The 140,415-nt window shown below is 52.5% G+C and overlaps 1 protein-coding gene across 1 annotated transcript; it reads right to left on the reverse strand.

The window, feature by feature from the left end:
* Positions 1-15,727: 15,727 nt before the first annotated feature.
* LOC137315386 (multiple epidermal growth factor-like domains protein 8) lies at positions 15,728-121,271 on the reverse strand. The gene is made up of 15 exons (XM_067980108.1): positions 121,135-121,271; positions 120,770-120,885; positions 119,230-119,437; positions 114,922-115,093; positions 110,044-110,207; positions 44,632-44,776; positions 40,734-40,974; positions 39,936-40,065; positions 39,338-39,539; positions 36,985-37,199; positions 35,504-35,714; positions 34,447-34,612; positions 25,815-26,007; positions 24,699-24,869; positions 15,728-15,920 (listed from the first exon to the last, which is right to left on the reverse strand). The coding sequence occupies exons 2-15, from the start codon at positions 120,847-120,849 to the stop codon at positions 15,756-15,758; spliced, it is 2,463 nt and encodes an 820-aa protein (XP_067836209.1). The 5' UTR covers positions 120,850-120,885; positions 121,135-121,271; the 3' UTR covers positions 15,728-15,755.
* Positions 121,272-140,415: the final 19,144 nt, after the last annotated feature.

The following is a 140,415-nucleotide window of genomic DNA, read 5'->3' on the forward strand; positions in this document are numbered from 1 at the left end:
ATGGACTGGAGCACAGGGTGTGAGATGTTCTGGAGCACAGGGTGTGGGATGTACTGGAGCACAGGGTGTGATATGTACTGGAGCACAGGGTGTGATATGTACTGGAGCACAGGGTGTGGGATGTCCTGGAGCACAGGGTGTGGGATGTACTGGAGCACAGGGTGTGGGATGTACTGGAGCACAGGGTGTGGGATGTCCTGGAGCACAGGGTGTGGGATGTACTGGAGCACAGGGTGTGGGATGTACTGGAGCACAGGGTGTGGGATGTACTGGAGCACAGGGTGTGGGATGTACTGGAGCACAGGGTGTGGGATGTACTGGAGCACAGTGTGTGGGATGTACTGGAGCACAGGGTGTGGGATGTACTGGAGCACAGGGTGTGGGATGTACTGGAGCACAGGGTGTGGGATGTACTGGAGCACAGGGTGTGGGATGTACTGGAGCACAGGGTGTGATATGTACTGGAGCACAGGGTGTGATATGTACTGGAGCACAGGGTGTGGGATGTACTGGAGCACAGGGTGTGGGATGTACTGGAGCACAGGGTGTGGGATGTACTGGAGCACAGGGTGTGGGATGGACTGGAGCACAGGGTGTGGGATGTCCTGGAGCACAGGGTGTGGGATGTACTGGAGCACAGGGTGTGGGATGTACTGGAGCACAGGGTGTGAGATGTACTGGAGCACAGGGTGTGGGATGTACTGGAGCACAGGGTGTGATATGTCCTGGAGCACAGGGTGTGGGATGTACTGGAGCACAGGGTGTGATATGTACTGGAGCACAGGGTGTGGGATGTATTGGAGCACAGGGTGTGAGATGTACTGGAACACAGGGTGTGGGATGTACTGGAGCACAGGGTGTGGGATGTACTGGAGCACAGGGTGTGGGATGTACTGGAGCACAGGGTGTGGGATGTACTGGAGCACAGGGTGTGGGATGTACTGGAGCACAGGGTGTGGGATGTACTGGAGCACAGGGTGTGATATGTACTGGAGCAAAGGGTGTGGGATGTACTGGAGCACAGGGTGTGGGATGTACTGGAGCACAGGGTGTGGGATGTACTGGAGCACAGGGTGTGGGATGTACTGGAGCACAGGGTGTGATATGTACTGGAGCACAGGGTGTGGGATGTACTGGAGCACAGGATGTGGGATGTACTGGAGCACAGGGTGTGATATGTACTGGAGCACAGGGTGTGGGATGTACTGGAGCACAGGGTGTGGGATGTACGGGAGCACAGGGTGTGGGATGTACGGGAGCACAGGGTGTGGGATGTACGGGAGCACAGGGTGTGGGATGTACGGGAGCACAGGGTGTGGGATGTACTGGAGCACAGGGTGTGGGATGTACTGGAGCGCAGGGTGTGGGATGTACTGGAGCACAGGGTGTGGGATGTACTGGAGCACAGGGTGTGGGATGTACTGGAGCACAGGGTGTAGGATGTACTGGAGCACAGGGTGTGATATGTACTGGAGCACAGGCTGTGGGATGTGCTGGAGCACAGGGTGTGGGATGTACTGGAGCACAGGGTGTGAGATGTACTGGAGCACAGGGTGTGAGATGTACTGGAGCACAGGGTGTGGGATGTACTGGAGCACAGGGTGTGGGATGTACTGGAGCACAGGGTGTGGGATGTACTGGAGCACAGGGTGTGGGATGTACTGGAGCACAGGGTGTGGGATGTACTGGAGCACAGGGTGTGATATGTACTGGAACACAGGGTGTGAGATGTACTGGAGCACAGGGTGTGGGATGTACTGGAGCACAGGGTGTGATATGTACTGGAGCACAGGGTGTGGGATGCACTGGAGCACAGGGTGTGAGATGTACTGGAGCACAGGGTGTGGGATGTACTGGAGCACAGGGTGTGGGATGTACTGGAGCACAGGGTGTGGGATGTACTGGAGCACAGGGTGTGATATGTACTGGAGCACAGGGTGTGAGATGTACTGGAGCACAGGGTGTGGGATGTACTGGAGCACAGGGTGTGAGATGTACTGGAACACAGGGTGTGATATGTCCTGGAGCACAGGGTGTGAGATGTGCTGGAGCACAGGGTGTGGGATGTACTGGAGCACAGGGTGTGGGATGTGCTGGAGCACAGGGTATGAGATGTCCTGGAGCACAGGGTCTGAGATGTGCTGGAGCACAGGGTGTGGGATGTACTGGAGCACAGGGTGTGGGATGTACTGGAGCACAGGGTGTGGGATGTACTGGAGCACAGGGTGTGATATGTACTGGAGCACAGGGTGTGATATGTACTGGAGCACAGGGTGTGGGATGTACTGGAGCACAGGGTGTGGGATGTACTGGAGCACAGGGTGTGGGATGTACTGGAGCACAGGGTGTGGGATGTACTGGAGCACAGGGTGTGGGATGTACTGGAGCACAGGGTGTGGGATGGACTGGAGCACAGGGTGTGGGATGTACTGGAGCACAGGGTGTGGGATGTACTGGAGCACAGGGTGTGATATGTACTGGAGCACAGGGTGTGATATGTACTGGAGCACAGGGTGTGGGATGGACTGGAGCACAGGGTGTGGGATGTACTGGAGCACAGGGTGTGAGATGTACTGGAGCACAGGGTGTGGGATGTACTGGAACACAGGGTGTGGGATGTACTGGAGCACAGGGTGTGGGATGTACTGGAGCACAGGGTGTGGGATGTACTGGAGCACAGGGTGTGAGATGTACTGGAGCACAGGGTGTGAGATGTACTGGAACACAGGGTGTGGGATGTACTGGAGCACAGGGTGTGAGATGTACTGGAGCACAGGGTGTGGGATGTACTGGAGCACAGGGTGTGATATGTCCTGGAGCACAGGGTGTGGGATGTACTGGAGCACAGGGTGTGATATGTACTGGAGCACAGGGTGTGGGATGTATTGGAGCACAGGGTGTGAGATGTACTGGAACACAGGGTGTGGGATGTACTGGAGCACAGGGTGTGGGATGTACTGGAGCACAGGGTGTGGGATGTACTGGAGCACAGGGTGTGGGATGTACTGGAGCACAGGGTGTGGGATGTACTGGAGCACAGGGTGTGGGATGTACTGGAGCACAGGGTGTGGGATGTACTGGAGCACAGGGTGTGGGATGTACTGGAGCACAGGGTGTGGGATGTACTGGAGCACAGGGTGTGGGATGTACTGGAGCACAGGGTGTGAGATGTACTGGAGCACAGGGTGTGGGATGTCCGGGAGCACAGGGTGTGGGATGTACTGGAGCACAGGGTGTGGGATGTACTGGAGCACAGGGTGTGGGATGTACTGGAGCACAGGGTGTGGGATGTACTGGAGCACAGGGTGTGAGATGTACTGGAGCACAGGGTGTGGGATGTACGGGAGCACAGGGTGTGGGATGTACTGGAGCACAGGGTGTGATATGTACTGGAGCACAGGGTGTGGGATGTACTGGAGCACAGGGTGTGGGATGTACTGGAGCACAGGGTGTGGGATGTACTGGAGCACAGGGTGTGGGATGTACTGGAGCACAGGGTGTGGGATGTACTGGAGCACAGGGTGTGGGATGTACTGGAGCACAGGGTGTGGGATGTACTGGAGCACAGGGTGTGGGATGTACTGGAGCACAGGGTGTGATATGTACTGGAGCACAGGGTGTGGGATGTGCTGGAGCACAGGGTGTGATATGTACTGGAGCACAGGGTGTGATCTGTCCTGGAGCACAGGGTGTGAGATGTACTGGAGCACAGGGTGTGGGATGTACTGGAGCACAGGGTGTGGGATGCACTGGAGCACAGGGTGTGGGATGTACTGGAGCACAGGGTGTGGGATGTACTGGAGCACAGGGCGTGGGATGTACTGGAGCACAGGGCGTGGGATGTACTGGAGCACAGGGTGTGATATGTACTGGAGCACAGGGTGTGATATGTACTGGAGCACAGGGTGTGAGATGTACTGGAGCACAGGGTGTGGGATGTACTGGAGCACAGGGTGTGAGATGTACTGGAGCACAGGGTGTGATATGTACTGGAGCACAGGGTGTGATATGTACTGGAGCACAGGGTGTGGGATGTACTGGAGCACAGGGTGTGAGATGTACTGGAGCACAGGGTGTGAGATGTACTGGAGCACAGGGTGTGAGATGTCCTGGAGCACAGGGTGTGAGATGTTCTGGAGCACAGGGTGTGGGATGTACTGGAGCACAGGGTGTGATATGTACTGGAGCACAGGGTGTGATATGTACTGGAGCACAGGGTGTGGGATGTCCTGGAGCACAGGGTGTGGGATGTACTGGAGCACAGGGTGTGGGATGTACTGGAGCACAGGGTGTGGGATGTACTGGAGCACAGGGTGTGGGATGTCCTGGAGCACAGGGTGTGGGATGTACTGGAGCACAGGGTGTGGGATGTACTGGAGCACAGGGTGTGGGATGTACTGGAGCACAGGGTGTGGGATGTACTGGAGCACAGGGTGTGGGATGTACTGGAGCACAGGGTGTGGGATGTACTGGAGCACAGGGTGTGGGATGTACTGGAGCACAGGGTGTGGGATGTACTGGAGCACAGGGTGTGGGATGTACTGGAGCACAGGGTGTGAGATGTACTGGAGCACAGGGTGTGGGATGTCCTGGAGCACAGGGTGTGGGATGTCCTGGAGCACAGGGTGTGGGATGTCCTGGAGCACAGGGTGTGGGATGTCCTGGAGCACAGGGTGTGGGATGTCCTGGAGCACAGGGTGTGGGATGTACTGGAGCACAGGGTGTGAGATGAACGAGAGCACAGGGTGTGAGATGTACTGGAGCACAGGGTGTGAGATGTACTGGAGCACAGGGTGTGAGATGTACTGGAGCACAGGGTGTGAGACGTACTGGAGCACAGGGTGTGAGATGTACTGGAGCACAGGGTGTGAGATGTACTGGAGCACAGGGTGTGAGATGTACTGGAGCACAGGGTGTGGGATGTACTGGAGCACAGGGTGTGGGATGTCCTGGAGCACAGGGTGTGAGATGTACTGGAGCACAGGGTGTGGGATGCACTGGAGCACAGGGTGTGGGATGTACTGGAGCACAGGGTGTGAGATGTACTGGAGCACAGGGTGTGGGATGTACTGGAGCACAGGGTGTGGGATGTACTGGAGCACAGGGTGTGAGATGTACTGGAGCACAGGGTGTGAGATGTACTGGAGCACAGGGTGTGGGATGTACTGGAGCACAGGGTGTGGGATGTACTGGAGCACAGGGTGTGGGATGTACTGGAGCACAGGGTGTGATATGTACTGGAGCACAGGGTGTGGGATGTACTGGAGCACAGGGTGTGAGATGTACTGGAGCACAGGGTGTGATATGTACTGGAGCACAGGGTGTGGGATGTACTGGAGCACAGGGTGTGGGATGTACTGGAGCACAGGGCGTGGGATGTTCTGGAGCACAGGGTGTGGGATGTACTGGAGCACAGGGTGTGATCTGTCCTGGAGCACAGGGTGTGGGATGTACTGGAGCACAGGGTGTGGGATGTACTGGAGCACAGGGTGTGGGATGTACTGGAGCACAGGGTGTGGGATGTACTGGAGCACAGGGTGTGGGATGTACTGGAGCACAGGGTGTGAGATGTACTGGAGCACAGGGTGTGGGATGTACGGGAGCACAGGGTGTGGGATGTACTGGAGCACAGGGTGTGATATGTACTGGAGCACAGGGTGTGGGATGTACTGGAGCACAGGGTGTGGGATGTACTGGAGCACAGGGTGTGGGATGTACTGGAGCACAGGGTGTGGGATGTACTGGAGCACAGGGTGTGGGATGTACTGGAGCACAGGGTGTGGGATGTACTGGAGCACAGGGTGTGGGATGTACTGGAGCACAGGGTGTGGGATGTACTGGAGCACAGGGTGTGATATGTACTGGAGCACAGGGTGTGGGATGTGCTGGAGCACAGGGTGTGATATGTACTGGAGCACAGGGTGTGATCTGTCCTGGAGCACAGGGTGTGAGATGTACTGGAGCACAGGGTGTGGGATGTACTGGAGCACAGGGTGTGGGATGCACTGGAGCACAGGGTGTGGGATGTACTGGAGCACAGGGTGTGGGATGTACTGGAGCACAGGGCGTGGGATGTACTGGAGCACAGGGCGTGGGATGTACTGGAGCACAGGGTGTGATATGTACTGGAGCACAGGGTGTGATATGTACTGGAGCACAGGGTGTGAGATGTACTGGAGCACAGGGTGTGGGATGTACTGGAGCACAGGGTGTGAGATGTACTGGAGCACAGGGTGTGATATGTACTGGAGCACAGGGTGTGATATGTACTGGAGCACAGGGTGTGGGATGTACTGGAGCACAGGGTGTGAGATGTACTGGAGCACAGGGTGTGAGATGTACTGGAGCACAGGGTGTGAGATGTCCTGGAGCACAGGGTGTGAGATGTTCTGGAGCACAGGGTGTGGGATGTACTGGAGCACAGGGTGTGATATGTACTGGAGCACAGGGTGTGATATGTACTGGAGCACAGGGTGTGGGATGTCCTGGAGCACAGGGTGTGGGATGTACTGGAGCACAGGGTGTGGGATGTACTGGAGCACAGGGTGTGGGATGTACTGGAGCACAGGGTGTGGGATGTCCTGGAGCACAGGGTGTGGGATGTACTGGAGCACAGGGTGTGGGATGTACTGGAGCACAGGGTGTGGGATGTACTGGAGCACAGGGTGTGGGATGTACTGGAGCACAGGGTGTGGGATGTACTGGAGCACAGGGTGTGGGATGTACTGGAGCACAGGGTGTGGGATGTACTGGAGCACAGGGTGTGGGATGTACTGGAGCACAGGGTGTGGGATGTACTGGAGCACAGGGTGTGAGATGTACTGGAGCACAGGGTGTGGGATGTCCTGGAGCACAGGGTGTGGGATGTCCTGGAGCACAGGGTGTGGGATGTCCTGGAGCACAGGGTGTGGGATGTCCTGGAGCACAGGGTGTGGGATGTCCTGGAGCACAGGGTGTGGGATGTACTGGAGCACAGGGTGTGGGATGTACTGGAGCACAGGGTGTGAGATGAACGAGAGCACAGGGTGTGAGATGTACTGGAGCACAGGGTGTGAGATGTACTGGAGCACAGGGTGTGAGATGTACTGGAGCACAGGGTGTGAGACGTACTGGAGCACAGGGTGTGAGATGTACTGGAGCACAGGGTGTGAGATGTACTGGAGCACAGGGTGTGAGATGTACTGGAGCACAGGGTGTGGGATGTACTGGAGCACAGGGTGTGGGATGTCCTGGAGCACAGGGTGTGAGATGTACTGGAGCACAGGGTGTGGGATGCACTGGAGCACAGGGTGTGGGATGTACTGGAGCACAGGGTGTGAGATGTACTGGAGCACAGGGTGTGGGATGTACTGGAGCACAGGGTGTGGGATGTACTGGAGCACAGGGTGTGAGATGTACTGGAGCACAGGGTGTGAGATGTACTGGAGCACAGGGTGTGGGATGTACTGGAGCACAGGGTGTGGGATGTACTGGAGCACAGGGTGTGGGATGTACTGGAGCACAGGGTGTGATATGTACTGGAGCACAGGGTGTGGGATGTACTGGAGCACAGGGTGTGAGATGTACTGGAGCACAGGGTGTGATATGTACTGGAGCACAGGGTGTGGGATGTACTGGAGCACAGGGTGTGGGATGTACTGGAGCACAGGGCGTGGGATGTTCTGGAGCACAGGGTGTGGGATGTACTGGAGCACAGGGTGTGATCTGTCCTGGAGCACAGGGTGTGGGATGTACTGGAGCACAGGGTGTGGGATGTACTGGAGCACAGGGCGTGGGATGTTCTGGAGCACAGGGTGTGATATGTACTGGAGCACAGGGTGTGATCTGTCCTGGAGCACAGGGTGTGAGATGTACTGGAGCACAGGGTGTGGGATGTACTGGAGCACAGGGTGTGGGATGTACTGGAGCACAGGGTGTGGGATGCACTGGAGCACAGGGTGTGGGATGTACTGGAGCACAGGGTGTGGGATGTACTGGAGCACAGGGCGTGGGATGCACTGGAGCACAGGGTGTGATATGTACTGGAGCACAGGGTGTGATATGTACTGGAGCACAGGGTGTGAGATGTACTGGAGCACAGGGTGTGGGATGTACTGGAGCACAGGGTGTGAGATGTACTGGAGCACAGGGTGTGATATGTACTGGAGCACAGGGTGTGATATGTACTGGAGCACAGGGTGTGGGATGTACTGGAGCACAGGGTGTGAGATGTGCTGGAGCACAGCGTGTGAGATGTTCTGGAGCACAGGGTGTGGGATGTACTGGAGCACAGGGTGTGGGATGTACTGGAGCACAGGGTGTGATATGTACTGGAGCACAGGGTGTGATATGTACTGGAGCACAGGGTGTGGGATGTCCTGGAGCACAGGGTGTGGGATGTACTGGAGCACAGGGTGTGGGATGTACTGGAGCACAGGGTGTGGGATGTCCTGGAGCACAGGGTGTGGGATGTCCTGGAGCACAGGGTGTGGGATGTACTGGAGCACAGGGTGTGGGATGTACTGGAGCACAGGGTGTGGGATGTACTGGAGCACAGGGTGTGAGATGTACTGGAGCACAGGGTGTGAGATGTACTGGAGCACAGGGTGTGGGATGTACTGGAGCACAGGGTGTGGGATGTACTGGAGCACAGGGTGTGGGATGTACTGGAGCACAGGGTGTGGGATGTCCTGGAGCACAGGGTGTGATATGTACTGGAGCACAGGGTGTGGGATGTACTGGAGCACAGGGTGTGGGATGTCCTGGAGCACAGGGTGTGGGATGTCCTGGAGCACAGGGTGTGGGATGTCCTGGAGCACAGGGTGTGAGATGTACTGGAGCACAGGGTGTGAGATGTACTGGAGCACAGGGTGTGAGATGTGCTGGAGCACAGGGTGTGAGATGTGCTGGAGCACAGGGTGTGGGATGTGCTGGAGCACAGGGTGTGATATGTACTGGAGCACAGGGTGTGAGATGTGCTGGAGCACAGGGTGTGGGATGTACTGGAGCACAGGGTGTGATATGTACTGGAGCACAGGGTGTGAGATGTGCTGGAGCACAGGGTGTGGGATGTCCTGGAGCACAGGGTGTGGGATGTACTGGAGCACAGGGTGTGGGATGTACTGGAGCACAGGGTGTGGGATGTCCTGGAGCACAGGGTGTGATATGTACTGGAGCACAGGGTGTGGGATGTACTGGAGCACAGGGTGTGGGATGTCCTGGAGCACAGGGTGTGGGATGTCCTGGAGCACAGGGTGTGAGATGTACTGGAGCACAGGGTGTGAGATGTACTGGAGCACAGGGTGTGAGATGTGCTGGAGCACAGGGTGTGAGATGTGCTGGAGCACAGGGTGTGGGATGTGCTGGAGCACAGGGTGTGATATGTACTGGAGCACAGGGTGTGAGATGTGCTGGAGCACAGGGTGTGGGATGTACTGGAGCACAGGGTGTGGGATGTACTGGAGCACAGGGTGTGGGATGTACTGGAGCACAGGGTGTGGGATGTACTGGAGCACAGGGTGTGAGATGTGCTGGAGCACAGGGTGTGGGATGTCCTGGAGCACAGGGTGTGGGATGTCCTGGAGCACAGGGTGTGGGATGTACTGGAGCACAGGGTGTGGGATGTACTGGAGCACAGGGTGTGAGATGTACTGGAGCACAGGGTGTGGGATGTACTGGAGCACAGGGTGTGGGATGTACTGGAGCACAGGGTGTGGGATGTACTGGAGCACAGGGTGTGGGATGTACTGGAGCACAGGGTGTGGGATGTACTGGAGCACAGGCTGTGGGATGTACTGGAGCACAGGGTGTGAGATGTACTGGAGCACAGGGTGTGGGATGTACTGGAGCACAGGGTGTGGGATGTACTGGAGCACAGGGTGTGGGATGTACTGGAGCACAGGGTGTGGGATGTACTGGAGCACAGGGTGTGGGATGTACTGGAGCACAGGGTGTGAGATGTACTGGAGCACAGGGTGTGGGATGTACTGGAGCACAGGGTGTGGGATGTACTGGAGCACAGGGTGTGGGATGTACTGGAGCACAGGGTGTGAGATGTACTGGAGCACAGGGTGTGGGATGTACTGGAGCACAGGGTGTGGGATGTACTGGAGCACAGGGTCTGAGATGTACTGGAGCACAGGGTGTGGGATGTACTGGAGCACAGGGTGTGGGATGTACTGGAGCACAGGGTGTGAGATGTACTGGAGCACAGGGTGTGGGATGTACTGGAGCACAGGGTGTGGGATGTACTGGAGCACAGGGTGTGGGATGTACTGGAGCACAGGGTGTGATATGTACTGGAGCACAGGGTGTGGGATGCACTGGAGCACAGGGTGTGAGATGTACTGGAGCACAGGGTGTGAGATGTACTGGTGCACAGGGTGTGGGATGTACTGGAGCACAGGGTGTGGGATGTACTGGAGCACAGGGTGTGGGATGTACTGGAGCACAGGATGTGATATGTGCTGGAGCACAGGGTGTGGGATGTACTGGAGCACAGGGTGTGGGATGTACTGGAGCACAGGGTGTGGGATGTACTGGAGCACAGGGTGTGAGATGTACTGGAGCACAGGGTGTGGGATGTACTGGAGCACAGGGTGTGGGATGTACTGGAGCACAGGGTGTGAGATGTACTGGAGCACAGGGTGTGGGATGTACGGGAGCACAGGGTGTGGGATGTACTGGAGCACAGGGTGTGATATGTACTGGAGCACAGGGTGTGGGATGTACTGGAGCACAGGGTGTGGGATGTACTGGAGCACAGGGTGTGGGATGTACTGGAGCACAGGGTGTGAGATGTACTGGAGCACAGGGTGTGGGATGTACGGGAGCACAGGGTGTGGGATGTACTGGAGCACAGGGTGTGATATGTACTGGAGCACAGGGTGTGGGATGTACTGGAGCACAGGGTGTGGGATGTACTGGAGCACAGGGTGTGGGATGTACTGGAGCACAGGGTGTGATATGTACTGGAGCACAGGGTGTGGGATGTGCTGGAGCACAGGGTGTGATATGTACTGGAGCACAGGGTGTGATCTGTCCTGGAGCACAGGGTGTGAGATGTACTGGAGCACAGGGTGTGGGATGTACTGGAGCACAGGGTGTGGGATGCACTGGAGCACAGGGTGTGGGATGTACTGGAGCACAGGGTGTGGGATGTACTGGAGCACAGGGCGTGGGATGTACTGGAGCACAGGGCGTGGGATGTACTGGAGCACAGGGTGTGATATGTACTGGAGCACAGGGTGTGATATGTACTGGAGCACAGGGTGTGAGATGTACTGGAGCACAGGGTGTGGGATGTACTGGAGCACAGGGTGTGAGATGTACTGGAGCACAGGTTGTGATATGTACTGGAGCACAGGGTGTGATATGTACTGGAGCACAGGGTGTGGGATGTACTGGAGCACAGGGTGTGAGATGTACTGGAGCACAGGGTGTGAGATGTACTGGAGCACAGGGTGTGAGATGTACTGGAGCACAGGGTGTGAGATGTTCTGGAGCACAGGGTGTGGGATGTACTGGAGCACAGGGTGTGATATGTACTGGAGCACAGGGTGTGATATGTACTGGAGCACAGGGTGTGGGATGTCCTGGAGCACAGGGTGTGGGATGTACTGGAGCACAGGGTGTGGGATGTACTGGAGCACAGGGTGTGGGATGTACTGGAGCACAGGGTGTGGGATGTCCTGGAGCACAGGGTGTGGGATGTACTGGAGCACAGGGTGTGGGATGTACTGGAGCACAGGGTGTGGGATGTACTGGAGCACAGGGTGTGGGATGTACTGGAGCACAGGGTGTGGGATGTACTGGAGCACAGGGTGTGGGATGTACTGGAGCACAGGGTGTGGGATGTACTGGAGCACAGGGTGTGGGATGTACTGGAGCACAGGGTGTGGGATGTACTGGAGCACAGGGTGTGGGATGTACTGGAGCACAGGGTGTGAGATGTACTGGAGCACAGGGTGTGGGATGTCCTGGAGCACAGGGTGTGGGATGTCCTGGAGCACAGGGTGTGGGATGTCCTGGAGCACAGGGTGTGGGATGTACTGGAGCGCAGGGTGTGAGATGTACTAGAGCACAGGGTGTGAGATGTACTGGAGCACAGGGTGTGAGATGTACTGGAGCACAGGGTGTGGGATGTACTGGAGCACAGGGTGTGAGATGTACTGGAGAACAGGGTGTGAGATGTACTGGAGCACAGGGTGTGAGATGTACTGGAGCACAGGGTGTGAGATGTACTGGAGCACAGGGTGTGGGATGTACTGGAGCACAGGGTGTGGGATGTACTGGAGCACAGGGTGTGGGATGTACTGGAGCACAGGGTGTGATATGTACTGGAGCACAGGGTGTGGGATGTACTGGAGCACAGGGTGTGAGATGTACTGGAGCACAGGGTGTGAGATGTACTGGAGCACAGGGTGTGGGATGTACTGGAGCACAGGGTGTGGGATGTACTGGAGCACAGGGCGTGGGATGTACTGGAGCACAGGGCGTGGGATGTTCTGGAGCACAGGGTGTGGGATGTACTGGAGCACAGGGTGTGATCTGTCCTGGAGCACAGGGTGTGGGATGTACTGGAGCACAGGGTGTGGGATGTACTGGAGCACAGGGCGTGGGATGTTCTGGAGCACAGGGTGTGATATGTACTGGAGCACAGGGTGTGATCTGTCCCGGAGCACAGGGTGTGAGATGTACTGGAGCACAGGGTGTGGGATGTACTGGAGCACAGGGTGTGGGATGTACTGGAGCACAGGGTGTGGGATGCACTGGAGCACAGGGTGTGGGATGTACTGGAGCACAGGGTGTGGGATGTACTGGAGCACAGGGCGTGGGATGCACTGGAGCACAGGGTGTAATATGTACTGGAGCACAGGGTGTGATATGTACTGGAGCACAGGGTGTGAGATGTACTGGAGCACAGGGTGTGGGATGTACTGGAGCACAGGGTGTGAGATGTACTGGAGCACAGGGTGTGATATGTACTGGAGCACAGGGTGTGATATGTACTGGAGCACAGGGTGTGGGATGTACTGGAGCACAGGGTGTGAGATGTGCTGGAGCACAGCGTGTGAGATGTTCTGGAGCACAGGGTGTGGGATGTACTGGAGCACAGGGTGTGGGATGTACTGGAGCACAGGGTGTGATATGTACTGGAGCACAGGGTGTGATATGTACTGGAGCACAGGGTGTGGGATGTCCTGGAGCACAGGGTGTGGGATGTACTGGAGCACAGGGTGTGGGATGTACTGGAGCACAGGGTGTGGGATGTCCTGGAGCACAGGGTGTGGGATGTCCTGGAGCACAGGGTGTGGGATGTACTGGAGCACAGGGTGTGGGATGTACTGGAGCACAGGGTGTGAGATGTACTGGAGCACAGGGTGTGAGATGTACTGGAGCACAGGGTGTGGGATGTACTGGAGCACAGGGTGTGGGATGTACTGGAGCACAGGGTGTGGGATGTACTGGAGCACAGGGTGTGGGATGTACTGGAGCACAGGGTGTGGGATGTCCTGGAGCACAGGGTGTGATATGTACTGGAGCACAGGGTGTGGGATGTACTGGAGCACAGGGTGTGGGATGTCCTGGAGCACAGGGTGTGGGATGTCCTGGAGCACAGGGTGTGAGATGTACTGGAGCACAGGGTGTGAGATGTACTGGAGCACAGGGTGTGAGATGTGCTGGAGCACAGGGTGTGAGATGTGCTGGAGCACAGGGTGTGAGATGTGCTGGAGCACAGGGTGTGGGATGTGCTGGAGCACAGGGTGTGATATGTACTGGAGCACAGGGTGTGAGATGTGCTGGAGCACAGGGTGTGGGATGTACTGGAGCACAGGGTGTGAGATGTACTGGAGCACAGGGTGTGGGATGTACTGGAGCACAGGCTGTGGGATGTGCTGGAGCACAGGGTGTGATATGTACTGGAGCACAGGGTGTGAGATGTGCTGGAGCACAGGGTGTGGGATGTACTGGAGCACAGGGTGTGAGATGTACTGGAGCACAGGGTGTGATATGTACTGGAGCACAGGGTGTGGGATGTACTGGAGCACAGGGTGTGAGATGTGCTGGAGCACAGGGTGTGGGATGTACTGGAGCACAGGGTGTGAGATGTGCTGGAGCACAGGGTGTGGGATGTCCTGGAGCACAGGGTGTGGGATGTCCTGGAGCACAGGGTGTGGGATGTACTGGAGCACAGGGTGTGAGATGTACTGGAGCACAGGGTGTGAGATGTACTGGAGCACAGGGTGTGGGATGTACTGGAGCACAGGGTGTGGGATGTATTGGAGCACAGGGTGTGGGATGTACTGGAGCACAGGGTGTGGGATGTACTGGAGCACAGGGTGTGGGATGTACTGGAGCACAGGCTGTGGGATGTACTGGAGCACAGGGTGTGATATGTACTGGAGCACAGGGTGTGGGATGTACTGGAGCACAGGGTGTGGGATGTACTGGAGCACAGGGTGTGGGATGTACTGGAGCACAGGGTGTGGGATGTACTGGAGCACAGGCTGTGGGATGTACTGGAGCACAGGGTGTGATATGTACTGGAGCACAGGGTGTGGGATGTACTGGAGCACAGGCTGTGGGATGTACTGGAGCACAGGGTGTGGGATGTACTGGAGCACAGGCTGTGGGATGTACTGGAGCACAGGGTGTGGGATGTACTGGAGCACAGGGTGTGGGATGTACTGGAGCACAGGCTGTGGGATGTACTGGAGCACAGGGTGTGGGATGTACTGGAGCACAGGCTGTGGGATGTACTGGAGCACAGGGTGTGGGATGTACTGGAGCACAGGCTGTGGGATGTACTGGAGCACAGGGTGTGATATGTACTGGAGCACAGGGTGTGGGATGTACTGGAGCACAGGGTGTGGGATGTACTGGAGCACAGGGTGTGGGATGTACTGGAGCACAGGGTGTGGGATGTACTGGAGCACAGGGTGTGGGATGTACTGGAGCACAGGGTGTGGGATGTACTGGAGCACAGGGTGTGGGATGTACTGGAGCACAGGGTGTGGAATGTACTGGAGCACAGGGTGTGGGATGTACTGGAACACAGGGTGTGGGATGTACTGGAGCACAGGGTGTGGGATGTACTGGAGCACAGGGTGTGGGATGTACTGGAGCACAGGGTGTGGGATGTACTGGAGCACAGGGTGTGGGATGTACTGGAGCACAGGGTGTGGGATGTACTGGAGCACAGGGTGTGGGATGTACTGGAGCACAGGGTGTGGGATGTACTGGAGCACAGGGTGTGGGATGTACTGGAGCACAGGGTGTGATATGTACTGGAGCACAGGGTGTGGGATGTACTGGAGCACAGGGTGTGGGATGTACTGGAGCACAGGGTGTGGGATGTACTGGAGCACAGGGTGTGGGATGTACTGGAGCACAGGGTGTGGGATGTACTGGAGCACAGGGTGTGAGATGTACTGGAGCACAGGGTGTGATATGTACTGGAGCACAGGGTGTGGGATGTACTGGAGCACAGGGTGTGGGATGTACTGGAGCACAGGGTGTGGGATGTACTGGAGCACAGGGTGTGGGATGTACTGGAACACAGGGTGTGGGATGTACTGGAGCACAGGGTGTGGGATGTACTGGAGCACAGGGTGTGGGATGTACTGGAGCACAGGGTGTGGGATGTACTGGAGCACAGGGTGTGGGATGTACTGGAGTTTGATGACACTGCAATCAAGGTGTGATCCTATCTGAAGGGAGCAGTTTATTTGAACCAAGGAGCAGAGCAGGGATTAATGGGGTAAACGTGGACATCAGATTGCATGGGTTCCCGTGATTGGTCCGTACTTGGTGCATTTTGCTTCCAATAGGAAGTAACCATCCACACAGCTGTCACAGCGCTCCCCTGAGCTGTTGTTCTGACACTGCACGCAGATCGCAGTCTCCTCCCTCGGTCCTTCCAACACCCAGCTCGTGATCTGCACAGGACGAAGAGTGAAGGTCACATTAACATGGAGACACAAGGAGATCGCAAGAAACAGAGCCCAAACCAAAAGATCAGGGAACCTGTGAATGTATCGAACATGTCCGGAGGGAATTTAAATATCATTCAAAGTCACACGCAGAGACTGGCTCATTTAAACAGTCACACTGTCCCATCAAACACTCCCAGGGCAGGTACAGGGTTAGATACAGAGTAAAGCTCCCTCTACACTGTCCCATCAAACACTCCCAGGGCAGGTACAGGGTTAGATACAGAGTAAAGCTCCCTCTACACTGTCCCATCAAACACTCCCAGGGCAGGTGCAGGGTTAGATACAGAGTAAAGCTCCCTCTACACTGTCCCATCAAACACTCCCAGGGCAGGTCCAGGGTTAGATACAGAGTAAAGCTCCCTCTACACTGTCCCATCAAACACTCCCAGGGCAGGTACAGGGTTAGATACAGAGTGAAGCTCCCTCTACACTGTCCCATCAAACACTCCCAGGGCACGTACAGCACGGGTTAGATACAGAGTAAAGCTCCCTCTACACTGTCCCATCAAACACTCCCAGGGCAGGTACAGGGTTAGATACAGAGTGAAGCTCCCTCTACACTGTCCCATCAAACACTCCCAGGGCAGGTACAGGGGGTTAGAGACAGAGTAAAGCTCTCTCTACACTGTCCCATCAAACACTCCCAGGGCAGGTACAGGGGGTTAGATACAGAGTAAAGCTCCCTCTACACTGTCCCATCAAACACTCCCAGGGCAGGTACAGGGGGTTAGATACAGAGTAAAGCTCCCTCTACACTGTCCCATCAAACACTCCCAGGGCAGGTACAGGGGGTTAGATACAGAGTAAAGCTCCCTCTGCACTGTCCCATCAAACACTCCCAGGGTAGGTACAGGGGGTTAGATACAGAGTAAAGCTCCCTCTACACTGTCCCATCAAACACTCCCAGGGCAGGTACAGGGGGTTAGATACAGAGTAAAGCTCTCTCTACACTGTCCCATCAAACACTCCCAGGGCAGGTACAGGGGGTTAGATACAGAGTAAAGCTCCCTCTACACTGTCCCATCAAACACTCCCAGGGTCAGGTGCAGGGTTAGATACAGAGTAAAGCTCCCTCTACACTGTCCCATCAAACACTCCCAGGGCAGGTACAGGGTTAGATACAGAGTAAAGCTCCCTCTACACTGTCCCGTCAAACACTCCCAGGGCACGTACAGCACGGGTTAGATACAGAGTAAAGCTCCCTCGACACTGTCCCATCAAACACTCCCAGGGCAGGTACAGGGTTAGATACAGAGTAAAGCTCCCCCTACACTGTCCCATCAAACACTCCCAGGGCAGGTACAGGGTTAGATACAGAGTAAAGCTCCCTCTACACTGTCCCATCAAACACTCCCGGGGCAGGTACAGGGTTAGATAGAGAGTAAAGCTCCCTCTACACTGTCCCATCAAACACTCCCAGGGCAGGTACAGCACGGGTTAGATACAGAGTAAAGCTCCCTCTACACTGTCCCGTCAAACACTCCCAGGGCAGGTACAGGGGGTTAGATACAGAGTAAAGCTCCCTCTACACTGTCCCATCAAACACTCCCAGGCCAGGTACAGGGTTAGATACAGAGTAAAGCTCCCTCGACACTGTCTCATCAAACACTCCCAGGGCAGGTACAGGGTTAGATACAGAGTAAAGCTCCCTCTACACTGTCCCGTCAAACACTCCCAGGGCAGGTACAGGGGGTTAGATACAGAGTAAAGCTCCCTCTACACTGTCCCATCAAACACTCCCAGGCCAGGTACAGGGTTAGATACAGAGTAAAGCTCCCTCTACACTGTCTCATCAAACACTCCCAGGGCAGGTACAGGGTTAGATACAGAGTAAAGCTCCCTCTCCACTGTCCCATCAAACACTCCCAGGGCAGGTACAGGGTTAGATACAGAGTAAAGCTCCCTCTACACTGTCCCATCACACACTCCCAGGGCAGGTACAGGGGGTTAGATACAGAGTAAAGCTCCCTCTACACTGTCCCATCAAACACTCCCAGGGCAGGTACAGGGGGTTAGATGCAGAGTAAAGCTCCCTCTACACTGTCCCATCAAACACTCCCAGGGTAGGTACAGGGGGTTAGATACAGAGTAAAGCTCCCTCTACACTGTCCCATCAAACACTCCCAGGGTAGGTACAGGGGGTTAGATACAGAATAAAGCTCCCTCTACACTGTCCCATCAAACACTCCCAGGGCAGGTACAGGGTTAGATACAGAGTAAAGCTCCCTCTACACTGTCCCATCAAACACTCCCAGGGCAGGTACAGGGTTAGATGCAGAGTAAAGCTCCCTCTACACTGTCCCATCAAACACTCCCAGGGCAGGTACAGGGTTAGATGCAGAGTAAAGCTCCCTCTACAATGCCCCTCAGTTGTAACCTGAAGAGTGCCTCCTATTGCCCCAAGGTGACATTGCTGCCAACAGCCATCCTGAGGCCTGTCTGAATGAGACCGCCAATTCACAGAATGTTACAGCACAGAAAGAAGCCATTCGGCCCATCGTGCCTGTGCTGGTTCTTTGAAAGAGCTATCCAATTAGTCCCACTCCCCTGCTCTTTCCCCATAGACCTGTAATTTTTTTCCCTTCAACTATTTATCCAATTCCCTTTTGAAAGTTATTATTGAATCTGCTTCCACCGCCCTTTCAGGCAACGCATTCCAGATCATCACAACTCACTGCAAAAAAATGTTTCCTCATCTCCCCTCTGGCTCTTTTGCCAATCACCTTAAATCCGTGGCCTCTGGTTACCGACCCTCCTGCCGCTGGAAACAGTTTCTCCTTATTTACTCTATCAAAACCCCTCATGATTTTGAACACTTCTATCAAATCTCCCCTCAACTTTCTCTGCTCTAAGGAGAACAACCCCAGCTTCTCCAGTCTCTCCACATAACTGAAGTCCCTCATCCCTGGGACCATTCTCGTAAATCTCCTCTGCACCCTCTCTAAGGCCTTGACATCCTTCCTAAAGTGTTGTGCCCAGAATTGGACACAATACTCCATCTGAGGGCTAACCAGTGTTTTATAAATGTTTAGCATAACTTCCTTGCTTTTGTACTCTGTGCCTCGATTCATAAAGCCCAGAATCCCATATACCTTTTTAACAGCCTGCTCAACTTGTCCTGCCACCTTTTCAAAGATTTGTGTACATACACCCCCAGGTCTCTCTGTTCCTGCATTCCCTTTAAAATTGTACCATTTACTTTATATTGTCTCTCCTCATTCTTCCAACCGAAATGTATCACTTCACACTTCTCTGTATTATTTTTCATCTGCCATGTGTCTGCCCATTTCACCAGTCTGTCTCTGTCCTCCTGAAGTCTGTTACTATCCTCCTCAGTATTTACTACATTTCCGAGTTTCTTGTCATCTGCAAACTTTGAAATTACACCCTCTATACTCAAGTCTAGGTCATTAATATATATCAAAAAGAGCAGTGGTCCGAATACTGACCCCGGGGAGTCACCACTGTATACTTCCCTCCAGTCTGAAAAACAACCGTTCACCACTACTCTCTGCTTTCTGTCCCTTAGCCAATTTTGTATCCACTCAGCCACTGTCCCTTTAATCCCATGGGGTTTAATTTTTCTAACAAGTCTATCATGTGGCACTTTATCAAACGCCTTTTGAAAGTCCATATACACAACATCCACCGCACTCGCCTCATCAACCCTCTCCGTTACTTCACTGCTGAGCTGGGAACAATGTTCTGATGGACCCAGTGCCCACCAGAAACTGGTTTAACGTCCTGAGCTGGGTGTGGGGAGAGCCCCGCCGCCTCCCGTCTGGGTGCGGGGAGAGCCCCGCCGCCTCCCGTCTGGGTGCGGGGAGAGCCCCGCCGCCTCCCGTCTGGGTGCGGGGAGAGCCCCGCCGCCTCCCGTCTGGGTGCGGGGAGAGCCCCGCCGCCTCCCGTCTGGGTGCGGGGAGAGCCCCGCCGCCTCCCGTCTGGGTGCGGGGAGAGCCCCGCCGCCTCCCGTCTGGGTGCGGGGAGAGCCCCGCCGCCTCCCGTCTGGGTGCGGGGAGAGCCCCGCCGCCTCCCGTCTGGGTGCGGGGAGAGCCCCGCCGCCTCCCGTCTGGGTGCGGGGAGAGCCCCGCCGCCTCCCGTCTGGGTGCGGGGAGAGCCCCGCCGCCTCCCGTCTGGGTGCGGGGAGAGCCCCGCCGCCTCCCGTCTGGGTGCGGGGAGAGCCCCGCCGCCTCCCGTCTGGGTGCGGGGAGAGCCCCGCCGCCTCCCGTCTGGGTGCGGGGAGAGCCCCGCCGCCTCCCGTCTGGGTGCGGGGAGAGCCCCGCCGCCTCCCGTCTGGGTCTGCGGAGACCCTCATCACCTCCTGTCTGGGGCAGGATTTGAACCCAGGCACAGGAGGTCGGAGACAGTGTGTAACCCACTGCCCCACCCTGTTCAACATGTGCCAGAGAGTTTGATGAGTGAGGTGGTGAAGGCAGAATGGGCAGTGCCAGTCCAGGACTCTGTGGACAGGCTGGTACAGTGAAACCTGCATAAACAGACACTCCCAAAAAACAGACATTTATTGGGAGACCCAAATAACTCGCACTGTAAAATATACACGAGGCACGCTGAAAATATTCACGAGGCACGCTGAAAATATACACGAGGCACGCTGAAACCACAGACAGCGTTCAAAGCACCAAGTACATTTTACAATTCAAAACATATTGCAAAGCTGCTGTACCTGGAATGTTCACTGGCACTTCCTCTCGCAGATTGTGTAAATGGGATAGATTCAGAACAGATCTAGCAGCTCAAAACTGGGCATCCATGAGGCGCTGTGGGCCATCAGCAGCAGGAGAATTGTATTCCAGCACAACCTGTAACCTCATGGCCCGGCATATTCCTCACTCTACCATTACCAACGAGCCAGGGGATCAACCCTGGTTCAATGAGGAGTGTAGAAGAGCATGCCAGGAGCAGCACCAGGCGTACCTAAAAATGAGGTGCCAACCTGGTGAAGCTACAACTCAGGACGACATGCGTGTTAAACAGCGGAAGCGCTAAGCGATTCCACAACCAATGGATCAGATCAAAGCTCTGCAGTCCTGCCACATCCAGTTGTGAATGGTGGTGGACAATTAAACAACTAACCAGCATGTGAGTGAAAAAGACAAGGCTGAAGCGTTTGCAACCATCTTCAGCCAGAAGTGCCGAGTGGATGATCCATCTCGGCCTCCTCCCGATATCCCCACCATCACAGAAGCCAGTCTTCAGCCAATTCGATTCACTCCACGTGATGTCAAGAAACGGCTGAGTGCACTGTATACAGCAAAGGCTATGGGCCCCGACAACATCCTGGCCATAGTGCTGAAGACTTGTGCTCCAGAACTAGCAGCGCCTTCAGCCAAACTGTCCCAGTACAGCTACAACACTGGCATCTACCCGACAATGTGGAAAATTGTCCAGGTATGTCCTGTCCACAAAAAGCAGGACAAATCCAATCCGGCCAATTACCGCCCCATCAGTCTACTCTCAATCATCAGCAAAGTGATGGAAGGTGTCGTCGACAGTGCTATCAAGCGGCACTTACTCACCAATAACCTGCTCACCGATGCTCAGTTTGGGTTCCGCCAGCACCACACGGCTCCAGACCTCATTACAGCCTTGGTCCAAACATGGACAAAAGAGCTGAATTCCAGAGGTGAGGTGAGAGTGACTGCCCTTGACATCAAGGCAGCATTTGACCGAGTGTGGCACCAAGGAGCCCTAGTAAAATTGAAGTCAATGGGAATCAGGGGGAAAACTCTCCAGTGGCTGGAGTCATACCTAGCACAAAGGAAGATGGTAGTGGTTGTTGGAGGCCAATCATCTCAGCCCCAGGACATTGCTGCAAGAGTTCCTCAGGGCAGTGTCCTCGGCCCAACCATCTTCAGCTGCTTCATCAATGACCTTCCCTCCATCATAAGGTGAGAAATGGGGATGTTCGCTGATGATTGCACAGTGTTTAGTTCCAGTTGCAACCCCTCAGATAATGAAGCAGTCCGAGCCTGCATGCAGCAAGACCTGGACAACATCCAGGCTTGGGCTGATAAGTGGCAAGTAACATTCATGCCAGACAAGTGCCAGGCAATGACCTTCTCCAACAAGAGAGAGTCTAACCACCTCCCCTTGACATTCAACGGCATTACCATCGCCGAATCCCCTACTATCAACATCCTGGGGGTCACCATTGACCAGAAACTTAACTGGACCAGCCACATAAATACTGTGGCTGCAAGAGCAGGTCAGAGGCTGGGTATCCTGCGGCAAATGACTTACCTCCTGACTCCCCAAAGCCTTTCCACCATCTACAAGGCACAAGTCAGGAGTGTGATGGAATACTCTCCACTTGCCTGGATGAGTGCAGCTCCAACAACACTCGAAGCTCGACACCATCCAGGACAAAGCAGCCCGCTTCATTGGCACCCCATCCACCACCCTAAACATTCACTCCCTTCACCACTGGCGCACTGTGGCTGCAGTGTGTACCATCCACAGGATGCACTGCAGCAACTCGCCAAGGCTTCTTCGACAGCACCTCCCAAACCTGCGACCTCTACCACCTAGAAGGACAAGGGCAGCAGGCACATGGGAACAACACCACCTGCACATTCCCCTCCAAGTCACACACCATCCCGACTTGGAAATATATCGCCGTTCCTTCATTGTCACTGGGTCAAAATCCTGGAACTCCCTTCCTAACAGCACTGTGGGAGAACCTTCACCACACGGACTGCAGCGGTTCAAGAAGGCGGCTCACCACCACCTTCTCGAGGGCAATTAGGGATGGGCAATAAATGCCGGCCTCGCCAGCGACGCCCAGATCCCGTGAACAAATAATAAAAAAAATACTGGATCCCGGGGAGAGAGCAGTTTCTCTGGGATTAAATGCTCGATCCCGGGAGAGAGCAGTTTCTCTGGGATTAAATGCTCGATCCCGGGAGAGAGCGGTGTCTCTGGGATTAAATGCTCGATCCCGGGGACAGCGCGGTTTCTCTGGGATTAAATGCTCGATCCCGGGGACAGCGCGGTTTCTCTGGGATTAAATGCTCGATCCCGGGGAGAGAGCGGTTTCTCTGGGATTAAATGCTCGATCCCGGGAGAGAGCGGTTTCACTGGGATTAAATGCTCGATCCCGGGAGAGAGCGGTTTCTCTGGGATTAAATGCTCGATCCCGGGAGAGAGTGGTGTCTCTGGGATTAAATGCTCGATCCCGGGGAGAGAGCGGTTTCTCTGGGATTAAATGCTCGATCCCGGGAGAGAGCGGTTACTCTGGGATTAAATGCACGATCCCGGGAGAGAGCGGTTTCTCTGGGATTAAATGCTCGATCCCGGGAGAGAGCGGTTTCTCTGGGATTAAATGCTCGATCCCGGGGAGAGAGCGGTGTCTCTGGGATTAAATGCTCGATCCCGGGAGAGAGCGGTTTCTCTGGGATTAAATGCTCGATCCCGGGGAGAGAGCGGTGTCTCTGGGATTAAATGCTCGATCCCGGGAGAGAGCGGTGTCTCTGGGATTAAATGCTCGATCCCGGGAGAGAGCGGTTTCTCTGGGATTAAATGCTCGATCCCGGGAGAGAGCGGTTTCTCTGGGATTAAATGCTCGATCCCGGGAGAGAGCGGTGTCTCTGGGATTAAATGCTCGATCCCGGGAGAGAGCGGTTTCTCTGGGATTAAATGCTCGATCCCGGGAGAGAGCGGTTTCTCTGGGATTAAATGCTCGATCCCGGGAGAGAGCGGTGTCTCTGGGATTAAATGCTCGATCCCGGGAGAGAGCGGTTTCTCTGGGATTAAATGCTCGATCCCGGGGAGAGAGCGGTGTCTCTGGGATTAAATGCTCGATCCCGGGAGAGAGCGGTGTCTCTGGGATTAAATGCTCGATCCCGGGAGAGAGCGGTGTCTCTGGGATTAAATGCTCGATCCCGGGAGAGAGCGGTTTCTCTGGGATTAAATGCTCGATCCCGGGAGAGAGCGGTTTCTCTGGGATTAAATGCTCGATCCCGGGAGAGAGCGGTGTCTCTGGGATTAAATGCTCGATCCCGGGAGAGAGCGGTGTCTCTGGGATTAAATGCTCGATCCCGGGAGAGAGCGGTTTCTCTGGGATTAAATGCTCGATCCCGGGAGAGAGCGGTGTCTCTGGGATTAAATGCTCGATCCCGGGAGAGAGCGGTGTCTCTGGGATTAAATGCTCGATCCCGGGAGAGAGCGGTGTCTCTGGGATTAAATGCTCGATCCCGGGAGAGAGCGGTTTCTCTGGGATTAAATGCTCGATCCCGGGAGAGAGCGGTTTCTCTGGGATTAAATGCTCGATCCCGGGAGAGAGCGGTTTCTCTGGGATTAAATGCTCGATCCCGGGAGAGAGCGGTTTCTCTGGGATTAAATGCTCGATCCCGGGAGAGAGCGGTTTCTCTGGGATTAAATGCTCGATCCCGGGAGAGAGCGGTTTCTCTGGGATTAAATGCTCGATCCCGGGAGAGAGCGGTGTCTCTGGGATTAAATGCTCGATCCCGGGAACAGCGCGGTTTCTCTGCTGCTATGGAGGCTGGGTAAAGAGCACCCCATTTTACTGAACATTTTCACAGTACAATGACCATTTTGAAAATAAGGACACCTGCAAAAAAAAACTCCAGCTGACGTCAGTCCCTGAGGTGTGGGTAATTTGCAGGTTGGCCTGGTACTTGTTGCAGTTATTCAGCAGTGAGGAAGAGGACGGGAAGTGGGCAGAGGTGTTTCAGTGCTTACCTTGACTGGGTCGAGTGGATATCTGTCGGGGTCAGTCATGCCCTTCTCGTACTGCTCCCTCATGATGCAGATGTGGCTGTTATTCTTGCAGTAGTTGCTGCAGGGTTTGCATGAGCCCCCAGCCAGGGCCGAGCCCACGTACAGGGGTTTGCATTTCTCGCAGTGATCTCCCTGAACACACACAACACAGGCTGATATCAGCAATGACCCTCTCACTTAGCCAGCAAAACAGTGTATTCTTACTCGGTGCCTGGCTCACCCACCTCCACCCGAAACTGTAGGCGGCAGGATATTCGACTGTGGGGAGCATCACGGTTTGAGGAGACGCTCCAGTTACCAGGGTCAATCCTCATAAGCTTTACGCACATTCTGGTATAACAAAGAGTAGCGTAATTTGTCCCCTGTTACCAGCTCAATTCAGGTTCTGGTCGAACCCGACACAGACCGTGGAGGGGGGGGCGGGGGAAGAGAGGGGTGGTCTAACCCGACACAGACCTGCTCAGTGTGGCTCAGGAGCTGCATTTACTCACAGTCGCTGCGGGGGCTTCACCCTTAACACAGAGAGTGGTCCAGGGTGGGCGAGTGAGTCCCTCTGTGTCGCTCAGCCTCCATCCTCTCCCCAGCCACAGCCTGTCTTCGGTAACACTGAAACCCTGCTACAGAGCGTCGAGGGGAGGGCGCTGCAGAGCGTCGAGGGGCGGGCGCTGCAGAGCGTCGAGGGGCGGGCGCTGCGGAGCGTCGAGGGGCGGGCGCTGCAGAGCGTCGAGGGGCGGGCGCGCAGAGCGTCGAGGGGCGGGCGCTGCAGAGCGTCGAGGGGCGGGCGCTGCAGAGCGTCGAGGGGCGGGCGCTGCAGAGCGTCGAGGGGCGGGCGCTGCAGAGCGTCGAGGGGCGGGCGCTGCAGAGCGTCGAGGGGCGGGCGCGCAGAGCGTCGCAGACACCACTGAAACTCTCACAGGGGCCCGATTCCAGATCACAGACTCTGCAAACTCGGCTTCGGTTCAAAGTAATTGCTGCTTCCCGACAAGTGGTAAACCCGCAGTCAGTGTCTGTTGGACCGGGGGGGGGGGTGGGGGTGGGGGTATGTGACCGGGGTGTCCCCCTCCCTCCCTCTCCTACCTTGGTGTTGTTGACACACTGCAGACAGTGATCCCGAGCACCGACACTCTCACAGTTGCTGTGCTGATTACACTGACACTCCACCGAGCAGTTCTGCCCCACGTAGCCGAAGTGACACTGACAGTTGTTGGGTTCCACACACGTTCCATTGATACAGCCCTGCTCACACACCGGCTTACAGAGCCCAGCCACACTGCCGAGGGGAGACGGAGAGACCAGTTAGTGAAACAGGGCCACATTTAAAACTACACCTGGAGCGAGGAAATTCCACTGGGCCCATTAGCCCAGTGCACTTGGACCCCCTGAATCCGCACTTGGACCCCCTGAATCTCTCTGCTCATCCACAGTTTCGAGCTTCTCACCATTGAGAAAATACTCTGATTTATCTTTCTTAGGTCCAAAGTGGATGACCTCACACTTTCCCCACATTGAACTCCATCTGCCCCAGTTTCACCCACTCACTGAATCTCTCAATGTCCCTTTGCAACTTTCTGCTCCCATTAACGCTATTTACTGTGCCTCCTAACTCAGTGTCGTCAGTAAACTTAGATACACGGCAATCGGAGGGGGGGGGGGGGGGGACCTCGGCAATTGGGGGAGTGGGGTCTGAGATCGAGGGGGGTAGTCTGAGATCGGGGGGGGGGGGGTAGTCTGAGATCGGGGGGGGGTCTCTGAGATCGGGGGGGGGTCTCTGAGATCGGGGGGGGGTCTCTGAGATCGGGGGGGGGTCTCTGAGATCGGGGGGGGGTCTCTGAGATCGGGGGGGGGTCTCTGAGATCGGGGGGGGGGTCTCTGAGATCGGGGGGGGGTCTCTGAGATCGGGGGGGGGGGTCTCTGAGATCGGGGGGGGGTCTCTGAGATCGGGGGGGGGTCTCTGAGATCGGGGGGGGGTCTCTGAGATCGGGGGGGGGTCTCTGAGATCGGGGGGGGGTCTCTGAGATCGGGGGGGGGTCTCTGAGATCGGGGGGGGGTCTCTGAGATCGGGGGGGGGTCTCTGAGATCGGGGGGGGGTCTCTGAGATCGGGGGGGGGTCTCTGAGATCGGGGGGGGGTCTCTGAGATCGGGGGGGGGGTCTCTGAGATCGGGGGGGGGTCTCTGAGATCGGGGGGGGGGTCTCTGAGATCGGGGGGGGGTCTCTGAGATCGGGGGGGGGGTCTCTGAGATCGGGGGGGGGGTCTCTGAGATCGGGGGGGGGTCTCTGAGATCGGGGGGGGGTCTCTGAGATCGGGGGGGGGTCTCTGAGATCGGGGGGGGGTCTCTGAGATCGGGGGGGGGTCTCTGAGATCGGGGGGGGGTCTCTGAGATCGGGGGGGGGTCTCTGAGATCGGGGGGGGGTCTCTGAGATCGGGGGGGGGTCTCTGAGATCGGGGGGGGGTCTCTGAGATCGGGGGGGGGTCTCTGAGATCGGGGGGGGGTCTCTGAGATCGGGGGGGGGTCTCTGAGATCGGGGGGGGGTCTCTGAGATCGGGGGGGGGTCTCTGAGATCGGGGGGGGGTCTCTGAGATCGGGGGGGGGTCTCTGAGATCGGGGGGGGGTCTCTGAGATCGGGGGGGGGTCTCTGAGATCGGGGGGGGGTCTCTGAGATCGGGGGGGGGTCTCTGAGATCGGGGGGGGGTCTCTGAGATCGGGGGGGGGTCTCTGAGATCGGGGGGGGGTCTCTGAGATCGGGGGGGGGTCTCTGAGATCGGGGGGGGGTCTCTGAGATCGGGGGGGGGTCTCTGAGATCGGGGGGGGGTCTCTGAGATCGGGGGGGGGTCTCTGAGATCGGGGGGGGGTCTCTGAGATCGGGGGGGGGTCTCTGAGATCGGGGGGGGGTCTCTGAGATCGGGGGGGGGTCTCTGAGATCGGGGGGGGGTCTCTGAGATCGGGGGGGGGTCTCTGAGATCGGGGGGGGGTCTCTGAGATCGGGGGGGGGTCTCTGAGATCGGGGGGGGGTCTCTGAGATCGGGGGGGGGTCTCTGAGATCGGGGGGGGGTCTCTGAGATCGGGGGGGGGTCTCTGAGATCGGGGGGGGGTCTCTGAGATCGGGGGGGGGTCTCTGAGATCGGGGGGGGGTCTCTGAGATCGGGGGGGGGTCTCTGAGATCGGGGGGGGGTCTCTGAGATCGGGGGGGGGTCTCTGAGATCGGGGGGGGGTCTCTGAGATCGGGGGGGGGTCTCTGAGATCGGGGGGGGGTCTCTGAGATCGGGGGGGGGTCTCTGAGATCGGGGGGGGGGTCTCTGAGATCGGGGGGGGGTCTCTGAGATCGGGGGGGGGTCTCTGAGATCGGGGGGGGGTCTCTGAGATCGGGGGGGGGGTCTCTGAGATCGGGGGGGGGTCTCTGAGATCGGGGGGGGGTCTCTGAGATCGGGGGGGGGTCTCTGAGATCGGGGGGGGGTCTCTGAGATCGGGGGGGGGTCTCTGAGATCGGGGGGGGGTCTCTGAGATCGGGGGGGGGTCTCTGAGATCGGGGGGGGGTCTCTGAGATCGGGGGGGGGTCTCTGAGATCGGGGGGGGGTCTCTGAGATCGGGGGGGGGTCTCTGAGATCGGGGGGGGGTCTCTGAGATCGGGGGGGGGTCTCTGAGATCGGGGGGGGGGTCTCTGAGATCGGGGGGGGGTCTCTGAGATCGGGGGGGGGTCTCTGAGATCGGGGGGGGGTCTCTGAGATCGGGGGGGGGGTCTCTGAGATCGGGGGGGGGTCTCTGAGATCGGGGGGGGGTCTCTGAGATCGGGGGGGGGGTCTCTGAGATCGGGGGGGGGTCTCTGAGATCGGGGGGGGGTCTCTGAGATCGGGGGGGGGTCTCTGAGATCGGGGGGGGGTCTCTGAGATCGGGGGGGGGTCTCTGAGATCGGGGGGGGGTCTCTGAGATCGGGGGGGGGTCTCTGAGATCGGGGGGGGGTCTCTGAGATCGGGGGGGGGTCTCTGAGATCGGGGGGGGGTCTCTGAGATCGGGGGGGGGTCTCTGAGATCGGGGGGGGGTCTCTGAGATCGGGGGGGGGTCTCTGAGATCGGGGGGGGGTCTCTGAGATCGGGGGGGGGTCTCTGAGATCGGGGGGGGGTCTCTGAGATCGGGGGGGGGTCTCTGAGATCGGGGGGGGGTCTCTGAGATCGGGGGGGGGTCTCTGAGATCGGGGGGGGGTCTCTGAGATCGGGGGGGGGTCTCTGAGATCGGGGGGGGGTCTCTGAGATCGGGGGGGGGTCTCTGAGATCGGGGGGGGGTCTCTGAGATCGGGGGGGGGTCTCTGAGATCGGGGGGGGGTCTCTGAGATCGGGGGGGGGTCTCTGAGATCGGGGGGGGGTCTCTGAGATCGGGGGGGGGTCTCTGAGATCGGGGGGGAGGGGAGTCTGAGATCAGGCCGGGGGGGGGGGGGGGGCGGTCTTAAGGTGAATGTAGGTTTAATATCTGTCGGGATAAAATTTGGGTGGGCCCCAATTGGCCGGTATAAAACAGTCTGAAAGGAACCATTCAGTCTCGTTAGGCTGGAAACAAAACATAAAGCACCATGGGATACTTGACCATGTTAGCCCTTTTCAAACTAACGTAGATAGGTTTAGCTGACCAAGGACATTCCCAGCTTTACTTCGGGAATGTTTAGAAGGGGTCTGTTCCTGAGAAGAGACAAGAGTACAAAGGCGTATTGATGAAACATCTGCTGATGGTCTGGGAAAGGAGTCAGTTGGCTGCATAATTCAATGGAGCTTTGTAGTCCAGCAGGCCATGTTCCTGCTGAAGATCCCTCCCTATAGTGATAACAAGGGGAAGAGATCGCTCCAGAACGCAAAGTTAGAGTGAAGCCTCTGCAGCCCATAAGCTTCTCACAGGGGGTACTCGAGTTCAAAGGGCAGGCCGAGGAGTTGATTGATTAACCCGATAAACCAATGATGTATCAATATTACCGTGTATACACCCCCATTAGTAATTAGTGGGTGTTGTCTAATAAACTGTACAAACTAAGTTGTGTTGTCACTTTTCCTTTGAGAACGAGGTCTCCAGCTGGGGTGGCTGAGATTGTTCTCCCGTGTGCACTCGGAATAAACTATTGATCTGGGGAACACCTGAGTCTGTTAGTTCTGTTTTACCTTCCAGAATTTCCTCGTTTACAATATCCGAACCAGCAATGAGTGAGATGGGGTGTTGGGTGAATGAGAGTCTGTGATCCTTGGTCAGGGGAAGAAGACAAAGTCTCTGGACCTGTCCCACAGTCTATACTCAGTCTCTCTGGTCCTGTCCCACAGTCTATACTCTGTCTCTCTGGTCCTGTCCCACAGTCTACACTCTGTCTCTCTGGTCCTGTCCCACAGTCTATACTCAGTCTCTCTGGACCTGTCCCACAGTCTATACTCTGTCTCTCTGGACCTGTCCCACAGTCTATACTCTGTCTCTCTGGTCCTGTCCCACAGTCTATACTCTGTCTCTCTGGACCTGTCCCACAGTTTATACTCTGTCTCTCTGGTCCTGTCCCACAGTCTATACTCTGTCTCTCTGGTCCTGTCCCACAGTCTATACTCAGTCTCTCTGGTCCTGTCCCACAGTCTATACTCTGTCTCTCTGGTCCTGTCCCACAGTCTATACTCTGTCTCTCTGGTCCTGTCCACAGTCTATACTCTGTCTCTCTGGTCCTGTCCCACAGTTTATACTCTGTCTCTCTGGACCTGTCCCACAGTCTATACTCTGTCTCTCTGGTCCTGTCCCACAGTTTATACTCTGTCTCTCTGGACCTGTCCCAGAGTATAGACTGTGGGACAGGACCAGAGAGACAGAGGAGAGACTGTGTCTCTCTGGACCTGTCCCACAGTCTATACTCTGTCTCTCTGGTCCTGTCCCACAGTCTATACTCTGTCTCTCTGGACCTGTCCCACAGTCCAGACTTTGTCTCTCTGGACCTGTCCCACAGTCTATAGTCTGTCTCTCTGGTCCTGTCCCACAGTCTATACTCTGTCTCTCTGGACCTGTCCCACAGTCTATACTCTGTCTCTCTGGTCCTGTCCCACAGTCTATACTCTGTCTCTCTGGACCTGTCCCACAGTCTCTACTCTGTCTCTCTGGTCCTGTCCCACAGTTTATACTCTGTCTCTCTGGACCTGTCCCACAGTCTATACTCTGTCTCTCTGGTCCTGTCCCACAGTCTATACTCTGTCTCTCTGGACCTGTCCCACAGTCTATACTCTGTCTCTCTGGACCTATCCCACAGTCTATACTCTGTCTCTCTGGTCCTGTCCCACAGTTTATACTCTGTCTCTCTGGACCTGTCCCAGAGTATAGACTGTGGGACAGGACCAGAGAGACAGAGTATAGACTGTGGGACAGGACCAGAGAGACAGAGGAGAGACTGTGTCTCTCTGGACCTGTCCCACAGTCTATACTCTGTCTCTCTGGTCCTGTCCCACAGTCGATACTCTGTCTCTCTGGTCCTGTCCCACAGTCTATACTCTGTCTCTCTGGTCCTGTCCCACAGTCTATACTCTGTCTCTCTGGTCCTGTCCCACAGTCTATACTCTGTCTCTCTGGACCTGTCCCACAGTCTATACTCTGTCTCTCTGGACCTATCCCACAGTCTATACTCTGTCTCTCTGGTCCTGTCCCACAATTTATACTCTGTCTCCCTGGTACTGTCCCACAGTTTATACTCTGTCTCTCTGGTCCTGTCCCACAGTCTATACTCTGTCTCTCTGGTCCTGTCCCACAGTCTATAGTCTGTCTCTCTGGACCTGTCCGACAGTCTGCACTCTGTCTCTCTGGTCCTGTCCCACAGTCTACACTCTGTCTCTCTGGTCCTGTCCCACAGTCTATACTCTGGGACAGGTCCAGAGAGACAGAGTATAAACTGTGGGACAGGACCAGAGAGACAGAGTATAGACTGTGGGACAGGACCAGAGAGACAGAGTATAGACTGTGGGACAGGACCAGAGAGACAGAGGAGAGACTGTGTCTCTCTGGACCTGTCCCACAGTCTATACTCTGTCTCTCTGGTCCTGTCCCACAGTTTATACTCTGTCTCTCTGGACCTGTCCCACAGTCTAAACTCTGTCTCTCTGGTCCTGTCCCACAGTCTATACTCTGTCTCTCTGGACCTATCCCACAGTCTATACTCAGTCTCTCTGGTCCTGTCCCACAATTTATACTCTGTCTCTCTGGTTCTGTCCCACAGTTTATACTCTGTCTCTCTGGTCCTGTCCCACAGTCTATAGTCTGTCTCTCTGGACCTGTCCGACAGTCTGCACTCTGTCTCTCTGGTCCTGTCCCACAGTTTATACTCTGTCTCTCTGGTCCTGTCCCACAGTCTGTGCTCTGTCTCTCTGGACCTGTCCCACAGTCTATACTCAGTCTCTCTGGACCTGTCCCACAGTCTATACTCTGTCTCTCTGGTCCTGTCCCACAGTCTATACTCTGTCTCTCTGGTCCTGTCCCACAGTCTATACTCTGTCTCTCTGGTCCTGTCCCACAGTCTTTCCTCTGTCTCTCTGGACCTGTCCCACAGTCTATACTCTGTCTCTCTGGTCCTGTCCCACAGTCTATACTCTGTCTCTCTGGTCCTGTCCCACAGTCCATACTCTGTCTCTCTGGTCCTGTCCCACAGTCTATACTCTGTCTCTCTGGACCTGTCCCACAGTCAAATCTCTGTCTCTCTGGACCTGTCCCACAGTCTAGACTTTGTCTCTCTGGACCTATCCCACAGTCTATACTCAGTCTCTCTGGTCCTGTCCCACAATTTATACTCTGTCTCTCTGGTTCTGTCCCACAGTTTATACTCTGTCTCTCTGGTCCTGTCCCACAGTCTATAGTCTGTCTCTCTGGACCTGTCCGACAGTCTGCACTCTGTCTCTCTGGTCCTGTCCCACAGTCTACACTCTGTCTCTCTGGTCCTGTCCCACAGTCTATACTCTGGGACAGGTCCAGAGAGACAGAGTATAAACTGTGGGACAGGACCAGAGAGACAGAGTATAGACTGTGGGACAGGACCAGAGAGACAGAGTATAGACTGTGGGACAGGACCAGAGAGACAGAGGAGAGACTGTGTCTCTCTGGTCCTGTCCCACAATCTATACTCTGTCTCTCTGGTCCTGTCCCACAGTTTATACTCTGTCTCTCTGGACCTGTCCCACAGTCTAAACTCTGTCTCTCTGGACCTGTCCCACAGTCTCTCCTCTGTCTCTCTGGACCTGTCCCACAGTCTATACTCTGTCTCTCTGGTCCTGTCCCACAGTCTATACTCTGTCTCTCTGGACCTGTCCCACAGTCTCTACTCTGTCTCTCTGGTCCTGTCCCACAGTTTATACTCTGTCTCTCTGGACCTGTCCCACAGTCTATACTCTGTCTCTCTGGTCCTGTCCCACAGTCTATACTCTGTCTCTCTGGTCCTGTCCCACAGTTTATACTCTGTCTCTCTGGACCTGTCCCACAGTCTAAACTCTGTCTCTCTGGACCTGTCCCACAGTCTCTCCTCTGTCTCTCTGGACCTGTCCCACAGTCTATACTCTGTCTCTCTGGTCCTGTCCCACAGTCTATACTCTGTCTCTCTGGACCTGTCCCACAGTCTCTACTCTGTCTCTCTGGTCCTGTCCCACAGTTTATACTCTGTCTCTCTGGACCTGTCCCACAGTCTATACTCTGTCTCTCTGGTCCTGTCCCACAGTCTATACTCTGTCTCTCTGGACCTGTCCCACAGTCTATACTCTGTCTCTCTGGTCCTGTCCCACAGTCTATACTCTGTCTCTCTGGACCTATCCCACAGTTTATACTCTGTCTCTCTGGTCCTGTCCCACAGTTTATGCTCTGTCTCTCTGGTGCTGTCCCACAGTCTGTGCTCTGTCTCTCTGGACCTGTCCCACAGTCTATACTCAGTCTCTCTGGACCTGTCCCACAGTCTATACTCTGTCTCTCTGGTCCTGTCCCACAGTCTATACTCTGTCTCTCTGGTCCTGCCCTGGTTAGACCGCACCTGGAGTACTGTGAGCAGTTCTGGGCACCGCACCTTCGGAAGGACATATTGGCCTTGGAGGGAGTGCAGCGTAGGTTTACTAGAATGATACCCGGACTTCAAGGATTAAGTTACGAGGAGAGATTACACAAATTGGGGTTGTATTCTCTAGAGTTTCGAAGGTTAAGGGGTGATCTGATCGAAGTTTATAAGATATTAAGGGGAACAGATAGGGTGGATAGAGAGAAACTATTTCCGCTGGTTGGGGATTCTAGGAGTAGGGGGCACAGTCTAAAAATTAGAGCCAGACCTTTCAGGAGTGAGATTAGAAAACATTTCTACACAAAGGGTGGTAGAAGTTTGGAACTCTCTTCCGCAAACGGCAATTGATACTAGCTCAATTGCTAAATTTAAATCTGAGATAGATAGCTTTTTGGCAACCAAAGGTATTAAGGGATATGGGCCAAAGGCAGGTATATGGAGTTAGATCACAGATCAGCCATGATCTTATCAAATGGCGGAGCAGGCACGAGGGGCTGAATGGCCTACTCCTGTTCCTATGTTCCCACAGTTTATACTCTGTCTCTCTGCTCCTGTCCCCAGGAGGTGGGGTTTGATTTTCCTGTATCATTCCCCTCATTCCCCTCCTGCCTCTATCACTCCTCCTCACTCCCCCTCCTGCCTGTATCACTCCCCCTCCTGCCTGTATCACTCCCCCTCACTCCCCCTCACCTGTCCTGCATATATCCGTTCCTGCAAATACACTCGAATCCTTGCAGCTTGTCGGTGCAGTTCTGTGTATCATCACAGTCGTGATGTCCGTTCAAACATTCGTTCTCTGGCGGGCAGGGCATGAAGGCCCAGGTTCCATCGGAGTCGCGGCAGGTCTGGGGGCCGTCTGTAGGTCACAAAAATGATCAGCAGCCCCGGGAACACAGCAAGGAGACAGAAAGCTAAAGAGCACTTCACACAGGACACAGGTTCCCCCACTGCCTGTCCCCACACAGGTCCCCCGCTGCCTGTCCCCACACAGGTCTCCCGCTGCCTGTCCCCACACAGGTCTCCCACTGCCTGTCCCCACACAGGACACAGGTCCCCCACTGCCTGTCCCCACACAGGTCCCCCACTGCCTGTCCCCACACAGGACACAGGTCCCCCACTGCCTGTCCCCACACAGGTCGCCCACTGCCTGTCCCCACACAGGTCTCCCACTGCCTGTCCCCACACAGGTCGCCCACTGCCTGTCCCCACACAGGTCGCCCACTGCCTGTCCCCACACAGGTCTCCCACTGCCTGTCCCCACACAGGTCCCCCACTGCCTGTCCCCACACAGGACACAGGTCCCCCACTGCCTGTCCCCACACAGGTCCCCCACTGCCTGTCCCCACACAGGTCCCCCACTGCCTGTCCCCACACAGGTCCCCCACTGCCTGTCCCCACACAGGTCCCCCACTGCCTGTCCCCACACAGGTCCCCCACTGCCTGTCCCCACACAGGACACAGGTCCCCCACTGCCTGTCCCCACACAGGTCGCCCACTGCCTGTCCCCACACAGGTCTCCCACTGCCTGTCCCCACACAGGTCTCCCACTGCCTCTCCCCACACAGGACACAGGACTCCATCTGCCTGTCTCCACCCAGGACACAGGACTCCATCTGCCTGTCTCCACCCAGGACCCAGGACTCCATCTGCCTGTCTCCACACAGGACCCAGGTCTCCCACTGCCTGTCCCCACACAGGTTACAGGTCTGACTGTCACCAGGAAGCTAGCCCCGCCCAGTGTACGTACCATCGTGTGGCCCACTCAGACCGCCCTGGATACACCTGCCGATCCCGTTGAGGCCTGGAGTTGAGCACCAGCCGCAGTGAGAGTGCCGGACACAGTGGGAACACTGATGGTATCGGGCACACGACAGGTTACAGCTCGACCTCAACCCCTTCAGTATCCGGCCACACATTCCGGCCGCACAACGCATCGGCATAAAACTCGGGCTCATACACTGCGGGAGAGAGAGAGAATCAGTGAGAGGGGGAGGGCCAGGGAGAGAGAATCAGTGAGAGGGGGAGGGCCAGGGAGAGAGAATCAGTGAGAGGGGGAGGGCCAGGGAGAGAGAATCAGTGAGGGAGGGAGGGCCAGGGAGAGAGAATCAGTGAGAGAGGGTGGGCCAGGGAGAGAGAATCAGTGTTGGAGGGAGGGCCAGGGAGAGAGAATCAGTGAGGGAGGGAGGGCCAGGGAGAGAGAATCAGTGAGAGGGGGAGGGCCAGGGAGAGAGAATCAGTGAGAGAGGGTGGGCCAGGGAGAGAGAATCAGTGAGGGAGGGTGGGCCAGGGAGAGAGAATCAGTGAGAGGGGGAGGGCCAGGGAGAGAGAATCAGTGAGAGGGGGAGGGCCAGGGAGAGAGAATCAGTGAGGGAGGGAGGGCCAGGGAGAGAGAATCAGTGAGAGGGGGAGGGCCAGGGAGAGAGAATCAGTGAGAGAGGGTGGGCCAGGGAGAGAGAATCAGTGAGAGGGGGAGGGCCAGGGAGAGAGAATCAGTGAGAGGGGGAGGGCCAGGGAGAGAGAATCAGTGAGAGGGGGAGGGCCAGGGAGAGAGAATCAGTGAGAGAGGGAGGGCCAGGGAGAGAGAATCAGTGATAGAGGGAGGGCCAGGGAGAGAGAATCAGTGAGAGGGGGAGGGCCAGGGAGAGAGAATCAGTGAGAGGGGGAGGGCCAGGGAGAGAGAATCAGTGAGAGGGGGAGGGCCAGGGAGAGAGAATCAGTGAGAGGGGGAGGGCCAGGGAGAGAGAATCAGTGAGAGGGGGAGGGCCAGGGAGAGAGAATCAGTGAGAGGGGGAGGGCCAGGGAGAGAGAATCAGTGAGGGAGGGAGGGCCAGGGAGAGAGAATCAGTGAGGGAGGGAGGGCCAGGGAGAGAGAATCAGTGTTAGAGGGAGGGCCAGGGAGAGAGAGAATCAGTGAGAGGGGGAGGGCCAGTGAGAGAGGGAGGGCCAGGGGGAGAGAATCAGTGAGAGGGGGAGGGCCAAGGGGAGAATCAGTGTGAGAGGGAGGGCCAGGGGGAGAATCAGTGAGAGGGGGAGGGCCAGGGAGAGAGAATCAGTGAGAGGGGGAGGGCCAGGGGGAGAGAATCAGTGAGAGAGGGAGAGGGAATCAGAGTTTCAGGGAGACCCTGTCTACAGACCCGTCCAGGGCTCTGCAGTAATTGAAAACTCTTCCATCTCTTATCCGCTGTGGTTCATTCCCCATTCCTCGCCGATTCTGAGCCAGGGTCTTACCTGCTGCAGAGACAGACTCCAGACGCATTGCTGCCATCCTCCGTCTGAGCCGTTGGAACTCAGACACTCGCCGCAGGTGGTCAGATTGTGGCACGGGGTCGGGCACGGTTCAGGTGGGCAGGATTCCACAGGCATCGGTGAGACGTTGCGCAAAGAGTGGCTGAAGCAGGTCCAATCATAGGCTGGACTGACACTGAGGATCCGACGGGTCTCACCTACAACACAAGGAGGTAACAGTGAGAGCGGGGGGTCAGTGAGAGCGGGGGGTCAGTGAGAGCGGGGGGTCAGCGAGAGCGGGGGGTCAGCGAGAGCGGGGGGTCAGCGAGAGCGGGGGGTCAGCGAGAGCGGGGGGTCGGACACTGGGGACGGTCAGTGAGAGCGGGGGGTCAGTGAGAGCGGGGGGTCAGTGAGAGCGGGGGGTCGGACACTGGGGACGGTCAGTGAGAGCGGGGGGGTCAGTGAGAGCGGAGGGTCAGTGAGAGCGGGGGGTCAGTGAGAGCGGAGGGTCAGTGAGAGCGGGGGGTCAGCGAGAGCGGGGGGTCAGCGAGAGCGGGGGGTCAGCGAGAGCGGGGGGTCAGCGAGAGCGGGGGGTCAGCGAGAGCGGGGGGTCGGACACTGGGGACGGTCAGTGAGAGCGGGGGGTCAGTGAGAGCGGGGGGTCAGTGAGAGCGGGGGGTCAGTGAGAGCGGGGGGTCAGCGAGAGCGGAGGGTCAGCGAGAGCGGGGGGTCAGCGAGAGCGGAGGGTCAGCGAGAGCGGGGGGTCAGCGAGAGCGGGGGGTCAGCGAGAGCGGGGGGTCAGCGAGAGCGGGGGGTCGGACACTGGGGACGGTCAGTGAGAGCGGAGGGTCAGTGAGAGCGGAGGGTCAGTGAGAGCGGAGGGTCAGTGAGAGCGGAGGGTCAGTGAGAGCGGAGGGTCAGTGAGAGCGGAGGGTCAGTGAGAGCGGGGGGTCAGTGAGAGCGGAGGGTCAGTGAGAGCGGAGGGTCAGTGAGAGCGGGGGGTCAGTGAGAGCGGAGGGTCAGTGAGAGCGGGGGGTCGGACACTGGGGACGGTCAGTGAGAGCGGAGGGTCGGACACTGGGGACGGTCAGTGAGAGCAGGGGGTCGGACACTGGGGACGGTCAGTGAGAGCGGAGGGTCAGACACTGGGGACGGTCAGTGAGAGCGGAGGGTCAGACACTGGGGACGGTCAGTGAGAGCGGGGGGTCAGACACTGGGGACGGTCAGTGAGAGCGGAGGGTCAGACACTGGGGACGGTCAGTGAGAGCGGGGGGTCGGACACTGGGGACGGTCAGTGAGAGCGGGGGGTCGGACACTGGGGACGGTCAGTGAGAGCGGGGGGTCGGGCACTGGGGACGGTCAGTGAGAGCAGAAGGTCAGACACTGGGGACGGTCAGTGAGAGCGGGGGGTCGGACACTGGGGACGGTCAGTGAGAGCGGGGGGTCAGACACTGGGGACGGTCAGTGAGAGCGGAGGGTCAGACACTGGGGACGGTCAGTGAGAGCGGAGGGTCAGACACTGGGGACGGTCAGTGAGAGCGGAGGGTCAGACACTGGGGACGGTCAGTGAGAGCGGGGGGTCAGACACTGGGGACGGTCAGTGAGAGCGGAGGGTCAGACACTGGGGACGGTCAGTGAGAGCGGAGGGTCAGACACTGGGGACGGTCAGTGAGAGCGGGGGGTCAGACACTGGGGACGGTCAGTGAGAGCGGAGGGTCGGACACTGGAGACGGTCAGTGAGAGCGGAGGGTCAGACACTGGGGACGGTCAGTGAGAGCGGGGGGTCGGACACTGGAGACGGTCAGTGAGAGCGGAGGGTCAGACACTGGGGACGGTCAGTGAGAGCGGAGGGTCGGACACTGGAGACGGTCAGTGAGAGCGGGGGGTCGGGCACTGGGGACGGTCAGTGAGAGCGGAGGGTCAGACACTGGGGACGGTCAGTGAGAGCGGGGGGTCGGGCACTGGGGACGGTCAGTGAGAGCGGAGGGTCAGACACTGGGGACGGTCAGTGAGAGCGGAGGGTCAGACACTGGGGACGGTCAGTGAGAGCGGAGGGTCGGTCACTGAGGCAAAGGTCGGGAGGAGGGGGCCGGGGGTCGTGGGTCGGGACGAGGGGGTCGGGGGTCGTGGGTCGGGACGAGGGGGTTGGGCGTCGGGAGGAAGGGTCGACCCTTCACCACTTCACCCCACGACCTTCTCCTCTTCCCCCCCTTGACCCTTGCCCCCTCACCCCACCAACCTTTTTTCCTCCAAGGTACTAAGAATAAGAATTTTAGCACCAGGAAAAGGCTGGGCCTGTGTGGATCCGGTGCCAGGTTTTACCCAGACCCAAAGCCCGTTGATTGTTGACACTCACCAGTGCGTTTGAATTGCCGTGTCCACATGCACTTCCCAGAAGCGGTGCACTTGCTGCAGTCGGAGGCTTCACACGATATTTCGGAGCAGTTACTCGCCATGAAGATCTCTCGCTGGTTGATGCGACAGTCGTTCTCCTTGGTACAGCTTGCGTTTGTGCTGATGCAGGCACCCTCTGGGCAGTTCGTGCACCATTTACACCTCTGGAAGGCAAAGACAGACCCTGGCTGATTCACAGGCATAACATCAGTTATTGACATTCACCCTTCAACCTCCCGAGAGATGCACAGCGTGTGAGGCCCGTGTGTGCGTGAGAGTGCGAGTGTGAGAGAGGGTGAGTGCGAGTGTGAGAGAGGGTGAGCGCGTGTCTGTGTGTGTGCGTGTACATGGGAGTGCGCTTGTGTGAGTGCGTGAGAGCAGAGGAGCACGTGTGCGAGTGCATGCGTGAGTACGTGTGTAAGCACCATTTAATCGTGCCCCATGCCATTGAATCCTGTCCCGTGCCGTCTAAATACCAGGTTTGACATGAACGCAGGACAGAGTGGTGAGAAATGGTTTAAGATCAAACACCAACAGGAGGTTGGTACCTGGACACTCACCAGTCGCTGCATTTGCCCCATGACCTTTGGGTGTCGAGCCAAACACTCACTGCACGTTTTCAAACGGCGACAGTCTTCAGAGAACTTGGGCATCGGGTCACAGAGGGAGCTTCCAGACTCAAACCCGTACCTGTCAAAGAAAGGGTTAACAACCCATAAAATGCAGCAGGATAAATCTCTCAACAGCATCTGGACAATTTGACAGAAACGACGAGAGAAATAGGAGCAGGAGTCGGCCATTCGGCCCCTCGAGCCTGCTCCGCCATTCAATAAGATCATGGCTGATCATCGACCTCAACTCCACTTTCCTGCCCGATCCCCATATCCCTTGATTCACCAAGAGCCCAGAAATCTAGGAATTATCAACATCATCAAAACGAGCTCAGCACCAATTATAACAAACCAGGGCGGGGCGGGGGGAGCAGTTTCCAGCAGGTCAATGTAGATAGTAGAACCTGGCGGGGCCAGACTTGCCAGGGTCAGAGGCTCTGGCCGGGCCAGGGCCAGACGGACCGGGGTCAGAGGCTCCGGCCGGGCCAGGGCCAGGGTCAGGGGCTCTGGCGGGGCCAGACAGGCCGGGGTCAGAGGCTCCGGCCGGGCCAGGGCCAGACGGGCCGGGGTCAGAGGCTCCGGCCGGGCCAGGGCCAGGGTCAGGGGCTCTGGCCAGGGCCAGACGGGCCGGGGTCAGTAACTGGTGCTGGTGAGGAATGAGACTGCAGGCCTGGAAAACGTCCTAAACAGAATAAATGTGAAGCAGGTGGGCAGCCTGTCGGTGAAGGGAGGATTGTCTGCTCCTACCTCTCCGCCTCGTCCGCAGACAGGCAGCTTCCATTACGGACTGAACGACACCAGACGCAGCTACTGTTGTTGCAGGCTCCTGGGTTGGTAAATATGAGACACGGGTCGACTGGGATGGAGAGAGTCACCAAGGTACCCAGTGAGACTCCTCCATATCCTGCGGAGATGTACAGCTTATTCCTCAGTGTCACGGCTGCGTGAGCGATGGATCCGTTCATTGGCTCACCAAGAATCGAGCTCCCTGCAGAGAGGTGGGAAACACAGTTAGACGACCCACCCACTACTGGTGGGTTAATGAGGTACTGTAAAGAGAGAGAGGGGGAGAGGGATAGAGGGACAGAGGGAGGGGGAGAGGGACAGAGGGAGGGGGAGAGGGACAGAGAGAGGGGGAGAGGGACAGAGAGAGGGGGAGAGGGACAGAGAGAGGGGGAGAGGGACAGAGGGAGGGGGAGAGGGACAGAGGGAGGGGAGAGGGAGGGGGAGAGGGAGGGACAGAGGGGGAGGGGAGGGACAGAGGGAGGGGGAGAGGGACAGAGGGAGGGGGAGAGGGACAGAGGGAGGGGGAGAGGGACAGAGGGAGGGGGAGAGGGACAGGGGGAGAGGGACAGGGGGAGAGGGACAGAGGGAGGGGGAGAGGGACAGGGGGAGAGGGACAGAGGGAGGGGGAGAGGGACAGGGGGAGAGGGACAGGGGGAGAGGGACAGGGGGAGAGGGACAGGGGGAGAGGGACAGGGGGAGAGGGACAGGGGGAGAGGGACAGGGGGAGAGGGACAGGGGGAGAGGGACAGGGGGAGAGGGACAGGGGGAGAGGGACAGGGGGAGAGGGACAGGGGGAGAGGGACAGGGGGAGAGGGACAGGGGGAGAGGGACAGGGGGAGAGGGACAGGGGGAGAGGGACAGGGGGAGAGGGACAGGGGGAGAGGGACAGGGGGAGAGGGACAGGGGGAGAGGGACAGGGGGAGAGGGACAGGGGGAGAGGGACAGGGGGAGAGGGACAGGGGGAGAGGGACAGGGGGAGAGGGACAGGGGGAGAGGGACAGGGGGAGAGGGACAGGGGGAGAGGGACAGGGGGAGAGGGACAGGGGGAGAGGGACAGGGGGAGAGGGACAGGGGGAGAGGGACAGGGAGGGGGGAGAGGGAGGGGGGAGGGGGAGGGACAGAGGGAGGGGTGAGGGGCAGAGGGAGGGGGAGAGGGACAGAGGGAGGGGGAGAGGGACAGAGGGAGGGGGAGAGGGACGGGAGGGGGAGAGGGACGGGAGGGGGAGAGGGACGGGGGGGGGAGAGGGACGGGGGGGGGAGAGGGACGGGGGGGGGGGGGGGAGAAGGACGGGGGGGGGGGGAGAAGGACGGGGGGGGGGGGGAGAAGGACGGGGGGGGGGGGGAGAGGGACGGGGGGGGGGGGGAGAGGGACGGGGGGGGGGGGGGAGAGGGACGGGGGGGGGGGGAGAGGGACGGGGGGAGGGGAGGGAGGGGAGGGAGGGGGAGGGGAGGGACAGAGGGAGGGGGAGGAGGGGGAGGGAGGGAGAGGGACAGAGAGAGAGAGAAGAAGAAGAAGAAGAAGAAGAAGACAGGGGGGGAGGGAGGGAGATGGGGAGGGGGAGAGAGAGGGGAGGGGGAGAAAGGAAAAGGAAGAGGGAAGAAAGGAAAAGGAAGAGGGAAGAGAGGGAAAGGAAGAGGGAGGGGAGGGAGACAGAAGGGGGAGAGAGGGAGACAGAGAGAGAGAGAGGGAGACAGACAGAGAGAGAGAGAGAGAGGGAGACAGACAGAGAGAGAGAGAGAGAGGGAGACAGACAGAGAGAGAGAGAGAGGGAGACAGACAGAGAGAGAGAGGGAGGGAGACAGAGAGGGAGGCAGACAGAGAGGGAGGCAGACAGAGAGGGAGACAGACAGAGAGGGAGACAGACAGAGAGGGAGAGAGACAGAGAGGGAGACAGACAGACAGAGACAGACCGTCCGAGATGCATAGACCGATAGAAGGGCCTCTCAGGGACAGTTTTGGGGGGGTGGGTAGAAGGGCCTCTCAGGGACAGTTCAGGGAGGAGAGGACCAGTGCCAGAGCTAAGGGCCCCATTACCAATCTCATCAAGTACTGAGTGCAGGAACTGAGTGCAGGAACGGTGAAGAGTGAAACAGCTTTAAGGACAAACAGAGCAATCGGGACAAGTGAAGAGTAGGGGGGCAGGTCGAGGAACGCGGATCGACACGTTCTCCAAACACAGGGCAAAACTTCCTTCTGATGGGAATTGTGAGCAAAGCCGCAGGGAGGCAGGTGAGGGGAACTACTGGGAACAGAGGAATAAAGAGGGAACAAGGGCAGCTCGAGCTGGAGAAACCAAACAACATTTACACAGCGCCTCTATCGCAGTGAAACGTCCCAAGGCGCTTCAGAGGAGCGTAAATCAGACAAAATTTAAGATCAAGCCACCGAAGGAGATGTTAGGGTTGGAGGCGGGGCCTTGTCTGCGATCGAGGCCATGGGAAGGAGGGGTGATGAGTGTGTACGGAGGGAGCGATTAAGGGAGGGCAGTGACCTCAGACAAGAGCCGCCAAGGGAAGTTGAGATGCGGACTGAAATCACGGAGGACGAGGGATGACTCAGTGCGGAGGCTGGGGGAGGAAAGGAGGATGCCACGGTGAGGAAGTCGGGGCAGGATTTCGAAGCAGAGGCGAGAAGGGTGGAACGAGGCGAGATGCTCAAAGGGTCAGAGAAGAGTCGGGGGGAGGAACCATTTGGTGGGAAGGACCACACGGCCATCGTGGCGGTGTGGGTGGGGAAGATGGTGGAAGCTACAGCCGGACGGGCAGCCTTCAGTAAGGGGAAAGGTTTTGCCATCGGTGAACCAAAGTTCAGTGGGATCGCCACTCTGAGGTCTGTGGTGGAATAACCCAAGGCAACCAGTGAAAACAAAAAGGGATTTGATAGAGCAGATGTTCCCACTGGTAGAAGGGTCGGTAACCAGAGGACACAGATTTAAGCCAATTGGCAAACGAGCCAGAGGGGAGAGGAGGAAAATTATTTTGCATCGAGTTGTTCTGATCTGGAATGCGCTGCCTGAAAGGGCGGTGGAAGCAGATTCAATAATAACTCTCAAAAGGGAATTGGAAAATACATGAAGGGATAAAAATTGCAGGGCAATGGGAAAGAGACAAATTGGACAGCACCTTCAGAGAGTCATGATGGGCCAAAATGGCCCCCTCCTTATAGTATTATAGTAGGTACAGTACAGGAAGAGGCCATTCGCCCATCATGCCTGCCGGCTCTTTGAAGATACTATCCAATTAGTCCCACTCCCCCGCTCTTGCCCCATTGCCCTGCAATTTTTTTCCTTTCAACTATTTATCCAATTCCCTTTTGAAAGTTACGATTGAATCTGCTTCCACCGCCCTTTCAGGCACAAATCGCAGGGATCAGTGCTGGGAGATGGACTGAGTCAGTTATTATGAAACATACCTGTGTTATTTGGTATGCTCCAGGTGCCCCCACACCAGTGTTATTTGGTATGCTCCAGGTGCCCCCAGACCTGTGTTATTTGGTATGATCCAGGTGCCCCCAGACCTGTGTTATTTGGTATGATCCAGGTGCGCCCACACCTGTGTTATTTGGTATGATCCAGGTGCCCCCACACCTGTTATTTGGTATGATCCAGGTGCCCCCACACCTGTTATTTGGTATGATCCAGGTGCCCCCAGACCTGTGTTATTTGGTATGATCCAGGTGCCCCCACACCTGTGTTATTTGGTATGATCCAGGTGCCCCCAGACCTGTGTTATTTGGTATGATCCAGGTGCGCCCACACCTGTGTTATTTGGTATGATCCAGGTGCCCCCACACCTGTTATTTGGTATGATCCAGGTGCCCCCACACCTGTTATTTGGTATGATCCAGGTGCCCCCATACCTGTGTTATTTGGTGTAATCCAGGTGTTGCAGTTGACCTGATAAAATAAGATGTCCGCACTGAAGTCATCCTGCTCAGTGCGACCGCCCGCCACCACCATCGTATCGCGGAACAGCGCGGCAACATGGAAAAACCGGGGCAGGGGCTACAAACAAAGGAAAACCAGGAACGATTAAAGACGGATTGAACCTTTTACCGATTTGCCGTGAAAGTTGCGAATTCTATTCTCCACACGTGTCCCTCAGTAATGGAATTCTATTCTCCACACGTGTCCCTCAGTAATGGAATTCTATTCTCCACACGTGTCCCTCAGTAATGGAATTCTATTCTCCACACGTCCCCTCAGTAATGGAATTCTATTCTCCACACGTGTCCCTCAGTAATGGAATTCTATTCTCCACACGTGTCCCTCAGTCATGGAATTCTATTCTCCACACGTCCCCCTCAGTAATGGAATTCTATTCTCCACACGTCCCCTCAGTAATGGAATTCTATTCTCCACACGTGTCCCTCAGTAATGGAATTCTATTCTCCACACGTGTCCCTCAGTAATGGAATTCTATTCTCCACACGTGTCCCTCAGTAATGGAATTCTATTCTCCACACGTCCCCTCAGTAATGGAATTCTATTCTCCACACGTGTCCCTCAGTAATGGAATTCTATTCTCCACACGTCCCCCTCAGTAATGGAATTCTATTCTCCACACGTGTCCCTCAGTAATGGAATTCTATTCTCCACACGTCCCCTCAGTAATGGAATTCTATTCTCCACACGTCCCCCTCAGTAATGGAATTCTATTCTCCACACGTGTCCCTCAGTAATGGAATTCTATTCCCCACACGTGTCCCTCAGTAATGGAATTCTATTCTCCACACGTGTCCCTCAGTAATGGAATTCTATTCTCCACACGTCCCCTCAGTAATGGAATTCTATTCTCCACACGTGTCCCTCAGTAATGGAATTCTATTCTCCACACGTGTCCCTCAGTAATGGAATTCTATTCTCCACACGTGTCCCTCAGTAATGGAATTCTATTCTCCACACGTCCCCTCAGTAATGGAATTCTATTCTCCACACGTCCCCTCAGTAATGGAATTCTATTCTCCACACGTGTCCCTCAGAAATGGAATTCTATTCTCCACACGTGTCCCTCAGTAATGGAATTCTATTCTCCACACGTCCCCTCAGTAATGGAATTCTATTCTCCACACGTGTCCCTCAGAAATGGAATTCTATTCTCCACACGTGTCCCTCAGTAATGGAATTCTATTCTCCACACGTCCCCTCAGTAATGGAATTCTATTCTCCACACGTGTCCCTCAGAAATGGAATTCTATTCTCCACACGTGTCCCTCAGTAATGGAATTCTATTCTCCACACGTCCCCTCAGTAATGGAATTCTATTCTCCACACGTGTCCCTCAGTAATGGAATTCTATTCTCCACACGTCCCCTCAGTAATGGAATTCTATTCTCCACACGTGTCCCTCAGTAATGGAATTCTATTCTCCACACGTGTCCCTCAGAAATGGAATTCTATTCTCCACACGTGTCCCTCAGTAATGGAATTCTATTCCCCACACGTGTCCCTCAGGAATGGAATTCTATTCTCCACACGTGTCCCTCAGTAATGGAATTCTATTCTCCACACGTGTCCCTCAGAAATGGAATTCTATTCTCCACACGTCCCCTCAGTAATGGAATTCTATTCTCCACACGTCCCCTCAGTAATGGAATTCTATTCTCCACACGTGTCCTTCAGTAATGGAATTCTATTCTCCACACGTCCCCCTCAGTAATGGAATTCTATTCTCCACACGTGTCCTTCAGTAATGGAATTCTATTCTCCACACGTCCCCTCAGTAATGGAATTCTATTCTCCACACGTGTCCCTCAGTAATGGAATTCTATTCTCCACACGTCCCCTCAGTAATGGAATTCTATTCTCCACACGTGTCCCTCAGTAATGGAATTCTATTCTACACACGTGTCCCTCAGTAATGGAATTCTATTCTCCACACGTCCCCTCAGTAATGGAATTCTATTCTCCACACGTCCCCTCAGTAATTGAATTCTATTCTCCACACGTGTCCCTCAGTAATGGAATTCTATTCTCCACACGTGTCCCTCAGTCATGGAATTCTATTCTCCACACGTGTCCCTCAGCAATGGAATTCTATTCTCCACACGTGTCCCTCAGTCATGGAATTCTATTCTCCACACGTCCCCCTCAGTAATGGAATTCTATTCTCCACACGTGTCCCTCAGTAATGGAATTCTATTCTCCACACGTGTCCCTCAGTCATGGAATTCTATTCTCCACACGTGTCCCTCAGTAATGGAATTCTATTCTCCACACGTGTCCCTCAGTCATGGAATTCTATTCTCCACACGTGTCCCTCAGTAATGGAATTCTATTCTCCACACGTCCCCTCAGTAATGGAATTCTATTCTCCACACGTGTCCCTCAGTAATGGAATTCTATTCTCCACACGTCCCCTCAGTAATGGAATTCTATTCTCCACACGTGTCCCTCAGTAATGGAATTCTATTCTCCACACGTGTCCCTCAGTCATGGAATTCTATTCTCCACACGTGTCCCTCAGCAATGGAATTCTATTCTCCACACGTGTCCATCAGTAATGGAATTCTATTCTCCACACGTGCCCTCAGTAATGGAATTCTATTCTCCACACGTGCCCTCAGTAATGGAATTCAATTCTCCACACGTGTCCCTCAGTAATGGAATTCTATTCTCCACACGTGTCCCTCAGTAATGGAATTCAATTCTCCACACGTGTCCCTCAGTAATGGAATTCTATTCTCCACACGTCCCCTCAGTCATGGAATTCTATTCTCCACACGTCCCCTCAGTAATGGAATTCTATTCTCCACACGTGTCCCTCAGTAATGGAATTCTATTCTCCACACGTCCCCTCAGTAATGGAATTCTATTCTCCACACGTGTCCCTCAGGAATGGAATTCAATTCTCCACACGTGTCCCTCAGTAATGGAATTCTATTCTCCACACGTGTCCCTCAGTAATGGAATTCTATTCTCCACAAGTCCCCTCAGTAATGGAATTCTATTCTCCACACGTGTCCGTCAGTAATGGAATTCTATTCTCCACACGTGTCCCTCAGTAATGGAATTCCATTCTCCAGACGTCCCCTCAGTAATGGAATTCTATTCTCCACACGTGTCCCTCAGTAATGGAATTCCATTCTCCACACGTCCCCTCAGTAATGGAATTCTATTCTCCACACGTGTCCCTCAGTAATGGAATTCTATTCTCCACACGTGTCCCTCAGTAATGGAATTCTATTCTCCACACGTCCCCTCAGTAATGGAATTCTATTCTCCACACGTGTCCCTCAGTAATGGAATTCTATTCTCCACACATGTCCCTCAGGAATGGAATTCAATTCTCCACACGTGTCCCTCAGTAATGGAATTCTATTCTCCGCACGTGTCCCTCAGTAATGGAATTCTATTCTCCACACGTGTCCCTCAGTAATGGAATTCCATTCTCCACACGTGTCCCCTCAGTAATGGAATTCTATTCTCCACACGTCCCCTCAGTAATGGAATTCTATTCTCCACACGTGTCCCTCAGTAATGGAATTCTATTCTCCACACGTGTCCCTCAGTAATGGAATTCTATTCTCCACACGTCCCCTCAGTAATGGAATTCTATTCTCCACACGTGTCCCTCAGTAATGGAATTCTATTCTCCGCACGTCCCCTCAGTAATGGAATTCTATTCTCCACACGTGTCTCTAAGTGATGGAATTCTATTCTCCACACGTGTCCCTCAGTAATGGAATTCTATTCTCCACACGTCCCCTCAATAACGGAATTCTATTCTCCACACGTGTCCCTCAGTAATGGAATTCTATTCTCCACACGTGTCCCTCAGTAATGGAATACTATTCTCCGCACGTCCCCTCAATAACGGAATTCTATTCTCCACACGTGTCCCTCAGTAATGGAATTCTATTCTCCACACGTCCCCTCAATAACGGAATTCTATTCTCCACACGTGTCCCTCAGTAATGGAATTCTATTCTCCGCACGTCCCCTCAGGAATGGAATTCTATTCTCCACACGTCCCCTCAGTAATGGAATTCTATTCTCCACACGTGTCCCTCAGTAATGGAATTCTATTCTCCACACGTGTCTCTCAGTAATGGAATTCTATTCTCCACACGTGTCCCTCAGCAATGGAATTCTACTCTCCACACGTGTCCCTCAGTAATGGAATTCTACTCTCCACACGTGTCCCTCAGTAATGGAATTCTATTCTCCACACGTCCACTCAGGAATGGAATTCTATTCTCCACACGTGTCCCTCAGTAATGGAATTCTATTCTCCACACGTCCCCTCAATAATGGAATTCTATTCTCCACACGTGTCCCTCAGTAATGGAATTCTATTCTCCACACGTGTCCCTCAGTAATGGAATTCTATTCTCCACACGTGTCCCTCAGTAATGGAATTCTATTCTCCACATGTCCCCTCAGTAATGGAATTCTATTCTCCACACGTGTCCCTCAGTAATGGAGTTCTGTTCTCCACACGTCCCCTCAGTAATGGAATTCTATTCTCCACACGTGTCCCTCAGGAATGGAATTCCATTCTCCACACGTGTCTCTCAGTAATGGAATTCTATTCTCCACACGTCCCCTCAGTAATGGAATTCTACTCTCCACACGTGTCCCTCAGTAATGGAATTCTATTCTCCACACGTCCCCTCAGTAATGGAATTCTATTCTCCACACGTGTCCCTCAGTAATGGAATTCTACTCTCCACACGTGTCCCTCAGTAATGGAATTCTATTCTCCACACGTCCACTCAGTAATGGAATTCTATTCTCCACACGTGTCCCTCAGTAATGGAATTCTATTCTCCACACGTCCCCTCAATAATGGAATTCTATTCTCCACACGTGTCCCTCAGTAATGGAATTCTATTCTCCACACGTGTCCCTCAGTAATGGAATTCTATTCTCCACACGTGTCCCTCAGTAATGGAATTCTATTCTCCACATGTCCCCTCAGTAATGGAATTCTATTCTCCACACGTGTCCCTCAGTAATGGAATTCTATTCTCCACACGTGTCCCTCAGTAATGGAGTTCTGTTCTCCACATGTCCCCTCAGTAACGGAATTCTATTCTCCACACGTGTCCCTCAGTAATGGAATTCTATTCTCCACACGTCCCCTCAGTAACGGAATTCTATTCTCCACACGTGTCTCTCAGTCATGGAATTCTATTCTCCACACGTGTCCCTCAGTCATGGAATTCTATTCTCCGCACGTGTCCCTCAGTAATGGAATTCTATTCTCCACATGTGTCCCTCAGTAATGGAATTCAATTCTCCACACGTGTCCCTCAGTAATGGAATTCTATTCTCCACACGTGTCCCTCAGTAATGGAATTCTATTCTCCGCACGTCCCCTCAGTAATGGAATTCTATTCTCCACACGTCCCCTCAGTAATGGAATTCTATTCTCCACACGTCCCCCTCAGTAATGGAATTCTATTCTCCACACGTGTCTCTCAGTAATGGAATTCTATTCTCCACACGTGTCTCTCAGTAATGGAATTCTATTCTCCACACGTGTCCCTCAGTAATGGAATTCTATTCTCCACACGTCCCCCTCAGTAATGGAATTCTATTCTCCACACGTGTCCCTCAGTAATGGAATTCTATTCTCCACACGTGTCCCTCAGTAATGGAATTCTATTCTCCACACGTCCCCCTCAGTAATGGAATTCTATTCTCCACACGTCCCCCTCAGTAATGGAATTCTATTCTCCACACGTCCCCCTCAGTAATGGAATTCTATTCTCCACACGTCCCCCTCAGTAATGGAATTCTATTCTCCACACGTGTCCCTCAGTAATGGAATTCTATTCTCCACACGTCCCCCTCAGTAATGGAATTCAATTCTCCACACGTGTCCCTCAGTAATGGAATTCTATTCTCCACACGTGTCCCTCAGTAATGGAATTCTATTCTCCGCACGTCCCCTCAGTAATGGAATTCTATTCTCCACACGTGTCCCTCAGTAATGGAATTCTATTCTCCACACGTGTCCCTCAGTAATGGAATTCTATTCTCCACACGTCCCCCTCAGTAATGGAATTCTATTCTCCACACGTGTCTCTCAGTAATGGAATTCTATTCTCCACACGTGTCTCTCAGTAATGGAATTCTATTCTCCACACGTCCCCTCAGTAATGGAATTCTATTCTCCACACGTCCCCTCAGTAATGGAATTCTATTCTCCACACGTGTCTCTCAGTAATGGAATTCTATTCTCCACACGTGTCCCTCAGTAATGGAATTCTATTCTCCACACGTGTCCCTCAGTAATGGAATTCTATTCTCCACACGTCCCCCTCAGTAATGGAATTCTATTCTCCACACGTGTCCCTCAGTAATGGAATTCTATTCTCCACACGTGTCCCTCAGTGATGGAATTCTATTCTCCACACGTGTCTCTCAGGAATGGAATTCTATTCTCCACACGTGTCTCTCAGTAATGGAATTCCATTCTCCACACGTGTCCCTCAGTAATGGAATTCTATTCTCCACACGTGTCCCTCAGTGATGGAATTCTATTCTCCACACGTGTCTCTCAGGAATGGAATTCTATTCTCCGCACGTCCCCTCAGCAATGGAATTCTATTCTCCACACGTCCCCTCAGTAATGGAATTCTATTCTCCACACGTCCCCTCAGTAATGGAATTCTATTCTCCACACGTCCCCTCAGTAATGGAATTCTATTCTCCACACGTCCCCTCAGTAATGGAATTCTATTCTCCACACATGTCCCTCAGTAATGGAATTCTATTCTCCACACGTCCCCTCAGTAATGGAATTCTATTCTCCACACGTGTCTCTCAGTAATGGAATTCCATTCTCCACACGTGTCCCTCAGTAATGGAATTCTATTCTCCACACGTGTCCCTCAGTGATGGAATTCTATTCTCCACACGTGTCTCTCAGGAATGGAATTCTATTCTCCACACGTCCCCTCAGTAATGGAATTCTATTCTCCACACGTGTCTCTCAGCAATGGAATTCCATTCTCCACACGTGTCCCTCAGTAATGGAATTCTATTCTCCACACGTCCCCTCAGTGATGGAATTCCATTCTCCACACGTGTCTCAGTCATGGAATTCAATTCTCCACACGTGTCCCTCAGTAATGGAATTCTATTCTCCACACGTGTCCCTCAGTAATGGAATTCTATTCTCCACACGTGTCCCTCAGTAATGGAATTCTATTCTCCACACGTGTCCCTCAGTAATGGAATTCTATTCTCCACACGTGTCCCTCAGTAATGGAATTCTATTCTCCACACGTGTCCCTCAGTAATGGAATTCTATTCTCCACACGTGTCCCTCAGTAATGGAATTCTATTCTCCACACGTGTCCCTCAGTAATGGAATTCTATTCTCCACACGTGTCCCTCAGTAATGGAATTCTATTCTCCACACGTGTCCCTCAGTAATGGAATTCTATTCTCCACACGTGTCTGTCAGGAATGGAATTCTATTCTCCGCACGTCCCCTCAGCAATGGAATTCTATTCTCCACACGTCCCCTCAGTAATGGAATTCTATTCTCCACACGTGTCTCTCAGTAATGGAATTCCATTCTCCACACGTGTCCCTCAGTAATGGAATTCTATTCTCCACACGTGTCCCTCAGTGATGGAATTCTATTCTCCACACGTGTCTCTCAGGAATGGAATTCTATTCTCCGCACGTCCCCTCAGCAATGGAATTCTATTCTCCACACGTCCCCTCAGTAATGGAATTCTATTCTCCACACGTGTCTCTCAGTAATGGAATTCCATTCTCCACACGTGTCCCTCAGTAATGGAATTCTATTCTCCACACGTCCCCTCAGTGATGGAATTCCATTCTCCACACGTGTCTCAGTCATGGAATTCAATTCTCCACACGTGTCCCTCAGTAATGGAATTCTATTCTCCACACGTGTCCCTCAGTAATGGAATTCTATTCTCCACACGTGTCCCTCAGTAATGGAATTCTATTCTCCACACGTGTCCCTCAGTAATGGAATTCTATTCTCCACACGTGTCCCTCAGTAATGGAATTCTATTCTCCACACGTGTCCCTCAGTAATGGAATTCTATTCTCCACACGTGTCCCTCAGTAATGGAATTCTATTCTCCACACGTGTCCCTCAGGAATGGAATTCTATTCTCCACACGTGTCCCTCAGTAATGGAATTCTATTCTCCACACGTGTCCCTCAGTAATGGAATTCTATTCTCCACACGTGTCCCTCAGTAATGGAATTCTATGCTCCACACATCCCCCTCAGTAATGGAATTCTATTCTCCACACGTCCCCCTCAGTAATGGAATTCTATTCTCCACACGTCCCCTCAGTAATGGAATTCTGTTCTCCACACGTGTCCCTCAGTAATGGAATTCTATTCTCCACACGTGTCCCTCAGTAATGGAATTCTATTCTCCACACGTGTCCCTCAGTAATGGAATTCTATTCTCCACACGTGTCCCTCAGTAATGGAATTCTATTCTCCACACGTGTCCCTCAGTAATGGAATTCTATTCTCCACACGTGTCCCTCAGTCATGGAATTCTATTCTCCACACGTCCCCCTCAGTAATGGAATTCTATTCTCCACACGTCCCCTCAGTAATGGAATTCTATTCTCCACACGTGTCCCTCAGTAATGGAATTCTATTCTCCACACGTCCCCCTCAGTAATGGAATTCTATTCTCCACACGTCCCCTCAGTAATGGAATTCTATTCTCCACACGTCCCCCTCAGTAATGGAATTCTATTCTCCACACGTGTCCCTCAGGAATGGAATTCTATTCTCCACACGTGTCCCTCAGTAATGGAATTCTATTCTCCACGTGTCCCCTCGGTCATGGAATTCTATTCTCCACACGTGTCCCTCAGTAATGGAATTCTATTCTCCACACGTGTCCCTCAGTAATGGCATTCTATTCTCCACACGTCCCCTCAGTAATGGAATTCTATTCTCCACACGTCCCCTCAGTAATGGAATTCTATTCTCCACACGTGTCCCTCAGTAATGGAATTCTATTCTCTACACGTCCCCTCAGTAATGGAATTCTATTCTGCACACGTGTCTCTCAGTAATGGAATTCTATTCTCCACACGTGTCCCTCAGTAATGGAATTCTATTCTCCACACGTGTCCCTCAGTAATGGAATTCTATTCTCCACACGTGTCCGTCAGTAATGGAATTCTATTCTCCACACGTCCCCTCAGTAATGGAATTCTATTCTCCACACGTGTCCCTCAGTAATGGAATTCTATTCTCCACACGTGTCCCTCAGTCATGGAATTCTACTCTCCACACGTGTCCCTCAGTAATGGAATTCTATTCTCCACACGTGTCCCTCAGTAATGGAATTCTATTCTCCACACGTCCCCCTCAGTAATGGAATTCTATTCTCCACACGTCCCCTCAGTAATGGAATTCTATTCTCCACACGTGTCCCTCAGTAATGGAATTCTATTCTCCACACGTGTCCCTCAGTCATGGAATTCTACTCTCCACACGTGTCCCTCAGTCATGGAATTCTATTCTCCACACGTGTCCCTCAGTAATGGAATTCTATTCTCCGCACGTCCCCTCAGTAATGGAATTCTATTCTCCACACGTGTCTCTCAGTGATGGAATTCAATTCTCCACATGTGTCCCTCAGTAATGGAATTCTATTCTCCACACGTCCCCTCAATAATGGAATTCTATTCTCCACACGTGTCCCTCAGTAATGGAATTCTATTCTCCACACGTCCCCTCAGTAATGGAATTCTATTCTCCACACGTGTCTCTCAGTGATGGAATTCAATTCTCCACACGTGTCCCTCAGTAATGGAATTCTATTCTCCACACGTCCCCTCAATAATGGAATTCTATTCTCCACACGTGTCCCTCAGTAATGGAATTCTATTCTCCACACGTCCCCTCAGGAATGGAATTCTATTCTCCACACGTCCCCTCAGTAATGGAATTCTATTCTCCACACGTGTCCCTCAGTAATGGAATTCTATTCTCCACACGTGTCTCTCAGTAATGGAATTCTATTCTCCACACGTGTCCCTCAGCAATGGAATTCTACTCTCCACACGTGTCCCTCAGTAATGGAATTCTACTCTCCACACGTGTCCCTCAGTAATGGAATTCTATTCTCCACATGTCCCCTCAGTAATGGAATTCTATTCTCCACACGTGTCCCTCAGTAATGGAGTTCTGTTCTCCACACGTCCCCTCAGTAATGGAATTCTATTCTCCACACGTGTCCCTCAGGAATGGAATTCCATTCTCCACACGTGTCTCTCAGTAATGGAATTCTATTCTCCACACGTCCCCTCAGTAATGGAATTCTACTCTCCACACGTGTCCCTCAGTAATGGAATTCTATTCTCCACACGTCCCCTCAGTAATGGAATTCTATTCTCCACACGTGTCCCTCAGTAATGGAATTCTACTCTCCACACGTGTCCCTCAGTAATGGAATTCTATTCTCCACACGTCCACTCAGTAATGGAATTCTATTCTCCACACGTGTCCCTCAGTAATGGAATTCTATTCTCCACACGTCCCCTCAATAATGGAATTCTATTCTCCACACGTGTCCCTCAGTAATGGAATTCTATTCTCCACACGTGTCCCTCAGTAATGGAATTCTATTCTCCACACGTGTCCCTCAGTAATGGAATTCTATTCTCCACATGTCCCCTCAGTAATGGAATTCTATTCTCCACACGTGTCCCTCAGTAATGGAATTCTATTCTCCACACGTGTCCCTCAGTAATGGAGTTCTGTTCTCCACATGTCCCCTCAGTAACGGAATTCTATTCTCCACACGTGTCCCTCAGTAATGGAATTCTATTCTCCACACGTCCCCTCAGTAACGGAATTCTATTCTCCACACGTGTCTCTCAGTCATGGAATTCTATTCTCCACACGTGTCCCTCAGTCATGGAATTCTATTCTCCGCACGTGTCCCTCAGCAATGGAATTCTATTCTCCACATGTGTCCCTCAGTAATGGAATTCAATTCTCCACACGTGTCCCTCAGTAATGGAATTCTATTCTCCACACGTGTCCCTCAGTAATGGAATTCTATTCTCCGCACGTCCCCTCAGTAATGGAATTCTATTCTCCACACGTGTCCCTCAGTAATGGAATTCTATTCTCCACACGTCCCCTCAGTAATGGAATTCTATTCTCCACACGTCCCCTCAGTAATGGAATTCTATTCTCCACACGTGTCCCTCAGTAATGGAATTCTATTCTCCACACGTGTCCCTCAGTAATGGAATTCTATTCTCCACACGTCCCCCTCAGTAATGGAATTCTATTCTCCACACGTGTCCCTCAGTAATGGAATTCTATTCTCCACACGTGTCCCTCAGTGATGGAATTCTATTCTCCACATGTGTCTCTCAGGAATGGAATTCTATTCTCCGCACGTCCCCTCAGCAATGGAATTCTATTCTCCACACGTCCCCCTCAGTAATGGAATTCTATTCTCCACACGTGTCTCTCAGTAATGGAATTCCATTCTCCACACGTGTCCCTCAGTAATGGAATTCTATTCTCCACACGTGTCTCTCAGTAATGGAATTCCATTCTCCACACGTGTCCCTCAGTAATGGAATTCTATTCTCCACACGTGTCCCTCAGTAATGGAATTCTATGCTCCACACATCCCCCTCAGTAATGGAATTCTATTCTCCACACGTCCCCTCAGTAATGGAATTCTGTTCTCCACACGTGTCCCTCAGTAATGGAATTCTATTCTCCACACGTGTCCCTCAGTAATGGAATTCTATTCTCCACACGTGTCCCTCAGTAATGGAATTCTATTCTCCACACGTGTCCCTCAGTAATGGAATTCTATTCTCCACACGTGTCCCTCAGTAATGGAATTCTATTCTCCACACGTGTCCCTCAGTCATGGAATTCTATTCTCCACACGTCCCCCTCAGTAATGGAATTCTATTCTCCACACGTCCCCTCAGTAATGGAATTCTATTCTCCACACGTGTCCCTCAGTAATGGAATTCTATTCTCCACACGTCCCCCTCAGTAATGGAATTCTATTCTCCACACGTCCCCTCAGTAATGGAATTCTATTCTCCACATGTCCCCCTCAGTAATGGAATTCTATTCTCCACACGTGTCCCTCAGGAATGGAATTCTATTCTCCACACGTGTCCCTCAGTAATGGAATTCTATTCTCCACGTGTCCCCTCGGTCATGGAATTCTATTCTCCACACGTGTCCCTCAGTAATGGAATTCTATTCTCCACACGTGTCCCTCAGTAATGGCATTCTATTCTCCACACGTCCCCTCAGTAATGGAATTCTATTCTCCACACGTCCCCTCAGTAATGGAATTCTATTCTCCACACGTGTCCCTCAGTAATGGAATTCTATTCTCTACACGTCCCCTCAGTAATGGAATTCTATTCTGCACACGTGTCTCTCAGTAATGGAATTCTATTCTCCACACGTGTCCCTCAGTAATGGAATTCTATTCTCCACACGTGTCCCTCAGTAATGGAATTCTATTCTCCACACGTGTCCGTCAGTAATGGAATTCTATTCTCCACACGTCCCCTCAGTAATGGAATTCTATTCTCCACACGTGTCCCTCAGTAATGGAATTCTATTCTCCACACGTGTCCCTCAGTCATGGAATTCTACTCTCCACACGTGTCCCTCAGTAATGGAATTCTATTCTCCACACGTGTCCCTCAGTAATGGAATTCTATTCTCCGCACGTCCCCCTCCGTAATGGAATTCTATTCTCCACACGTGTCCCTCAGTAATGGAATTCTATTCTCCACACGTGTCTCTCAGTGATGGAATTCTATTCTCCACACGTCCCCTCAGTAATGGAATTCTATTCTCCACACGTGTCCCTCAGTAATGGAATTCTATTCTCCACACGTCCCCTCAGTAATGGAATTCTATTCTCCACACGTGTCCCTCAGTAATGGAATTCAATTCTCCACACGTCCCCTCAGTAATGGAATTCTATACTCCACACGTGTCCCTCAGTAATGGAATTCTATTCTCCACACGTCCCCTCAGTAATGGAATTCTATTCTCCACACGTCCCCCTCAGGAATGGAATTCTATTCTCCACACGTGTCCCTCAGTAATGGAATTCTATTCTCCGCACGTCCCCCTCAGTAATGGAATTCTATTCTCCACACGTCCCCTCAGTAATGGAATTCTATTCACCACACGTGTCCCTCAGTAATGGAATTCTATTCTCCACACGTCCCCTCAGTAATGGAATTCTATTCTCCACACGTCCCCTCAGTAATGGAATTCTATTCTCCACACGTCCCCCTCAGTAATGGAATTCTATTCTCCACACGTGTCCCTCAGGAATGGAATTCTATTCTCCACACGTCCCCTCAGTAATGGAATTCTATTCTCCACGTGTCCCTCAGTAATGGAATTCTATTCTCCACACGTCCCCTCAGTAATGGAATTCTATTCTCCACACGTCCCCTCAGTAATGGAATTCTATTCTCCACACGTCCCCCTCAGTAATGGAATTCTATTCTCCACACGTGTCCCTCAGGAATGGAATTCTATTCTCCACACGTCCCCTCAGTAATGGAATTCTATTCTCCACACGTCCCCTCAGTAATGGAATTCTATTCTCCACACGTCCCCCTCAGTAATGGAATTCTATTCTCCACACGTGTCCCTCAGGAATGGAATTCTATTCTCCACACGTCCCCTCAGTAATGGAATTCTATTCTCCACACGTCCCCTCAGTAATGGAATTCTATTCTCCACACGTGTCTCTCAGGAATGGAATTCTATTCTCCACACGTCCCCTCAGTAATGGAATTCTATTCTCCACACGTGTCTCTCAGTAATGGAATTCTATTCTCCACACGTGTCCCTCAGTAATGGAATTCTATTCTCCACACGTCCCCTCAGTAATGGAATACTATTCTCCACACGTGTCTCTCAGTAATGGAATTCTATTCTCCACACGTCCCCTCAGTAATGGAATTCTATTCTCCACACGTGTCCCTCAGTAATGGAATACTATTCTCCACACGTGTCTCTCAGTAATGGAATACTATTCTCCACACGTGTCCCTCAGTAATGGAATACTATTCTCCACACGTGTCTCTCAGTAATGGAATACTATTCTCCACACGTGTCCCTCAGTAATGGAATTCTATTCTCCACACGTGTCCCTCAGTAATGGAATACTATTCTCCACACGTGTCTCTCAGTAATGGAATTCTATTCTCCACACGTGTCCCTCAGTAATGGAATACTATTCTCCACACGTGTCTCTCAGTAATGGAATACTATTCTCCACACGTGTCTCTCAGTAATGGAATTCTATTCTCCACACGTCCCCCTCAGTAATGGAATACTATTCTCCACACGTGTCTCTCAGTGATGGAATTCTATTCTCCACACGTCCCCTCAGTAATGGAATTCTATTCTCCACACGTCCCCTCAGTGATGGAATTCTATTCTCCACACGTGTCTCTCAGTAATGGAATTCTATTCTCCGCACGTGTCCCTCAGTAATGGAATTCTATTCTCCACACGTGTCCCTCAGTAATGGAATTCTATTCTCCACACGTCCCCTCAGTAATGGAATTCTATTCTCCACACGTGTCTCTCAGTAATGGAATTCTATTCTCCACACGTGTCTCTCAGTAATGGAATTCTATTCTCCACACGTGTCTCTCAGTAATGGAATTCTATTCTCCACATGTGTCTCTCAGTAATGGAATTCTATTCTCCACACGTCCCCTCAGTAATGGAATTCCATTCTCCACACGTGTCTCTCAGTAATGGAATTCTATTCTCCACACGTGTCCCTCAGTAATGGAATTCTATTCTCCACACGTGTCCCTCAGTAATGGAATTCTATTCTCCACACGTGTCCCTCAGTAATGGAATTCTATTCTCCACACGTCCCCCTCAGTAATGGAATTCTATTCTCCACATGTGTCTCTCAGTAATGGAATTCTATTCTCCACACGTCCCCCTCAGCAATGAAATTCTATTCTCCACACGTCCCCTCAGTAATGGAATTCTATTCTCCACACGTGTCCCTCAGGAATGGAATTCTATTCTCCACACGTGTCCCTCAGTAATGGAATTCTATTCTCCACACGTCCCCTCAGTAATGGAATTCTATTCTCCACACGTCCCCCTCAGTAATGGAATTCTATTCTCCACACGTGTCCCTCAGGAATGGAATTCTCTTCTCCACACGTGTCCCTCAGTAATGGAATTCTATTCTCCACGTGTCCCCTCGGTCATGGAATTCTATTCTCCACACGTGTCCCTCAGTAATGGAATTCTATTCTCCACACGTGTCCCTCAGTAATGGAATTCTATTCTCCACACGTGTCCCTCAGTAATGGAATTCTATTCTCCACACGTGTCCCTCAGTCATGGAATTCTATTCTCCACACGTCCCCCTCAGTAATGGAATTCTATTCTCCACACGTCCCCTCAGTAATGGAATTCTATTCTCCACACGTGTCCCTCAGTAATGGAATTCTATTCTCCACACGTGTCCCTCAGTAATGGAATTCTATTCTCCACACGTGTCCCTCAGTAATGGAATTCTATTCTCCACACGTGTCCCTCAGTCATGGAATTCTATTCTCCACACGTCCCCCTCAGTAATGGAATTCTATTCTCCACACGTCCCCTCAGTAATGGAATTCTATTCTCCACACGTGTCCCTCAGTAATGGAATTCTATTCTCCACACGTCCCCTCAGTAATGGAATTCTATTCTCCACACGTCCCCCTCAGTAATGGAATTCTATTCTCCACACGTCCCCTCAGTAATGGAATTCTATTCTCCACATGTCCCCCTCAGTAATGGAATTCTATTCTCCACACGTGTCCCTCAGGAATGGAATTCTATTCTCCACACGTGTCCCACAGTAATGGAATTCTATTCTCCACACGTGTCCCTCAGTAATGGAATTCTATTCTCCACGTGTCCCCTCGGTCATGGAATTCTATTCTCCACACGTGTCCCTCAGTAATGGAATTCTATTCTCCACACGTGTCCCTCAGTAATGGCATTCTATTCTCCACACGTCCCCTCAGTAATGGAATTCTATTCTCCACACGTCCCCTCAGTAATGGAATTCTATTCTCCACACGTGTCCCTCAGTAATGGAATTCTATTCTCCACGTGTCCCCTCGGTCATGGAATTCTATTCTCCACACGTGTCCCTCAGTAATGGAATTCTATTCTCCACACGTGTCCCTCAGTAATGGCATTCTATTCTCCACACGTCCCCTCAGTAATGGAATTCTATTCTCTACACGTCCCCTCAGCAATGGAATTCTATTCTGCACACGTGTCTCTCAGTAATGGAATTCTATTCTCCACACGTGTCCCTCAGTAATGGAATTCTATTCTCCACACGTGTCCCTCAGTAATGGAATTCTATTCTCCACACGTGTCCGTCAGTCATGGAATTCTATTCTCCACACGTCCCCTCAGTAATGGAATTCTATTCTCCACACGTGTCCCTCAGTAATGGAATTCTATTCTCCACACGTCCCCCTCAGTAATGGAATTCTATTCTCCACACGTCCCCTCAGTAATGGAATTCTATTCTCCACACGTCCCCTCAGTAATGGAATTCTATTCTCCACACGTCCCCCTCAGGAATGGAATTCTATTCTCCACACGTGTCTCTCAGTAATGGAATTCTATTCTCCACACGTCCCCTCAGTAATGGAATTCTATTCTCCACACGTCCCCCTCAGGAATGGAATTCTATTCTCCACACGTGTCCCTCAGTAATGGAATTCTATTCTCCACACGTGTCCCTCAGTAATGGAATTCTATTCTCCGCACGTCCCCCTCAGTAATGGAATTCTATTCTCCACACGTGTCCCTCAGTAATGGAATTCTATTCTCCGCACGTCCCCCTCAGTAATGGAATTCTATTCTCCGCACGTCCCCCTCAGTAATGGAATTCTATTCTCCACACGTGTCCCTCAGTAATGGAATTCTATTCTCCACACGTGTCCCTCAGTAATGGAATTCTATTCTCCGCACGTCCCCCTCAGTAATGGAATTCTATTCTCCACACGTGTCCCTCAGTAATGGAATTCTATTCTCCACACGTGTCCCTCAGTAATGGAATTCTATTCTCCGCACGTCCCCCTCAGGAATGGAATTCTATTCTCCACACGTCCCCTCAGTAATGGAATTCTATTCTCCACACGTGTCTCTCAGTAATGGAATTCTATTCTCCACACGTCCCCTCAGTAATGGAATTCTATTCTCCACACGTGTCTCTCAGTAATGGAATTCTATTCTCCACACGTCCCCTCAGTAATGGAATTCTATTCTCCATACGTCCCCCTCAGGAATGGAATTCTATTCTCCACACGTGTCCCTCAGTAATGGAATTCTATTCTCCGCACGTCCCCCTCAGTAATGGAATTCTATTCTCCACACGTCCCCTCAGTAATGGAATTCTATTCTCCACACGTCCCCTCAGTAATGGAATTCTATTCACCACACGTGTCCCTCAGTAATGGAATTCTATTCTCCACACGTCCCCTCAGTAATGGAATTCTATTCTCCACACGTCCCCTCAGTAATGGAATTCTATTCTCCACACGTCCCCTCAGTAATGGAATTCTATTCTCCACACGTGTCTCTCAGGAATGGAATTCTATTCTCCACACGTCCCCTCAGTAATGGAATACTATTCTCCACACGTGTCTCTCAGTAATGGAATACTATTCTCCACACGTGTCTCTCAGTAATGGAATTCTATTCTCCACACGTGTCTCTCAGTAATGGAATTCTATTCTCCACACGTGTCTCTCAGTAATGGAATTCTATTCTCCACATGTGTCTCTCAGTAATGGAATTCTATTCTCCACACGTGTCTCTCAGTAATGGAATTCTATTCTCCACACGTCCCCTCAGTAATGGAATTCTATTCTCCACACGTCCCCCTCAGCAATGAAATTCTATTCTCCACACGTCCCCCTCAGTAATGGAATTCTATTCTCCACACGTGTCCCTCAGGAATGGAATTCTATTCTCCACACGTGTCCCTCAGTAATGGAATTCTATTCTCCACACGTCCCCTCAGTAATGGAATTCTATTCTCCACACGTCCCCCTCAGTAATGGAATTCTATTCTCCACACGTGTCCCTCAGGAATGGAATTCTCTTCTCCACACGTGTCCCTCAGTAATGGAATTCTATTCTCCACGTGTCCCCTCGGTCATGGAATTCTATTCTCCACACGTGTCCCTCAGTAATGGAATTCTATTCTCCACACGTGTCCCTCAGTAATGGCATTCTATTCTCCACACGTCCCCTCAGTAATGGAATTCTATTCTCCACACGTCCCCTCAGGAATGGAATTCTATTCTCCACACGTGTCCCTCAGTAATGGAATTCTATTCTCTACACGTCCCCTCAGTAATGGAATTCTATTCTGCACACGTGTCTCTCAGTAATGGAATTCTATTCTCCACACGTGTCCCTCAGTAATTGAATTCTATTCTCCACACGTGTCCCTCAGTAATGGAATTCTATTCTCCACACGTGTCCCTCAGTAATGGAATTCTATTCTCCACACGTCCCCTCAGTAATGGAATTCTATTATCCACACGTGTCCCTCAGTAATGGAATTCTATTCTCCACACGTGTCCCTCAGTAATGGAATTCTATTCTCCACACGTCCCCCTCAGTAATGGAATTCTATTCTCCACACGTCCCCTCAGTAATGGAATTCTATTCTCCACACGTGTCCCTCAGTAATGGAATTCTATTCTCCACACGTGTCCCTCAGTCATGGAATTCTACTCTCCACACGTGTCCCTCAGTAATGGAATTCTATTCTCCACACGTCCCCCTCAGTAATGGAATTCTATTCTCCACACGTGTCCCTCAGTCATGGAATTCTACTCTCCACACGTGTCCCTCAGTAATGGAATTCTATTCTCCACACGTCCCCCTCAGTAATGGAATTCTATTCTCCGCACGTCCCCCTCCGTAATGGAATTCTATTCTCCGCACGTCCCCCTCCGTAATGGAATTCTATTCTCCGCACGTCCCCCTCAGTAATGGAATTCTATTCTCCACACGTGTCTCTCAGTGATGGAATTCTATTCTCCGCACGTCCCCCTCAGTAATGGAATTCTATTCTCCACACGTCCCCCTCAATAATGGAATTCTATTCTCCACACGTCCCCTCAGTAATGGAATTCTATTCTCCACACGTGTCCCTCAGTAATGGAATTCTATTCTCCACACGTGTCTCTCAGTGATGGAATTCTATTCTCCACACGTCCCCCTCAGTAATGGAATTCTATTCTCCACACGTCCCCTCAGTAATGGAATTCTATTCTCCACACGTGTCCCTCAGTAATGGAATTCTATTCTCCACACGTGTCTCTCAGTGATGGAATTCTATTCTCCACACGTCCCCTCAGTAATGGAATTCTATTCTCCACACGTGTCCCTCAGTAATGGAATTCTATTCTCCACACGTGTCTCTCAGTGATGGAATTCTATTCTCCACACGTCCCCTCAGTAATGGAATTCTATTCTCCACACGTGTCCCTCAGTAATGGAATTCTATTCTCCACACGTGTCTCTCAGTGATGGAATTCTATTCTCCACACGTCCCCTCAGTAATGGAATTCTATTCTCCACACGTGTCCCTCAGGAATGGAATTCTATTCTCCACACGTCCCCTCAGTAATGGAATTCTATTCTCCACACGTCCCCTCAGTAATGGAATTCTATTCTCCACACGTCCCCCTCAGGAATGGAATTCTATTCTCCACACGTGTCCCTCAGTAATGGAATTCTATTCTCCGCACGTCCCCCTCAGTAATGGAATTCTATTCTCCACACGTCCCCTCAGGAATGGAATTCTATTCTCCACACGTCCCCTCAGTAATGGAATTCTATTCACCACACGTGTCCCTCAGTAATGGAATTCTATTCTCCACACGTCCCCTCAGTAATGGAATTCTATTCTCCACACGTGTCCCTCAGGAATGGAATTCTATTCTCCACACGTCCCCTCAGTAATGGAATTCTATTCTCCACACGTCCCCTCAGTAATGGAATTCTATTCTCCACACGTCCCCTCAGTAATGGAATTCTATTCTCCACACGTGTCCCTCAGTAATGGAATTCTATTCTCCACACGTCCTCCTCAGTAATGGAATTCTATACTCCACACGTGTCCCTCAGTAATGGAATTCTATTCTCCACACGTGTCCCTCAGTAATGGAATTCTATTCTCCACACGTGTCTCTCAGTAATGGAATTCTATTCTCCACATGTGTCCCTCAGTAATGGAATTCTATTCTCCACACGTGTCCCTCAGTAATGGAATTCTATTCTCCACACGTGTCCCTCAGTAATGGAATTCTATTCTCCACACGTCCCCCTCAGTAATGGAATTCTATTCTCCACACGTCCCCTCAGTAATGGAATTCTATTCTCCACACGTGTCCCTCAGTAATGGAATTCTATTCTCCACACGTGTCCCTCAGTAATGGAATTCTATTCTCCACACGTGTCCCTCAGTAATGGAATTCTATTCTCCACACGTCCCCCTCAGTAATGGAATTCTATTCTCCACACGTCCCCTCAGTAATGGAATTCTATTCTCCACACGTGTCCCTCAGTAATGGAATTCTATTCTCCGCACGTCCCCCTCAGTAATGGAATTCTATTCTCCACACGTCCCCCTCAGTAATGGAATTCTATTCTCCACACGTCCCCCTCAGTAATGGAATTCTATTCTCCACACGTCCCCTCAGTAATGGAATTCTATTCTCCACACGTCCCCTCAGTAATGGAATTCTATTCTCCACACGTGTCCCTCAGGAATGGAATTCTATTCTCCACACGTCCCCTCAGTAATGGAATTCTATTCTCCACACGTCCCCTCAGTAATGGAATTCTATTCTCCACACGTCCCCTCAGTAATGGAATTCTATTCTCCACACGTGTCCCTCAGTAATGGAATTCTATTCTCCACACGTCCTCCTCAGTAATTGAATTCTATTCTCCACACGTCCCCCTCAGTAATGGAATTCTATTCTCCACACGTCCCCTCAGTAATTGAATTCTATTCTCCACACGTCCCCCTCAGTAATGGAATTCTATTCTCCACACGTGTCCCTCAGGAATGGAATTCTATTCTCCACACGTCCTCCTCAGTAATTGAATTCTATTCTCCACACGTCCCCCTCAGTAATGGAATTCTATTCTCCACACGTGTCCCTCAGTAATGGAATTCTATTCTCCACACGTGTCCCTCAGTGATGGAATTCTATTCTCCACACGTCCCCTCAGTAATGGAATTCTATTCTCCACACGTGTCCCTCAGTAATGGAATTCTATTCTCCGCACGTCCCCCTCAGTAATGGAATTCTATTCTCCACACGTCCCCCTCAGTAATGGAATTCTATTCTCCACACGTCCCCCTCAGTAATGGAATTCTATTCTCCACACGTCCCCCTCAGTAATGGAATTCTATTCTCCACACGTGTCCCTCAGTAATGGAATTCTATTCTCCACACGTCCCCCTCAGTAATGGAATTCTATTCTCCACACGTCCCCCTCAGTAATGGAATTCTATTCTCCACACGTCCCCTCAGTAATGGAATTCTATTCTCCACACGTGTCCCTCAGTAATGGAATTCTATTCTCCACACGTGTCCCTCAGTAATGGAATTCTATTCTCCACACGTCCCCCTCAGTAATGGAATTCTATTCTCCACACGTCCCCCTCAGTAATGGAATTCTATTCTCCACACGTGTCCCTCAGTAATGGAATTCTATTCTCCACACGTCCCCTCAGTAATGGAATTCTATTCTCCACACGTCCCCTCAGTAATGGAATTCTATTCTCCACACGTGTCCCTCAGTAATGGAATTCTATTCTCCACACGTCCCCCTCAGTAATGGAATTCTATTCTCCACACGTCCCCCTCAGTAATGGAATTCTATTCTCCACACGTCCCCCTCAGTAATGGAATTCTATTCTCCACACGTCCCCTCAGTAATGGAATTCTATTCTCCACACGTGTCTCTCAGTAATGGAATTCTATTCTCCACACGTCCCCTCAGTAATGGAATTCTATTCTCCACACGTGTCTCTCAGTGATGGAATTCTATTCTCCACACGTGTCCCTCAGTAATGGAATTCTATTCTCCACACGTGTCTCTCAGTGATGGAATTCTATTCTCCACACGTCCCCTCAGTAATGGAATTCTATTCTCCACACGTGTCCCTCAGTGATGGAATTCTATTCTCCACACGTCCCCTCAGTAATGGAATACTATTCTCCACACGTGTCTCTCAGTAATGGAATTCTATTCTCCACACGTCCCCTCAGTAATGGAATACTATTCTCCACACGTGTCTCTCAGTAATGGAATTCTATTCTCCACACGTGTCCCTCAGTAATGGAATACTATTCTCCACACGTGTCTCTCAGTAATGGAATTCTATTCTCCACACGTCCCCTCAGTAATGGAATACTATTCTCCACACGTGTCTCTCAGTGATGGAATTCTATTCTCCACACGTCCCCTCAGTAATGGAATTCTATTCTCCACACGTGTCCCTCAGTGATGGAATTCTATTCTCCACACGTCCCCTCAGTAATGGAATACTATTCTCCACACGTGTCTCTCAGTAATGGAATTCTATTCTCCACACGTCCCCTCAGTAATGGAATTCTATTCTCCACACGTCCCCTCAGTCATGGAATTCTATTCTCCACACGTCCCCCTCAGTAATGGAATTCTATTCTCCACACGTCCCCTCAGTAATGGAATTCTATTCTCCACACGTCCCCTCAGTAATGGAATTCTATTCTCCACACGTGTCCCTCAGTAATGGAATTCTATTCTCCACACGTGTCCCTCAGTAATGGAATTCTATTCTCCACACGTCCCCCTCAGTAATGGAATTCTATTCTCCACACGTCCCCCTCAGTAATGGAATTCTATTCTCCACACGTCCCCCTCAGTAATGGAATTCTATTCTCCACACGTCCCCCTCAGTAATGGAATTCTATTCTCCACACGTCCCCTCAGTAATGGAATTCTATTCTCCACACGTGTCTCTCAGTAATGGAATTCTATTCTCCACACGTCCCCCTCAGTAATGGAATTCTATTCTCCACACGTCCCCCTCAGTAATGGAATTCTATTCTCCACACGTGTCCCTCAGTAATGGAATTCTATTCTCCACACGTCCCCCTCAGTAATGGAATTCTATTCTCCACACGTCCCCTCAGTAATGGAATTCTATTCTCCACACGTGTCTCTCAGTAATGGAATTCTATTCTCCACACGTCCCCTCAGTAATGGAATACTATTCTCCACACGTGTCTCTCAGTGATGGAATTCTATTCTCCACACGTCCCCTCAGTAATGGAATTCTATTCTCCACACGTGTCCCTCAGTGATGGAATTCTATTCTCCACACGTCCCCTCAGTAATGGAATACTATTCTCCACACGTGTCTCTCAGTAATGGAATTCTATTCTCCACACGTCCCCTCAGTAATGGAATACTATTCTCCACACGTGTCTCTCAGTAATGGAATTCTATTCTCCACACGTGTCCCTCAGTAATGGAATACTATTCTCCACACGTGTCTCTCAGTAATGGAATTCTATTCTCCACACGTCCCCTCAGTAATGGAATACTATTCTCCACACGTGTCTCTCAGTGATGGAATTCTATTCTCCACACGTCCCCTCAGTAATGGAATTCTATTCTCCACACGTGTCCCTCAGTGATGGAATTCTATTCTCCACACGTCCCCTCAGTAATGGAATACTATTCTCCACACGTGTCTCTCAGTAATGGAATTCTATTCTCCACACGTCCCCTCAGTAATGGAATACTATTCTCCACACGTGTCTCTCAGTAATGGAATTCTATTCTCCACACGTCCCCTCAGTAATGGAATTCTATTCTCCACACGTCCCCTCAGTAATGGAATTCTATTCTCCACACGTGTCTCTCAGTAATGGAATTCTATTCTCCACACGTCCCCTCAGTAATGGAATTCTATTCTCCACACGTGTCTCTCAGTAATGGAATTCTATTCTCCACACGTGTCCCTCAGTAATGGAATACTATTCTCCACACGTGTCTCTCAGTAATGGAATTCTATTCTCCACACGTCCCCTCAGTAATGGAATACTATTCTCCACACGTGTCTCTCAGTAATGGAATTCTATTCTCCACACGTCCCCTCAGTAATGGAATACTATTCTCCACACGTGTCTCTCAGTGATGGAATTCTATTCTCCACACGTCCCCTCAGTAATGGAATTCTATTCTCCACACGTGTCCCTCAGTAATGGAATTCTATTCTCCACACGTCCCCTCAGTAATGGAATTCTATTCTCCACACGTCCCCTCAGTAATGGAATACTATTCTCCACACGTGTCTCTCAGTGATGGAATTCTATTCTCCGCACGTCCCCCTCAGTAATGGAATTCTATTCTCCACACGTCCCCTCAGTAATGGAATTCTATTCTCCACACGTCCCCTCAGTAATGGAATTCTATTCTCCACACGTGTCCCTCAGTAATGGAATTCTATTCTCCACACGTGTCCCTCAGTAATGGAATTCTATTCTCCACAAGTCCCCTCAGTAATGGAATTCTATTCTCCACACGTGTCCCTCAGTAATGGAATTCTATTCTCCACACGTCCCCTCAGTGATGGAATTCTATTCTCCACACGTCCCCTCAGTAATGGAATTCTATTCTCCACACGTGTCTCTCAGTAATGGAATTCTATTCTCCACACGTGTCTCTCAGTAATGGAATTCTATTCTCCACACGTGTCTCTCAGTAATGGAATTCTATTCTCCACACGTGTCTCTCAGTAATGGAATTCTATTCTCCACACGTGTCTCTCAGTAATGGAATTCTATTCTCCACATGTGTCTCTCAGTAATGGAATTCTATTCTCCACACGTGTCTCTCAGTAATGGAATTCTATTCTCCACACGTCCCCCTCAGCAATGAAATTCTATTCTCCACACGTCCCCTCAGTAATGGAATTCTATTCTCCACACGTGTCCCTCAGGAATGGAATTCTATTCTCCACACGTGTCCCTCAGTAATGGAATTCTATTCTCCACGTGTCCCCTCAGTCATGGAATTCTATTCTCCACACGTGTCCCTCAGTAATGGAATTCTATTCTCCACACGTGTCCCTCAGTAATGGAATTCTATTCTCCACACGTGTCCCTCAGTAATGGAATTCTATTCTCCACACATCCCCTCAGCAATGGAATTCTATTCTGCACACGTGTCTCTCAGTAATGGAATTCTATTCTCCACACGTGTCCCTCAGTAATGGAATTCTATTCTCCACACGTCCCCTCAGTAATGGAATTCTATTCTGCACACGTGTCTCTCAGTAATGGAATTCTATTCTCCACACGTGTCCCTCAGTAATGGAATTCTATTCTCCACACGTCCCCCTTCGTCATGGAATTCTATTCTCCACACGTCCCCTCAGTAATGGAATTCTATTCTCCACACGTCCCCTCAGTAATGGAATTCTATTCTCCACACGTGTCTCTCAGTAATGGAATTCTATTCTCCGCACGTCGCCCTCAGTTATGCAATTCTATTCTCCACGTGTCCCCCTCCGTAATGGAATTCTATTCTCCGCACGTCCCCCTCCGTAATGGAATTCTATTCTCCACACGTGTCCCTCAGTAATGGAATTCTATTCTCCACACGTACCCCTCAGTAATGGAATTCTATTCTCCACACATCCCCCTCAGGAATGGAATTCTATTCTCCACACGTGTCCCTCAGTAATGGAATTCTATTCTCCACACGTCCCCTCAGTAATGGAATTCTATTCTCCACACGTGTCCCTCAGTAATGGAATTCTATTCTCCACACGTCCCCTCAGTAATGGAATTCTATTCTCCACACGTCCCCTCAGTAATGGAATTCTATTCTCCACGTGTCCCTCAGTAATGGAATTCTATTCTCCACACGTGTCCCTCAGTAATGGAATTCTATTCTCCACACGTGTCCCTCAGTAATGGAATTCTATTCTCCACACGTGTCCCTCAGGAATGGAATTCTATTCTCCACAAGTCCCCCTCAGTAATGGAATTCTATTCTCCACACGTCCCCCTCAGTAATGGAATTCTATTCTCCACACGTCCCCTCAGTAATGGAATTCTATTCTCCACACGTCCCCTCAGTAATGGAATTCTATTCTCCACACGTCCCCCTCAGTAATGGAATTCTATTCTCCACACGTGTCCCTCAGTAATGGAATTCTATTCTCCACACGTGTCTCTCAGTAATGGAATTCTATTCTCCACACGTCCCCCTCAGTAATGGAATTCTATTCTCCACACGTCCCCTCAGTAATGGAATTCTATTCTCCACACGTGTCCCTCAGTAATGGAATTCTATTCTCCACACGTGTCCCTCAGTAATGGAATTCTATTCTCCACACGTGTCCCTCAGTAATGGAATTCTATTCTCCACACGTCCCCTCAGTAATGGAATTCTATTCTCCACACGTGTCCCTCAGTAATGGAATTCTATTCTCCACACGTGTCCCTCAGTAATGGAATTCTATTCTCCACACGTCCCCCTCAGTAATGGAATTCTATTCTCCACACGTCCCCTCAGTAATGGAATTCTATTCTCCACACGTGTCCCTCAGTAATGGAATTCTATTCTCCACACGTCCCCCTCAGTAATGGAATTCTATTCTCCACACGTCCCCCTCAGTAATGGAATTCTATTCTCCACACGTCCCCCTCAGTAATGGAATTCTATTCTCCACACGTCCCCCTCAGTAATGGAATTCTATTCTCCACACGTGTCCCTCAGTAATGGAATTCTATTCTCCACACGTCCCCCTCAGTAATGGAATTCTATTCTCCACACGTCCCCTCAGTAATGGAATTCTATTCTCCACACGTCCCCCTCAGTAATGGAATTCTATTCTCCACACGTCCCCCTCAGTAATGGAATTCTATTCTCCACACGTCCCCTCAGTAATGGAATTCTATTCTCCACACGTGTCTCTCAGTAATGGAATTCTATTCTCCACACGTCCCCTCAGTAATGGAATACTATTCTCCACACGTGTCTCTCAGTAATGGAATTCTATTCTCCACACGTGTCCCTCAGTAATGGAATACTATTCTCCACACGTGTCTCTCAGTAATGGAATTCTATTCTCCACACGTCCCCTCAGTAATGGAATACTATTCTCCACACGTGTCTCTCAGTAATGGAATTCTATTCTCCACACGTCCCCTCAGTAATGGAATTCTATTCTCCACACGTCCCCTCAGTAATGGAATACTATTCTCCACACGTGTCTCTCAGTGATGGAATTCTATTCTCCACACGTCCCCTCAGTAATGGAATTCTATTCTCCACACGTGTCCCTCAGTGATGGAATTCTATTCTCCACACGTCCCCTCAGTAATGGAATACTATTCTCCACACGTGTCTCTCAGTAATGGAATTCTATTCTCCACACGTCCCCTCAGTAATGGAATACTATTCTCCACACGTGTCTCTCAGTAATGGAATTCTATTCTCCACACGTCCCCTCAGTAATGGAATACTATTCTCCACACGTGTCTCTCAGTAATGGAATTCTATTCTCCACACGTGTCCCTCAGTAATGGAATTCTATTCTCCACACGTCCCCTCAGTAATGGAATTCTATTCTCCACACGTGTCTCTCAGTAATGGAATTCTATTCTCCACACGTGTCCCTCAGTAATGGAATTCTATTCTCCACACGTCCCCCTCAGTCATGGAATTCTATTCTCCACACGTGTCCCTCAGTAATGGAATTCTATTCTCCACACGTCCCCCTCAGTAATGGAATTCTATTCTCCACACGTGTCCCTCAGTAATGGAATTCTATTCTCCACACGTGTCCCTCAGTAATGGAATTCTATTCTCCACACGTGTCCCTCAGTAATGGAATTCTATTCTCCACACGTCCCCTCAGTAATGGAATTCTATTCTCCACACGTCCCCTCAGTAATGGAATTCTATTCTCCACACGTGTCTCTCAGTAATGGAATTCTATTCTCCACACGTCCCCTCAGTAATGGAATTCTATTCTCCACACGTGTCTCTCAGTAATGGAATTCTATTCTCCACACGTGTCCCTCAGTAATGGAATACTATTCTCCACACGTGTCTCTCAGTAATGGAATTCTATTCTCCACACGTCCCCTCAGTAATGGAATACTATTCTCCACACGTGTCTCTCAGTAATGGAATTCTATTCTCCACACGTCCCCTCAGTAATGGAATACTATTCTCCACACGTGTCTCTCAGTGATGGAATTCTATTCTCCACACGTCCCCTCAGTAATGGAATTCTATTCTCCACACGTGTCCCTCAGTAATGGAATTCTATTCTCCACACGTCCCCTCAGTAATGGAATTCTATTCTCCACACGTCCCCTCAGTAATGGAATACTATTCTCCACACGTGTCTCTCAGTGATGGAATTCTATTCTCCGCACGTCCCCCTCAGTAATGGAATTCTATTCTCCACACGTCCCCCTCAGTAATGGAATTCTATTCTCCACACGTGTCCCTCAGTAATGGAATTCTATTCTCCACACGTCCCCCTCAGTAATGGAATTCTATTCTCCACACGTGTCTCTCAGTAATGGAATTCTATTCTCCACACGTGTCCCTCAGTAATGGAATTATATTCTCCACACGTGTCCCTCAGTAATGGAATTCTATTCTCCACAAGTCCCCTCAGTAATGGAATTCTATTCTCCACACGTGTCCCTCAGTAATGGAATTCTATTCTCCACACGTCCCCTCAGTGATGGAATTCTATTCTCCACACGTCCCCTCAGTAATGGAATTCTATTCTCCACACGTGTCTCTCAGTAATGGAATTCTATTCTCCACACGTGTCTCTCAGTAATGGAATTCTATTCTCCACACGTGTCTCTCAGTAATGGAATTCTATTCTCCACACGTGTCTCTCAGTAATGGAATTCTATTCTCCACACGTGTCTCTCAGTAATGGAATTCTATTCTCCACATGTGTCTCTCAGTAATGGAATTCTATTCTCCACACGTGTCTCTCAGTAATGGAATTCTATTCTCCACACGTCCCCCTCAGCAATGAAATTCTATTCTCCACACGTCCCCTCAGTAATGGAATTCTATTCTCCACACGTGTCCCTCAGGAATGGAATTCTATTCTCCACACGTGTCCCTCAGTAATGGAATTCTATTCTCCACGTGTCCCCTCAGTCATGGAATTCTATTCTCCACACGTGTCCCTCAGTAATGGAATTCTATTCTCCACACGTGTCCCTCAGTAATGGAATTCTATTCTCCACACGTGTCCCTCAGTAATGGAATTCTATTCTCCACACATCCCCTCAGCAATGGAATTCTATTCTGCACACGTGTCTCTCAGTAATGGAATTCTATTCTCCACACGTGTCCCTCAGTAATGGAATTCTATTCTCCACACGTCCCCTCAGTAATGGAATTCTATTCTGCACACGTGTCTCTCAGTAATGGAATTCTATTCTCCACACGTGTCCCTCAGTAATGGAATTCTATTCTCCACACGTCCCCCTTCGTCATGGAATTCTATTCTCCACACGTCCCCTCAGTAATGGAATTCTATTCTCCACACGTCCCCTCAGTAATGGAATTCTATTCTCCACACGTGTCTCTCAGTAATGGAATTCTATTCTCCGCACGTCGCCCTCAGTTATGCAATTCTATTCTCCACGTGTCCCCCTCCGTAATGGAATTCTATTCTCCACACGTCCCCTCAGTAATGGAATTCTATTCTCCACACGTGTCCCTCAGTAATGGAATTCTATTCTCCACACGTGTCCCTCAGTAATGGAATTCTATTCTCCACACGTACCCCTCAGTAATGGAATTCTATTCTCCACACATCCCCCTCAGGAATGGAATTCTATTCTCCACACGTGTCCCTCAGTAATGGAATTCTATTCTCCACACGTCCCCTCAGTAATGGAATTCTATTCTCCACACGTCCCCTCAGTAATGGAATTCTATTCTCCACGTGTCCCTCAGTAATGGAATTCTATTCTCCACACGTGTCCCTCAGTAATGGAATTCTATTCTCCACACGTGTCCCTCAGTAATGGAATTCTATTCTCCACACGTCCCCTCAGTAATGGAATTCTATTCTCCACACGTCCCCTCAGTAATGGAATTCTATTCTCCACACGTCCCCCTCAGTAATGGAATTCTATTCTCCACACGTGTCCCTCAGTAATGGAATTCTATTCTCCACACGTGTCTCTCAGTAATGGAATTCTATTCTCCACACGTCCCCCTCAGTAATGGAATTCTATTCTCCACACGTCCCCTCAGTAATGGAATTCTATTCTCCACACGTGTCCCTCAGTAATGGAATTCTATTCTCCACACGTGTCCCTCAGTAATGGAATTCTATTCTCCACACGTGTCCCTCAGTAATGGAATTCTATTCTCCACACGTCCCCTCAGTAATGGAATTCTATTCTCCACACGTGTCCCTCAGTAATGGAATTCTATTCTCCACACGTGTCCCTCAGTAATGGAATTCTATTCTCCACACGTGTCCCTCAGTAATGGAATTCTATTCTCCACACGTGTCCCTCAGTAATGGAATTCTATTCTCCACACGTCCCCTCAGTAATGGAATTCTATTCTCCACACGTCCCCTCAGTAATGGAATTCTATTCTCCACACGTCCCCTCAGTAATGGAATTCTATTCTCCACACGTGTCTCTCAGCAATGGAATTCTATTCTCCACACGTCCCCTCAGTAATGGAATTCTATTCTCCACACGTCCCCTCAGTAATGGAATTCTATTCTCCACACGTGTCCCTCAGTAATGGAATTCTATTCTCCACACGTGTCCCTCAGTAATGGAATTCTATTCTCCACACGTCCCCTCAGTAATGGAATTCTATTCTCCACACGTGTCTCTCAGCAATGGAATTCTATTCTCCACACGTGTCCCTCAGTAATGGAATTCTATTCTCCACACGTCCCCCTCAGTAATGGAATTCTATTCTCCACACGTGTCTCTCAGTAATGGAATTCTATTCTCCACACGTCCCCTCAGTAATGGAATTCTATTCTCCACACGTCCCCTCAGTAATGGAATTCTATTCTCCACACGTGTCCCTCAGTAATGGAATTCTATTCTCCACACGTCCCCTCAGTAATGGAATTCTATTCTCCACACGTGTCTCTCAGTAATGGAATTCTATTCTCCACACGTCCCCTCAGTAATGGAATTCTATTCTCCACACGTCCCCTCAGTAATGGAATTCTATTCTCCACACGTGTCCCTCAGTAATGGAATTCTATTCTCCACACGTCCCCCTCAGTAATGGAATTCTATTCTCCACACGTGTCCCTCAGTAATGGAATTCTATTCTCCACACGTCCCCTCAGTAATGGAATTCTATTCTCCACACGTGTCCCTCAGTAATGGAATTCTATTCTCCACACGTCCCCTCAGTAATGGAATTCTATTCTCCACACGTCCCCTCAGTAATGGAATTCTATTCTCCACACGTCCCCCTCAGTAATGGAATTCTATTCTCCACACGTGTCCCTCAGTAATGGAATTCTATTCTCCACACGTCCCCTCAGTAATGGAATTCTATTCTCCACACGTGTCCCTCAGTAATGGAATTCTATTCTCCACACGTGTCCCTCAGTAATGGAATTCTATTCTCCACACGTCCCCTCAGTAATGGAATTCTATTCTCCACACGTGTCCCTCAGTAATGGAATTCTATTCTCCACACGTCCCCTCAGTAATGGAATTCTATTCTCCACACGTCCCCTCAGTAATGGAATTCTATTCTCCACGTGTCCCTCAGTAATGGAATTCTATTCTCCACACGTGTCCCTCAGTAATGGAATTCTATTCTCCACACGTGTCCCTCAGAAATGGAATTCTATTCTCCACACGTCCCCTCAGTAATGGAATTCTATTCTCCATACGTCCCCTCAGTAATGGAATTCTATTCTCCATACGTCCCCTCAGTAATGGAATTCTATTCTCCACACGTCCCCCTCAGTAATGGAATTCTATTCTCCACACGTGTCCCTCAGTAATGGAATTCTATTCTCCACACGTGTCTCTCAGTAATGGAATTCTATTCTCCACACGTCCCCCTCAGTAATGGAATTCTATTCTCCACACGTCCCCTCAGTAATGGAATTCTATTCTCCACACGTCCCCTCAGTAATGGAATTCTATTCTCCACACGTGTCCCTCAGTAATGGAATTCTATTCTCCACACGTGTCCCTCAGTAATGGAATTCTATTCTCCACACGTCCCCTCAGTAATGGAATTCTATTCTCCACACGTCCCCTCAGTAATGGAATTCTATTCTCCACACGTGTCCCTCAGTAATGGAATTCTATTCTCCACACGTGTCCCTCAGTAATGGAATTCTATTCTCCACACGTGTCCCTCAGTAATGGAATTCTATTCTCCACACGTCCCCTCAGTAATGGAATTCTATTCTCCACACGTGTCCCTCAGTAATGGAATTCTATTCTCCACACGTGTCCCTCAGTAATGGAATTCTATTCTCCACACGTGTCCCTCAGTAATGGAATTCTATTCTCCACACGTGTCCCTCAGTAATGGAATTCTATTCTCCACACGTGTCTCTCAGTAATGGAATTCTATTCTCCACACGTCCCCTCAGTAATGGAATTCTATTCTCCACACGTCCCCTCAGTAATGGAATTCTATTCTCCACACGTCCCCTCAGTAATGGAATTCTATTCTCCACACGTGTCTCTCAGCAATGGAATTCTATTCTCCACACGTCCCCTCAGTAATGGAATTCTATTCTCCACACGTCCCCTCAGTAATGGAATTCTATTCTCCACACGTGTCCCTCAGTAATGGAATTCTATTCTCCACACGTGTCCCTCAGTAATGGAATTCTATTCTCCACACGTCCCCTCAGTAATGGAATTCTATTCTCCACACGTGTCTCTCAGCAATGGAATTCTATTCTCCACACGTGTCCCTCAGTAATGGAATTCTATTCTCCACACGTCCCCCTCAGTAATGGAATTCTATTCTCCACACGTGTCTCTCAGTAATGGAATTCTATTCTCCACACGTCCCCTCAGTAATGGAATTCTATTCTCCACACGTCCCCTCAGTAATGGAATTCTATTCTCCACACGTCCCCTCAGTAATGGAATTCTATTCTCCACACGTCCCCCTCAGTAATGGAATTCTATTCTCCACACGTCCCCCTCAGTAATGGAATTCTATTCTCCACACGTGTCCCTCAGTAATGGAATTCTATTCTCCACACGTCCCCTCAGTAATGGAATTCTATTCTCCACACGTCCCCTCAGTAATGGAATTCTATTCTCCACACGTGTCCCTCAGTAATGGAATTCTATTCTCCACACGTGTCCCTCAGTAATGGAATTCTATTCTCCACACGTCCCCTCAGTAATGGAATTCTATTCTCCACACGTCCCCTCAGTAATGGAATTCTATTCTCCACACGTGTCCCTCAGTAATGGAATTCTATTCTCCACACGTCCCCCTCAGTAATGGAATTCTATTCTCCACACGTGTCCCTCAGTAATGGAATTCTATTCTCCACACGTCCCCTCAGTAATGGAATTCTATTCTCCACACGTGTCCCTCAGTAATGGAATTCTATTCTCCACACGTCCCCTCAGTAATGGAATTCTATTCTCCACACGTCCCCTCAGTAATGGAATTCTATTCTCCACACGTCCCCTCAGTAATGGAATTCTATTCTCCACACGTGTCCCTCAGTAATGGAATTCTATTCTCCACACGTCCCCCTCAGTAATGGAATTCTATTCTCCACACGTGTCCCTCAGTAATGGAATTCTATTCTCCACACGTGTCCCTCAGTAATGGAATTCTATTCTCCACACGTCCCCCTCAGTAATGGAATTCTATTCTCCACACGTGTCCCTCAGTAATGGAATTCTATTCTCCACACGTCCCCTCAGTAATGGAATTCTATTCTCCACACGTGTCCCTCAGTAATGGAATTCTATTCTCCACACGTGTCCCTCAGTAATGGAATTCTATTCTCCACACGTGTCCCTCAGTAATGGAATTCTATTCTCCACACGTGTCCCTCAGTAATGGAATTCTATTCTCCACACGTCCCCTCAGTAATGGAATTCTATTCTCCACACGTGTCCCTCAGTAATGGAATTCTATTCTCCACACGTCCCCTCAGTAATGGAATTCTATTCTCCACACGTGTCCCTCAGTAATGGAATTCTATTCTCCACACGTGTCCCTCAGTAATGGAATTCTATTCTCCACACGTCCCCTCAGTAATGGAATTCTATTCTCCACACGTCCCCTCAGTAATGGAATTCTATTCTCCACACGTGTCCCTCAGGAATGGAATTCTATTCTCCACACGTCCCCTCAGTAATGGAATTCAATTCTCCACACGTCCCCCTCAGTAATGGAATTCTATTCTCCACACGTGTCCCTCAGTCATGGAATTCTATTCTCCACACGTCCCCTCAGTAATGGAATTCTATTCTCCACACGTGTCCCTCAGTAATGGAATTCTATTCTCCACACGTCCCCTCAGTAATGGAATTCTATTCTCCACACGTGTCCCTCAGTAATGGAATTCTATTCTCCACACGTGTCCCTCAGTAATGGAATTCCATTCTCCACACGTCCCCTCAGTAATGGAATTCTATTCTCCACACGTCCCCTCAGTAATGGAATTCTATTCTCCACACGTGTCCCTCAGTAATGGAATTCTATTCTCCACACGTCCCCTCAGTAATGGAATTCTATTCTCCACACGTGTCCCTCAGTAATGGAATTCTATTCTCCACACGTGTCCCTCAGTAATGGAATTCCATTCTCCACACGTCCCCTCAGTAATGGAATTCTATTCTCCACACGTCCCCTCAGTAATGGAATTCTATTCTCCACACGTGTCCCTCAGTCATGGAATTCTATTCTCCACACGTGTCCCTCAGTAATGGAATTCTATTCTCCACACGTGTCCCTCAGTAATGGAATTCTATTCTCCACACGTCCCCTCAGTAATGGAATTCTATTCTCCACACGTGTCCCTCAGTAATGGAATTCTATTCTCCACACGTCCCCTCAGTAATGGAATTCTATTCTCCACACGTGTCCCTCAGTCATGGAATTCTATTCTCCACACGTCCCCCTCAGTAATGGAATTCTATTCTCCACACGTGTCCCTCAGGAATGGAATTCTATTCTCCACACGTGTCCCTCAGTAATGGAATTCTATTCTCCACACGTCCCCCTCAGTAATGGAATTCTATTCTCCACACGTGTCCCTCAGCAATGGAATTCATTCTCCACACGTGTCCCTCAGTCATGGAATTCTATTCTCCACACGTCCCCCTCAGTAATGGAATTCTATTCTCCACACGTGTCTCTCAGTAATGGAATTCTATTCTCCACACGTCCCCTCAGTAATGGAATTCTATTCTCCACACGTGTCCCTCAGTAATGGAATTCTATTCTCCACACGTCCCCCTCAGTAATGGAATTCTATTCTCCACACGTGTCCCTCAGCAATGGAATTCATTCTCCACACGTGTCCCTCAGTCATGGAATTCTATTCTCCACACGTCCCCTCAGTAATGGAATTCTATTCTCCACACGTCCCCCTCAATAATGGAATTCTATTCTCCACACGTCCCCTCAGTAATGGAATTCTATTCTCCACACGTCCCCCTCAATAATGGAATTTTATTCTCCACACGTGTCCCTCAGTAATGGAATTCTATTCTCCACACGTCCCCCTCAATAATGGAATTCTATTCTCCACACGTGTCCCTCAGTAATGGAATTCTATTCTACACACGTCCCCTCAGTAATGGAATTCTATTCTCCACACGTGTCCCTCAGTAATGGAATTCTATTCTCCACACGTCCCCTCAGTAATGGAATTCTATTCTCAACACGTCCCCCTCAGTAATGGAATTCTATTCTCCACACGTGTCCCTCAGTAATGGAATTCTATTCTCCACACGTGTCCCTCAGGAATGGAATTCTATTCTACACACGTCCCCTCAGTAATGGAATTCTATTCTCCACACGTGTCCCTCAGGAATGGAATTCTATTCTCCACACGTCCCCTCAGTAATGGAATTCTATCCTCCACACGTGTCCCTCAGGAATGGAATTCTATTCTCCACACGTGTCCCTCAGTAATGGAATTCTATTCTCCACACGTGTCCCTCAGTAATGGAATTCTATTCTCCACACGTCCCCTCAGTAATGGAATTCTATCCTCCACACGTGTCCCTCAGGAATGGAATTCTATTCTCCACACGTGTCCCCTCAGTAATGGAATTCTATTCTCCACACGTGTCCCTCAGTAATGGAATTCTATTCTCAACACGTCCCCCTCAGTAATGGAATTCCATTCTCCACACGTGTCCCTCAGTAATGGAATTCTATTCTCCACACGTCCCCTCAGTAATGGAATTCTATTCTCCACACATGTCCCTCAGTAATGGAATTCTATTCTCCACACGTGTCCCCTCAGTAATGGAATTCTATTCTCAACACGTCCCCCTCAGTAATGGAATTCTATTCTCCACACGTGTCCCTCAGTAATGGAATTCTATTCTCCACACGTCCCCTCAGTAATGGAATTCTATTCTCCACACATGTCCCTCAGTAATGGAATTCTATTCTCCACACGTGTCCCCTCAGTAATGGAATTCTATTCTCAACACGTCCCCCTCAGTAATGGAATTCTATTCTCCACACGTGTCCCTCAGTAATGGAATTCTATTCTCCACACGTCCCCTCAGTAATGGAATTCTATTCTCCACACGTGTCCCTCAGTGATGGAATTCTATTCTCCACACGTCCCCTCAGTAATGGAATTCTATTCTCCACACGTGTCCCTCAGTAATGGAATTCTATTCTCCACACGTGTCCCTCAGTAATGGAATTTTATTCTCCACACGTCCCCTCAGTAATGGAATTCTATTCTCCACACGTGTCCCTCAGTAATGGAATTCTATTCTCCACACGTCCCCTCAGTAATGGAATTCTATTCTCCACACGTGTCCCTCAGTAATGGAATTCTATTCTCCACACGTCCCCTCAGTAATGGAATTCTATTCTCCACACGTGTCCCTCCGTAATGGAATTCTATTCTCCACGTGTCCCCCTCCGTAATGGAATTCTATTCTCCACACGTCCCCCTCAGTAATGGAATTCTATTCTCCACACGTGTCCCTCAGGAATGGAATTCTATTCTCCACACGTGTCCCTCAGTAATGGAATTCTATTCTCCACGTGTCCCCTCGGTCATGGAATTCTATTCTCCACACGTGTCCCTCAGTAATGGAATTCTATTCTCCACACGTGTCCCTCAGTAATGGAATTCTATTCTACACACGTCCCATCAGTAATGGAATTCTATTCTCCACACGTGTCCCTCAGTAATGGAATTCTATTCTCCACACGTGTCCCTCAGTAATGGAATTCTATTCTCCACACGTGTCCCTCAGGAATGGAATTCTATTCTCCACACGTGTCCCTCAGGAATGGAATTCTATTCTCCACACGTGTCCCTCAGTAATGGAATTCTATTCTCCACACGTGTCCCTCAGTAATGGAATTCTATTCTACACACGTCCCCTCAGTAATGGAATTCTATTCTCCACACGTGTCCCTCAGTAATGGAATTCTATTCTCCACACGTCCCCTCAGTAATGGAATTCTATTCTCCACACGTGTCCCTCAGGAATGGAATTCTATTCTCCACACGTGTCCCTCAGTAATGGAATTCTATTCTCCACACGTGTCCCTCAGTAATGGAATTCTATTCTCCACACGTCCCCTCAGTAATGGAATTCTATTCTCAACACGTCCCCCTCAGTAATGGAATTCTATTCTCCACACGTGTCCCTCAGTAATGGAATTCTATTCTCCACACGTGTCCCTCAGTAATGGAATTCTATTCTCCACACGTGTCCCTCAGGAATGGAATTCTATTCTACACACGTCCCCTCAGTAATGGAATTCTATTCTCCACACGTGTCCCTCAGGAATGGAATTCTATTCTCCACACGTCCCCTCAGTAATGGAATTCTATTCTCCACACGTGTCCCTCAGGAATGGAATTCTATTCTCCACACGTCCCCTCAGTAATGGAATTCTATTCTCCACACGTGTCCCTCAGTAATGGAATTCTATTCTCAACACGTCCCCCTCAGTAATGGAATTCCATTCTCCACACGTGTCCCTCAGTAATGGAATTCTATTCTCCACACGTCCCCTCAGTAATGGAATTCTATTCTCCACACATGTCCCTCAGTAATGGAATTCTATTCTCCACACGTGTCCCCTCAGTAATGGAATTCTATTCTCAACACGTCCCCCTCAGTAATGGAATTCTATTCTCCACACGTGTCCCTCAGTAATGGAATTCTATTCTCCACACGTGTCCCTCAGTAATGGAATTCTATTCTCCACACGTGTCCCTCAGTAATGGAATTCTATTCTCCACACGTGTCCCTCAGTAATGGAATTCTATTCTCAACACGTCCCCCTCAGTAATGGAATTCTATTCTCCACACGTGTCCCTCAGTAATGGAATTCTATTCTCCACACGTGTCCCTCAGTAATGGAATTCTATTCTCCACACGTGTCCCTCAGTAATGGAATTCTATTCTCCACACGTGTCCCTCAGTAATGGAATTCTATTCTCAACACGTCCCCCTCAGTAATGGAATTCTATTCTCCACACGTGTCCCTCAGTAATGGAATTCTATTCTCCACACGTCCCCTCAGTAATGGAATTCTATTCTCCACACGTGTCCCTCAGTGATGGAATTCTATTCTCCACACGTCCCCTCAGTAATGGAATTCTATTCTCCACACGTCCCCTCAGTAATGGAATTCTATTCTCCACACGTGTCCCTCAGGAATGGAATTCTATTCTCCACACGTGTCCCTCAGTCATGGAATTCTATTCTCCACACGTGTCCCTCAGTAATGGAATTCTATTCTCCACACGTGTCCCTCAGTAATGGAATTCTATTCTCCACACGTGTCCCTCAGTAATGGAATTCTATTCTCCACACGTGTCCCTCAGTAATGGAATTCTATTCTCAACACGTCCCCCTCAGTAATGGAATTCTATTCTCCACACGTGTCCCTCAGTAATGGAATTCTATTCTCCACACGTGTCCCTCAGTAATGGAATTCTATTCTCCACACGTGTCCCTCAGTAATGGAATTCTATTCTCCACACGTGTCCCTCAGTAATGGAATTCTATTCTCAACACGTCCCCCTCAGTAATGGAATTCTATTCTCCACACGTGTCCCTCAGTAATGGAATTCTATTCTCCACACGTCCCCTCAGTAATGGAATTCTATTCTCCACACGTGTCCCTCAGTAATGGAATTCTATTCTCCACACGTGTCCCTCAGTAATGGAATTTTATTCTCCACACGTCCCCTCAGTAATGGAATTCTATTCTCCACACGTGTCCCTCAGTAATGGAATTCTATTCTCCACACGTCCCCTCAGTAATGGAATTCTATTCTCCACACGTGTCCCTCAGTAATGGAATTCTGTTCTCCACACGTCCCCTCAGTAATGGAATTCTATTCTCCACACGTGTCCCTCAGTAATGGAATTCTATTCTCCACACGTCCCCTCAGTCATGGAATTCTATTCTCCACACGTGTCCCTCAGTAATGGAATTCTATTCTCCACACGTCCCCTCAGTAATGGAATTCTATTCTCCACACGTCCCCTCAGTAATGGAATTCTATTCGCCGCACGTCCCCCTCCGTAATGGAATTCTATTCTCCACGTGTCCCCCTCCGTAATGGAATTCTATTCTCCACACGTCCCCCTCAGTAATGGAATTCTCTTCTCCACACGTGTCCCTCAGTAATGGAATTCTATTCTCCACACGTGTCCCTCAGTAATGGAATTCTATTCTCCACACGTCCCCCTCAGTAATGGAATTCTATTCTCCACACGTGTCCCTCAGTAATGGAATTCTGTTCTCCACACGTGTCCCTCAGTAATGGAATTCTATTCTCCACACGTGTCCCTCAGTAATGGAATTCTATTCTCCACACGTGTCCCTCAGTAATGGAATTCTATTCTCCACACGTCCCCTCAGTAATGGAATTCTATTCTCCACACGTGTCCCTCAGTAATGGAATTCTGTTCTCCACACGTCCCCTCAGTAATGGAATTCTATTCTCCACACGTGTCCCTCAGTAATGGAATTCTATTCGCCGCACGTCCCCCTCAGTAATGGAATTCTATTCTCCACACGTCCCCCTCAGTAATGGAATTCTATTCTCCACACGTGTCCCTCAGGAATGGAATTCTATTCTCCACACGTGTCTCTCAGGAATGGAATTCTATTCTCCACACGTGTCCCTCAGTAATGGAATTCTATTCTCCACGTGTCCCCCTCCGTAATGGAATTCTATTCTCCACACGTCCCCCTCAGTAATGGAATTCTATTCTCCACACGTGTCCCTCAGGAATGGAATTCTATTCTCCACACGTGTCCCTCAGTAATGGAATTCTATTCTCCACGTGTCCCCTCGGTCATGGAATTCTATTCTCCACACGTGTCCCTCAGTAATGGAATTCTATTCTCCACACGTGTCCCTCAGTAATGGAATTCTATTCTACACACGTCCCATCAGTAATGGAATTCTATTCTCCACACGTGTCCCTCAGTAATGGAATTCTATTCTCCACACGTGTCCCTCAGTAATGGAATTCTATTCTCCACACGTGTCCCTCAGTAATGGAATTCTATTCTCCACACGTGTCCCTCAGGAATGGAATTCTATTCTCCACACGTGTCCCTCAGGAATGGAATTCTATTCTCCACACGTGTCCCTCAGTAATGGAATTCTATTCTCCACACGTGTCCCTCAGTAATGGAATTCTATTCTACACACGTCCCCTCAGTAATGGAATTCTATTCTCCACACGTGTCCCTCAGTAATGGAATTCTATTCTCCACACGTGTCCCTCAGTAATGGAATTCTATTCTCCACACGTCCCCTCAGTAATGGAATTCTATTCTCCACACGTGTCCCTCAGTAATGGAATTCTATTCTCCACACGTGTCCCTCAGTAATGGAATTCTATTCTCCACACGTCCCCTCAGTAATGGAATTCTATTCTCCACACGTCCCCTCAGTAATGGAATTCTATTCTACACACGTCCCCTCAGTAATGGAATTCTATTCTCCACACGTGTCCCTCAGTAATGGAATTCTATTCTCCACACGTCCCCTCAGTAATGGAATTCTATTCTCCACACGTCCCCTCAGTAATGGAATTCTATTCTCCACACGTCCCCTCAGTAATGGAATTCTATTCTCCACACGTGTCCCTCAGGAATGGAATTCTATTCTCCACACGTGTCCCTCAGTAATGGAATTCTATTCTCCACACGTCCCCTCAGTAATGGAATTCTATTCTCCACACGTCCCCTCAGTAATGGAATTCTACTCTCCACACGTGTCCCTCAGTAATGGAATTCTATTCTCCACACGTGTCCCTCAGTAATGGAATTCTATTCTCCACACGTGTCCCTCAGGAATGGAATTCTATTCTCCACACGTCCCCTCAGTAATGGAATTCTACTCTCCACACGTGTCCCTCAGTAATGGAATTCTATTCTCCACACGTGTCCCTCAGTAATGGAATTCTATTCTCCACACGTGTCCCTCAGTAATGGAATTCTACTCTCCACACGTGTCCTTCAGTAATGGAATTCTATTCTCCACACGTGTCCCTCAGTAATGGAATTCTATTCTCCACACGTGTCCCTCAGGAATGGAATTCTATTCTCCACACGTGTCCCTCAGTAATGGAATTCTATTCTCCACACGTCCCCTCAGTAATGGAATTCTATTCTCCACACGTCCCCTCAGTAATGGAATTCTACTCTCCACACGTGTCCCTCAGTAATGGAATTCTATTCTCCACACGTGTCCCTCAGTAATGGAATTCTATTCTCCACACGTGTCCCTCAGTAATGGAATTCTATTCTCCACACGTGTCCCTCAGTAATGGAATTCTATTCTCAACACGTCCCCCTCAGTAATGGAATTCTATTCTCCACACGTGTCCCTCAGTAATGGAATTCTATTCTCCACACGTGTCCCTCAGTAATGGAATTCTATTCTCCACACGTGTCCCTCAGGAATGGAATTCTGTTCTCCATACATGTACCTCAGTAATGGAATTCTCTTCTCCACACGTGTCCCTCAGTAATGGAATTCTGTTCTCCATACATGTCCCTCAGTAATGGAATTCTATTCTCCACACGTGTCCCTCAGTAATGGAATTCTATTCTCCACACGTCCCCTCAGTAATGGAATTCTATTCTCCACACGTGTCCCTCAGTAATGGAATTCTATTCTCCACACGTGTCCCTCAGTAATGGAATTCTATTCTCCACACGTGTCCCTCAGTAATGGAATTCTATTCTCCACACGTCCCCCTCAGTAATGGAATTCTATTCTCCACACGTCCCCTCAGTAATGGAATTTTATTCTCCACACGTGTCCCTCAGTAATGGAATTCTATTCTCCACACGTGTCTCTCAGTAATGGAATTCTATTCTCCACACGTCCCCTCAGTAATGGAATTCTATTCTCCACACGTGTCCCTCAGTAATGGAATTCTATTCTCCACACGTCCCCTCAGTAATGGAATTCTATTCTCAACACGTCCCCCTCAGTAATGGAATTCTATTCTCCACACGTGTCCCTCAGTAATGGAATTCTATTCTCCACACGTGTCCCTCAGTAATGGAATTCTATTCTCCACACGTGTCCCTCAGGAATGGAATTCTATTCTACACACGTCCCCTCAGTAATGGAATTCTATTCTCCACACGTGTCCCTCAGGAATGGAATTCTATTCTCCACACGTCCCCTCAGTAATGGAATTCTATTCTCCACACGTCCCCCTCAGTAATGGAATTCTATTCTCCACACGTGTCCCTCAGTAATGGAATTCTATTCTCCACACGTGTCCCTCAGGAATGGAATTCTATTCTCCACACGACCCTCAGTAATGGAATTCTATTCTCCACACGTGTCCCTCAGTAATGGAATTCTATTCTCAACACGTCCCCCTCAGTAATGGAATTCCATTCTCCACACGTGTCCCTCAGTAATGGAATTCTATTCTCCACACGTGTCCCTCAGTAATGGAATTCTATTCTCCACACATGTCCCTCAGTAATGGAATTCTATTCTCCACACGTGTCCCCTCAGTAATGGAATTCTATTCTCCACACGTGTCCTCAGTAATGGAATTCTATTCTCCACACGTGTCCTCAGTAATGGAATTCTATTCTCCACACGTGTCCTCAGTGATGGAATTCTATTCTCCACACGTCCCCCTCAGTAATGGAATTCTATTCTCCACACGTGTCCCTCAGTAATGGAATTCTATTCTCCACACATGTCCCTCAGTAATGGAATTCTATTCTCCACACGTCCCCTCAGTAATGGAATTCTATTCTCCACACGTCCCCTCAGTAATGGAATTCTATTCTCCACACGTGTCCCTCAGTAATGGAATTCTATTCTCCACACATGTCCCTCAGTAATGGAATTCTATTCTCCACACGTCCCCTCAGTAATGGAATTCTATTCTCCACACGTCCCCTCAGTAATGGAATTCTATTCTCCACACGTGTCCCTCAGTAATGGAATTCTATTCTCCACACATGTCCCTCAGTAATGGAATTCTGTTCTCCACACGTGTCCCTCAGTAATGGAATTCTATTCTCCACACGTGTCCCTCAGTAATGGAATTCTATTCTCCACACGTGTCCCTCAGTAATGGAATTCTATTCTCCACACGTGTCCCTCAGTAATGGAATTCTATTCTCCACACGTCCCCTCAGTAATGGAATTCTATTCTCCACACGTGTCCCTCAGTAATGGAATTCTATTCTCCACACGTCCCCTCAGTAATGGAATTCTATTCTCCACACGTCCCCTCAGGAATGGAATTCTATTCTCCACACGTCCCCTCAGTAATGGAATTCTATTCTCCACACGTGTCCCTCAGGAATGGAATTCTATTCTCCACACGTCCCCTCAGTAATGGAATTCTATTCTCCACACATGTCCCTCAGTAATGGAATTCTATTCTCCACACGTGTCCCCTCAGTAATGGAATTCTATTCTCAACACGTCCCCCTCAGTAATGGAATTCTATTCTCCACACGTGTCCCTCAGTAATGGAATTCTATTCTCCACACGTGTCCCTCAGTAATGGAATTCTATTCTCCACACGTGTCCCTCAGTAATGGAATTCTATTCTCCACACGTGTCCCTCAGTAATGGAATTCTATTCTCAACACGTCCCCCTCAGTAATGGAATTCTATTCTCCACACGTGTCCCTCAGTAATGGAATTCTATTCTCCACACGTGTCCCTCAGTAATGGAATTCTATTCTCCACACGTGTCCCTCAGTAATGGAATTCTATTCTCCACACGTGTCCCTCAGTAATGGAATTCTATTCTCAACACGTCCCCCTCAGTAATGGAATTCTATTCTCCACACGTGTCCCTCAGTAATGGAATTCTATTCTCCACACGTCCCCTCAGTAATGGAATTCTATTCTCCACACGTGTCCCTCAGTGATGGAATTCTATTCTCCACACGTCCCCTCAGTAATGGAATTCTATTCTCCACACGTGTCCCTCAGTAATGGAATTCTATTCTCCACACGTGTCCCTCAGTAATGGAATTTTATTCTCCACACGTCCCCTCAGTAATGGAATTCTATTCTCCACACGTGTCCCTCAGTAATGGAATTCTATTCTCCACACGTCCCCTCAGTAATGGAATTCTATTCTCCACACGTGTCCCTCAGTAATGGAATTCTGTTCTCCACACGTCCCCTCAGTAATGGAATTCTATTCTCCACACGTGTCCCTCAGTAATGGAATTCTATTCGCCGCACGTCCCCCTCCGTAATGGAATTCTATTCTCCACGTGTCCCCCTCCGTAATGGAATTCTATTCTCCACACGTCCCCCTCAGTAATGGAATTCTCTTCTCCACACGTGTCCCTCAGTAATGGAATTCTATTCTCCACACGTGTCCCTCAGTAATGGAATTCTATTCTCCACACGTCCCCTCAGTAATGGAATTCTATTCTCCACACGTGTCCCTCAGGAATGGAATTCTATTCTCCACACGTCCCCTCAGTAATGGAATTCTATTCTCCACACGTGTCCCTCAGTAATGGAATTCTATTCTCAACACGTCCCCCTCAGTAATGGAATTCCATTCTCCACACGTGTCCCTCAGTAATGGAATTCTATTCTCCACACGTCCCCTCAGTAATGGAATTCTATTCTCCACACATGTCCCTCAGTAATGGAATTCTATTCTCCACACGTGTCCCCTCAGTAATGGAATTCTATTCTCAACACGTCCCCCTCAGTAATGGAATTCTATTCTCCACACGTGTCCCTCAGTAATGGAATTCTATTCTCCACACGTGTCCCTCAGTAATGGAATTCTATTCTCCACACGTGTCCCTCAGTAATGGAATTCTATTCTCCACACGTGTCCCTCAGTAATGGAATTCTATTCTCAACACGTCCCCCTCAGTAATGGAATTCTATTCTCCACACGTGTCCCTCAGTAATGGAATTCTATTCTCCACACGTGTCCCTTAGTAATGGAATTCTATTCTCCACACGTGTCCCTCAGTAATGGAATTCTATTCTCCACACGTGTCCCTCAGTAATGGAATTCTATTCTCAACACGTCCCCCTCAGTAATGGAATTCTATTCTCCACACGTGTCCCTCAGTAATGGAATTCTATTCTCCACACGTCCCCTCAGTAATGGAATTCTATTCTCCACACGTGTCCCTCAGTGATGGAATTCTATTCTCCACACGTCCCCTCAGTAATGGAATTCTATTCTCCACACGTGTCCCTCAGTAATGGAATTCTATTCTCCACACGTGTCCCTCAGTAATGGAATTTTATTCTCCACACGTCCCCTCAGTAATGGAATTCTATTCTCCACACGTGTCCCTCAGTAATGGAATTCTATTCTCCACACGTCCCCTCAGTAATGGAATTCTATTCTCCACACGTGTCCCTCAGTAATGGAATTCTGTTCTCCACACGTCCCCTCAGTAATGGAATTCTATTCTCCACACGTGTCCCTCAGTAATGGAATTCTATTCGCCGCACGTCCCCCTCCGTAATGGAATTCTATTCTCCACGTGTCCCCCTCCGTAATGGAATTCTATTCTCCACACGTCCCCCTCAGTAATGGAATTCTCTTCTCCACACGTGTCCCTCAGTAATGGAATTCTATTCTCCACACGTGTCCCTCAGTAATGGAATTCTATTCTCCACACGTCCCCCTCAGTAATGGAATTCTATTCTCCACACGTGTCCCTCAGTAATGGAATTCTATTCTCCACACGTGTCCCTCAGTAATGGAATTCTATTCTCCACACGTGTCCCTCAGTAATGGAATTCTATTCTCCACACGTCCCCCTCAGTAATGGAATTCTATTCTCCACACGTCCCCCTCAGTAATGGAATTCTCTTCTCCAGACATGTCCCTCAGTTATGGAATTCTATTCTCCACACGTCCCCCTCAGTAATGGAATTCTATTCTTCACACGTGTCCCTCAGTAATGGAATTCTCTTCTCCACACATGTCCCTCAGTAATGGAATTCTATTCTCCACACGTGTCCCTCAGTAATGGAATTCTCTTCTCCACACATGTCCCTCAGTAATGGAATTCTATTCTCCACACGTGTCCCTCAGTAATGGAATTCTGTTCTCCATACATGTCCCTCAGTAATGGAATTCTCTTCTCCACACGTGTCCCTCAGTAATGGAATTCTGTTCTCCATACATGTCCCTCAGTAATGGAATTCTATTCTCCACACGTGTCCCTCAGTAATGGAATTCTGTTCTCCATACATGTCCCTCAGTAATGGAATTCTATTCTCCACACGTGTCCCTCAGTAATGGAATTCTATTCTCCACACGTGTCCCTCAGTTATGGAATTCTATTCTCCACACGTGTCCCTCAGTAATGGAATTCTGTTCTCCATACATGTACCTCAGTAATGGAATTCTCTTCTCCACACGTGTCCCTCAGTAATGGAATTCTGTTCTCCATACATGTCCCTCAGTAATGGAATTCTATTCTCCACACGTGTCCCTCAGTAATGGAATTCTATTCTCCACACGTCCCCTCAGTAATGGAATTCTATTCTCCACACGTGTCCCTCAGTAATGGAATTCTATTCTCCACACGTGTCCCTCAGTAATGGAATTCTATTCTCCACACGTGTCCCTCAGTAATGGAATTCTATTCTCCACACGTCCCCCTCAGTAATGGAATTCTATTCTCCACACGTCCCCTCAGTAATGGAATTTTATTCTCCACACGTGTCCCTCAGTAATGGAATTCTATTCTCCACACGTGTCTCTCAGTAATGGAATTCTATTCTCCACACGTCCCCTCAGTAATGGAATTCTATTCTCCACACGTCCCCTCAGTAATGGAATTCTATTCTCCACACGTCCCCTCAGTCATGGAATTCTATTCTCCACACGTGTCCCTCAGTAATGGAATTCTATTCTACACACGTGTCCCTCAGTAATGGAATTCTATTCTCCACACGTCCCCTCAGTAATGGAATTCTATTCTCCACACGTGTCCCTCAGTAATGGAATTCTATTCTCCACACGTCCCCTCAGTAATGGAATTCTATTCTCCACACGTGTCCCTCAGTAATGGAATTCTATTCTCCACACGTCCCCTCAGTCATGGAATTCTATTCTCCACACGTGTCCCTCAGTAATGGAATTCTATTCTCCACACGTCCCCTCAGTAATGGAATTCTATTCTCCACACGTCCCCTCAGTCATGGAATTCTATTCTCCACACGTGTCCCTCAGTAATGGAATTCTATTCTCCACACGTCCCCTCAGTAATGGAATTCTATTCTCCACACGTGTCCCTCAGGAATGGAATTCTATTCTCCACACGTCCCCCTCAGTAATGGAATTCGATTCTCCACACGTGTCCCTCAGGAATGGAATTCGATTCTCCACACGTGTCCTCAGTTATGGAATTCGATTCTCCACACGTGTCCTCAGTTATGGAATTCTATTCTCCACACGTGTCCCTCAGTTATGGAATTCTATTCTCCACACGTCCCCTCAGTCATGGAATTCTATTCTCCACACGTCCCCTCAGTAATGGAATTCGATTCTCCACACGTCCCCTCAGTTATGGAATTCTATTCTCCACACGTGTCCCTCAGGAATGGAATTCTATTCTCCACACGTGTCCCTCAGTAATGGAATTCTATTCTCCACACATCCCCCTCAGTTATGGAATTCTATTCTCCACACGTGTCCCTCAGGAATGGAATTCTATTCTCCACACGTGTCCCTCAGTAATGGAATTCTATTCTCCACACGTGTCCCTCAGTAATGGAATTCTATTCTCCACACGTGTCTCTCAGTAATGGAATTCTATTCTCCACACGTCCCCTCAGTAATGGAATTCTATTCTCCACACGTGTCCCTCAGTTATGGAATTCTATTCTCCACACGTGTCCCTCAGTAATGGAATTCTGTTCTCCATACATGTACCTCAGTAATGGAATTCTCTTCTCCACACGTGTCCCTCAGTAATGGAATTCTGTTCTCCATACATGTCCCTCAGTAATGGAATTCTATTCTCCACACGTGTCCCTCAGTAATGGAATTCTATTCTCCACACGTCCCCTCAGTAATGGAATTCTATTCTCCACACGTGTCCCTCAGTAATGGAATTCTATTCTCCACACGTGTCCCTCAGTAATGGAATTCTATTCTCCACACGTGTCCCTCAGTAATGGAATTCTATTCTCCACACGTCCCCCTCAGTAATGGAATTCTATTCTCCACACGTCCCCTCAGTAATGGAATTTTATTCTCCACACGTGTCCCTCAGTAATGGAATTCTATTCTCCACACGTGTCTCTCAGTAATGGAATTCTATTCTCCACACGTCCCCTCAGTAATGGAATTCTATTCTCCACACGTCCCCTCAGTAATGGAATTCTATTCTCCACACGTCCCCTCAGTCATGGAATTCTATTCTCCACACGTGTCCCTCAGTAATGGAATTCTATTCTACACACGTGTCCCTCAGTAATGGAATTCTATTCTCCACACGTCCCCTCAGTAATGGAATTCTATTCTCCACACGTCCCCTCAGTAATGGAATTCTATTCTCCACACGTGTCCCTCAGTAATGGAATTCTATTCTCCACACGTGTCCCTCAGTAATGGAATTCTATTCTCCACACGTGTCCCTCAGTAATGGAATTCTATTCTCCACACGTCCCCTCAGTAATGGAATTCTATTCTCCACACGTCCCCTCAGTAATGGAATTCTATTCTCCACACGTGTCCCTCAGTAATGGAATTCTATTCTCCACACGTGTCCCTCAGTAATGGAATTCTATTCTACACACGTGTCCCTCAGTAATGGAATTCTATTCTCCACACGTCCCCTCAGTAATGGAATTCTATTCTCCACACGTGTCCCTCAGTAATGGAATTCTATTCTCCACACGTGTCCCTCAGTAATGGAATTCTATTCTCCACACGTCCCCTCAGTAATGGAATTCTATTCTCCACACGTGTCCCTCAGTAATGGAATTCTATTCTCCACACGTCCCCTCAGTCATGGAATTCTATTCTCCACACGTGTCCCTCAGTAATGGAATTCTATTCTCCACACGTCCCCTCAGTAATGGAATTCTATTCTCCACACGTCCCCTCAGTCATGGAATTCTATTCTCCACACGTGTCCCTCAGTAATGGAATTCTATTCTCCACACGTCCCCTCAGTAATGGAATTCTATTCTCCACACGTGTCCCTCAGGAATGGAATTCTATTCTCCACACGTCCCCCTCAGTAATGGAATTCGATTCTCCACACGTGTCCCTCAGGAATGGAATTCGATTCTCCACACGTGTCCTCAGTTATGGAATTCGATTCTCCACACGTGTCCTCAGTTATGGAATTCTATTCTCCACACGTGTCCCTCAGTTATGGAATTCTATTCTCCACACGTCCCCTCAGTCATGGAATTCTATTCTCCACACGTCCCCTCAGTAATGGAATTCGATTCTCCACACGTCCCCTCAGTTATGGAATTCTATTCTCCACACGTGTCCCTCAGGAATGGAATTCTATTCTCCACACGTGTCCCTCAGTAATGGAATTCTATTCTCCACACATCCCCCTCAGTTATGGAATTCTATTCTCCACACGTGTCCCTCAGGAATGGAATTCTATTCTCCACACGTGTCCCTCAGTAATGGAATTCTATTCTCCACACGTGTCCCTCAGTAATGGAATTCTATTCTCCACACGTGTCTCTCAGTAATGGAATTCTATTCTCCACACGTCCCCTCAGTAATGGAATTCTATTCTCCACACGTGTCCCTCAGGAATGGAATTCCATTCTCCACACGTCCCCCTCAGTAATGGAATTCTATTCTCCACACGTGTCCCTCAGTAATGGAATTCTATTCTCCACACATCCCCCTCAGTTATGGAATTCTATTCTCCACACGTGTCCCTCAGGAATGGAATTCTGTTCTCCACACGTGTCCCTCAGGAATGGAATTCTATTCTCCACACGTGTCCCTCAGGAATGGAATTCTATTCTCCACACGTGTCCCTCAGTAATGGAATTCTATTCTCCACACGTGTCCCTCAGTAATGGAATTCTATTCTCCACACGTCCCCCTCAGTAATGGAATTCTATTCTCCACACGTCCCCTCAGTAATGGAATTCTATTCTCCACACGTGTCCCTCAGTAATGGAATTCTATTCTCCACACGTCCCCCTCAGTAATGGAATTCTATTCTCCACACGTGTCCCTCAGTAATGGAATTCTATTCTCCACACGTGTCCCTCAGTAATGGAATTCTATTCTCCACACGTCCCCCTCAGTAATGGAATTCTATTCTCCACACGTCCCCTCAGTAATGGAATTCTATTCTCCACACGTGTCCCTCAGTAATGGAATTCTATTCTCCACACGTCCCCCTCAGCAATGGAATTCTATTCTCCACACGTGTCCCTCAGTAATGGAATTCTATTCTCCACACGTCCCCCTCAGTAATGGAATTCTATTCTCCACACGTCCCCTCAGTAATGGAATTCTATTCTCCACACGTGTCCCTCAGTAATGGAATTCTATTCTCCACACGTCCCCTCAGTAATGGAATTCTATTCTCCACACGTCCCCTCAGTAATGGAATTCTATTCTCCACACATCCCCCTCAGTAATGGAATTCTATTCTCCACACGTGTCCCTCAGTAATGGAATTCTATTCTCCACACGTCCCCTCAGTAATGGAATTCTATTCTCCACACGTGTCTCTCAGTAATGGAATTCTATTCTCCACACGTGTCCCTCAGTAATGGAATTCTATTCTCCACACGTGTCCCTCAGGAATGGAATTCTATTCTCCACACGTCCCCTCAGAAATGGAATTCTATTCTCCACACGTCCCCTCAGTAATGGAATTCTATTCTCCACACGTCCCCCTCAGTAATGGAATTCTATTCTCCACACGTCCCCTCAGTAATGGAATTCTATTCTCCACACGTGTCCCTCAGTAATGGAATTCTATTCTCCACACGTCCCCCTCAGTAATGGAATTCTATTCTCCACACGTGTCCCTCAGTAATGGAATTCTATTCTCCACACGTCCCCTCAGTAATGGAATTCTATTCTCCACACGTCCCCCTCAGTAATGGAATTCTATTCTCCACACGTGTCCCTCAGTAATGGAATTCTATTCTCCACACGTGTCCCTCAGTAATGGAATTCTATTCTCCACACGTGTCCCTCAGTAATGGAATTCTATTCTCCACACGTGTCCCTCAGTAATGGAATTCTATTCTCCACACGTGTCCCTCAGTAATGGAATTCTATTCTCCACACGTGTCCCTCAGTAATGGAATTCTATTCTCCACACATCCCCCTCAGTTATGGAATTCTATTCTCCACACGTGTCCCTCAGGAATGGAATTCTATTCTCCACACGTGTCCCTCAGGAATGGAATTCTATTCTCCACACGTGTCCCTCAGGAATGGAATTCTATTCTCCACACGTGTCCCTCAGTAATGGAATTCTATTCTCCACACGTGTCCCTCAGTAATGGAATTCTATTCTCCACACATCCCCCTCAGTAATGGAATTCTATTCTCCACACGTCCCCCTCAGTAATGGAATTCTATTCTCCACACGTGTCCCTCAGTAATGGAATTCTATTCTCCACACGTGTCCCTCAGTAATGGAATTCTATTCTCCACACGTCCCCCTCAGTAATGGAATTCTATTCTCCACACGTGTCCCTCAGTAATGGAATTCTATTCTCCACACGTCCCCTCAGTAATGGAATTCTATTCTCCACACGTGTCCCTCAGTAATGGAATTCTATTCTCCACACGTGTCCCTCAGTAATGGAATTCTATTCTCCACACGTGTCCCTCAGTAATGGAATTCTATTCTCCACACGTCCCCTCAGTAATGGAATTCTATTCTCCACACGTGTCCCTCAGTAATGGAATTCTATTCTCCACACGTCCCCTCAGTAATGGAATTCTATTCTCCACACGTCCCCTCAGTAATGGAATTCTATTCTCCACACGTGTCCCTCAGTAATGGAATTCTATTCTCCACACGTCCCCTCAGTAATGGAATTCTATTCTCCACACGTGTCCCTCAGTAATGGAATTCTATTCTCCACACGTCCCCTCAGTAATGGAATTCTATTCTCCACACGTGTCCCTCAGTAATGGAATTCTATTCTCCACACGTCCCCCTCAGTAATGGAATTCTATTCTCCACACGTCCCCCTCAGTAATGGAATTCTATTCTCCACACGTGTCCCTCAGGAATGGAATTCTATTCTCCACACGTGTCCCTCAGGAATGGAATTCTATTCTCCACACGTGTCCCTCAGTAATGGAATTCTATTCTCCACACGTGTCCCTCAGTTATGGAATTCTATTCTCCACACGTGTCCCTCAGTAATGGAATTCTATTCTACACACGTGTCCCTCAGTAATGGAATTCTATTCTCCACACGTCCCCTCAGTAATGGAATTCTATTCTCCACACGTCCCCTCAGTAATGGAATTCTATTCTCCACACGTCCCCTCAGTTATGGAATTCTATTCTCCACACGTGTCCCTCAGTAATGGAATTCTATTCTACACACGTGTCCCTCAGGAATGGAATTCTATTCTCCACACGTCCCCTCAGTAATGGAATTCTATTCTCCACACGTCCCCTCAGTTATGGAATTCTATTCTCCACACGTGTCCCTCAGGAATGGAATTCTATTCTCCACACGTGTCCCTCAGTAATGGAATTCTATTCTCCACACATCCCCCTCAGTAATGGAATTCTATTCTCCACACGTGTCCCTCAGTAATGGAATTCTATTCTCCACACGTGTCCCTCAGTAATGGAATTCTATTCTCCACACGTGTCCCTCAGTAATGGAATTCTATTCTCCACACGTCCCCTCAGTTATGGAATTCTATTCTCCACACGTGTCCCTCAGGAATGGAATTCTATTCTCCACACGTGTCCCTCAGTAATGGAATTCTATTCTCCACACGTCCCCTCAGTAATGGAATTCTATTCTCCACACGTGTCCCTCAGTAATGGAATTCTATTCTCCACACGTCCCCTCAGTAATGGAATTCTATTCTCCACACGTCCCCCTCAGTAATGGAATTCTATTCTCCACACGTCCCCCTCAGTAATGGAATTCTATTCTCCACACGTGTCCCTCAGTAATGGAATTCTATTCTCCACACGTCCCCTCAGTAATGGAATTCTATTCTCCACACGTGTCCCTCAGTAATGGAATTCTATTCTCCACACGTCCCCTCAGTAATGGAATTCTATTCTCCACACGTGTCCCTCAGGAATGGAATTCTATTCTCCACACGTGTCCCTCAGGAATGGAATTCTATTCTCCACACGTGTCCCTCAGTAATGGAATTCTATTCTCCACACGTCCCCTCAGTAATGGAATTCTATTCTCCACACGTCCCCTCAGTAATGGAATTCTATTCTCCACACGTGTCCCTCAGGAATGGAATTCTATTCTCCACACGTGTCCCTCAGTAATGGAATTCTATTCTCCACACATCCCCCTCAGTTATGGAATTCTATTCTCCACACGTGTCCCTCAGGAATGGAATTCTATTCTCCACACGTGTCCCTCAGGAATGGAATTCTATTCTCCACACGTGTCCCTCAGGAATGGAATTCTATTCTCCACACGTGTCCCTCAGGAATGGAATTCTATTCTCCACACGTGTCCCTCAGTAATGGAATTCTATTCTCCACACGTGTCCCTCAGTAATGGAATTCTATTCTCCACACGTCCCCCTCAGTAATGGAATTCTATTCTCCACACGTGTCCCTCAGGAATGGAATTCTATTCTCCACACGTGTCCCTCAGGAATGGAATTCTATTCTCCACACGTGTCCCTCAGTAATGGAATTCTATTCTCCACACGTGTCCCTCAGTAATGGAATTCTATTCTCCACATGTCCCTCAGTAATGGAATTCTATTCTCCACACGTGTCCCTCAGTAATGGAATTCTATTCTCCACACGTCCCCTCAGTAATGGAATTCTATTCTCCACACGTGTCCCTCCGTAATGGAATTCTATTCTCCACACGTGTCCCTCAGTAATGGAATTCTATTCTCCACACGTGTCCCTCAGTAATGGAATTCTATTCTCCACATGTCCCTCAGTAATGGAATTCTATTCTCCACACGTGTCCCTCAGTAATGGAATTCTATTCTCCACACGTGTCCCTCAGTAATGGAATTCTATTCTCCACATGTCCCTCAGTAATGGAATTCTATTCTCCACACGTGTCCCTCAGTAATGGAATTCTATTCTCCACACGTCCCATCAGTAATGGAATTCTATTCTCCACACGTGTCCCTCAGTAATGGAATTCCATTCTCCACACGTGTCTCTCAGGAATGGAATTCTATTCTCAACACGTCCCCCTCAGTAATGGAATTCTATTCTCCACACGTGTCTCTCAGGAATGGAATTCTATTCTCCACACGTCCCCTCAGTAATGGAATTCTATTCTCCACACGTGTCCCTCAGTAATGGAATTCTATTCTCAACACGTCCCCCTCAGTAATGGAATTCTATTCTCCACACGTGTCCCTCAGGAATGGAATTCTATTCTCCACACGTGTCCCTCAGTAATGGAATTCTATTCTCCACACGTCCCCTCAGTTATGGAATTCTATTCTCCACACGTCCCCCTCAGTAATGGAATTCTATTCTCCACACGTGTCCCCCTCAGTAATGGAATTCTATTCTCCACACGTGTCCCTCAGTAATGGAATTCTATTCTCCACACGTGTCCCCCTCAGTAATGGAATTCTATTCTCCACACGTGTCCCCCTCAGTAATGGAATTCTATTCTCCACACGTCCCCTCAGTAATGGAATTCTATTCTCCACACGTGTCCCTCAGTAATGGAATTCTATTCTCCACACGTGTCCCCCTCAGTAATGGAATTCTATTCTCCACACGTCCCCTCAGTAATGGAATTCTATTCTCCACACGTGTCCCTCAGTAATGGAATTCTATTCTCCACACGTCCCCTCAGTAATGGAATTCTATTCTCCACACGTGTCCCTCAGTAATGGAATTCTATTCTCCACACGTCCCCCTCAGTAATGGAATTCTATTCTCCACACGTGTCCCTCAGTAATGGAATTCTATTCTCCACACGTGTCCCTCAGTTATGGAATTCTATTCTCCACACGTGTCCCTCAGTAATGGAATTCTATTCTACACACGTGTCCCTCAGTAATGGAATTCTATTCTCCACACGTCCCCTCAGTAATGGAATTCTATTCTCCACACGTCCCCCTCAGTAATGGAATTCTATTCTACACACGTGTCCCTCAGTAATGGAATTCTATTCTCCACACGTCCCCTCAGTAATGGAATTCTATTCTACACACGTGTCCCTCAGTAATGGAATTCTATTCTACACACGTGTCCCTCAGTAATGGAATTCTATTCTCCACACGTCCCCTCAGTAATGGAATTCTATTCTCCACACGTGTCCCTCAGTAATGGAATTCTATTCTCCACACGTGTCCCTCAGTAATGGAATTCTATTCTCCACACGTCCCCCTCAGTAATGGAATTCTATTCTCCACACGTGTCCCTCAGTTATGGAATTCTGTTCTCCACACGTGTCCCTCAGTAATGGAATTCTATTCTCCACACGTCCCCTCAGTAATGGAATTCTATTCTCCACACGTGTCCCTCAGTAATGGAATTCTATTCTCAACACGTGTCCCTCAGTAATGGAATTCTATTCTCCACACGTGTCCCTCAGTAATGGAATTCTATTCTCCACACGTCCCCTCAGTAATGGAATTCTATTCTCCACACGTGTCCCTCAGCAATGGAATTCTATTCTCCACACGTGTCCCTCAGTAATGGAATTCTATTCTCCACACGTCCCCTCAGTAATGGAATTCTATTCTCCACACGTCCCCCTCAGTAATGGAATTCTATTCTCCACACGTGTCCCTCAGTAATGGAATTCTATTCTCCACACGTGTCCCTCAGTAATGGAATTCTATTCTCCACACGTCCCCTCAGTAATGGAATTCTATTCTCCACACGTGTCCCTCAGTAATGGAATTCTATTCTCCACACGTCCCCTCAGTAATGGAATTCTATTCTCCACACGTCCCCCTCAGTAATGGAATTCTATTCTCCACACGTCCCCCTCAGTAATGGAATTCTATTCTCCACACGTCCCCTCAGTAATGGAATTCTATTCTCCACACGTGTCCCTCAGTAATGGAATTCTATTCTCCACACGTCCCCCTCAGTAATGGAATTCTATTCTCCACACGTGTCCCTCAGTAATGGAATTCTATTCTCCACACGTCCCCTCAGTAATGGAATTCTATTCTCCACACGTGTCCCTCAGTAATGGAATTCTATTCTCCACACGTGTCCCTCAGTAATGGAATTCTATTCTCCACACGTCCCCCTCAGTAATGGAATTCTATTCTCCACACGTGTCCCTCAGTAATGGAATTCTATTCTCCACACGTCCCCTCAGTAATGGAATTCTATTCTCCACACGTCCCCTCAGTAATGGAATTCTATTCTCCACACGTGTCCCTCAGTAATGGAATTCTATTCTCCACACGTGTCCCTCAGTAATGGAATTCTATTCTCCACACGTGTCCCTCAGTAATGGAATTCTATTCTCCACACGTGTCCCTCAGTAATGGAATTCTATTCTCCACACTTGTCCCTCAGTAATGGAATTCTATTCTCCACACGTGTCCCTCAGTAATGGAATTCTATTCTCCACACGTGTCCCTCAGTAATGGAATTCTATTCTCCACATGTGTCCCTCAGTAATGGAATTCTATTCTCCACACGTGTCCCTCAGTAATGGAATTCTATTCTCCACATGTGTCCCTCAGTAATGGAATTCTATTCTCCACACGTGTCCCTCAGGAATGGAATTCTATTCTCCACACGTCCCCTCAGTAATGGAATTCTATTCTCCACACGTCCCCCTCAGTAATGGAATTCTATTCTCCACACGTCCCCCTCAGTAATGGAATTCTATTCTCCACACGTGTCCCTCAGTAATGGAATTCTATTCTCCACACGTGTCCCTCAGTAATGGAATTCTATTCTCCACACGTCCCCCTCAGTAATGGAATTCTATTCTCCACACGTCCCCCTCAGTAATGGAATTCTATTCTCCACACGTGTCCCTCAGTAATGGAATTCTATTCTCCACACGTGTCCCTCAGTAATGGAATTCTATTCTCCACACGTGTCCCTCAGTAATGGAATTCTATTCTCCACACGTCCCCCTCAGTAATGGAATTCTATTCTCCACACGTCCCCCTCAGTAATGGAATTCTATTCTCCACACGTCCCCTCAGTAATGGAATTCTATTCTCCACACGTGTCTCTCAGTAATGGAATTCTATTCTCCACACGTCCCCTCAGTAATGGAATTCTATTCTCCACACGTCCCCTCAGTAATGGAATTCTATTCTCCACACGTGTCCCTCAGTAATGGAATTCTATTCTCCACACGTCCCCCTCAGTAATGGAATTCTATTCTCCACACGTGTCCCTCAGTAATGGAATTCTATTCTCCACACGTGTCCCTCAGTAATGGAATTCTATTCTCCACACGTCCCCCTCAGTAATGGAATTCTATTCTCCACACGTCCCCCTCAGTAATGGAATTCTATTCTCCACACGTCCCCTCAGTAATGGAATTCTATTCTCCACACGTGTCTCTCAGTAATGGAATTCTATTCTCCACACGTCCCCTCAGTAATGGAATTCTATTCTCCACACGTGTCCCTCAGTAATGGAATTCTATTCTCCACACGTCCCCTCAGTAATGGAATTCTATTCTCCACACGTGTCCCTCAGTAATGGAATTCTATTCTCCACACGTCCCCTCAGTAATGGAATTCTATTCTCCACACGTCCCCTCAGTAATGGAATTCTATTCTCCACACGTCCCCTCAGTAATGGAATTCTATTCTCCACACGTCCCCTCAGTAATGGAATTCTATTCTCCACACGTGTCCCTCAGTAATGGAATTCTATTCTCCACACGTGTCCCTCAGTAATGGAATTCTATTCTCCACACTTGTCCCTCAGTAATGGAATTCTATTCTCCACACGTGTCCCTCAGTAATGGAATTCTATTCTCCACACGTGTCCCTCAGTAATGGAATTCTATTCTCCACATGTGTCCCTCAGTAATGGAATTCTATTCTCCACACGTGTCCCTCAATAATGGAATTCTATTCTCCACATGTGTCCCTCAGTAATGGAATTCTATTCTCCACACGTGTCCCTCAGGAATGGAATTCTATTCTCCACACGTCCCCTCAGTAATGGAATTCTATTCTCCACACGTCCCCCTCAGTAATGGAATTCTATTCTCCACACGTCCCCCTCAGTAATGGAATTCTATTCTCCACACGTGTCCCTCAGTAATGGAATTCTATTCTCCACACGTGTCCCTCAGTAATGGAATTCTATTCTCCACACGTCCCCCTCAGTAATGGAATTCTATTCTCCACACGTCCCCCTCAGTAATGGAATTCTATTCTCCACACGTGTCCCTCAGTAATGGAATTCTATTCTCCACACGTGTCCCTCAGTAATGGAATTCTATTCTCCACACGTGTCCCTCAGTAATGGAATTCTATTCTCCACACGTCCCCCTCAGTAATGGAATTCTATTCTCCACACGTCCCCTCAGTAATGGAATTCTATTCTCCACACGTGTCCCTCAGTAATGGAATTCTATTCTCCACACGTGTCCCTCAGTAATGGAATTCTATTCTCCACACGTCCCCTCAGTAATGGAATTCTATTCTCCACACGTCCCCTCATTATGGAATTCTATTCTCCACACGTCCCCTCAGTAATGGAATTCTATTCTCCACACGTGTCCCTCAGTAATGGAATTCTATTCTCCACACGTGTCCCTCAGTAATGGAATTCTATTCTCCACACGTGTCCCTCAGTAATGGAATTCTATTCTCCACACGTGTCCCTCAGTAATGGAATTCTATTCTCCACACGTGTCCCTCAGTAATGGAATTCTATTCTCCACACGTGTCCCTCAGTAATGGAATTCTATTCTCCACACGTGTCCCTCAGTAATGGAATTCTATTCTCCACACGTGTCCCTCAGTGATGGAATTCTATTCTCCACACGTGTCCCTCAGTAATGGAATTCTATTCTCCACACGTGTCCCTCAGTAATGGAATTCTATTCTCCACACGTCCCCCTCAGTTATGGAATTCTATTCTCCACACGTCCCCTCAGTAATGGAATTCTATTCTCCACACGTGTCCCTCAGTAATGGAATTCTATTCTCCACACGTCCCCCTCAGTAATGGAATTCTATTCTCCACACGTCCCCTCAGTAATGGAATTCTATTCTCCACACGTGTCCCTCAGTAATGGAATTCTATTCTCCACACGTCCCCCTCAGTAATGGAATTCTATTCTCCACACGTCCCCTCAGTAATGGAATTCTATTCTCCACACGTGTCCCTCAGTAATGGAATTCTATTCTCCACACGTGTCCCTCAGTTATGGAATTCTGTTCTCCACACGTGTCCCTCAGTAATGGAATTCTATTCTCCACACGTGTCCCTCAGTAATGGAATTCTATTCTCCACACGTGTCCCTCAGGAATGGAATTCTATTCTCCACACGTGTCCCTCAGTAATGGAATTCTATTCTCCACACGTCCCCTCAGTAATGGAATTCTATTCTCCACACGTGTCCCTCAGTAATGGAATTCTATTCTCCACACGTCCCCTCAGTAATGGAATTCTATTCTCCACACGTGTCCCTCAGTAATGGAATTCTATTCTCCACACGTCCCCTCAGTAATGGAATTCTATTCTCCACACGTGTCCCTCAGTAATGGAATTCTATTCTCCACACGTGTCCCTCAGTAATGGAATTCTATTCTCCACACGTCCCCTCAGTAATGGAATTCTATTCTCCACACGTGTCCCTCAGTAATGGAATTCTATTCTCCACACGTGTCCCTCAGGAATGGAATTCTATTCCCCACACGTGTCCCTCAGTAATGGAATTCTATTCTCCACACGTGTCTCTCAGTAATGGAATTCTATTCTCCACACGTCCCCCTCAGTAATGGAATTCTATTCTCCACACGTGTCCCTCAGGAATGGAATTCTATTCCCCACACGTGTCCCTCAGTAATGGAATTCTATTCTCCACACGTGTCCCTCAGTAATGGAATTCTATTCTCCACACGTCCCCTCAGTAATGGAATTCTATTCTCCACACGTGTCCCTCAGTAATGGAATTCTATTCTCCACACGTGTCCCTCAGGAATGGAATTCTATTCCCCACACGTGTCCCTCAGTAATGGAATTCTATTCTCCACACGTGTCTCTCAGTAATGGAATTCTATTCTCCACACATGTCCCTCAGTAATGGAATTCTATTCTCCACACGTGTCCCTCAGTAATGGAATTCTATTCTCCACACGTGTCCCTCAGGAATGGAATTCTATTCTCCACACGTGTCCCTCAGTAATGGAATTCTATTCTCCACACGTCCCCTCAGTAATGGAATTCTATTCTCCACACGTGTCCCTCAGTAATGGAATTCTATTCTCCACACGTCCCCTCAGTAATGGAATTCTATTCTCCACACGTGTCCCTCAGTAATGGAATTCTATTCTCCACACGTGTCCCTCAGTAATGGAATTCTATTCTCCACACGTCCCCTCAGTAATGGAATTCTATTCTCCACACGTGTCCCTCAGTAATGGAATTCTATTCTCCACACGTGTCCCTCAGTAATGGAATTCTATTCTCCACACGTCCCCTCAGTAATGGAATTCTATTCTCCACACGTGTCCCTCAGTAATGGAATTCTATTCTCCACACGTGTCCCTCAGGAATGGAATTCTATTCCCCACACGTGTCCCTCAGTAATGGAATTCTATTCTCCACACGTGTCTCTCAGTAATGGAATTCTATTCTCCACACGTCCCCTCAGTAATGGAATTCTATTCTCCACACGTCCCCTCAGTAATGGAATTCTATTCTCCACACGTCCCCCTCAGTAATGGAATTCTATTCTCCACACGTCCCCTCAGTAATGGAATTCTATTCTCCACACGTGTCCCTCAGTAATGGAATTCTATTCTCCACACGTCCCCCTCAGTAATGGAATTCTATTCTCCACACGTGTCCCTCAGTAATGGAATTCTATTCTCCACACGTCCCCTCAGTAATGGAATTCTATTCTCCACACGTGTCCCTCAGTAATGGAATTCTATTCTCCACACGTCCCCCTCAGTAATGGAATTCTATTCTCCACACGTCCCCTCAGTAATGGAATTCTATTCTCCACACGTCCCCTCAGTCATGGAATTCTATTCTCCACACGTCCCCCTCAGTAATGGAATTCTATTCTCCACACGTCCCCTCAGTAATGGAATTCTATTCTCCACACGTCCCCTCAGTAATGGAATTCTATTCTCCACACGTCCCCTCAGTAATGGAATTCTATTCTCCACACGTGTCCCTCAGTAATGGAATTCTATTCTCCACACGTGTCCCTCAGGAATGGAATTCTATTCTCCACACGTGTCCCTCAGTAATGGAATTCTATTCTCCACACGTGTCCCTCAGTAATGGAATTCTATTCTCCACACGTGTCCCTCAGTAATGGAATTCTATTCTCCACACGTCCCCTCAGTAATGGAATTCTATTCTCCACACGTGTCCCTCAGTAATGGAATTCTCTTCTCCACACGTGTCTCTCAGTAATGGAATTCTATTCTCCACACGTCCCCTCAGTAATGGAATTCTATTCTCCACACGTGTCCCTCAGGAATGGAATTCTATTCTCCACACGTGTCTCTCAGTAATGGAATTCTATTCTCCACACGTCCCCCTCAGTAATGGAATTCTATTCTCCACACGTCCCCCTCAGTAATGGAATTCTATTCTCCACACGTGTCCCTCAGTAATGGAATTCTATTCTCCACACGTCCCCCTCAGTAATGGAATTCTATTCTCCACACGTGTCCCTCAGTAATGGAATTCTATTCTCCACACGTCCCCCTCAGTAATGGAATTCTATTCTCCACACGTGTCCCTCAGGAATGGAATTCTATTCTCCACACGTGTCCCTCAGTAATGGAATTCTATTCTCCACACGTGTCCCTCAGTAATGGAATTCTATTCTCCACACGTGTCCCTCAGTAATGGAATTCTATTCTCCACACGTGTCCTCAGTAATGGAATTCTATTCTCCACACGTGTCCCTCAGTAATGGAATTCTATTCTCCACACGTCCCCTCAGTAATGGAATTCTATTCTCCACACGTCCCCCTCAGTAATGGAATTCTATTCTCCACACGTGTCCCTCAGTAATGGAATTCTATTCTCCACACGTCCCCTCAGGAATGGAATTCTATTCTCCACACGTGTCCCTCAGGAATGGAATTCTATTCTCCACACGTGTCCCTCAGGAATGGAATTCTATTCTCCACACGTGTCCCTCAGTAATGGAATTCTATTCTCCACACGTCCCCTCAGTAATGGAATTCTATTCTCCACACGTGTCCCTCAGTAATGGAATTCTATTCTCCACACGTGTCCCTCAGTAATGGAATTCTATTCTACACACGTGTCCCTCAGTAATGGAATTCTATTCTCCACACGTCCCCTCAGTAATGGAATTCTATTCTCCACACGTCCCCTCAGGAATGGAATTCTATTCTCCACACGTGTCCCTCAGCAATGGAATTCTATTCTCCACACGTCCCCTCAGTAATGGAATTCTATTCTCCACACGTGTCCCTCAGGAATGGAATTCTATTCTCCACACGTGTCCCTCAGTAATGGAATTCTATTCTCCACACGTCCCCTCAGTAATGGAATTCTATTCTCCACACGTCCCCTCAGGAATGGAATTCTATTCTCCACACGTGTCCCTCAGGAATGGAATTCTATTCTCCACACGTGTCCCTCAGTAATGGAATTCTATTCTCCACACGTCCCCTCAGTAATGGAATTCTATTCTCCACACGTGTCCCTCAGGAATGGAATTCTATTCTCCACACGTGTCCCTCAGTAATGGAATTCTATTCTCCACACGTCCCCTCAGTAATGGAATTCTATTCTCCACACGTGTCCCTCAGGAATGGAATTCTATTCTCCACACGTCCCCCTCAGTAATGGAATTCTATTCTCCACACGTGTCCCTCAGTAATGGAATTCTATTCTCCACACGTCCCCTCAGTAATGGAATTCTATTCTCCACACGTCCCCTCAGGAATGGAATTCTATTCTCCACACGTGTCCCTCAGGAATGGAATTCTATTCTCCACACGTGTCCCTCAGTAATGGAATTCTATTCTCCACACGTCCCCCTCAGTAATGGAATTCTATTCTCCACACGTGTCCCTCAGTAATGGAATTCTATTCTCCACACGTGTCCCTCAGTAATGGAATTCTATTCTCCACACGTCCCCCTCAGTAATGGAATTCTATTCTCCACACGTGTCCCTCAGGAATGGAATTCTATTCTCCACACGTGTCCCTCAGTAATGGAATTCTATTCTCCACACGTGTCCCTCAGTAATGGAATTCTATTCTCCACACATGTCCCTCAGTAATGGAATTCTATTCTCCACACGTCCCCTCAGTAATGGAATTCTATTCTCCACACGTCCCCTCAGGAATGGAATTCTATTCTCCACACGTGTCCCTCAGGAATGGAATTCTATTCTCCACACGTGTCCCTCAGTAATGGAATTCTATTCTCCACACGTCCCCCTCAGTAATGGAATTCTATTCTCCACACGTCCCCCTCAGTAATGGAATTCTATTCTCCACACGTGTCCCTCAGGAATGGAATTCTATTCTCCACACGTCCCCCTCAGTAATGGAATTCTATTCTCCACACGTCCCCCTCAGTAATGGAATTCTATTCTCCACACGTGTCCCTCAGTAATGGAATTCTATTCTCCACACGTCCCCCTCAGTAATGGAATTCTATTCTCCACACGTCCCCCTCAGTAATGGAATTCTATTCTCCACACGTCCCCTCAGTAATGGAATTCTATTCTCCACACGTCCCCCTCAGTAATGGAATTCTATTCTCCACACTTGTCCCTCAGGAATGGAATACTATTCTCCACACGTGTCCCTCAGTAATGGAATTTTATTCTCCACACGTCCCCCTCAGTAATGGAATTCTATTCTCCACACTTGTCCCTCAGGAATGGAATTCTATTCTCCACACGTCCCCTCAGTAATGGAATTCTATTCTCCACACGTCCCCTCAGTAATGGAATTCTATTCTCCACACGTGTCCCTCAGTAATGGAATTCTATTCTCCACACGTCCCCCTCAGGAATGGAATCCTATTCTCCACACGTCCTCCCGCGCCCGGAAATGGATCGAAACCCTTTGCTCCGTACCTTTGTGCCGTGTGACGGTGCAAGGAGGCTCCAGGTCAGGTTGGGGTGGTATAAACTGTACAGTTCGCATGAAGCAGAAACAGTTTCCAGGTAAAATCGGTATCCACCGAACACGTAGAGAGCATCAGTGGGCTGGTGATAGACTGCTGAGTGGCCGTATAAACCTGTGGGCAAGAAATGGCTTGATCAACATCGAGAAAATGACCCAACACCCTGTCCAATCCATGCTGCATGCCCTGACCACCTTCGGCTGGGGTTCGGGGTCTGCGGTGGCTCGGTGTGTGGGGTGTACGGGGGTTCGTCGTGTGAGGGGCCTGGGGTGTGGTGGTTCGGCTTGTGCCGGGTTTCACGAGTGGGGGTCCTGGGGTTCGGTGCGTGGGGGTTCAGGGGTTTGGCGTGTGGGGTTCGTTGTGCGGACGTTTCGGGGGCTCGGCGTGTGGGGTTCGTTGTGCGGAGGTTTCGGGGTTCGGCCTGTGGGGTTCGTTGTGCGGACGTTTCGGGGGCTCGGCCCGTGGGGTTCGTTGTGCGGAGGGTTTCGGGGGCTCGGCCTGTGGGGTTCATTGTGCGGAGGGTTTCGGGGGCTCGGCCTGCGGGGTTCGTTGTGCGGAGGGTTTTGGGGGCTCGGCCTGTGGGGTTCGTTGTGCGGAAGTTTCGGGGGCTCGGCCCGTGGGGTTCGTTGTGCGGAGGTTTCGGGGGCTCGGCCTGTGGGGTTCGTTGTGCGGAGGTTGCGGGGTTCGGACTGTGGGGTTCGTTGTGCGGAGGGTTCAGGGGCTCGGCGTGTGGGGTTTGTTGTGCGGGGGTTTCGGGGCTCGGCCTGTGGGGTTTGTTGTGCGGAGGGTTTCGGGGGTTTGGCGTGTGGGGGGTTTAGTGTGTGTGGGGTCTGGGGGGTGCAGAGTTTGGAGGGTGTGGGGTTCACTGCGGTTCGGGGCTTCAGTGCGTGGGCGGTTCGAGGGTTCGCTGAGTGAGTGGGGCTCGTTCTGAGGTTTTGGGGGTTCGGCGTGTGGGGGCGGGACTGTGTGGGGGGTTTGGGGGTTTCGGTGTGCGGGGGGCTCGGTGTGCGGGGGGCTCGGTGTGCGGGGGGCTCGGTGTGCGGGGGGCTCGGTGTGCGGGGGGCTCGGTGTGCGGGGGGCTCGGTGTGCGGGGGGCTCGGTGTGCGGGGGGCTCGGTGTGCGGGGGGCTCGGTGTGCGGGGGGCTCGGGGGGGTTCGGTGTTCGGGGGCTCGGTGTGCGGGGGGCTCGGGGGGGTTCGGTGTTCGGGGGGCTCGGTGTGCGGGGGGCTCGGTGTGCGGGGGGCTCGGTGTGCGGGGGGCTCGGTGTGTGGGGGGTTCGGGGGGGTTCGGTGTTCGGGGGCTCGGTGTGCGGGGGGCTCGGGGGGGTTCGGTGTTCGGGGGGCTCGGTGTGCGGGGGGCTCGGTGTGCGGGGGGCTCGGTGTGCGGGGGGGTTCGGTGTTCGGGGGGCTCGGTGTGCGGGGGGCTCGGTGTGCGGGGGGTTCGATGTGCGGGGGGTTCGGTGTTCGGGGGGCTCGGTGTGCGGGGGGGCTCGGTGTGCGGGGGGGTTCGGTGTGCGGGGGGCTCGGTGTGCGGGGGGCTCGGTGTGCGGGGGGTTCGGTGTTCGGGGGGGTTCGGTGTGCGGGGGGGTTCGGTGTGCGGGGGGGTTCGGTGTGCGGGGGGGCTCGGTGTGCGGGGGGCTCGGTGTGCGGGGGGCTCGGTGTGCGGGGGGCTCGGTGTGCGGGGGGCTCGGTGTGCGGGGGGCTCGGTGTGCGGGGGGCTCGGTGTGCGGGGGGCTCGGTGTGCGGGGGGCTCGGTGTGCGGGGGGCTCGGTGTGCGGGGGGCTCGGTGTGCGGGGGGCTCGGTGTGCGGGGGGCTCGGTGTGCGGGGGGCTCGGTGTGCGGGGGGCTCGGTGTGCGGGGGCTCGGTGTGCGGGGGGCTCGGTGTGCGGGGGCTCGGTGTGCGGGGGGCTCGGTGTGCGGGGGGCTCGGTGTGCGGGGGGCTCGGTGTGCGGGGGGCTCGGTGTGCGGGGGGCTCGGTGTGCGGGGGGCTCGGTGTGCGGGGGGCTCGGTGTGCGGGGGGCTCGGTGTGCGGGGGGCTCGGTGTGCGGGGGGCTCGGGGGGTTCGGTGTTCGGGGGGCTCGGTGTGCGGGGGGTTCGGTGTGCGGGGGGCTCGGTGTGCGGGGGGCTCGGTGTGCGGGGGGCTCGGTGTGCGGGGGGCTCGGTGTGCGGGGGGCTCGGTGTGCGGGGGGCTCGGTGTGCGGGGGCTCGGGGGGTTCGGTGTGCGGGGGGCTCGGTGTGCGGGTGGGGGGCTCGGTGTGCGGGGGGCTCGGTGTGCGGGGGGCTCGGTGTGCGGGGGGCTCGGTGTGCGGGGGGCTCGGTGTGCGGGGGGCTCGGTGTGCGGGGGCTCGGTGTGCGGGGGGCTCGGTGTGCGGGGGGGCTCGGTGTGCGGGGGGCTCGGTGTGCGGGGGGCTCGGTGTGCGGGGGGCTCGGTGTGCGGGGGGCTCGGTGTGCGGGGGGCTCGGTGTGCGGGGGGCTCGGTGTGCGGGGGGTTCGGTGTGCGGGGGGCTCGGTGTGCGGGGGGCTCGGTGTGCGGGGGCTCGGTGTGCGGGGGGCTCGGTGTGCGGGGGGCTCGGTGTGCGGGGGGCTCGGTGTGCGGGGGGCTCGGTGTGCGGGGGGCTCGGTGTGCGGGGGGCTCGGTGTGCGGGGGGCTCGGTGTGCGGGGGGTTCGGTGTGCGGGGGGCTCGGTGTGCGGGGGGCTCGGTGTGCGGGGGGCTCGGTGTGCGGGGGGCTCGGTGTGCGGGGGGTTCGGTGTGCGGGGGGCTCGGTGTGCGGGGGGTTCGGTGTGCGGGGGGCTCGGTGTGCGGGGGGTTCGGTGTGCGGGGGCTCGGTGTGCGGGGGGTTCGGTGTGCGGGGGGCTCGGTGTGCGGGGGGCTCGGTGTGCGGGGGTTCGGTGTGCGGGGGGTTCGGTGTGCGGGGGGTTCGGTGTGCGGGGGGCTCGGTGTGCGGGGGGCTCGGTGTGCGGGGGGCTCGGTGTGCGGGGGGCTCGGGGGGCTCGGTGTGCGGGGGGCTCGGTGTGCGGGGGGGTTCGGTGTGCGGGGGGCTCGGTGTGCGGGGGGCTCGGCGTGCGGGGGGTTCGGTGTGCGGGGGGCTCGGTGGGTTCGGTGTGCGGGGGGCTCGGTGTGCGGGGGGCTCGGGGGGTTCGGTGTGCGGGGGGCTCGGTGTGCGGGGGGCTCGGTGTGCGGGGGGTTCGGTGTGTGGGGGGCTCGGGGGGTTCGGTGTGCGGGGGGCTCGGTGTGCGGGGGGCTCGGTGTGCGGGGGGCTCGGTGTGCGGGGGGGCTCGGGGGGTTCGGTGTGCGGGGGGCTCGGGGGGTTCGGTGTGCGGGGGGCTCGGGGGCTCGGTGTGTGGGGGGCTCGGTGTGCGGGGGTTCGGTGTGTGGGGGGCTCGGGGGGTTCGGTGTGCGGGGGGCTCGGGGGGTTCGGTGTGCGGGGGCTCGGGGGGTTCGGTGTGTGGGGGGCTCGGGGGGTTCGGTGTGTGGGGGGCTCGGGGGGTTCGGTGTGTGGGGGGCTCGGGGGGGTTCGGTGTGCGGGGGGCTCGGGGGGTTCGGTGTGCGGGGGCTCGGGGGGTTCGGTGTGCGGGGGGCTCGGGGGGTTCGGTGTGTGGGGGGCTCGGGGGTTCGGTGTGCGGGGGGCTCGGGGGGTTCGGTGTGTGGGGGGCTCGGGGGGTTCGGTGTGCGGGGGGCTCGGGGGGTTCGGTGTGTGGGGGGCTCGGGGGGTTCGGTGTGCGGGGGGCTCGGGGGGTTCGGTGTGTGGGGGGCTCGGGGGGTTCGGTGTGTGGGGGGCTCGGGGGGTTCGGTGTGCGGGGGGCTCGGGGGGTTCGGTGTGCGGGGGGCTCGGTGTGCGGGGGGCTCGGGGGGCTCGGTGTGCGGGGGGCTCGGGGGGTTCGGTGTGCGGGGGGCTCGGGGGGCTCGGTGTGCGGGGGGCTCGGGGGGCTCGGTGTGCGGGGGGCTCGGGGGGCTCGGTGTGCGGGGGGCTCGGGGGGTTCGGTGTGCGGGGGGCTCGGGGGGCTCGGTGTGCGGGGGGCTCGGGGGGCTCGGGGGGTTCGGTGTGCGGGGGGCTCGGGGGGTTCGGTGTGCGGGGGGCTCGGGGGGTTCGGTGTGCGGGGGGCTCGGGGGGTTCGGTGTGTGGGGGGCTCGGGGGGCTCGGTGTGCGGGGGGCTCGGGGGGCTCGGGGGGTTCGGTGTGCGGGGGGCTCGGTGTGCGGGGGGCTCGGGGGGTTCGGTGTGCGGGGGGCTCGGGGGGTTCGGTGTGCGGGGGGCTCGGGGGGTTCGGTGTGCGGGGGGCTCGGGGGGTTCGGTGTGCGGGGGGCTCGGGGGGTTCGGTGTGCGGGGGGCTCGGGGGGTTCGGTGTGCGGGGGGCTCGGGGGGTTCGGTGTGCGGGGGGCTCGGTGTGTGGGGGGCTCGGGGGGTTCGGTGTGTGGGGGGCTCGGGGGGCTCGGGGGGTTCGGTGTGCGGGGGGTTCGGTGTGTGGGGGGCTCGGGGGGTTCGGTGTGCGGGGGGCTCGGGGGGTTCGGTGTGTGGGGGGCTCGGGGGGTTCGGTGTGTGGGGGGCTCGGGGGGTTCGGTGTGCGGGGGGCTCGGTGTGCGGGGGGTTCGGTGTGTGGGGGGCTCGGGGGGTTCGGTGTGCGGGGGGTTCGGTGTGTGGGGGGCTCGGGGGGTTCGGTGTGCGGGGGGTTCGGGGGGTTCGGTGTGTGGGGGGCTCGGGGGGTTCGGTGTGTGGGGGGCTCGGGGATTCGGTGTGTGGGGGGCTCGGGGGGTTCGGTGTGTGGGGGGCTCGGGGATTCGGTGTGTGGGGGGCTCGGGGGGTTCGGGGCCCCCTCTCTCTCCTGACCCGACCTGTGGGTGCACTCCCTGTGTGCCGACTGACGCTCCATGTTCCCGAGTCCACACTGTACTCCAGAAGTTTGTTATTGAAGCCGTTCTCCGGGGAATAGCCTCCCACCAGGAGCAGGGTCGAGTTCCGGCGATGGGTCAGAGTGTGACCAGCAACACGGGGCAGAACGTCCCACTGCAGCAAGGAAAAGAGGAAGATGAGGACACTGGGAATCCTCCAGCAAACCTTCATCACTGATACCGGGGCTCCCGGTCCAGTTACCGACACAGCACAGGCCCTGATAGAATCCGATAGATCCACAAGAATCTAATCTGCCAACTCCCGGTCTGTCAGTCTCTTCCCAATCATCATAAAGTGATGGGAGGAGCTGTCAAACTACACCAGCTCGCCGACTACCGACCGCCGACTACCGACCACCAGCTCGCCGACTACCGACCGCCGACTACCGACCACCAGCTCGCCGACTACCGACCGCCGACTACCGACCACCAGCTCGCCGACTACCGACCGCCGACTACCGACCGCCGACTCGCCGACTACCGACCGCCGACTACCGACCACCAGCCGACTACCGACCACCGACTCGCCGACCACCGACTCGCCGACCACCGACTCGCCGACCACCGACTCGCCGACCACCGACTCGCCGACCACCGACTCGCCGACCACCGACTCGCCGACCACCGACTCGCTAACCGCCGACCACCGACTCACCGACCACCAACTCGCTAACCGCTGACCACCAACTCGCCGACCACCAACTCGCCGACCACCAACTCGCCGACCACCAACTCGCCGACCACCGGCTCGCTAACCGCCGACCACCAACTCGCCAACCGCCGACCACCGGCTCACTAACCGCCGACCACCGACCAGCGACCACCGACTCGCCGACGACCAGCTCACCGACACCAGAACAACTCAGCTCCAGATCTCATCGCAGCCCTGACCCAGACATGGACACGAGCTGAGGAGAGGTGAGAGAGAGTGACTGTCTTCCACATTAAAGCTGCATTTGACCGAGTGTGACAGCAAGGAGCCTGAGCACAACAGGTCAAAGGGAAAACCCTCCAGTGGCTGGAGTCATCCTGACCCACAGGGAGATGGTTATTGGAGGCCAATCATCTCAGCCCCAGGACATTGCTGCAGGAGTTCCTCAGGGCAGTGTCCTCGGCCCAACCATCTTCAGCTGCTTCATCAATGACCTTCCCTCCATCATAAGGTCAGGAGTGGGCTGTTCACTGATAATTCCACAATGTTCAGCTCCATTCAGAACCCCTCTGATAATGAAGCTGCCCAGACGAGGACCTGGATCAGACCGAGGCTGGGGCTGACAAGTGGCAAGTAGCATTCACATCACCTACAACAACTTGCATTTATATAGCGCCTTTAATGTCGCAAAACATCCCAAGGTGCTTCACAGGAGCGATTATCAAACAAAATTTGACACCAAGTCAGAAAGGCGATATTAGGACAGGTGATAAAAAGTTTGGTCAAAGAGGTAAGTTTTAAGGAGCTGGAGGAGCGCAGAGATCTCGGAGGGTTGTAGGGCTGGAGGAGGTTACAGAGATAGGGAGGGGCGAGGCCATGGAGGGATTTGAAAACAAGGATGAGAATTTTTAAATCGAGGCGTTCCCGGACCAGGAGCCAATGTAGGTCAGCGAGCACAGGGGGTGATGGGTGAACGGGACTCGGTGCGAGTTCGGGTACGGGCAGCAGAGTTTTGGATGAGCTGGAGTTTATGGAGGGTGGAAGATGGGAGGCCGGCCAGGAGAGCACTGGAATAGTGGAGTCTGGAGGTAACAAAGACATGGATGAGGGTTTCAGCAGCAGATGAGCTGAGCCAGGGGCGGGGACGGGCTATGTTACGGAGGTGGAAGTAGGCGGTCTTGGTGATGGAGAGGATATGGGGTCAGAAGCTCATCTCAGGATCAAATAGGACGCCGAGGTTGCGAACAGTCTGGTTCAGCCTCAGACAGTGGCCGGGGAGAGGGGTGGAGTCGGTGGGTCGGGAACGGAGTTTGTGGCGGGGACCAAAGACAATGGCTTCAGTCTTCCCAATATTTAGTTGGAGGAAATTTTTGCTCACCCAGTACTGGATGTCGGACCAGCAGTGTGACAAATCAGACTCAGTGGAGGGGTGAAGGGAGGTGGTGCTGCAAATAATGACCATTTTGAAGAAGAGAAAGACCAGCCATCTCCCCATGACCGTCAACAATGCCAGGCTGCAGGGTTTATTATCTACAGGATGCTCTTCAGCAACTCACCAAGATTACTGCGACAGCAGCACCCAAATCCGTGATCTCTCTGTCCAAAAACGACAAGAGCAGTAATATCGTGGGAATAGCATAACCTCGAAACCACAGCCCATTCTGACTTGGGACAGGTCCTTTACTGTCACTGAGACAATATCCCACCGAACAGCACCGTGGGAGAACCTTCACCACACGGACTGCAGCGGTTCAAGAAGGCGGCTCACCACCACCTTCTCAAGGGCAATTCGGGATGGGCAATAAATGCCGGCCTCGCCAGCGACGCCCACATCCCATGAACGTATTGAGAAAAACCAGACTCCCTGTGTATTACTGACAGTAACACAGGGTGTACAGGGTCCCTGTGTATTACTGACAGTAACACAGAGTGTACAGGGTCCCTGTGTATTACTGACAGTAACACAGGGTGTACAGGGTCCCTGTGTATTACTGACAGTAACACAGGGTGTACAGGGTCCCTGTGTATTACTGACAGTAACACAGAGTGTACAGGGTCCCTGTGTATTACTGACAGTAACACAGGACAGGACCGTCAGTGAGGGCAGGCTACAAATACAGCATCAGGTTCCCAGCTCACCCCACTGATTGGGTCTCCGGCCCCACTGATTGGGTCTCCGGCCCCACTGATTGGGTCTCCGGCCCCACTGATTGGGTCTCTGGCCCCACTGATTGGGTCTCCGGCCCCACTGATTGGGTCTCCGGCCCCTCTGATTGGGTCTCCGGCCCCACTGATTGGGTCTCTGGCCCCACTGATTGGGTCTCCGGCCCCTCCGATTGGGTCTCCGGCCCCTCAGATTGGGTCTCTGGCCCCTCCGATTGGGTCTCCGGCCCTCAGATTGGGTCTCCGGCCCCACTGATTGGGTCTCCGGCCCCTCCGATTGGGTCTCCGGCCCCACTGATTGGGTCTCCGGCCCCTCCGATTGGGTCTCCGGCCCCTCAGATTGGGTCTCCGGCCCCTCCGATTGGGTCTCCGGCCCCACTGATTGGGTTCTCCGGCCCCACTGATTGGGTCTCCGGCCCCTCTGATTGGGTCTCCGGCCCCACTGATTGGGTCTCCGGCCCCTCCGATTGGGTCTCCGGCCCCACTGATTGGGTCTCCGGCCCCTCCGATTGGGTCTCCGGCCCCACTGATTGGGTCTCCGGCCCCACTGATTGGGTCTCCGGCCCCTCTGATTGGGTCTCCGGCCCCACTGATTGGGTCTCCGGCCCCACTGGATTGGGTCTCCGGCCCCTCCGATTGGGTCTCCGGCCCCTCCGATTGGGTCTCCGGCCCCACTGATTGGGTCTCCGGCCCCTCCGATTGGGTCTCCGGCCCCTCCGATTGGGTCTCCGGCCCCACTGATTGGGTCTCCGGCCCCACTGATTGGGTCTCCGGCCCCACTGATTGGGTCTCCGGCCCCACTGATTGGGTCTCCGGCCCCACTGATTGGGTCTCCGGCCCCACTGATTGGGTCTCCGGCCCCACTGATTGGGTCTCCGGCCCCACTGATTGGGTCTCCGGCCCCACTGATTGGGTCTCCGGCCCCACTGATTGGGTCTCCGGCCCCACTGATTGGGTCTCCGGCCCCACTGATTGGGTCTCCGGCCCCACTGATTGGGTCTCTGGCCCCACTGATTGGGTCTCTGGCCCCACTGATTGGGTCTCGGGCCCCACTGATTGGGTCTCCGGCCCCACTGATTGGGTCTCCGGCCCCACTGATTGGGTCTCCGGCCCCACTGATTGGGTCTCTGGCCCCACTGATTGGGTCTCTGGCCCCACTGATTGGGTCTCCGGCCCCTCAGATTGGGTCTCCGGCCCCACTGATTGGGTCTCCGGCCCCTCTGATTGGGTCTCTGGCCCCACTGATTGGGTCTCTGGCCCCTCAGATTGGGTCTCCGGCCCCACTGATTGGGTCTCTGGCCCCACTGATTGGGTCTCCGGCCCCTCTGATTGGGTCTCCGGCCCCTCAGATTGGGTCTCTGGCCCCTCCGATTGGGTCTCTGGCCCCATTCCCCGTTTAATGGCGAGTGGTGCTGTGAATTAGAACAAACCCGTACCGTTTCTGATCTCCACTCCAGCGATGCCATGTTGAGGAGCCAGAAGTCACTGGTGACCCCAGAGTCGGTGAGCCCTCCAACCACATACATGGTGTCCTGGGAAGGGATGGAGGTCGCTGCGTGGAAGTAACGAGCACTGGGACTGGAGGAAGAGTCTAGACTCCCCCTTGTTAACACCTGGCTCCATCGTCGATCAGACTCACAATACCTGGAGGACAATGGACACGCCTTCTAGTGCTTGTTGCAGTACTCGCTAGCTTCTCTTAAAGTTCCTTCCCCTTATTCTCCGATAGGTTAATGTAAGAACTTAATAGAACATTGTGCCATCTCATTGGCTGCCGTTAGCCCCGCCTCACCTTGCACTCTGAACTGCATATTCTTCTCTATTTATTGAAGGTTAAATTGTTAAGTTACCAAATGACACACTGCAAATGGCCGCCAGTCTGGGAGCAGCAGACACACTGCAAATGGCCGCCTGTGTGGGAGCAGCAGACACACTGCAAATGGCCGCCAGTCTGGGAGCAGCAGACACACTGCAAATGGCCGCCTGTGTGGGAGCAGCAGACACACTGCAAATGGCCGCCTGTGTGGGAGCAGCAGACACACTGCAAATGGCCGCCTGTGTGGGAGCAGTGGGCACACTGCAAATGGCCGCCTGTGTGGGAGCAGCAGACACACTGCAAATGGCCGCCTGTGTGGGAGCAGTGGGCACACTGCAAATGGCCGCCTGTGTGGGAGCAGTGGGCACACTGCAAATGGACGCCTGTCTGGGAGCAGTAGTCACACTGCAAATGGACGCCTGTCTGGGAGCAGTGGGCACACTGCAAATGGACGCCAGTGTGGGAGCAGTGGGCACACTGCAAATGGCCGCCAGTGTGGGAGCAGTAGATACACTGCAAATGGACGACAGTCTGGGAGCAGTAGGCACACTGCAAATGGCCGCCAGTGTGGGACGAGTAGGCACACTGCAAATGGCCGCCAGTCTGAGAGCAGTTGAGCCACTGCAAACGGCCGCCAGTCTGGGAGCAATAGACACACTGCAAATGGCCGCCAGTCTGGGAGCAGTAGACACACTGCAAATGGCCGCCAGTCTGGGAGCAGTAGACACACTGCAAATGGCCGCCAGTCTGGGAGCAGTAGACACACTGCAAATGGCCGCCAGTCTGGGAGCAGTAGACACACTGCAAATGGCCGCCAGTCTGGGAGCAGTAGACACACTGCAAATGGCCGCCAGTCTGGGAGCAGTAGACACACTGCAAATGGCCGCCAGTCTGGGAGCAGTAGACACACTGCAAATGGCCGCCAGTCTGGGAGCAGTAGACACACTGCAAATGGCCGCCAGTCTGGGAGCAGTAGACACACTGCAAATGGCCACCAGTCTGGGACCAGCAGACACACTGCAAATGGCCACCAGTCTGGGAGCAGTAGTCACACTGCAAATGGCCACCAGTCTGGGAGCAGGAGACACGGTGAATGACGGGATTTCTATCCCCCCACAACATGATTGGAGAAACCCCAGAAACTGAAGGGTTCCACTTACTTGTAAACACTGCTTAAAATCCCATCTTGGACCGACAAACCACCGAAGATCCAGAGGGTTGAAGCCGGGCCTTCCACCATCGAGTGCCCAAGGCGCAACAGGGGACTGCCACCGCCCTGGGAATAAACAGTTACAGTCAACGCACGCGGAAAGGGTCTGAATCATCACCACCCCTCCCCACAGACAGGGAGAGGGGTGACGGATGGGAGACAGGGTGGGGTGTGACGGGCGGGGCGTGACGGGAGAGAAGTGATGTGACCGGGGTGGGGGGGTAAACGACGGGGAGGGGTGGGGGGTGGCGAATGCCGGGGGCAGCAGCGTGACGGGGGGACGTGACGTGAGAGGGGTGCTCTCTGGGGACTCACCGTGAAGAGCTTGTTGTCAGTCACCGTATCCCAGATGATCGATCCGGAATGGGTCGGTGTCCCGCAGTCACTCCCGGCAAATCCATCGGCACAGACGCAGAGTCCCGCGGCCTGGGGGGGGGGCGGGGGCAACACAGAGCGTCAGCAGTTCACCGGGGGATCGGCACACCGTCACTCCAAAAATATCCCCCCCTCCTGAGGCACGAAACTCCCCACTCCCCCCAACAAACTCAACACCCGGGGATATTTAATCCCCACAGTCCCTGGTCCCGGGGATATTTACTCCCCACAGTCCCTGGTCCCGGGGATATTTACTCCCCACAGTCCCTGGTCCGGGGATATTTACTCCCCACAGTCCCTGGTCCCGGGGATATTTACTCCCCACAGTCCCTGGTCCCGGGGATATTTACTCCCCACAGTCCCTGGTCCCGGGGATATTTACTCCCCACAGTCCCTGGTCCCGGGGATATTTACTCCCCACAGTCCCTGGTCCCGGGGATATTTACTCCCCACAGTCCCTGGTCCCGGGGATATTTACTCCCCACAGTCCCTGGTCCCGGGGATATTTAATCCCCACAGTCCCTGGTCCCGGGGATATTTACTCCCCACAGTCCCTGGTCCCGGGGATATTTACTCCCCACAGTCCCTGGTCCCGGGGATATTTACTCCCCACAGTCCCTGGTCCCGGGGATATTTACTCCCCACAGGCCCTGGTCCCGGGGATATTTACTCCCCACAGTCCCTGGTCCCGGGGATATTTAATCCCCACAGTCCCTGGTCCCGGGGATATTTACTCCCCACAGTCCCTGGTCCCGGGGATATTTAATCCCCACAGTCCCTGGTCCCGGGGATATTTACTCCCCACAGTCCCTGGTCCCGGGGATATTTACTCCCCACAGTCCCTGGTCCCGGGGATATTTACTCCCCACAGTCCCTGGTCCCGGGGATATTTACTCCCCACAGTCCCTGGTCCCGGGGATATTTACTCCCCACAGGCCCTGGTCCCGGGGATATTTACTCCCCACAGTCCCTGGTCCCGGGGATATTTACTCCCCACAGTCCCTGGTCCCGGGGATATTTACTCCCCACAGTCCCTGGTCCCGGGGATATTTACTCCCCACAGTCCCTGGTCCCGGGGATATTTACTCCCCACAGTCCCTGGTCCCGGGGATATTTACTCCCCACAGTCCCTGGTCCCGGGGATATTTAATCCCCACAGTCCCTGGTCCCGGGGATATTTACTCCCCACAGTCCCTGGTCCCGGGGATATTTACTCCCCACAGTCCCTGGTCCCGGGGATATTTACTCCCCACAGTCCCTGGTCCCGGGGATATTTACTCCCCACAGTCCCTGGTCCCGGGGATATTTACTCCCCACAGTCCCTGGTCCCGGGGATATTTACTCCCCACAGGCCCTGGTCCCGGGGATATTTACTCCCCACAGGCCCTGGTCCCGGGGATATTTACTCCCCACAGTCCCTGGTCCCGGGGATATTTACTCCCCACAGTCCCTGGTCCCGGGGATATTTACTCCCCACATTCCCTGGTCCCGGGGATATTTACTCCCCACAGTCCCTGGTCCCGGGGATATTTCCTCCCCACAGTCCCTGGTCCCGGGGATATTTACTCCCCACAGTCCCTGGTCCCGGGGATATTTACTCCCCACAGGCCCTGGTCCCGGGGATATTTACTCCCCACAGGCCCTGGTCCCGGGGATATTTACTCCCCACAGTCCCTGGTCCCGGGGATATTTACTCCCCACAGTCCCTGGTCCCGGGGATATTTACTCCCCACAGTCCCTGGTCCCGGGGATATTTACTCCCCACAGTCCCTGGTCCCGGGGATATTTACTCCCCACAGTCCCTGGTCCCGGGGATATTTACTCCCCACAGTCCCTGGTCCCGGGGATATTTACTCCCCACAGTCCCTGGTCCCGGGGATATTTACTCCCCACAGACCCTGGTCCCGGGGATATTTACTCCCCACAGTCCCTGGTCCCGGGGATATTTACTCCCCACAGTCCCTGGTCCCGGGGATATTTACTCCCCACAGTCCCTGGTCCCGGGGATATTTACTCCCCACAGTCCCTGGTCCCGGGGATATTTACTCCCCACAGTCCCTGGTCCCGGGGATATTTACTCCCCACAGTCCCTGGTCCCGGGGATATTTACTCCCCACAGTCCCTGGTCCCGGGGATATTTACTCCCCACAGACCCTGGTCCCGGGGATATTTACTCCCCACAGTCCCTGGTCCCGGGGATATTTACTCCCCACAGTCCCTGGTCCCGGGGATATTTACTCCCCACAGTCCCTGGTCCCGGGGATATTTACTCCCCACAGTCCCTGGTCCCGGGGATATTTACTCCCCACAGTCCCTGGTCCCGGGGATATTTACTCCCCACAGTCCCTGGTCCCGGGGATATTTAATCCCCACAGTCCCTGGTCCCGGGGATATTTACTCCCCACAGTCCCTGGTCCCGGGGATATTTACTCCCCACAGTCCCTGGTCCCGGGGATATTTACTCCCCACAGACCCTGGTCCCGGGGATATTTACTCCCCACAGTCCCTGGTCCCGGGGATATTTACTCCCCACAGTCCCTGGTCCCGGGGATATTTACTCCCCACAGGCCCTGGTCCCGGGGATATTTACTCCCCACAGTCCCTGGTCCCGGGGATATTTAATCCCCACAGTCCCTGGTCCCGGGGATATTTACTCCCCACAGTCCCTGGTCCCGGGGATATTTACTCCCCACAGTCCCTGGTCCCGGGGATATTTACTCCCCACATTCCCTGGTCCCGGGGATATTTACTCCCCACAGTCCCTGGTCCCGGGGATATTTCCTCCCCACAGTCCCTGGTCCCGGGGATATTTACTCCCCACAGTCCCTGGTCCCGGGGATATTTACTCCCCACAGGCCCTGGTCCCGGGGATATTTACTCCCCACAGGCCCTGGTCCCGGGGATATTTACTCCCCACAGTCCCTGGTCCCGGGGATATTTACTCCCCACAGTCCCTGGTCCCGGGGATATTTACTCCCCACAGTCCCTGGTCCCGGGGATATTTACTCCCCACAGTCCCTGGTCCCGGGGATATTTACTCCCCACAGTCCCTGGTCCCGGGGATATTTACTCCCCACAGTCCCTGGTCCCGGGGATATTTACTCCCCACAGTCCCTGGTCCCGGGGATATTTACTCCCCACAGACCCTGGTCCCGGGGATATTTACTCCCCACAGTCCCTGGTCCCGGGGATATTTACTCCCCACAGTCCCTGGTCCCGGGGATATTTACTCCCCACAGTCCCTGGTCCCGGGGATATTTACTCCCCACAGTCCCTGGTCCCGGGGATATTTACTCCCCACAGTCCCTGGTCCCGGGGATATTTACTCCCCACAGTCCCTGGTCCCGGGGATATTTACTCCCCACAGTCCCTGGTCCCGGGGATATTTACTCCCCACAGTCCCTGGTCCCGGGGATATTTACTCCCCACAGTCCCTGGTCCCGGGGATATTTACCCCCCACAGTCCCTGGTCCCGGGGATATTTAATCCCCACAGTCCCTGGTCCCGGGGATATTTACTCCCCACAGTCCCTGGTCCCGGGGATATTTACTCCCCACAGTCCCTGGTCCCGGGGATATTTACTCCCCACAGTCCCTGGTCCCGGGGATATTTACTCCCCACAGTCCCTGGTCCCGGGGATATTTACTCCCCACAGTCCCTGGTCCCGGGGATATTTACTCCCCACAGTCCCTGGTCCCGGGGATATTTACTCCCCACAGGCCCTGGTCCCGGGGATATTTACTCCCCACAGTCCCTGGTCCCGGGGATATTTAATCCCCACAGTCCCTGGTCCCGGGGATATTTAATCCCCACAGTCCCTGGTCCCGGGGATATTTACTCCCCACAGTCCCTGGTCCCGGGGATATTTACTCCCCACAGTCCCTGGTCCCGGGGATATTTACTCCCCACAGACCCTGGTCCCGGGGATATTTACTCCCCACAGTCCCTGGTCCCGGGGATATTTACTCCCCACAGTCCCTGGTCCCGGGGATATTTACTCCCCACAGTCCCTGGTCCCGGGGATATTTACTCCCCACAGTCCCTGGTCCCGGGGATATTTACTCCCCACAGTCCCTGGTCCCGGGGATATTTACTCCCCACAGTCCCTGGTCCCGGGGATATTTACTCCCCACAGTCCCTGGTCCCGGGGATATTTACTCCCCACAGTCCCTGGTCCCGGGGATATTTACTCCCCACAGTCCCTGGTCCCGGGGATATTTACCCCCCACAGTCCCTGGTCCCGGGGATATTTAATCCCCACAGTCCCTGGTCCCGGGGATATTTACTCCCCACAGTCCCTGGTCCCGGGGATATTTACTCCCCACAGTCCCTGGTCCCGGGGATATTTACTCCCCACAGTCCCTGGTCCCGGGGATATTTACTCCCCACAGTCCCTGGTCCCGGGGATATTTACTCCCCACAGTCCCTGGTCCCGGGGATATTTACTCCCCACAGTCCCTGGTCCCGGGATATTTACTCCCCACAGTCCCTGGTCCCGGGGATATTTACTCCCCACAGTCCCTGGTCCCTGGGATATTTACTCCCCACAGTCCCTGGTCCCGGGGATATTTACTCCCCACAGTCCCTGGTCCCGGGGATATTTACTCCCCACAGTCCCTGGTCCCGGGGATATTTACTCCCCACAGTCCCTGGTCCCGGGGATATTTACTCCCCACAGTCCCTGGTCCCGGGGATATTTACTCCCCACAGTCCCTGGTCCCGGGGATATTTACTCCCCACAGTCCCTGGTCCCGGGGATATTTAATCCCCACAGTCCCTGGTCCCGGGGATATTTAATCCCCACAGTCCCTGGTCCCGGGGATATTTAATCCCCACAGTCCCTGGTCCCGGGGATATTTACTCCCCACAGTCCCTGGTCCCGGGGATATTTAATCCCCACAGTCTCTGGTCCCGGGGATATTTACTCCCCACAGTCCCTGGTCCCGGGGATATTTACTCCCCACAGGCCCTGGTCCCAGGGATATTTAATCCCCACAGGCCCTGGTCCCGGGGATATTTAATCCCCACAGTCCCTGGTCCCGGGGATATTTACTCCCCACAGTCCCTGGTCCCGGGGATATTTACTCCCCACAGTCCCTGGTCCCGGGGATATTTACTCCCCACAGTCCCTGGTCCCGGGGATATTTACTCCCCACAGTCCCTGGTCCCGGGGATATTTACTCCCCACAGTCCCTGGTCCCGGGGATATTTACTCCCCACAGTCCCTGGTCCCGGGGATATTTACTCCCCACAGTCCCTGGTCCCGGGGATATTTACTCCCCACAGTCCCTGGTCCCGGGGATATTTACTCCCCACAGTCCCTGGTCCCGGGGATATTTACTCCCCACAGTCCCTGGTCCCGGGGATATTTACTCCCCACAGTCCCTGGTCCCGGGGATATTTACTCCCCACAGTCCCTGGTCCCGGGGATATTTACTCCCCACAGTCCCTGGTCCCGGGGATATTTACTCCCCACAGTCCCTGGTCCCGGGGATATTTACTCCCCACAGTCCCTGGTCCCGGGGATATTTACTCCCCACAGTCCCTGGTCCCGGGGATATTTACTCCCCACAGTCCCTGGTCCCGGGGATATTTACTCCCCACAGTCCCTGGTCCCGGGGATATTTACTCCCCACAGTCCCTGGTCCCGGGGATATTTACTCCCCACAGTCCCTGGTCCCGGGGATATTTACTCCCCACAGTCCCTGGTCCCGGGGATATTTACTCCCCACAGTCCCTGGTCCCGGGGATATTTACTCCCCACAGTCCCCTGGTCCCGGGGATATTTACTCCCCACAGTCCCTGGTCCCGGGGATATTTACTCCCCACAGTCCCTGGTCCCGGGGATATTTACTCCCCACAGTCCCTGGTCCCGGGGATATTTACTCCCCACAGTCCCTGGTCCCGGGGATATTTACTCCCCACAGTCCCTGGTCCCGGGGATATTTACTCCCCACAGTCCCTGGTCCCGGGGATATTTACTCCCCACAGTCCCTGGTCCCGGGGATATTTACTCCCCACAGTCCCTGGTCCCGGGGATATTTACTCCCCACAGTCCCTGGTCCCGGGGATATTTACTCCCCACAGTCCCTGGTCCCGGGGATATTTACTCCCCACAGTCCCTGGTCCCGGGGATATTTACTCCCCACAGTCCCTGGTCCCGGGGATATTTACTCCCCACAGTCCCTGGTCCCGGGGATATTTAATCCCCACAGTCCCTGGTCCCGGGGATATTTACTCCCCACAGTCCCTGGTCCCGGGGATATTTACTCCCCACAGTCCCTGGTCCCGGGGATATTTACTCCCCACAGGCCCTGGTCCCGGGGATATTTACTCCCCACAGGCCCTGGTCCCGGGGATATTTACTCCCCACAGTCCCTGGTCCCGGGGATATTTAATCCCCACAGTCCCTGGTCCCGGGGATATTTACTCCCCACAGTCCCTGGTCCCGGGGATATTTACTCCCCACAGTCCCTGGTCCCGGGGATATTTACTCCCCACAGTCCCTGGTCCCGGGGATATTTAATCCCCACAGTCCCTGGTCCCGGGGATATTTACTCCCCACAGTCCCTGGTCCCGGGGATATTTAATCCCCACAGTCCCTGGTCCCGGGGATATTTACTCCCCACAGTCCCTGGTCCCGGGGATATTTACTCCCCACAGTCCCTGGTCCCGGGGATATTTACTCCCCACAGTCCCTGGTCCCGGGGATATTTACTCCCCACAGTCCCTGGTCCCGGGGATATTTACTCCCCACAGTCCCTGGTCCCGGGGATATTTACTCCCCACAGTCCCTGGTCCCGGGGATATTTACTCCCCACAGTCTCTGGTCCCGGGGATATTTACTCCCCACAGTCCCTGGTCCCGGGATATTTACTCCCCACAGTCCCTGGTCCCGGGATATTTACTCCCCACAGTCCCTGGTCCCGGGGATATTTACTCCCCACAGTCCCTGGTCCCGGGGATATTTACTCCCCACAGTCCCTGGTCCCGGGGATATTTACTCCCCACAGTCCCTGGTCCCGGGGATATTTAATCCCCACAGTCCCTGGTCCCGGGGATATTTACTCCCCACAGTCCCTGGTCCCGGGGATATTTACTCCCCACAGTCCCTGGTCCCGGGGATATTTACTCCCCACAGTCCCTGGTCCCGGGGATATTTACTCCCCACAGGCCCTGGTCCCGGGGATATTTACTCCCCACAGTCCCTGGTCCCGGGGATATTTAATCCCCACAGTCCCTGGTCCCGGGGATATTTACTCCCCACAGTCCCTGGTCCCGGGGATATTTAATCCCCACAGTCCCTGGTCCCGGGGATATTTACTCCCCACAGTCCCTGGTCCCGGGGATATTTACTCCCCACAGTCCCTGGTCCCGGGGATATTTACTCCCCACAGTCCCTGGTCCCGGGGATATTTACTCCCCACAGTCCCTGGTCCCGGGGATATTTACTCCCCACAGGCCCTGGTCCCGGGGATATTTACTCCCCACAGTCCCTGGTCCCGGGGATATTTACTCCCCACAGTCCCTGGTCCCGGGGATATTTACTCCCCACAGTCCCTGGTCCCGGGGATATTTACTCCCCACAGTCCCTGGTCCCGGGGATATTTACTCCCCACAGTCCCTGGTCCCGGGGATATTTACTCCCCACAGTCCCTGGTCCCGGGGATATTTACTCCCCACAGTCCCTGGTCCCGGGGATATTTAATCCCCACAGTCCCTGGTCCCGGGGATATTTACTCCCCACAGTCCCTGGTCCCGGGGATATTTACTCCCCACAGTCCCTGGTCCCGGGGATATTTACTCCCCACAGTCCCTGGTCCCGGGGATATTTACTCCCCACAGTCCCTGGTCCCGGGGATATTTAATCCCCACAGTCCCTGGTCCCGGGGATATTTACTCCCCACAGTCCCTGGTCCCGGGGATATTTACTCCCCACAGTCCCTGGTCCCGGGGATATTTACTCCCCACAGTCCCTGGTCCCGGGGATATTTACTCCCCACAGGCCCTGGTCCCGGGGATATTTAATCCCCACAGTCCCTGGTCCCGGGGATATTTACTCCCCACAGTCCCTGGTCCCGGGGATATTTACTCCCCACAGTCCCTGGTCCCGGGGATATTTACTCCCCACAGTCCCTGGTCCCGGGGATATTTACTCCCCACAGGCCCTGGTCCCGGGGATATTTACTCCCCACAGTCCCTGGTCCCGGGGATATTTACTCCCCACAGTCCCTGGTCCCGGGGATATTTACTCCCCACAGTCCCTGGTCCCGGGGATATTTACTCCCCACAGTCCCTGGTCCCGGGGATATTTACTCCCCACAGGCCCTGGTCCCGGGGATATTTACTCCCCACAGGCCCTGGTCCCGGGGATATTTACTCCCCACAGTCCCTGGTCCCGGGGATATTTACTCCCCACAGTCCCTGGTCCCGGGGATATTTACTCCCCACATTCCCTGGTCCCGGGGATATTTACTCCCCACAGTCCCTGGTCCCGGGGATATTTACTCCCCACAGTCCCTGGTCCCGGGGATATTTACTCCCCACAGTCCCTGGTCCCGGGGATATTTACTCCCCACAGTCCCTGGTCCTGGGGATATTTACTCCCCACAGTCCCTGGTCCCGGGGATATTTACTCCCCACAGTCCCTGGTCCCGGGGATATTTACTCCCCACAGGCCCTGGTCCCGGGGATATTTACTCCCCACAGTCCCTGGTCCCGGGGATATTTACTCCCCACAGTCCCTGGTCCCGGGGATATTTTCTCCCCACAGTCCCTGGTCCCGGGGATATTTACTCCCCACAGTCCCTGGTCCCGGGGATATTTACTCCCCACAGTCCCTGGTCCCGGGGATATTTACTCCCCACAGTCCCTGGTCCCGGGGATATTTACTCCCCACAGTCCCTGGTCCCGGGGATATTTACTCCCCACAGACCCTGGTCCCGGGGATATTTACTCCCCACAGTCCCTGGTCCCGGGGATATTTACTCCCCACAGTCCCTGGTCCCGGGGATATTTACTCCCCACAGTCCCTGGTCCCGGGGATATTTACTCCCCACAGTCCCTGGTCCCGGGGATATTTACTCCCCACAGTCCCTGGTCCCGGGGATATTTACTCCCCACAGTCCCTGGTCCCGGGGATATTTACTCCCCACAGTCCCTGGTCCCGGGGATATTTACTCCCCACAGTCCCTGGTCCCGGGGATATTTACTCCCCACAGTCCCTGGTCCCGGGGATATTTACTCCCCACAGTCCCTGGTCCCGGGGATATTTACTCCCCACAGTCCCTGGTCCCGGGGATATTTACTCCCCACAGTCCCTGGTCCCGGGGATATTTACTCCCCACAGTCCCTGGTCCCGGGGATATTTACCCCCCACAGTCCCTGGTCCCGGGGATATTTAATCCCCACAGTCCCTGGTCCCGGGGATATTTACTCCCCACAGTCCCTGGTCCCGGGGATATTTACTCCCCACAGTCCCTGGTCCCGGGGATATTTACTCCCCACAGTCCCTGGTCCCGGGGATATTTACTCCCCACAGTCCCTGGTCCCGGGGATATTTACTCCCCACAGTCCCTGGTCCCGGGGATATTTACTCCCCACAGTCCCTGGTCCCGGGGATATTTACTCCCCACAGTCCCTGGTCCCGGGGATATTTACTCCCCACAGTCCCTGGTCCCGGGGATATTTACTCCCCACAGTCCCTGGTCCCGGGGATATTTACTCCCCACAGTCCCTGGTCCCGGGGATATTTACTCCCCACAGGCCCTGGTCCCGGGGATATTTACTCCCCACAGTCCCTGGTCCCGGGGATATTTAATCCCCACAGTCCCTGGTCCCGGGGATATTTAATCCCCACAGTCCCTGGTCCCGGGGATATTTACTCCCCACAGTCCCTGGTCCCGGGGATATTTACTCCCCACAGTCCCTGGTCCCGGGGATATTTACTCCCCACAGACCCTGGTCCCGGGGATATTTACTCCCCACAGTCCCTGGTCCCGGGGATATTTACTCCCCACAGTCCCTGGTCCCGGGGATATTTACTCCCCACAGTCCCTGGTCCCGGGGATATTTACTCCCCACAGTCCCTGGTCCCGGGGATATTTACTCCCCACAGTCCCTGGTCCCTGGGATATTTACTCCCCACAGTCCCTGGTCCCGGGGATATTTACTCCCCACAGTCCCTGGTCCCGGGGATATTTACTCCCCACAGTCCCTGGTCCCGGGGATATTTACTCCCCACAGTCCCTGGTCCCGGGGATATTTACTCCCCACAGTCCCTGGTCCCGGGGATATTTAATCCCCACAGTCCCTGGTCCCGGGGATATTTACTCCCCACAGTCCCTGGTCCCGGGGATATTTACTCCCCACAGTCCCTGGTCCCGGGGATATTTAATCCCCACAGTCCCTGGTCCCGGGGATATTTACTCCCCACAGTCCCTGGTCCCGGGGATATTTACTCCCCACAGTCCCTGGTCCCGGGGATATTTAATCCCCACAGTCCCTGGTCCCGGGGATATTTACTCCCCACAGTCCCTGGTCCCGGGGATATTTAATCCCCACAGTCTCTGGTCCCGGGGATATTTACTCCCCACAGTCCCTGGTCCCGGGGATATTTACTCCCCACAGGCCCTGGTCCCAGGGATATTTAATCCCCACAGGCCCTGGTCCCGGGGATATTTAATCCCCACAGTCCCTGGTCCCGGGGATATTTACTCCCCACAGTCCCTGGTCCCGGGGATATTTACTCCCCACAGTCCCTGGTCCCGGGGATATTTACTCCCCACAGTCCCTGGTCCCGGGGATATTTACTCCCCACAGTCCCTGGTCCCGGGGATATTTACTCCCCACAGTCCCTGGTCCCGGGGATATTTACTCCCCACAGTCCCTGGTCCCGGGGATATTTACTCCCCACAGTCCCTGGTCCCGGGGATATTTACTCCCCACAGTCCCTGGTCCCGGGGATATTTACTCCCCACAGTCCCTGGTCCCGGGGATATTTACTCCCCACAGTCCCTGGTCCCGGGGATATTTACTCCCCACAGGCCCTGGTCCCGGGGATATTTAATCCCCACAGTCCCTGGTCCCGGGGATATTTACTCCCCACAGTCCCTGGTCCCGGGGATATTTACTCCCCACAGTCCCTGGTCCCGGGGATATTTACTCCCCACAGTCCCTGGTCCCGGGGATATTTAATCCCCACAGTCCCTGGTCCCGGGATATTTACTCCCCACAGTCCCTGGTCCCGGGGATATTTAATCCCCACAGTCCCTGGTCCCGGGGATATTTACTCCCCACAGTCCCTGGTCCCGGGGATATTTACTCCCCACAGTCCCTGGTCCCGGGGATATTTAATCCCCACAGTCCCTGGTCCCGGGGATATTTACTCCCCACAGTCCCTGGTCCCGGGGATATTTACTCCCCACAGTCCCTGGTCCCGGGGATATTTACTCCCCTACAGGCCCTGGTCCCAGGGATATTTACTCCCCACAGTCCCTGGTCCCGGGGATATTTACTCCCCACAGTCCCTGGTCCCGGGGATATTTACTCCCTACAGGCCCTGGTCCCGGGGATATTTACTCCCCACAGTCCCTGGTCCCGGGGATATTTACTCCCCACTGTCCCTGGTCCCGGGGATATTTACTCCCCACAGTCCCTGGTCCCGGGGATATTTACTCCCCACAGTCCCTGGTCCCGGGGATATTTACTCCCCACAGTCCCTGGTCCCGGGGATATTTACTCCCCACAGTCCCTGGTCCCGGGGATATTTAATCCCCACAGTCCCTGGTCCCGGGGATATTTACTCCCCACAGTCCCTGGTCCCGGGGATATTTACTCCCCACAGTCCCTGGTCCCGGGGATATTTACTCCCCACAGTCCCTGGTCCCGGGGATATTTACTCCCCACAGTCCCTGGTCCCGGGGATATTTACTCCCCACAGTCCCTGGTCCCGGGGATATTTAATCCCCACAGTCCCTGGTCCGGGGGATATTTACTCCCCACAGGCCCTGGTCCCGGGGATATTTAATCCCCACAGTCCCTGGTCCCTGGGATATTTACTCCCCACAGACCCTGGTCCCGGGGATATTTACTCCCCACAGTCCCTGGTCCCGGGGATATTTAATCCCCACAGTCCCTGGTCCGGGGGATATTTACTCCCCACAGGCCCTGGTCCCGGGGATATTTAATCCCCACAGTCCCTGGTCCCGGGGATATTTACTCCCCACAGTCCCTGGTCCCGGGGATATTTAATCCCCACAGTCCCTGGTCCGGGGGATATTTACTCCCCACAGGCCCTGGTCCCGGGGATATTTACTCCCCACAGTCCCTGGTCCCGGGGATATTTACTCCCCACAGTCCCTGGTCCCGGGGATATTTACTCCCCACAGTCCCTGGTCCCGGGGATATTTACTCCCCACAGTCCCTGGTCCCGGGGATATTTACTCCCCACAGTCCCTGGTCCCGGGGATATTTACTCCCCACAGTCCCTGGTCCCGGGGATATTTACTCCCCACAGTCCCTGGTCCCGGGGATATTTACTCCCCACAGTCCCTGGTCCCGGGGATATTTACTCCCCACAGTCCCTGGTCCCGGGGATATTTACTCCCCACAGTCCCTGGTCCCGGGGATATTTACTCCCCACAGTCCCTGGTCCCGGGGATATTTACTCCCCACAGTCCCTGGTCCCGGGGATATTTACTCCCCACATTCCCTGGTCCCGGGATATTTACTCCCCACAGTCCCTGGTCCCGGGGATATTTACTCCCCACAGTCCCTGGTCCACTCCCCACAGTCCCTGGTCCCGGGGATATTTACTCCCCACAGTCCCTGGTCCCGGGGATATTTACTCCCCACAGTCCCTGGTCCCGGGGATATTTACTCCCCACAGTCCCTGGTCCCGGGGATATTTACTCCCCACAGTCCCTGGTCCCGGGATATTTACCCCCCACAGTCCCTGGTCCCGGGGATATTTACTCCCCACAGTCCCTGGTCCCGGGGATATTTACTCCCCACAGTCCCTGGTACCGGGGATATTTACTCCCCACAGTCCCTGGTCCCGGGGATATTTAATCCCCACAGTCCCTGGTCCCGGGGATATTTACTCCCCACAGTCCCTGGTCCCGGGGATATTTACTCCCCACAGTCCCTGGTCCCGGGGATATTTACTCCCCACAGTCCCTGGTCCCGGGGATATTTACTCCCCACAGTCCCTGGTCCCGGGATATTTACTCCCCACAGTCCCTGGTCCCGGGGATATTTAATCCCCACAGTCCCTGGTCCCGGGGATATTTACTCCCCACAGTCCCTGGTCCCGGGGATATTTACTCCCCACAGTCCCTGGTCCCGGGGATATTTACTCCCCACATTCCCTGGTCCCGGGGATATTTACTCCCCACAGTCCCTGGTCCCGGGGATATTTACTCCCCACAGTCCCTGGTCCCGGGGATATTTACTCCCCACAGTCCCTGGTCCCGGGATATTTACTCCCCACAGTCCCTGGTCCCGGGGATATTTACTCCCCACAGTCCCTGGTCCCGGGGATATTTACTCCCCACATTCCCTGGTCCCGGGGATATTTACTCCCCACAGTCCCTAGTCCCGGGGATATTTACTCCCCACAGTCCCTGGTCCCGGGGATATTTACTCCCCACAGTCCCTGGTCCCGGGGATATTTAATCCCCACAGTCCCTGGTCCCGGGGATATTTACTCCCCACAGTCCCTGGTCCCGGGGATATTTACTCCCCACAGTCCCTGGTCCCGGGGATATTTACTCCCCACAGTCCCTGGTCCCGGGGATATTTACTCCCCACAGTCCCTGGTCCCGGGGATATTTACTCCCCACAGTCCCTGGTCCCGGGGATATTTACTCCCCACAGTCCCTGGTCCCGGGGATATTTACTCCCCACAGTCCCTGGTCCCGGGGATATTTACTCCCCACAGTCCCTGGTCCCGGGGATATTTACTCCCCACAGTCCCTGGTCCCGGGGATATTTACTCCCCAACAGTCCCTGGTCCCGGGGATATTTACTCCCCACAGTCCCTGGTCCCGGGGATATTTACTCCCCACAGTCCCTGGTCCCGGGGATATTTACTCCCCACAGTCCCTGGTCCCGGGGATATTTACTCCCCACAGTCCCTGGTCCCGGGGATATTTACTCCCCACAGTCCCTGGTCCCGGGGATATTTACTCCCCACAGTCCCTGGTCCCGGGGATATTATACTCCCCACAGTCCCTGGTCCCGGGGATATTTACTCCCCACAGTCCCTGGTCCCGGGGATATTTACTCCCCACAGTCCCTGGTCCCGGGGATATTTACTCCCCACAGTCCCTGGTCCCGGGGATATTTACTCCCCACAGTCCCTGGTCCCGGGGATATTTACTCCCCACAGGCCCTGGTCCCGGGATATTTACTCCCTCCGTCCCACAGTCCTGGTCCCGGGGATATTTACTCCCCACAGTCCCTGGTCCCGGGGATATTTAATCCCCACAGTCCCTGGTCCCGGGGATATTTACTCCCCACAGTCCCTGGTCCCGGGGATATTTACTCCCCACAGTCCCTGGTCCCGGGGATATTTACTCCCCACAGTCCCTGGTCCCGGGGATATTTACTCCCCACAGTCCCTGGTCCCGGGGATATTTACTCCCCACAGTCCCTGGTCCCGGGGATATTTACTCCCCCACAGTCCCTGGTCCCGGGGATATTTACTCCCCACAGTCCCTGGTCCCGGGGATATTTACTCCCCACAGGCCCTGGTCCCGGGGATATTTACTCCCCACAGTCCCTGGTCCCGGGGATATTTACTCCCCACAGTCCCTGGTCCCGGGGATATTTACTCCCCACAGTCCCTGGTCCCGGGGATATTTACTCCCCACAGTCCCTGGTCCCGGGGATATTACTCCCCACAGTCCCTGGTCCCGGGGATATTTACTCCCCACAGTCCCTGGTCCCGGGGATATTTAATCCCCACAGGCCCTGGTCCCGGGGATATTTAATCCCCACAGTCCCTGGTCCCGGGGATATTTACTCCCCACAGTCCCCTGGTCCCGGGGATATTTACTCCCCACAGTCCCTGGTCCCGGGGATATTTACTCCCCACAGTCCCTGGTCCCGGGGATATTTACTCCCCACAGTCCCTGGTCCCGGGGATATTTACTCCCCACAGGCCCTGGTCCCGGGGATATTTACTCCCCACAGTCCCTGGTCCCGGGGATATTTACTCCCCACAGTCCCTGGTCCCGGGGATATTTACTCCCCACAGTCCCTGGTCCCGGGGATATTTACTCCCCACAGGCCCTGGTCCCGGGGATATTTACTCCCCACAGTCCCTGGTCCCGGGGATATTTACTCCCCACAGTCCCCTGGTCCCGGGGATATTTACTCCCCACAGTCCCTGGTCCCGGGGATATTTACTCCCCACAGTCCCTGGTCCCGGGGATATTTACTCCCCACAGGCCCTGGTCCCGGGGATATTTACTCCCACAGTCCCTGGTCCCGGGGATATTTACTCCCCACAGTCCCTGGTCCCGGGGATATTTACTCCCCACAGTCCCTGGTCCCGGGGATATTTACTCCCCACAGTCCCTGGTCCCGGGGATATTTACTCCCCACAGTCCCTGGTCCCGGGGATATTTACTCCCCACAGTCCCTGGTCCCGGGGATATTTACTCCCCCACAGTCCCTGGTCCCGGGGATATTTACTCCCCACAGTCCCTGGTCCCGGGGATATTTACTCCCCCACAGTCCCTGGTCCCGGGGATATTTACTCCCCACAGTCCCTGGTCCCGGGGATATTTACTCCCCACAGTCCCTGGTCCCGGGGATATTTACTCCCCACAGTCCCTGGTCCCGGGGATATTTACTCCCCACAGTCCCTGGTCCCGGGGATATTTACTCCCCACAGTCCCTGGTCCCGGGGATATTTACTCCCCACAGTCCCTGGTCCCGGGGATATTTACTCCCCACAGTCCCTGGTCCCCGGGGATATTTACTCCCCACAGTCCCTGGTCCCGGGGATATTTACTCCCCACAGTCCCTGGTCCCGGGGATATTTACTCCCCACAGTCCCTGGTCCCGGGGATATTTACTCCCCACAGTCCCTGGTCCCGGGGATATTTACTCCCCACAGTCCCTGGTCCCGGGGATATTTACTCCCCACAGTCCCTGGTCCCGGGGATATTTACTCCCCACAGTCCCTGGTCCCGGGGATATTTACTCCCCACAGTCCCTGGTCCCGGGATATTTACTCCCCACAGTCCCTGGTCCCGGGGATATTTACTCCCCACAGTCCCTGGTCCCGGGATATTTACTCCCCACAGTCCCTGGTCCCGGGGATATTTACTCCCCACAGTCCCTGGTCCCGGGGATATTTACTCCCCACAGTCCCTGGTCCCGGGGATATTTACTCCCCACAGTCCCTGGTCCCGGGGATATTTACTCCCCACAGTCCCTGGTCCCGGGGATATTTACTCCCCACAGTCCCTGGTCCCGGGGATATTTACTCCCCACAGTCCCTGGTCCCGGGGATATTTACTCCCCACAGTCCCTGGTCCGGGGATATTTACTCCCCACAGTCCCTGGTCCCGGGGATATTTACTCCCCACAGTCCCTGGTCCCGGGGATATTTACTCCCCACAGTCCCTGGTCCCGGGGATATTTAATCCCCACAGGCCCTGGTCCCGGGGATATTTACTCCCCACAGTCCCTGGTCCCGGGGATATTTACTCCCCACAGTCCCTGGTCCCGGGGATATTTACTCCCACAGTCCCTGGTCCCGGGGATATTTAATCCCCACAGTCCCTGGTCCCGGGGATATTTACTCCCACAGTCCCTGGTCCCGGGGATATTTACTCCCCACAGTCCCTGGTCCCGGGGATATTTACTCCCCACAGTCCCTGGTCCCGGGATATTTACTCCCCACAGTCCCTGGTCCCGGGGATATTTACTCCCCACAGTCCCTGGTCCCGGGGATATTTACTCCCCCACAGTCCCTGGTCCCGGGGATATTTACTCCCCACAGTCCCTGGTCCCGGGGATATTACTCCCCACAGTCCCTGGTCCCGGGGATATTTACTCCCCACAGTCCCTGGTCCCGGGGATATTCACTCCCCACAGTCCCTGGTCCCGGGGATATTTACTCCCCACAGTCCCTGGTCCCGGGGATATTCACTCCCCCACAGTCCCTGGTCCCGGGGATATTTACTCCCCACAGTCCCTGGTCCCGGGGATATTTACTCCCCACAGTCCCTGGTCCCGGGGATATTTACTCCCCACAGTCCCTGGTCCCGGGGATATTTACTCCCCACAGTCCCTGGTCCCGGGGATATTTACTCCCCACAGTCCCTGGTCCCGGGGATATTTACTCCCCCACAGTCCCTGGTCCCGGGGATATTTACTCCCCACAGTCCCTGGTCCCGGGGATATTTACTCCCCACAGGCCCTGGTCCCGGGGATATTTACTCCCCACAGTCCCTGGTCCCGGGGATATTTACTCCCCACAGTCCCTGGTCCCGGGGATATTTACTCCCCACAGTCCCTGGTCCCGGGGATATTTAATCCCCACAGTCCCTGGTCCCGGGGATATTTACTCCCCACAGTCCCTGGTCCCGGGGATATTTACTCCCCACAGGCCCTGGTCCCGGGGATATTTACTCCCCACAGTCCCTGGTCCCCGGGGATATTTACTCCCCACAGTCCCTGGTCCCGGGGATATTTACTCCCCACAGTCCCTGGTCCCGGGGATATTTACTCCCCACAGTCCCTGGTCCCGGGGATATTTACTCCCCACAGTCCCTGGTCCCGGGGATATTTACTCCCCACAGTCCCTGGTCCCGGGGATATTTACTCCCCACAGTCCCTGGTCCCGGGGATATTTACTCCCCACAGTCCCTGGTCCCGGGGATATTTACTCCCCACAGTCCCTGGTCCCGGGATATTTACTCCCCACAGTCCCTGGTCCCGGGATATTTACTCCCCACAGTCCCTGGTCCCGGGGATATTTACTCCCCACAGTCCCTGGTCCCGGGGATATTTACTCCCCACAGTCCCTGGTCCCGGGGATATTTACTCCCCACAGTCCCTGGTCCCGGGGATATTTAATCCCCACAGTCCCTGGTCCCGGGGATATTTACTCCCCACAGTCCCTGGTCCCGGGGATATTTACTCCCCACAGTCCCTGGTCCCGGGGATATTTACTCCCCACAGTCCCTGGTCCCGGGGATATTTACTCCCCACAGTCCCTGGTCCCGGGGATATTTACTCCCCACAGTCCCTGGTCCCCGGGGATATTTACTCCCCACAGTCCCTGGTCCCGGGGATATTTAATCCCCACAGTCCCTGGTCCCGGGGATATTTACTCCCCACAGTCCCCTGGTCCCGGGGATATTTACTCCCCACAGTCTCTGGTCCCGGGGATATTTACTCCCCACAGTCCCTGGTCCCGGGGATATTTACTCCCCACAGTCCCTGGTCCCCGGGGATATTTACTCCCCACAGTCCCTGGTCCCGGGGATATTTACTCCCCACAGTCCATGGTCCCGGGGATATTTACTCCCCACAGTCCCTGGTCCCGGGGATATTTACTCCCCACAGTCCCTGGTCCCGGGGATATTTACTCCCCACAGTCCCTGGTCCCGGGGATATTTACTCCCCACAGTCTCCTGGTCCCGGGGATATTTACTCCCCCACAGTCCCTGGTCCCGGGGATATTTACTCCCCACAGTCCCTGGTCCCGGGGATATTTACTCCCCACAGTCCCTGGTCCCGGGGATATTTACTCCCCACAGTCCCTGGTCCCGGGGATATTTACTCCCCACAGTCCCTGGTCCCGGGGATATTTACTCCCCACAGTCCCTGGTCCCGGGGATATTTACTCCCCACAGTCCCTGGTCCCGGGGATATTTACTCCCCACAGTCCCTGGTCCCGGGGATATTTACTCCCCACAGTCCCTGGTCCCGGGGATATTTACTCCCCACAGTCCCTGGTCCCGGGGATATTTACTCCCCACAGTCCCTGGTCCCGGGGATATTTACTCCCCACAGTCCCTGGTCCCGGGATATTTAATCCCCACAGTCCTGGTCCCGGGGATATTTACTCCCCACAGTCCCTGGTCCCGGGGATATTTACTCCCCACAGTCCCTGGTCCCGGGGATATTTACTCCCCACAGTCCCTGGTCCCGGGGATATTTACTCCCCACAGTCCCTGGTCCCGGGGATATTTA

Source organism: Heptranchias perlo, unplaced genomic scaffold (assembly GCF_035084215.1).
Source record: "Heptranchias perlo isolate sHepPer1 unplaced genomic scaffold, sHepPer1.hap1 HAP1_SCAFFOLD_544, whole genome shotgun sequence".
NCBI classification, from domain to species: domain Eukaryota; kingdom Metazoa; phylum Chordata; class Chondrichthyes; order Hexanchiformes; family Hexanchidae; genus Heptranchias; species Heptranchias perlo.

Excerpts from the sequence above, each read along its gene's own strand:
- LOC137315386 (XM_067980108.1), bottom strand. The coding sequence starts at position 120,849 with ATGGTGGAAGGCCCGGCTTCAACCCTCTGGATCTTCGGTGGTTTGTCG. Across the intron at positions 39,540-39,935 it reads TGGGGCAAATGCAGCGACTG|AGGTGTAAATGGTGCACGAA; the intron begins GTGAGTGTCCAG and ends TTTGCCTTCCAG. Across the intron at positions 15,921-24,698 it reads ATCCACTCGACCCAGTCAAG|ATCACGAGCTGGGTGTTGGA; the intron begins GTAAGCACTGAA and ends CGTCCTGTGCAG.